A 144,179-nucleotide genomic window follows, 5' to 3' on the forward strand; every position below is an offset into this window, starting at 1 on the left:
GTTAGGTGGTGAAATCTCCGATATACATCGGACATTTACCCTCAATTTGACAAAGTCTAGTATCAGAGTTAAAGTCCTAAGTCGCCGATATTTATCGGATAAATATCTTATTTCGCAGACCCGGCGTGCCGACACCACACAGTGCAAGTAAATCTAGTATACTCGGTGTGACAGTTTTCGGACAGGGTAGTGAATTTCGCTCAAAGCCGTTTCATAAATGACGAGCACTACGAAATCTTATTACCATATCCTTCGAAACTTTATTGCGCTTATCCTCAAACTGTTAACAGACGGAAGTGTTATTTAGGGGGTCAAAGTTGCCAAATTGTTGACCCCATGTTGAGTGCGTAGTAATTGGACTGCTATCGCAGTAATCGGACGTCGTATTTCGAATGTGATTATAGGGGCTAAATATTGATATTTTGAAACTTCAAACCCCGATTTTCAATTTCGATGTGTTTAGAAAACTGTTTGTAAAAATATGTGATAAATTAGTTACGTCTAATCCATGGACGACGCAACTATAAGCTTATTTCGACGTGTATGGCGCTTAAATATCGGACATGGGCTGTCTCTGTGTGTTGCGTTCGACACCTTGTATCGAACGGTGTGGCTAAGTTTGTAGCCCGAAATAGCTTCTACCGAAAAAATATCCAAAACGGGACAACAGCGTCACTTGACTTAATATGCTGTCACATGACTTGTAAAACACTATCAATACAGAGCGAAGTGAGTACAACGAACAGCATGTCATTAAATGTCCGAAAACCGAGGTCGTCCGAAAACAGCCACACTGAATCGTCTGCATTAGCCTAGGAGTCCCGGCACAATTGATATTTATCGGGTAAATATAATACCGGCGTTTTGTCAGACCCGCCGTGCCGAGACACAATAGGCGAGAAGTCATTCCAGTATATCTTGTAATATCAATATTACCAGGTATAGTCCCGAAATTGCCTATATTTATCGGGTATATATCGGCGATTTCGCAGACCCGGGCTGTCGAGATAAGAGACGCTTTGTGTAGTTTCCGTCTTCCGATTTTAGAGTCCCGAAATCGCCAATATTATTTATCTGGTTAAAACCGGCAATATACGAACCGCATTGTGTAGTATAGTCTTGTATCGTCTTGTATCGGTATCAGAATCCCGAAGTCCCTTATAAAACAATCATCATGAAAGAAGTAGAACATAACTTTTTATCTTAATTTTAAAGATTTTAAAACTCGCCCGACTTTCTTTAGCCACTGTCTTCGAAAAAGCTGTTCTGTGGACGACGATAAAAGCTGACTCAGTTTGTTCTTCCTTGAGTGATTTTTGCACTCAAGTGAACAACAGTTAATCTTTTTTTATGCTACTGAGCATTAAAGAGTCGTAACGTGCAGAACTGCACTGCTGCAGTCATAGACTCCAATGCTTTGGTAAGCTGTTACACACGTTCGTGTATCGCCGATGACGTCACGCACGCTCCTCCCATGAGCCCTTTCGCGCCCATGGAATTCCGAGCTCATTTCCATAAATGTCGTCTACTTCAATGTCCCTTTTCGTCGCTCCGTAGTCGTCGGCGCGTGCAATTATGTTGCAAATTTGAGCTGCATTTATTCAAGGGTGATTTTGGAAGGGATAAACGGTCAATGTCGCTGGACTTAGGTTTCCCTTTAAGTCATGTCGACGTAAGCAAGGGCCTGGCAAGAAGCAAGCCTATCAGAAGGAAGCAGGGAGCTTCAAAATTTTAATGGTCCCCACCCAATCCGGACTATGGCTTAGTAAATAAAGCACCATTGTTGCCGTATCTTGAATTCTACGAAACGCGGAAATCGATAGATTACGAAGTCATCGTGATTTAGGATTTCGGGTGAAGGACGGGATTGTGGGTCAGAATGACCGATATTAGCACAGTGGATTGCGCAGTGTCTAGAGAAAACTGATGACGTCAGTGTAATGATACCATCACACAGAAGGCCTAAATTGTGTGGTTCATTTCGATAACGGCATGTGTTCGGTGAGCAGGAGTCAAAATACAGGTAGACACAAGGATTGCAACCACTTGTATCCATTTGATTCAGCAAATAGCGCCTACATAACGCCGTTACCTAATACTTCGGTTTGTCTTTATAAAGCTCAGAGCTTGGCAAGGCCAGGATTTGTTCTTTTGTATCTGTCATCGAGCTCCTCGCCCTCGCCTCAAAGGAAAATACGATGCCCTTTAAAAGATCTTAACATTTCATTTATCCCACCGCTTTTGCTAGACCAAATTTCACATTTTCTATACATTTTTTTCTGTTTGCAGTCACGGTGAAAAGTCCAGTTGCCCTATTAAACTTGGCGCCACTAAATTGATTATCAACAATATATTGGTCACTGTCGGTACATAGAGCTTTGTAATGCAAACTTTGTCTTAAAATGATATAGACAGAATAAGCTTTTTTCCAAGCCACTTGAACTTCAGAAAATATCGTATATAATGTCCTATGTGTCTCCTGTGAAAGATTCAACATTCATTATTATTGCTGTCTTACCTTTGTTAGAACGTATCCACAAGAACGGGTAAAATTACCACTGATCCCAATGAAAGTGCAGCTACGCTATTACTCCATCCTGTTCTCACGTGACAAAAGCACGGAGCCTGATTTGTCAACTGAACCACACGCCATGCTATGCAAGAGCTTTCCTTATAAGGACTGAAGAAAAAGCATATCGCTATGGTCTGATCGAATAACCTACATATTTTATGGGTGAATCATGGTTTTACTTATCATTGTTTCGGTTTTGAGACATAATCCTAATCAACTCAATGAATAATGCAGTGTAAGATAGAAGTCCAGCTTCAACAATCCTATCATAAGAAATCATTGTATCTTAAACGTAAGCGAAATTAATGCAGCACAGTTCCCTCTCTTTACATCATTTTCGCCAGTCTTTTCGTTTGTTTTACGGCGGGAGCGTTTGAATTTTTATGGAGATGGACAAATCCCCATTATCAGAAACGTCGTTTTACACATTTAGATCCCACAGTACACAGTTTAGATTGCTTATACCACCTTTCCGAATTCTTTTAAAACAAATAAATCATGCTATTTAAAAATGGCGTCTATAACATGACGCGCCATAGACGCAAAACTAATACTCATGTCTGTAGAGCTCTAGCCAGACGCTTTACTATTATTAACTTTCTCAAGTCCAAACCAAAAATGGTATGTTAGCCTAAACTAACGATTGATTCAATCTAATCAACTCATGCATATTTGAAATCTTACAGCTCCTCAACCCAAGACGTTGTCTACGACAAAATCGAGAAGCCTTGAAAGTCATGATCACGAAGATTTCAGATGCCATGTATTGGCAGCATTTCTAGTATTTGTGGTCATAATTTGCGGTGTCAGTTTCGTTATGAATGTAAGTATGATTTTAAATATGCATGATGTAGTTAGGCGTTTATACCTTTGTACAAGGAATCTCAACAGAAACCTGCGCTCTAACAGGTCACCTAATTTCAACTCAAAACGCTGTTTAGTCGAGCAGTTAGTGCTGACAAGATTGTCTCACCAGATGACGAAGAATATTGTACACATTTTGTCGAAGTGAAAATAATTTATATGAGAACATCCATAGTTAAAGATAAAAGAAAAACTAAACTAGCTCAATGGTATTCCCAACCTTTTAAGCAGGTTAAGGTGCCATGGTGACAAGCATCTTTGAAAGGGCAGTCAGTCTTTGAGGAGATAGTATTATTCTGAGAGATTATGCAAAACTATACATTTATTGAAAAAACTAGGTTTTCTTTAGCAAAATTTATGATCATCTGAAAATCTCTGAATGATATCATTCGAAGAAACTTACTCAGCGAATACTAACCTATTTGATAAGTATTTGCAGAGATGAAGTAAATGTTCGACCAAAGCGCGAAAAATTGGTAAAAATAACGTAAACATATTTCATCATTATTTGAACGAACTTTATAATGGTAAGCCTATTATACCTCAAAAACAAAAATGTAAATAGATTTAGAGCTGCGATTTCGTCAAATTTTTAAAAGCAAAACAAACTGAACGTATATTTTACGCACACTTCATCAAATGTGAACCAGGTATCGCAAGAAAGGTATCGAAAAATATTCAAGAAATTCGACAGGTAGTCTGTGGACATTGACGTTTTACATATTTACCGTTTTCAACCATCTGAGGGATGTCAATTATGAAACATCAGCACCTTTTCATTTAATTAATTTTAATTTAATTAATTTTAGCTCGGCATCAAGGCAAGGCTAAACCGTAGAACTGCTATGAAGACGAGAGCGAAAATCCTGGAGGTGCGTAATGTACTTTCTGACTTCGCACGCTGGATTTTCCTTATAACGAGTATTACGTGGGGAATAACACTATTTGGTCCTACATTTCCTGAACTTCTGTGTACTCTTGACAATCAATTCATTTTAGATGATATATTCACATGTTACTGAAAAAGCATGTTCAGAAAGTATTCGTGTTTTCTAAACACAGGGCTCCCTGAAATGTTAGGCGTGCAGTACTGAAAAACAAATCAATCCATTACAATTCTGCCGAGCAAATTGTGTATTTTTAGTCCCCACGGACAACGTCCGGGGAAGTATAGAGTTTTGTCATGTCCGTGTGTGCGTACGTCCGTTCACGCAAATTTCTCAGAGATGTCTCAAGCAATTTCATTCAAGCTTATTACAAGCATTACTATCAATCATATGCATATTCACATTAATTTGTTTTGTGATACGATCTAATGTAGTCATTTGAGCTAAAATTGATGGAACATTGTACAGATGCAGGTCACACAGAGCTCTAATGGCAAGTAAAGACATATGTCAGCAGAGTGTCATTACTTGCTAATTTGCATATGTGATTACTTTTTGTAATAAGAGTGATATGTCCTCGAAATATTGCGCTAAATTTGATTAAACTTGGTGTAGATCTTTAGCACACAGTCCTATAATAGTTTATAAAGTCACTTCGTAGTATCATGTGAATTTATTGCTAATTTGCATATATAATGATCTTTTCTAATTAGTGGGCTATATCCAGAAATACTACATCAAATTTGAAGAAACGTTGTACAAATGTTGATCTCCAATGCTTTAATACAATTCAATGACACTTAGCGGTATCATTTAAATTAATTGCTAATTTGCATACATAATGATTTCTGTTTTTAGGTGAAAATCCAAAAGCACTGCATCAAATTTTATGAAATGTGGCACAGATGACAATTTGTCAGTACTATAAAAGGATGCAACAGTGTTTGGCAACATCCTGTCGATTAATTACTACTTGAATTTCAATGGCCTTTTTTTATAGGTCGGCAGCCAACATCGATTTCAATTTTTCATCACCATGGACCTCATTCTCGGTGATTAACTCCATCTTTATCGCAGCTTTTATAACCACTGATCCAATTAATTAACAGGACTCTCTCCTCTCCAAGGACTTGTAATCAATGTGGCCATTAACAAGCGGGGACTGTGTCATCAACGATGACTTCTTCATTGTGGCGTTAGATGTCCTATGCGTAAATGGGTTTTAAACGGCTTGCATTCAATGCAGAACCGAGACGTACTTTCGAAACAGTGTATGCCTTCGATTTAAACCAGTAGCGATGTACCTTGTCTAACAACAAAGCATTTCAAGTATCTATTACATTCTTTTAAGATTAACGTGCAGTTCGGTACACATCACAGTTTCCTAAACCACTTGACGAAATACTGGGAATGCAGCATATTGTTTGCAAGTCCTAGTGAAAAAAACAACACTGAGAGACCTCTCCCCTAAAATAGATCGATACATTTCAACGGAAAGGTCAGATTTTATCAGAGGAACGGCGCTCTAAGGAGGACTACCTACAACTAAAATAGGTCAATAGCTAGGGAATTGGCTTTCAACAGTCGAACGCCATTTAATAGTGCCTGATTGAAATAGGTGTCACAGATTTTGCGATGAGATTGAGATAGGCGATATGGGGTGATTTTGGATCATGTCTGTATCTGATTTAATTATCATACACAATCACCGGTCATTTGCTTCAGAAGGTTCACTTAAGGATATCGATGGGCTGATAAAGCCCGTGGATAAAGCGCGGTAGCTTTGAACTCGCATAGCTATCATGGTGTTTTGTCTTGACCTTTCGAACTCCGACATACCTTACAATAGTGCCATTTTTTAGTGGACTGCTTTGGACTTATACTTTATCTTTTAATCCTACGACTTAAGAATAAGTACGTCGAATCCAAAACGCTCTGGGCTTACGCGAACGTAAACTCCCAAGACTAACAGTAACGTAATAAACAGGCGGGTTTCATTTGGTGTTATTCAGCATCAAATTGACACGGCTATATTTTCATGTGGACATTTCAGTCTGGTTACACTGACCTTTGACCCACTCACTTGCATAACCCCCAAAATTACTCATTTTATTGAATTGAGGCATTTAAATCGTACCTTGGCATGGTTTATTTAGTCGCGCTAAGTGATAAATAAGGATATATTTTGAAAATTAGCGTGGTGGCGCTCTGTGTTTAATTTTGCCTGATGTAAGTGTACAGCTATGTTTCAGTTTATAGGTTTTGAAGAATTTGACATAAGTGGAAAGTATGGTGAAGTAAGAATGAAACCTTGGCTTCCCAAAAAATTTATGGTTATCAAATCATTTTAAGCAATGTAGTTAGCAGTCAAATATTTGAAAAAGCAGTCATTTTAAAACATCAAATGGAATTAATCGAAATATCCAAACGTCACTAAAGATTGTCCGTACTTTAAAGTTAAATTAACTCTCATTTTGATTTTGACTGTTTTCATATCTTACTAGACAACTATATTCAGATCCAATTTTCATGGAAACGGATATGGTGAACCCCCGCCCCCAAAATCTCTGCATTTCATTTGTAAACGATACAATATTAAAAATATTTGCCAAATTTCATGAAAATGACATTACTGTTAATTTTAATAGGACTTTGTAGTACTTCATTTTAAGGTAGATGGCGCCGCCTCGAGGATAGATAAAACGCAATATGGTCGAACACTTGTGAGGGCTCATTTCGGAGTTCATGGAGTAAATAGAGTTTTCACTGGCTCATTTTTGTGAAAAGCGAAAATTGTTTCTGTCCCGTGACGTACAGCTAACACACGGATAGCGGCGATTTTAAATAAAAATATTTTTTCAAATCTTGCTAAATCTTAGGTAATCTGCTTCTCTTTTTACCAGGTTTTTGCATGGTTACCCTTTATTTTCATTCTTGATTTTGTAAGAGAATATTCGAAAGGTTCCTTGAAGAAATTTTGAGAAAAAGTTGAAGTCTTTCATTTTCGAGGCGCGTTCAACCTTAAGATGAACACCCATGAATTTCCGAGAAGATCGATTGAAATAGTCCATGGTTCTGTAGCTTGTTGACAAAGCAGAATTTAAATCTATAATTGTCCCATACATGATTACAACACCAACCAACAGAAATCTGATGCAGTACCTAATACTTAAACAACATAATGGAGATACCGGTCTTGTTATGACCAGACTGGCGACACTTCGTTGTGAGGGATCTTTGAGGAAAGGGATACACATGCGTTTCACACTGACTACATAATATCTTCTGCTGTATTTTTCCAGTTCAACAGCGCATTGAGTTTACAAAATGGTGCCATTCCAAGCGAACAAGCAAAATTGTTGACGCTATCTCGCGACTGTGGCGATCCAGGAGTGATGGCAGCACTATAGCTGAGAAGGCATGCTCTTGTAAACAACAGACTGTTGCGCACGGCCGGAGTATTGCTGCTGTGTTTTATCTGCATTTTGATTAGTATTAATTAGTATTATTTGATAAGTACTCGACGAATTGAGAGAATACCGGTCGTCAAACTTCATTAAATTTCGACTCTTGTTTAATCTAGATCTATTACTTGCTTGCAGGCGTATCTGCTTTTTACTTTGACTTCAGTAGTTGTAGTTTATACAAAGAAAAACAAAACAAAATCATAAAATGCAAATTTTGATCATTGATTCTGACAAAGAAGCAAAAATTGATCATGACCACTAAGAGTGGTCTTCATCATGTTGTAAACTTTTTGATCATATTCAAATTTTGCTTCGTTTGTTAGAATTAATTTGCAATTTATGAGTTTGTTTTGTTTTTCTTTTGAAATAGGATGCCAACCACGATGGAATCCAATAATTCATTTGTTTTTTGAGGTATTGGCATATCAGATTGACGTATAATCAGCGGATAGGTAGAAGTGACGGATATACACAATCCATTTTGACTAGATTGTTCCCAACTATCTCAAACCAACAGTCACCCAGCGTGAAATCCACAATAACATTTTGTTATATCGGCAAACAATGTATGAAACATTTATATATAGTTCTGACCAAAACTGTAAATATTGGAGTACTACATGTATATTTACAATTGCTTAAGCTTTGTCCAAGTCCAAGTTCAGCCTTTTATAAAGACACAACATATGTCTTGATATTTACAAGGGGATTTTTACCTATAGTGACATCATTCCAAGAATATGCGAAACTGATGCCATTTGTCATGCATAAGTGCGCCAGGTAAAAAAATACAATCAGATTTCAAATTGAAAAGGAACAATTAATAGTCAAATGTTTTCAGAAAACTTGCCTCTGTAATGATATTGTACAGTCATGCGTTTGGGAGCGCCCTCAACGACATAAAGGCAAACAATAGTTGAGGTACCGAAGAGATCTTCTTTAATATTGAAAACTCGAAGCAAATGTTGCGATATTATTACATTTAATTGAGTGTTTGTAATGTTTCTAGTCGCGTTTTCAGAGAGTTTATTCGTAAATGCAATGTTTTTCACAAAATTCGAAAATCCTGTGAGCGGGAAAATCAAGGTTTAATGACAACCTAATTGCATGGATCATGGCCTAGTGACATTGCGGAGGCTGCTATTCAGGGTTCGATGCTATTGTTGCATTTCATCACTGTGCCTTTGCATTGATTGTCACTTAATGAGATGTTAATAATGACTTCATCGTTACTCGATAAAACATCCTTTGGAAAGAAGAAAATTTCATGAAGCGAAAAGTTGGTGATATGCACTGTCCCTTGATTTTCCAGATGCATGGTAAGTCTGTATGATACGGCACTGCTACGGCTTATACATTCATTGTAGTATGATTTATATATGAAAAGCACATTTGGTCACCTTAAGTTTGAAATAAATGACAAACTTATACCAACAATGATACCACAATGTAATCATTATTTCAAAGGTCAGCAAAGTGACATTGGCAGAGTGTGATGAAAAGTACAAGTATATCAAAACAAAGGTAAAGCCCATCCTTTAATTTATATTGACGAATCAATGAAAGGCGCGACAATGAAGTTTAATGAAGATGTTAGAACAATCTAAAATGTCCATTATAGCCGATGGCTTTCATCATTCAAATGAATAAATCGAAAAAGAACCAGAGGATAAGGCATGGTCTAAACTTGAGCAAGTTTCAATTTAACCTGAGCATCAAAATTTTGAATAGAATTAACTGAGTCTCGATTTGTATTTTTCATTTTTTTCCCTTGCGTAAACCCGAGACGTTATACATTGAGCGGATATACCAAATTATGCTGATAACAAAAATTTCAACCAATTATATTAATGTGTTGACCGGGCGCTCATTAGCTGCACTGTAAATAGTTCAATATTCACACAGTTTTGCAGAATCGGATGAGACTACAGTAATTTACCTATCATTAGAAGGAAGATGTAGGTGTAATGTTTAGAGGTCGCGTTATCTGGCTTTTAACAAAATAGGTTTCTCACCAGTCGATGCTATCCTATTTTAGCACTCAAACACAACAATGGTATACCCCTAGTGCCTATATCATTTCCGATTGCAATCACTGAAGGATTGAAACAGTCTCAGGACCTTGCGTTTTTATTGATAATTTATAATAATTGCAACTTACAGCTATAGGGCACCTATCGCTTTTGATAAATTTGGACAATTAAAAAACCCAATTCTCCCAAAGTTAGTTTAAATCGTGTTATGACAGAAACAACAACAATGCAATTTAGTATTCTGCCATTTTATTTACTAATACAACATGAATACAAACAAAAATAACCAGATTAAAAGTTCCTCCAGCAGCAAAGAAAGAGAATACATCCTGTACCTACATATCTACACTTCTGAAGGCGGAACTTTAGTATTTGCAAGTGAGGGCGCAGTGGAGCGGAAGATTATCTGATGGATACTTGCCGTTGACGCAAGAGGTAGACTTTGATGTGCTTTTATGACCGAAACCGCCTCCTTCTAAAACACAATAGAGTATGGTAGGCTAGGCGGAAACGAAATGGACTAAATTGCAATTCATACTGCTAAGATCTTGTTTTTGCAAGTCATAACATAACTGAGAATTACCGATGAATGTAACCTCAAAGTGTCCCTCAAGACAACTACGCCACATACAGATAGACTGATCTTACTAAATTTTCGTTCGCTGTTGAAAGAACTTCCAAGTAGTTGTAACTTTCGTTTCACAGGCTTTAGCAGATCGGTAAAGAAGCTAATCAGGCACGCTAACAATTCATTTTAAGACGAGTTCAAGGATAGATGTAGAAGAATGAATCTGTGTATCTTGTGATTTGATACGCTGTTTCAGAAACTACATGATACATTTTCTGTTACTGTTAAGTTTTTGAACGCACCGGAAAAAGTGTTATTTAACAATATCAAAAAGAAAGTGCGCAAACATAAAAAGACAGTCAAAATCTTACAACGTAGGATTCTTCTTCAATGACTGCTGAAGACAGTTTGCTCGCTTTGGTAGAGCTGTCATCGGTTACAAAGAAGTGATCCTATTATCATCATTGCTAGTTCAGTTTTAGATCTACGGGCAAGTTTCGGTTTATATGTAGGTTCAGCATAATCTTAGCTTAGCCCTATTTTGCTACATTTTTTCATGGAAGCGTGAATTTTTGTCATAGTAAATTATCGATCTACTTGAGACTTTCGAAATAAGTTCCATTATTTCACCAAAGAACCGTGTTGTTCGTCAAATCTTTCAGTGTCGCAAAAATCTCAAGTGGTTATATCCTTACTCAACGTTGGCGCAAGTAATCATTACATCTTGGTTCTTGTTATGTTCGATGTGGTGCACACATTATTGAAAATTAAATATACTTTTCTCGGGGAGCTTTACAATTCCGCAGGGGTGGCCATGAAACTTCTTGTTCCAATGTATATTAAAAATAAGCCGCGTATATATCATTCATTGCGAACCCCGGACCCTCCACAACCAGTTTTGAAAGCAATGTTCATTTGCCAATGTTGGCACGTTGCACCCCAAATCAGGAGACGTTATTACCTCCGATTGCGTGCCTGGCCTCCTCAACCTCCTTTACTGCATTTAAATAATAGGAAGGCGCTCGACCAAGGTATATTTGCACAAATGACTTATTTTCTGTGGTACGTTTTGTACATTTATCGAGATAGTGGCATAACGTAAGACTGATTTCTGTAATATTGACATTCGGTGTGCTTTTAAATTTGTCATTTCAATTACACGTGATATTACCATTTCTTTCAAGATTTTGTAGCAAGCCCGGTCGCTCATGGCCAATTCTTTCTTTAAAAAATCAACTTTTCCTTCATTTTTCAGTCAGATCACCGTATTAGACTAAAGGATATTCATCAATAATCTAAGTTGTATTCATCAATAATCTAAGTTGGAATTCCAGATTTCAGGATAGGTATCTACAACACACAAATACCATGGATATCGTCATTCCTCTAAAACTTGATATTTGACAAAAAGCTATGCGTTCTGCGTGTAAACTGTAAGAAGGCCATTTATTGCGAGAAAGTGGGGAGACGAATTTGCATAAGATTATAACGTTTCTGAATATTAAGTTGAAAAGTTCATGCGTTGAAAAACACGTAAGCAGCCCTTAGTGGAAGTTAATATTATCGAAGAAACACATAAAGGTAGACTTGTGTAAGGTACGTGTAGACTGAGGGCGCTGTGTGTTGGCTGCCATGTGTTGGCTGCCAGTTGATCGCCTGTGGGCTTGACTTACTTGCGTTTTTCGTGATTAATTGTCAGACTTGAGTGTTCTGTTCAAACCTGTATGAGGTGTTTCTGAATACCCCTGCATATTGATGTACTCGACTATTAATGGAGAGCTGTTTCTGGTGAGCTACACATCAAATAATTTACATTGTGCTATATCTGAAATAATGACAGCTCCTTTATTCACGCGTAACTACACAAAGTCTCCTCTGTCTTATTTTTTTCTTACGTTTGGCCCTTCCCATTCTGTGTCATCTGCTCTGCAGACAGTGTTGTCGTAGTATTTATACCTGCATCATTTAAACCTTGTTTATTGAAAACGCCATAGCCTCCATTCTTAGTCAAAAGATTATTTCTCTAAAATTGACAAAGTAAAACCCTCAATTGTATGGCTACGTGCCATGGCATGGGAGTAGGTATACCCTGTACCATTTTAACTATGCAGAACAATATCTTACTACCATAAGTTCTTTTATTTATGCCAGTGGTCGGTGGCACTCATGGTGACACGGTCATTGCGTCACGTCCTTCGCGGGACGACGAGAAATATAAGGATGCAATGGTTATTCAATTTTGATTATACACGGTGACATTATATTCTGTCATTTCAGCGCAAGGTGGACACATAACAGTTAAGAGAAAAATCTTTCCGGATGGTGGCAAGTTCTTTACGCCTGTAAGCTCAGTAGATGTTTGCCAAGTCCTAGATAAAAAGGGTTCGAATTTTACGAAAGAGGGCGAAAGCTGGCTCGTTAAGGGCTGCGGTAATTATCAAATCCTATGGAGATGAAACACAGGAAAGTATCCTGTGGTGAGATTTTCTGACTCATACCATGAACTTCAGACAAACAGCACCTGTAGAGTTACAGAAGTCGGTCAAGGAACTGGCTTTGGGTTCTGAATGGTGCGATTACCCGAGGCAAGATGACGGCAGCCTTCTTTCCAGGCTTGATTGGGAAGCTATTATTATCTACAAGTGAGGTCAGAGGCAGAAAGCTTATTTTCAGTTAAATCAGATAAAGTTGTACCTAATCGGGTTTGGTTTTGAAGTTACGTGAGGTGTAAGTGTTCTCTTGGTCCATGCATAGAGAAAGATAGATAGAGTGGCAACGGGTATTGTTTAAGGCGTGAAGCGGTTACGTAACCCATCCATGTTCGCCTCGCCTCAGGTTGCTCTCGCCTTTCTTTTCCGAAGAGTGCCGACCATGAATCCTTCGGTAATTTTCGGATTTTCGCCAATTGTTAAGCGAAAGTATGTTCGGCAAAGTTTGTGTTGTTGTTGTCGTGTGGTGCTGAGCAGAATTGACGTGTTGGCGAAAACGGGAGTGTTTTGAGCTTCAGGAAAATGAGTTTTTACCGTTTTAAAAATTCCTCTCATATTTTTATGAATATATAATGAGTTATGTTTGACCCAAATTTGAAAGTCTTTTATCGATACTGTCTGGTTTTACTCAATGGTTTACGGTCAGTCATACCCTCTTTTACACGTGCATCAAGGAAGGACATGTTTATGAAACTGCTGGTGTGTTATGTTTTGATTGGCGTGAAGCAGTGTTTCTGGTCTGAGAGCTCACAAGTAACTATGGTTGCTACGCGACTGGCAGTACGATGCCATCTCGTCGTATATTTCGCATAATCTCGTGTAATTATCAACCACAAACAAAGCCTCCAAAAAGTTTAACACCTTTGAAGCTCATTTTAATATGAAAAGCCAATAGTCTACCGAGACGACCATGGAACAAAAGGCATGCAAGTGTTGCCACTCTGTCTATCTTACTCTGTGGTCCATGTAAGTAATTTCTAATGACAACCGCGGCATCTGATTCAATTTCGTTGTTATTTTTCAACAGTTTAAGTGTAACACGTTTGTATTTCATTAACATTACCATGGTCTTTGTTTTCAAATTGGCCTTATCAATCTAACAAAATAGCGTTTATAATCCCAAAGATAGCGAAATTCCCATAGCAACATAATATCCATTGCCTGAATCAAACGAGAAAAGAACGCTGACGATGCATTCCCATTAAAATTCTGAGAGAATTTTCATCCACACTAACACCTAATGACACTGGCGTAATTAGGAGCTGTGTGCACCTTTCGATACAAAAGGAAAATGGTCATTTATTGTGTAATGTAGTTAATCAATATGGAGACATCAACAGTGGCTGGCGTCACCCGACGTGTATAGAAGTGACGTGTCCGTATTTTGACGAGTATTGTGTCTGTGGTGTTGATGACGTGTTTGTGCGAGAGTACGATTATTCAGTTGAGTCATGCTTGCAAACTTCAGGGAGGGGTCAGAATAGAACACATTTAGTTATATTTTTCCAGAAACGCATGCATGCATGCATGCATATTTTTCCAGAAACGCATGCATGCATGCATGCATGCATGCACGCACGCTTGCACGCACGCTTGCACGCACGCACGCACGCACGCACGTAAGTACGTATGTATGTATGTATGTATGTATGTATGTATGTATGTATGTATGTATGTATGTATGTATGTATGTATGTATGTATGTATGTATGTATGTATGTATGTATGTATGTATGTAGGTATGTATGTAGGTAGGTAGGTAGGTAGGTAGGTAGGTAGGTAGGTAGGTAGGTAGGTAGGTAGGTAGGTAGGTAGGTATTACACACGAACACGCGCATGCACATCCAAAACGGAAGCTTATAAAGATTATGGATACATAAGAATTAAATTGGTATATGCATATCTTATTCTATGGTGCAGGAAATCGCCTTCGCGGACAAAGGATCTAATTGTGGAATTTCACCAAAGGTTGCCTTGGTGGCATTTCACTATACTTGGTAGGCTATGGGATAAACCATGAACAATTTTTTCCCATACAGAACTAGATATGTCTGTACATTTGTGTGTGTTTGACAGCTGAAGTAAATTTAAACCACAAGAATATGGTAATTAATAGTGCAGACGTGTTCAATTTGATGTAGATTGAAATTTTACATAAAGTATCAACGTGTTGTAGACTGAGTCTAGAGAACAACCTACGAAAAAACTGTATAAAAAACAAAACTAGCTACACCTGTTACATAATTGAATTTGCCTTGAATTGTTTTCCAAGACCATTGGCTGCATTTTAAGTACCTCCATGATAGTCAACTGTTGCTGTCATTTATAAAACCAACACTTTGACTGTCCCCATATAAAGCAAACAGCCATCTTTACAACTGTCAGTCGTATCAAGAGAGCTGTTCGATGGAATAATAGCAGAAACAAGTTTGTTAAAAATTTATTTACTGCACCCATTCAGAGTGATTTACCTGTATGATTTGCATTGAGTGAAATGTAAGAGCCCTCATGGTATTCACGAATATCTAAAACTACCCTTCCTAAAAAAACTAGTTTCTTTGTGCGCTGATGGCGAGTGTAGGTTACGTGATTCTATGTCGACCACCCATTTCTACATTTATCACGTGATCACATTATCAATCTTTGACCGTTGTTCGGGTTCAACTAGTCTGGTCTTTCCATCAGACTTTACTCCTCTCAGTTATCTGTGGAATATCTATATTAGGTGCACATTGATTAATCCAAACTAGTAGATCGCCTTCAGATTTATTTATCGCAACAAGATTTTTTATCAAAAATTAAATGATGTATACGAATTTTGCTTAAATACGATCAAATGGATTGCACATCACAATGTATATTAGGTGCATATTGATTAATCTAGAGGTAAGGTTGCTATGAGATTTATTTATCGCAACAAGATTTTTTATCAAAAATTAAATGATGTATACGAACTTTGCTTATATACGATCAAATGGATTGCACATCGCGTCTCGTCATATGTAGGTCAAGCCCGGTCAGAACGACATATTAACGAGAAAACGCGCCCTCTAAAACTTGCTGAAACGTTTTTGAATGATCAAATGATCATGACAATATCAAAGACATGGGATCTTCGAACGAGATCAGAGTGACGGGATAATGGCATTGCGTATTCGGAATTATGCCAGTGTTGCGGGTCTTCCAACATGGCTCCGCTCTTTCACGAGACCATCGAGAACTAGGTCGAGGTGACTATCGTCAAGACCCCTACATGACCTTTGACACTCATAGCAGCTTCCATCTATACTGCACCGATGCAACCTATGTTTCCAAAGATCACGTTTAAGGTAGAATGCGCCTCGGGGACAGGTATTTAGTGACTCTCAAACTTTTCGAATTCTTTTCTGATCTATCACTTGTGGGGCTCTTGGAGAAAGCAAAATTTTCAGTCTTAGATTTTTCAAAATCGAAAATTGTATTTATCCAAAGCGATAACACAGGGACGGTGGCTATCTTGAATTTCAAATATCAGTACATTTTGTGTAATTTTTTTCTCTAGTACAAAAATTTGCACCATGACCCCTGATTTGTATTCTTGATTTTGAAAGGAATGGCAGAAAGTTTCATTGAGGAAAGTTCGAGCAAAAGTTTAAGTCTTTCACTTTCGAGGTGCATACTACCTTTAAGGCCTGTGTTGGCACCAGATTGTCTCATCAGAAAATTTACCCGCCAGATAACAATTCAAATGGAAAACTAAAGGCTATCACACCTCCACAATCCTCTTACAGACTTGAACAAAGGTGATCCAGGGATCGCGAACAGTGCCTGCTGTGATAAATTAACAAAGAACTAAATATGTCGTGTGGCAAATACTCATTCCCTCTAGACGATCCTTTTGGAAATGATTTGGGTCAAGTAAGTTCTATTTTCAGCCCTACAAGATGTTTGTTGCAGGAATATCTTCCACTTCATGGACACATCCATCGAAGTTTACGAAGCTCCTGTACATATGTATTAGATCTTCGGTCATACTGACTCCCTCGAAGCAAGATGTATGATGTCGTGTTATCAAGAAATAAATGTATGAACACAATTATTTGTTGTATCTTATATTTGCTGACAGATACCTCCAGTCTTACAAAACCGAAGATGTCTAAATCAAAACTTCGCAGCATATTTCATGATCAAAGACACTATGATGATTCCATGAAATCGTTTGCTGGGATATTGTTAAACTATGGCGACAGAGAAGAGTGGACTAATACTGTGTTCCGCCAAGTTGTGTCGACCAAGCTGCCAAGAATACCAGAGGGCGCTCCACTGCGAGTGCTAGGAGTGGGAAGTGGAAATGGTGGGTATGAATGTTTTGAGATATATATATATATATATATATATATATATATATATATATATATATATATATATATATATATATATATATATATATATAATATATATATATATATATATCTTCATCTTCTGGGGAAGATATTAAAGTCTGAGGGTGCTAGGTCAGGAGAGTATGGTGGGTGTTGAACGAGTTTGAAGTCGCAGTCACGCACTGTTTCTATGGCAATGAATGGACTTGTAGGGTGGAGCATTGTCCTGATGGAACAAGACATCTTTTTTCTCAACTTTCCTCTTCGTGTTTTTGGTAGCCTCCCGTAAGTTTAGTATCAGTGGCCAAATACACAGCAAACTTGAAATAAACCAGTCAGTTAGCCATCTGAAGAGTTAAAATAAATGCAAACCAAGCTTCATTGATCTGTCATCGCTCCTTCATAGTTAGGCTCAAAACTCTTCATCCATCCCTCGTATATTCTATCACACTAGCAGAGATGCGATACTGCCTAACCCGTGACAAACGGCTCCTGGCTGCTTATTATAATGTGTTCCAATACATGTCAAATGGACTACCTGCTGATCACAAAGATTAAAGAACGGTATCCAAATATTGACAACACTGCCATTGAACCAATCGCAAGCCACCTAGCCGAGTACAAAACGTTGTTTACCTCTGAGAGGAACAACCTAGAGGGCGTCAGCACCGAATTTAAACAGCAGACTATCGAGGAATTTGAACGCGAGACGGCTCATCGAAAGACAAATATCACTTTATCAGCGCTGTCCATATCTTATACTACCTGCGTGATTGGGAAGAAAGCATTCGTTATCTGTATGATATCTTGGCCGATGGGGGCGTTATGCTTATTGTAATTATCTCTGGTGAGTTTTCTACTTTACAACCACAATGAACACCATGATATAGAGTTAAAACCTATTTCCAAATTGCTCTTAGCTGTCAAAATCAAAAGGTTACTTTCTGCAATTTATACTTCTAATTCCGATTTTTTTGTTTTCAACTCTAATGTGGTGATCAAGCAGCATTGTAGTTTGTCTCAAGAATTGTTTTGAAAGTTAGAATCAAATGTATCGAGCGGATCTGCATGGGGGTCGAAGAAGCCTACAAAATATTCAGCTGAATACATCAACCCCCAAATTAAATTGGCTCTCTATTGGCTGTAGAAAATATAGTTACAGACTGTCGCTTACATAAGATCTGGTGTAGCATGCGTATACTGTATAATTAACACCGGTATGATAATTGTTAGTTAAATGGTCAGGAATAACCGTTTGAACCAATAATCCATAAAATATTTAATACATCACATAACACGATTTCTATGATATTTAATTGTTCAGAGCACGGTGGACACGCAAAAGTTCTCAGGAAAACCTTCCCAGATGGCGACGAGTTCTTTAAAACCATAGATTCCTCGGACCTGTGCAGAGTCTTAGATAAAATGGGTGTGAAATACGAACGCAGCAGGACTCAAGCAAGAGCTATGGTGAAGTGCTATGAAGATGAAACCAAGGAAAGTACCCTGTGGTGGGATTTTGTGACTCATACCATCAACTTCAGACAAACAGCACCTGTAGAGTTACAGAAGTCGGTCAAGAGACTGGCTCTGAGTTCTGAATGTTGCGATACAAGGCAAGATGACGGCAGCCTTCTTTTTAACATTGATTGGGAATCCATCATTGTTTACAAATGAAATTCAAACGCTTTAAATTTCCACCTATGATGGCAAGTACAGCGAATTGAGTCCTTCGTTGCCTCTCAATTGAAAGAAATATTTCACTCCCCACGAGAGCTGTCGTCCCCACGTGGGATGTGTGTAAATACTGTTACAGCAAATGTATACATTGTCTAACCCCTGACTGACTTGACCAACGCATCACGCATACCCGGAACGCGTTAGCTACAGCGATCCGGTCACCTGATTTTAAAGGTTGTTTCTGGCACGACATTATGGCAATCTTGTTATTATTAGTATCTTTATAAGTGGTTAGTTTGTGAATACATGTAAACTTTGCGATGATGGCGTGTCTTCCTCCCATTCATGTAACTTATGCAAGTTTCACAGAGGTATGGCGTTTTGAGGGACATCACGAATGGCCAAGTACAAAGGCTAGTTAAAACTTGTGTTTTCATAAGACAGCCTGTTGTGAAATCTTCTTCTGCTGTATTCTGACATATTATATATTTTTTCCAATGTTTACTTCCCAACATATAACGCAAAAAATAATACAAGCGCTTTGAAAACATGCTTTGCTGCATTTTGAAGCTACGTCATCTGTACATCATTCTGTAAGTGAATTGAATGTTCCTCTTATGACCCATTTCCATGGACAACTTGGAAGTACATGTATGTATGTATGTATGTATGTATGTATGTATGTATGTATGTATGTATGTATGTATGTATGTATGTATGTATGTATGTATGTATGTATGTATGTATGTATGTATGTATGTATGTATGTATGTATGTATGTATGTATGTATGTATGTATGTATGTATGTATGTATGTATGTATGTATTACACACACACGCGCGCAGATGCACATCAAAACGATAGGTAATGATGAATATAAATACATATGAAATAAACCACCATGTATATCGTATTCTATCGTGAAGGAAAACGCATTTGCGTACAAGTAATTTGATTTTAGAATTTCACCAAAGGTTGCCTGGGTGTCATTTCACTATACGTGGTTGGTTATGGCTGAGGCAAACCATAAACAATTTATTTCCTACACAGAACTAGATATGTCTCTACATTTGTGCGTGTTTGACAGTTGATCTAAATTTAAACCACTAGAATATGGTAATTAAAATTGTGCGTGTTCAAAAAATACAATATAAGTTGAAATTTCACAAAAAGTATCGATGTGTTGTACACTTGAGTCTAGACAACAAACTATGAAAAACTGTTTACAACACAAAACTAGCTACAACTGTTCGATTAATGAATTCGCCTGAAATTCTTTTCCAAGCCCGTTGTCTGCCTTTTAAGTAGCTCCATGATAGCCAGCTGTTGCTTTGACAGTCCTCACTATAAGGTAACAGCCATAAACACTTTATGACTGTCAGTCGTTGAAAGACAGCAGTTCGATGGAATAATCTCAGAAAACAAGTTTACGAAAATTTGTTTTCTGCCTCTTTCAGAGTGAATATCAGTATTGATTTGCATTTAGTAAAAAGTAAGAGCCCCCATGGTACTCACGAAATATCAACGACCACACAATTCCCAACACCTAGTTGTTTTGTTTTGTTTTGTTTTGTTTTGTTTTGTTTTGTTTTGTGCATTGGCAGCGAATGTAGGTCACGTGATTCTATATCGCCCGCCCATTTCTACATTTGTCACGTGATTACATTATAAAGCTTTGACCTTTGTCCGGGTTCAGCTGCCAGGTTGGTCCTTCGATCAGACCTACGCTTGTCAGTTATCTGTGGAATAACTGTATTAGGTGCACATTGATTAATTCAGAGGTAAGGTTGCTTTCGGGTTTATTTATAGAAATAAGATTTTTTATAAAAAATGCAATGATGTTTACAAGTTGTGCTTAAATACGATCGAATGGATTGCACATCACGTCACGTCATATATAGGTCAAGCGTGGTCAGAAGGACATATTAACGAGAAATCGCGCTCTCTAAAACTTGCTGCAACATTTATAAATGACTAGTACATGATCGTGACAGTATCAAAGACATGAGATCTTCACATTGAACTACAAAAGAGTGACGGGATGATGACATTGCTTATTCATAATCATGTGAGTGTTGTGCGTCCTCCAACATGGCTCCGATCTCTCAAGAGACCATTGAGAACGAGATCGCAGTGACTATCGTCAAGACCTCTACATGACCTTTGACACACATAATAGACGAAGAAAGCAGCTTCCCTCTATACTGCACAGATGCAGACTATTTTTCCAACAATCACTTTTAAGGTAGAATGCACCTCGGGGACAGCTATTTAGTGACTCTCAAACTTTTCTAAATATTTTCTGATCTATCAATTGTGGGAACTCATTTTGAAGCCCTTGGAGAAAGAAAACTTTAATGTTTTTGCAAATCAAAAATGATATTTTTCTCAATTGCGTTAACACAGGGGTAGCGGCCATTTTGAATTTTTAATATTTTGTTATTTATTTCTGTTGTACAAAATTTGTAAGATGACCCCTTATTTTTATTCTTGATTTTGAAAGAGAATGAGAGAAAGTTTCATTGAGGAAAGTTTTAGCAAAAGTTTAAGTCTTTCACTTTCGAGGTGCATACTACCTTCAACAGCGGTGATTAATGAACGAAGAACTAAATACGTCGTGTGGCAAAAACCCGTTCCCGTTAACCGATCCGTTTGAAGATAATTGGAATCAAGTTAGTTGTATTTTCAGCCCTGAAAGAGATTTTGTTGCAGGAATTTCTTCCACTCCATGGACGTATCCATCGAAGTTTATGAAGCTGCTGTACAGATGTAATAGATCTTCAGCTCATATTAATCCCTCAAAGCAAGATGTATGTAGTGTTACCATGAATAATGTATGAACAAAATTATTTGTCATATTTTGTATTTGCTGACAGATACCCCTCGTCTTACCGAACCGAAGATGTCTAAATCACAACTTCGCAGCATATTTCATGATCACAAGCACTATGAAGATTCCATGAAATTGTTTTATGAGACAGTGTCGAACCACGGCGATCGAGAAGAGTGGACTAATACTGTGTTTCGCCAAGTTGTGTCGACCAAGCTGCCAAGAATACCAGAGGGCGCTCCACTACGAGTGCTAGGAGTGGGAAGTGGAAATGGTGGGTTTGATGTTTGAATTACAATGATTCGGCTAATACATGATACATGATCTTACCATTGCACATAAGCAATCATGCATAATAGGTCGGTATCAAACTGTAGGTGATCGTAAAGATCACGTAATAACAACTGCATGGCGTTTGCCAATTGCAAAACAGCCTATGATGTTACTCCGTAAGACAAAAATATAGGATTGAATTTATTTTAAACTTTTAACGCGCACTACTTTCAGCATCGAGCTCTGTAATTTCCCACAAGGATATCTGTATACTTCGTACTTATATATATATATATATATATATATATATATATATATATATATATATATATACACACACACACACACACACATACATACATACATACATACATACATACATACATACATACATACATACATACATACATACATACATACATACATACATACATACATACATACATACATACATACATACATACATACATACATACATACACTCAATAACAAATCTCGTCCATATTACTGCAAACTTTCTGATATTGCAAGAAAGTGAGTGACTCTGCTCTATTCCATCTAGGGTTACAGCAAACATTTTTTTTTTGCAATGAATAACTATGTTTATTGTTACCTCACAATATTACAGCCTAAATTACTTTGATGTATCTCACAATCATTTGGCACAAAAATGTCCTTTCTTATACTTGATAAAAGCTTCAACCCGTCTGTACATGTCAATCACCTATGGCATGGCAGCAAAGTTATTTAATAACAAACAAATAAACAAATAATTCCCTAGAAGTTGAGGATCTAAAAATGATTTTACCAAACCTTCAAGATATTCTAGATGTAATTATAGCTGCAGATTGTGATTCCTATGGCGTAGAAATAAAATACTGAACAAAATCTCAACATATCAGCTTGATTCGATACGATATTCTATCACACAGGCAGAGATGAGATACTGACTAACCCGTGACAAATGGCTCCTGGCTGCTGCTTTAAGATATTTTAATGTGTTCTAATACAGGTAAAACGGACTACCTCTTGATCACAAAGATTAAAGAACGGTATCCAAATATTGACAACACTGCTATTGAACCAATCGCAAGCCACCTAGACAAGTATAAAGCATTGTTCACTGCTGAGAGAAACAACCTAGAGGGCGTCAGCACCGAATTTAAACAGCAGACTATCGAGGAATTTGAACGCGAGAACGGCTCATCGAATGACAAATATCACTTTATCAGCGCTGTCCATATCTTATACTACCTGCGTGATTGGCAAGAAAGCATTCGTTATCTGTATGATATCTTGGCCGATGGGGGCGTTATGCTTATTGTAATTATCTCTGGTGAGTTTTCTACTTTACAACTATAATGAACACCATGATATAGAGTTAAAACCCATTTGCAAATTGCTGTAAGTTGTCAAAATCAAAAGGTAACTTTCTGCAATTTATACGTCTAAATCGGGTCATTTGTTTGCAGCCTTACTTAAGTGGTCAGGCAGCATCGCAGTTTATCTCAAGAATATTTGTTGGAAAGTTAGAGCCAAATGTATTGAACGGATCTGCATAGGAGTTGAAGGAGGTCACTAAATATTCAGCTGAATAAATCATCCCCAAATTAAATGGTCTCTCTTTGGGGTGTACAGAACAAAGTTACAGACTGTCACTTGCATAAGACCTGGTGTAGTACGCGTATGATGCATATTTAACACTCCTGTGTCAGTTAACGGTTGGAGTTCAGAGGTTATTTCAAAACAGATCGAGATGCATTTATTGAAATAAATTAGTCTAGGTACGAAAACTTTATCCCACGTTCTGACTTCCTACTACATAACAAATTTCATTTAAGTTGTGAATAAGGTCAAATTAACCAATAAACCACACCCAGAGACGGTATACCACGATATACTCGCTCTCGCTCCTGGAACCCGTGAACTCGTCAAATCTCGTGTTTCACGTTGCTGAAATGGCTTATTGCTATCATATCTTATCATAGCAGTATCTGAAAGTCTGAAGTGAAACGTCAAAAGGGAATTTTTCTAAAGGTGAGAGCTGGAGCATGTTCCAACAGTGCCATATCGCGAATATGGCCGCTTTTTTCACGCCTCGACCAATCAGATATAGTCTATCTGATTAATAACGTCTCAGACTAGTTTGCTCTGTCTTAATGTGTAGAGTCACCAGATTCTGCATTAACACAATCACATTAAAAACTGTCAAAACGGCCAGAAATAAGTTCTAACCATTTGAACCATGAAAATTTGTCATGAAATAAAATCACGAAAACTTGAATATTTACTGCATCACATACATGTAACACGATTTCTATGATATTTTAACTTGCTCAGAGCACGGTGGACAAACGAAAGTTCTCAGGAAAACCTTCCCAGAGGGCGAAGAGTTCTTTAAAACCATAGACTCGGCGGACCTGTGCAAAGTATTAGATAAAATGGGTGTGAAATACGAACGCAGCAGGACGCCATCAAGGGCCAAGGTGATCGCGAGCTATGAAGATGAAACAGATGAAAATAACCTGTGGTGGGATTTTCTGACTCATACCATCAACTTCAGACAAACTGCACCTGTGGAGTTACAGAAGTCGGTCAAGGAACTGGCTTTGGGTCCTGAATGTTGCGATCCTAGGCAAGATGACGGTACCCTTCTTTTCAAATTTGATTGGGAAGCTATCATTGTCCACAAATGATCTTCATCTCACTTATTTTGAATGAATTTAATTTATATGTTGTGAATTTTAGATAGATAGATAGATAGATAGATAGATAGATAGATAGACAGAGACAGAGAGATAGAGACACAGACAGAGAGACAGACAGACAGACAGACAGATAGATCAATAGGAGATAGATAGATAGGTAGACAGAGATTGATAGATAAAGAGATAGATAGACAGACAGCGAAATGCGTATGGTAGGTACGTAGGTAGTTAGGTAGGTAGGTAAATATATATAATATATATATATATATATATATATATATATATGTATATATATTTATATATATGTATGTATATATATATATATATATATATATATATATATATATATATATATATATATATATATATATATATATATATATATATATATATACAATTGAAACGATTGCACAATAACTTCAGTTGATTTTGATGAGAGTTACATCTATGTTTGTACCTATTTTACTGTCAATTTCAAAATAGCTTGGACTTACAAGGTGCTTTGGTGATAAGAAAAACGTTTCTGGCGAAAGAAAATGACGCCACCAGCTTTCATTACAAACCCTCTACTTCGACAAAGTTTGCAACAATTGAACACAATACAAAATACACATGATGTGCTGTAGTGATCCCTGCGTGCGCAGTACAGTGACTCGGACTCGGACTCAATCTTATAGCAAACTCGGTGTCCCGGCCCACCACACAAACCGAACACGACACAGGTCTTCCAAAGTTTACAATAAACATTTTATTTAACAAATACACACTAAAGCGTTGTTAGAGACTTCAAAAAATAAAAGAAAAAATATTACAGATCACATTAATTGTCACTCTACTTGACTTGTACGCCTTCCAGTTCTACCTGAAATATAAATCTCTTGTCTCTACTTTGTTGTCGCTGGGGGCGCACGAGTATCGGGTATATCGTTGTACACGTATGTATTATATACTGCATCGTTGCCACGGATCGTTGCTGATGGAGTTGTTGCATGTCAATGTAACAATACTATTCTTTGACAAATACAAGGCTCGTTGACATCACTAAGTTCGACTCCTACATTTAAAGCCACAGTTTCAAAGACGTAATAACTTCATGGCGTAATTAATGGAAGATTTCCTCCGCATCCGCACGTCCAATTCAACTTTTTTTTCCAAAAACTCTCCGGCATGGAGAGTAGTTATGACTTCGTGCAAATACGACATGAATGGGTAACCTCTACATTTCAAATATTCGTGTGAGGGCGTTATTAAAGCTTTCATTAGTAAATATGTTGTGACACGCGTCAAGTCTCTGTATTTACAAACATCAACCTTAGACAAGTTTTATTGGGTACACACACACACACGTCATACTCACACATACATACATACAATACATACACACATACATGGTAGTTTGGCTGCATGTAAACAAAACATGGATTCATCTAAACTTGAAAGTATTTGAGTATGAAAAATTTCTGTAAATACCGGTTTGAATGAGCTGCTAAGCATTGTGATGTTCACACTGACTGACTGAGCTGCCAAACACTTACAATAATAAAGTACGTCCATATTTTAAATTCCACACGTTATCAACTCGAGAATAGAGTAAGCTTATTAATTTCAGAACGAACGCATACATTTTCAAATACAACAAGCCAAATAACATAACATATTTCTGTATCAGTATACAAATAGCTACCTTACTCTTCTAGGAACATACTGCACAGAGCTTGTTGCGCAAATTGGGTGATTATACGTGAACGGTGTCATTTGACAAGATTGTGTGATAGAGATTGAAATATCTTTGGTCTTTGTTTTTGTAAAAGGTCAAAATATCTTGATCTCCCCTTTATAAAGACATCCTTGCATAGGTAGGACAAACGGATGTTGGTAAGTAGCTAGGTCCGTGATGCATGATGTATGTGTGTATGTGTGTATGTGTGTATGTATGTATGTATGTATGTATGTATGTATGTATGTATGTATGTATGTATGTATGTACGTATGTATGTTTGTATGTATGTATGTATGTATGTATGTATGTATGTATGTATGTATGTATGTATGTATGTATGTTTCATGATTTACTAATTTGTTTACTCAGTTGTGTGAATAGCAATATATGTATTTGTCTCTTTTTAAATATGTATGTATCATTCTTTCAGTGTAGATAGCAAGACATATTCACAGTAATAATGACACTCGTGTCTTCGCGTTCATTTCAACTGCAAATGTATGCACTAAAGGTGCACTAAAGGTATTAAATAGACACAAACTTGGGATTATGATGATATTCGAGCCTGGTAATCGCATCTTATTCGGCGACCTTGTTCACGGGCTAACTTTTTCTGTCCTGTACGAGGTCAGGTACAGCTTGACGCCTTTACACACTTTCGTTTTGAGATCGAGCTTCGCGTATGACGTCAATGAGTCATATGAACAGAAGGTGTTGGTGGACGATGGACAGGCGTGTCTTGTGTTCCCGAGGACGTCGACCCGAACGTCAAGCACGACGGTTTTCTCTCCTTCGATGCTTTCTCCTTCTGTAACCCCCGAAGTCAAGATCATTTCTTGAAGTTTCTTTCCTATTTCATTGAGGAAATTCCTCTCGTCCCTGATGCAGGTCTTGCAGTCAGTCATTGCGCATGCGGGCAACTTGCTCCCCTGTCGGTCATAGAAGGCGATCGGCACGAAGCGGTGTGCGATGATGACGCCGTTCTGCATGAGGTCTTGTACGGCCGTGTCTTCCGTCGGAAAGGGTCGTGGAACCTTCTCGGGGCAGCCACACTCCCTCTGTTGCTCGGCTCCGGTCTTGTTGGCCATTCTCGAGGACACACGCACCCCGATTTGCAGATCGGCGCAAGAGACGCTGTACCCCCACTTCGTCAAGGAGTTCTTGAACGCGGTCCTGATGGCGTTGTTCGGGGACTTGTCCGCTATCAGGCTGTGCAGATGATCCTGGCAATTGCCGCAAATATCGTGTTCGCTGTGCAGTTCCAACATGATCGCGTGGATTTCGAAAGCCGCCGGGCTGATTTGGTAGTCTCGCAGAAGCTCAGCCGGCAGATCCGGATTCATTCGCAACATCTCCAAGACCCATTGCTCGGCGTGGTAGAAACTTTTCAGTTGCTCACCGCCCACCATGAAGAAGGACAACCCCGAGTCACTGAATCTCCCTGCGTAGCACTTAGCTTTGAAGACATCTGCAGATTCTCGGAAATCAGTTCTGGGCAACTGTTTGATGTAATCCTTGATCGCCTTCTTCAAGTACCAACTGTCGTCTACCGCCATGGACTTAAAGCTGTCGGTTAGAAAGTTCCCCTCAAACCCGTTCTCGAAATCCGTTACGTTTTCTTCGTAAATGATCGGTTCATCTTCGCGTTCCTCGCTCGCGAGGTCATCTTGGTCATCCCCGGATTTGTCTTCCTCGTCATTCATCATGCTCCTTGTCATGCGTTTCTTCATCCTTTCGATTCGGGTGGACAGCGCCCTCTCGCGGCCGATAAAATAAATCTCTGGGTCGTCTGCTATGTCTCGAGTTTCCACCGACTCCTGCCTGCTGCAGAAGACGGCTTCCTTGCAGTTCTTCCCGAGGTTTGGCTCCGATTTAACGGCAAGCTTAACGTGTCGGCCGCCGTTCGGCTTAACCGTGATAGGCGCGCACAGGTACACGAACTGGGAGTCGTTCCGATCGGTGGCTTTCTTTTCAGCGATAATCCCCAGTGCAGCAACGCACAAATTTCCATCGCCCTTCTCTTTCGAATCCAAGGAATCGTCGATCTTGTACCGGGCTTTAATACACGTTTCCTGGAGAACTTCGTGTATGTGCCGCCGCGAGTAGAACCGTTTATCACCTTTCATATATGTGTAGTTGTTCAGATAGGCATCCATGCTGCAGTCCTCGGCTCTGTAGTACAGTCCGTTCAGGTTCCCGTTCCAAATAAGGATCGGCTTCTCTATGGTAACGACGCGCATGTTGCGGCCGGATTCGTGTCCCCCAGCCGGGTGCTGGGGGTTCACAGTCATAATGATATCCGAGGATATAGACGCTTGTCGCAACATCACGACAGTTTGGCAAAAATATTAAAGTCTTCTGAGTCTTGAAGGGGGAATCCCGCACTTCTGGAATGTAGAAAGCAAACAGACTGTGATTAAAAAAAATTGCTAAAGGGACCTCGTCATATTTCTGTGAAAGTTAAGTTCATTTGCAAAAGGAAAACGAAAATAAGTTCAGCTATCGCGCAAACATTGCTAGCAAAATGAACTGATTTCACTTGTAATTTCTCAGCCTGTTACTTCTGCGCCCAAAATCATGATATGATATGTGTGATGTGGCCACGAAATGAACACCATGCGTTTGCCAGCCCTCTGGCGGAGAAATGGTGACATGTGACTGACAGTGTGCTTTATTCACGGACATCTTTCTACAGTATAACATGGGTAATTGGTTTGTAACTTTGGCGTTCTGTATAAATTCCCAAAAAATCGTGGTTCGCCCGGTTTTTTTTAATGAAAATGCCTACACATTGTCTGCCATAAATGTCATTGTCTGCCGAGAATTATTGTTACTTCGTAGTCTTTGTCTCGTAAAAAAAGTTTCACCGGGTAAGATTCTTGCGTTGACCCATCATGCCCACCCTCTCTGTTCCTCCCCCAATGTTGGCCTGTCTGAACCCCCGGTCCGTTGCTATACCTGTTATCTACCTCATATTCCGCCTCCCTATCTCTGTCTGCCTTTGTCTCTGTCTCAGCATCTGTCTGTCTGTCTGTCTGTCTGTCTCTCTCTCTCTCTCTGTCTGTCTGTCTGTCTGTCTGTCTGTCTGTCTGTCTGTCTCTCTCTCTCTCTCTCTCTCTCTCTCTCTCTCTCTCTCTCTTCTCTCCTCTCTCCTCTCTCTCTCTCTCTCTCTCTCTCTCTCTTTCTCATAAATAAATCGTTTCCAGTAATCGTTTTGACCTGACAACCACGACCTCTTTCGACGTCAATTGTTGTATGGAAAAGTACAATCGGTCTGTGGGGTGGGATAGAGATGATATTACTATGTAAACAAGGTCTTTCACGGGTCAGAAGTCGTTAAATCGTCAAAGAACAGCGCCCCCAGGCAAAGATCATGTCAAACATCGCAACTTTTCTTTTTATGCCTTTTAAACATAACTTTTTTGAAAACATTCCGATCGATTTTTCGTAGTTTTAACTGTGACTAATCTGTGCTACCAGATACGACCGACCAAAGAATTAGACAGGCTCGTATACTGTGCGTGTAAACAAAGAAATCGACCGAGGGACAGAAGTGTATTGAAATCTGCCGGCTTTAAAACATGTCACGACATGAATTTGACAAGGTTTTCAACGCATAGCTGAGCCCACTCACGGCCTACCATGGTAAAACACTATGTGTGTCAACAGAAATACGTCCTTGGGTAAACGTCAGCTTTGAAACTATTGTCGCGCTCTCTTCTAGCGACCGAACGATGACACAACAGCACTGACTAACACAATATCTGGTCTGATCATTGGGCATCATGAACTGATGACGATGTTCAAGTTAACCACCTTACGTACATTTGGGTAAAGACACCAGACAAAGCAATTACAATTAAACAAAGCGTCTTAATTGCGTGTAATTCTTGTGATTTTGCCCTTGGTGGAAAGTCATAGGCCAAGAAAAAATATCGGAGTGAATTTGTTGGTGTAGAGGATGTTTAGTAAAGCCCACAAAACAGTCTCCGAGGATGAGGCTGGAGTGTACACACGAAGAGTGACCATCAGAGATTTGCAAAGTCTTTACGGGGATTCACCAGCTATTGACGTGACTGGCTTTGGCACACGGAGAAATTTAGACTTGGCACAAGGCCAGACCGTGTCAACTGTACAGCAAAAGGGTATCGAAGACTGGGCGACTTTGACAGCTAGCGAAAAGTCGCTGGCGTTTTGGTACTGACAAGCTTAGGGCCTGAACAAAGCAAACAACAAACTTCATTTTTAATATGTACGCCAAACGTACGATAGAGTCCTTTCACAAGTATTAACCCGTTGGGGAAACCTCTGTGCGATTCAGTTGGATTTCGATCAAGCCAGTAGTCACGACACTCTAGACACGTACCGCATATCCAAGAGGCTGCTTTTAATACAGAGGTGGGCGAAAAGCCTTTGTGCATAGCCACTCACCTGTGTTTCAACCACGACCCTATTCCTCTGTCGCGTTGTGTCGCCCAGAAAGACGGTGAAGTGCTCAGGACGTCCCAGTTTTCTGCGCGTCAGTCCATGACATGATTACCGAACGAAGACGCTGGCTTTTAATTGCAGCGGTGATCATTCGATGACGTTAAAACGTTGTAAAAACAGACAGGTCGCTGTGTGCCCTTCCCACGCTAGCGCCTATATACTATGGGCCCACTTGTATGCACAGGACTTTGATGGCATACAGGTATTTAGACAATGCTGCGCCCAGTGACCCTGCCTGCCCGTTAGCTTAACTCGCAGCTTGCCAGCCTTTGTCATCATTGTGCGGTTGCCCGGAGACATTTGTACGCTGGTCGGAAAATGAATCGTTTGGACTGCGTGTTTGTCAAAATGTATGCAAACTTGTTCACTCCGAAAACTATCTATGTAAATGTTATCGCTTCGTTTGTTCATGATGTCGAGGCTCTGTTGGCATGGGTCAGAGTACACTACTGGGTGTCGGTATGGGGAGATAGCCAATTATAATGACATGGCATAAACTCGAAGAACAGAAGTGAGCAGACTTGTGGAAATAAAACAGATAAACACCATTTAGTTAGATACAGTAGTCAGTATAATGTCTTAACACAGTCCCTGGCGGAGCGACTGTGGTCTTATAGGCTGCGTCGCATAACTAGAGTTGGACCAATAGAATCTCCCGATGTTGAGTTGTGGGTGGAGCATGAATAACCAATGAAGGTAGAAGTTTGAGCGCTGTGAATTTTCCCACCAAAATTTAAATGCAACATTTTGCCAATTTTTTTGAACTTTTATGAATTTGTTTGGTTTTTTTTGATAATTTTGGACCAAATGAACATCATATTTCATTGACTACGTTTTATCAAAATTTTGGTAAAAACTTGGAAAAAAATTTGACTAGGGTATATTTTTATAAAGGTGGCCAAAATTGACTTTGGCGCTCAGAGGGTTAACAACCTTGAGCTAATTGCAAATCATACGTATTGCCAACATGGATAATGTCCACCCCTCCCACTTAGGCGATAGCTCTGAATAAGTGCTACCCAGTGACATTGTCGCTCTTACTGTATAATTATATGTACGTCCACTATTTCGTTTGTTTGTTGTGATTTTATTTTCTCGATACAGAAAATTCTTCGTCTGGCATCGTCAGTTGATGCTGTCACCACAAACACGCGATAATCTGAGACAAACTGTGAAACTGGAATTTGCGAAAATGTGTAAGCGGAGACACCTGTAGTCTATTCCGCTCTGCGTCTATGCGCCCTATAGACGTGTGTAAATATGCTTGAGAAGTTCTCAGGCATATGTATAAAGGGCGCACAGAGCGGAATAGATCACAGGTGACCGTTGATTGGATTAGCTTCTGTCAAATAAAGTCACCGCCTTTTATTTTCAAATCACAAACGACACGCAATTTTGATAATCGTTCGATCTTATATTACCATCGGAGCAACACTGCAAAATCGGATGGGCACGGCCGGTCTCATGAATGTGTAAAACGTACACTTCTTTCTACACACGCAATTTTGGGGAATTCCCTTTCAAGTACTTGGATCGTCACACATTGCCCATTAGGGGTCTCCAAAATAGACGTTATTATGATCGCCAACCTATTCCTGTTGTTCTTTAGGGTACTTGTAGTCTTTGACCTTGAAGTTGTCGAGCTCGGGGTGCATCTTACTGAAGCAATATTAAGCAACGGCTCAGATTATGGAGGATACGATAAAAATGGCCGTTTTATCATCAGCCGCAGAAATATAATTTTTTTGTCTTAAATCAATGCAGTTTATCCTAAATTCAAGGGAAAGCGACACGGGCCATGCATTACTTTTTATGCGCATTTAGCTGGGACGAAAGGGGTTCAAAAAGAGACAAAGTGTAAAATGAATACACTTATAGGTCGTTGATACGGGATTAAACTGCACTACTTCTGTTTTCGAATTCAAACAGTTAGTGTCTGGAAGGGCAGATAAGCTGGGATTGCTCAAACAGCAGGCAACACCAAACCTCTGATTTCCGACAATCGTTAGGCCTATATTCAAAGCGGGTCGGTCCCACCTGCAGAATACTGAACCCGGTACACACACGTCTGTCGTTAAATAGGGTGTATTAATTTCCTTGACAATTGAGGCATAAGTTACGCTTTGAAAATATTGAGCTATTACGCAATGTTGGAAAAAAACATTCAGTCTTGCCACACAGCCAAAATATTGACTAATTTTTGCAAGACTCGCTTCGGGACTCCTCGGGTTTTAACGGAAATTACCGAGTGCATTCCCACAAGCCTTTGCGAAAGGATATCCAAGATGGCGTCACCGTGACCAGTATTGTGATAATTCGCAGAAGAAATTTTGAAGTCTTCGTAAGTATTATACTCTCTGATGTACAGTTCACAACCCTGTATCTTTAACGTAAAACAAATCATTAGATATAGCTGTGGTTGTCGTATTTGGCTTTATTTTGCGAATATAGAGGGGTGGAGAGTAAGGTGAATCTGCAGCAGTCAGCTCACCGAACAGAAGTTGATTGTGGTCGGTCCGTGTTACCCCGATGAACCGACGTACGTCATAAGTAACGTCGTGTTCCAATATAGAGTGACTTTAACGACTTAAACCGCTTTTGAAAAAGGTACGGTGCAGTTTTGTACGATCTAGAAATACCACGTTAGTACTAGATAGGCTTGAAACTCTCTCCTGAATCTGGCCACAGGTTAAGGCAAAGACGCAATCAGCGCTATGTCGCTACGTGACTGTGATCACAGTGCGAACAGCAGTGTAAACACCACTTGCTCGCGACCAAGGTTAGATCGGACAACTAACGTGTGACAGAATCACATGAACTCCCGCATATAACTTCATAGATGTTGGAGACGTTATCCCTCAATCGCGCTATCTCATAAGAGGAGGGATACGGCTGGACACTTGGGATATGAAATAAAACTACCACCATGGGGCGTGATACCTTTTGACAGGGTTTCATATTATAATGCATGTCGCGGAATAGGTTGGTAGAAGTGATTTTACTTGTCATCATGCGAATTAATATTTTGGTAAGTTTTTTTGTTCTTTAGAAGGTTTGATTTTTTTATCATTTCCGTTAGAGTAAGGAATGTGAAATAATGAAATAAACATGCTATAAACACACTAACCTAATTTTGATTTGAACTACATGCACGCACTCATGGATTGCCATTGTATTTGAAAAGTCGTGATCATAGACAATGGTTTATAGACAGTCTTCCGCTCCACTCTCTGTCCCCTGATCAAATACTATTGACAATGCTACTTCAGCCTTGAACGTCTGATTTTAATTCATGTTCATGTAGTATACATGGAGCGTCAGTCATATTTCCGGCAGTCCAGACTCCAAAGCTTAATTGTTATCTCGCAACTTTGAAACAAGTTATTCATTTTACTTACTGTAGTTCAGGATTTTATTATTGCGAAATGTATTTGGTTGACGTGCAGTGCAAAAAAAATGCTTTTATGCGAAATTGGAATCTTTGGCTTCATAACAGGGAACTGAATTGTCTCTGTTTACCATCGAATAGGAACATGTATTTACCATTTCCAAAATTTCTGTTCGATTGGTTGAACCTCAAAAGAGAAAGATTTAAACTTTTGCTCAAATTTTCCTTTTGGAAACAAGGAACTGTTACAGTTGTTCGCAGCTGTACATACTTAAGTAATTTAGCCTAAGGTCTGCTTATATATGGAACACACTGCATGATCATATGAATCATAGACTTGTGTATGATCTGTAAATCCCCTCAGGCAATACCAGCCAGATATGATATTCTGTATAGACCTTTTCCCGGTTATCCCACAATGCATTGCAGTGACTTTATCAAACATCGTATATAAGCTCAAAACAGCGAAAACATGCTGATTTGTTTTGTACGACGGATTGTTAGAGAAGAATGACACAAATTTGCAATGCCAAATAGTGCCCCGTGTATAATCTAACCATCAGCAACGAAAATATAGGTCAGGGTGTAATCTGCCATAGAGTTCTATAAGTAACGTACCCTGCGTGTACCCTACGGCTAAAAAGTTCTATGCGTAACGTACGGTTTGTATACCCTGGCACGCACTGCATCATGGAACCGGTGAAAGACTGGTGGAGGGACTGTGAATTGGGTTCACGTCATAATCAAACCAGAGAACCAATCTTTAAATATTCTGAAACGTCTACAGTATGTTGTATCAACTACAATGTAACCTTTCTTTTGCTTTTCCACAAAGTCTTTTCTTTAAATATTTTTCTCTTATGAATCATTAAATTAATAAGAAATGCAATATTTTTTCGTATTTCTACAGCCAGATAATCTTGTTATGTGTTATTGAATGTTCTCATGATTGTTTTGTTTTAAGATTGTAATTCTCATAAATGACATGGAAGAGTATAAAATCAACAGAAGGGTCAAGAGAGCTCATTATTTAATAAATCGTTGAGAAATATTTACTTGTGAAGAGGAACTAGTGAAGTTTCAAAAAAATTCATTGATAAGACTGAGTACATTCTCTCAAGGCACATACATATACATCAGTGTAAAAATACTTGTAAGGTTTTGGTGTGCATTTCCTCCATGCACAGGCTCCGCTTAACCCTTTGAGTGCCAAAGTCAATTTTTATTGCCTTTATAAAATATACCTCATTCATTTTTTTCAGATTTTTGCCAAAAATAAAATGTAGCCAATGAAATGTAATACCCTTGATCCAAAATTAGAAAATTTTTTTTAGAAAAATCCATTAAAATTGGTAAAATGTTGCACTAAATTTTTGGTGGAAAAAATTACAACATTCAAAGGGTTAAATGTTGAAAACAAAAATATTATCCCAAAACTATCATAATAAAAAGGATAAGGATGGATATGATATAATGTACCCGCAGCTGTTCCCGTAGCTATTGTGTCTTGAGGATTCTATACTTATGTGATATTGCTCAACCCCATTCTTTGATTTGAACCAAGATGTTTTGGTGAATATGGTACATGTACATGTGGTTTGTTTTGCATGGATCTATTTTGAATTTGCATACGAAACTCAAAATGCAATCATCATTATATCGGGGAACAATATGTGTGGGTGGTAAATTGTCACAAAAGATAACTGTATGTACAGCAGGCTGTAAACAGTTGACTGTGTGTTGTGTTTGATCACAAAGTCCAAGTATCCACAAGGCAGATACCAGACATACTGCTGTGTCAGTAAAACAGTCATACAGTCAACATGTAAAACAAAGAGTGTTTGATGCAGTAGTGCTAAATATGAAACTGTCATACAGTCAACACGTGTACATGTATATATAACAAACAAAGGGAGTTTGATACAGTAGTCCTTAATAACGCCTCTTGAAATCCAATGATACACCTTGTACTCATATCCCAGTGCTCTCCCCAGAACAATTAGAGCATAATGGCCACTTGCTTTTAATTTAGGTAAAACATAAGTTCGGTAAGAAAACAATTCTATTATTGTGTAAATTAGCTGCTATGCTATAAGACATTCCTGGGGAGGACAATTTATCCCCACAGTGTATTATAACTTCCCTCAAAAGAATTGTCAGGGCAGTGTCCTAACACAACCACCACTGCACTGTACATCGTCTATAATCATGATAATGAAAGGCAGGAAAGTGTTATTGCATATGCGCATTGGATAAAATACGTGCACACTTTACATTTTTACCAGAAGGTAATAGCTGTCAACTCTGGGCTCTGGCTGAAAGACTTGACATTTTAGCTGACAACAGTAGGCACTGGCTGAAGACTTGACATTTAACAACAAAAACAAGCTGAGATTTTGAGAGTCTGATCTATAGATTGCATATATAGCAAGTGCCTACGATGTGAAATGTATCATTAGAAATTCAAATGTTTTGAAATAATCTGGGAGATCAACCGAACCATGTCAAAAGGGAAGAGTTCCGTTCAAGTCCAGGAAGTAATGCAGGTACATGTATACATGATGTGCATTGCTACATTATTGGCTTGACGTCTTGATATTCTCTCTGTCCTTAATAGTTTTATGCTGATACTGGTCAAGGTCAACCACAGCTGTTTCTAATGAGATTTTAATCATTTACCAGGGTACATGTATGATTGATCATACCCAATAAATGTCACCTTGTATTGCACTCAATTGAATTAGCCAGGTCATTGTAAAAACATGACCCTGACCTGGATAACTTATTGATTGGCTGTTGAAAATTATTGTAGTAAAAATTTTGAATTTGTAGATGAAACCAAAATATAATCATCATTATAGTAGGGTATAATGTGTGTGGGTGGGCTTTTGGCACAAAAGATATCTACTTGTTCAGTAGGGTATAACCAGTTGTGTGTTGTGTTTGATCATGCTGAAATCCATGCTGAAATTGTTTTGATGGAAACTGTGTAATTTAATAGATTTAAAAGGCTTACGGAAACATACAGGTATATCTACACTACCAGAAAGGTAACACAGTGGATTTAGTGAATACGGATAGGAAATCGCCACTGGCAAAAGCTCGGCCTCAATTGATCATACTACTGTTAGTGTAAGTCCTTTTGTATATCAATCCCGAAGAGCTTTTTAATTTTTGTTTATTTAACATATAAACAACAATAAAGGAACAAAGTAAACAAGACAATAGAAGAAAAACATAATATTTGTATCTTTGTGGCAAAATGTGAAATAGAGGTCTCCCATTCTTATTGTATTTCTAATGCGTCATTTTATATTGCCATATATTTTTCCGTATTGTACACAGATGTAGAGTTTAAATAAAATTCACAAAATTGGGAACTGTATCAGGTTTCTCCACAAGGGAATTTTAGAGATGGGTCACTGCTCGTTTTTTTTTAGCAATCCATTCATATGTTAATTGTACATATGAATATTTATTTACAACAAAAGAATATGCAAATTTGGCTTTGTTTTGTAAATTGTCACCCCAATTTCTTACCATGCTATGGAGAACACTGTGTGCATGATTTAAATTCTTACATCTGAAAATATAAAATTGTCCCATCAGAAAAACAAAGTTGATAATTTGGCTTGCTATAGCCTAGTATCTTCGTTAGCAAGAATTCATTTCATAGCGTTCAACAATAATTTCATCTGTGTATTTGACTTTTTGAGGATTTTCAGCTGTATCATACATATGTATTATAATGAGTGGCAGGACAATACTCAGAGCAGCTCTTCTCACTGTGATCATATGCTCAGAAGTGTTTTTTTGTGTCGTAATCAGTTCATGCATGGAGGTAAGGTAGGAAGGACCTTCATACCTCCCTTGTGCACATAAGAACAGGTTGAAATTCAGCTGAGCTGAGCTACAGGGATTCAATTTTGTGTTACAGACTCCCAAAATCATAGATAAAAAAATACCAGGTACGCATAATGCACATTGAATATTGTATGTTAACTATATGGACACAACACTATAAAGGTTAATCTGTAACATGCTGAAGAAGACTTGTAGCATAGTAACAAATCTTCAGTTAACCACATGTGGTTTAGATTGACATAAACAAACAGAAGGAAAGGTATAAGATGCTAAGGGGAATAATTTCCTGAGATTTTGCTACTACAACATGATATAATTGTCATAATATGTATTCAGAGATACCTACCACCGATACAAACATATCATATTTACACATAGACAGAGAGAAAGAACAATAGACAGCATAGACAAACAGATAGACATTCAGAGAAGAGAGATCTTGTAAATTTTTAGTCCATCTCATCTGGCATATGAAATTGCCCATAGTATATTTAACAGGGAAGTAAGGGGAAAATTTTGATGATAACATTTTGGTTAGTGCAATCCAATCACCATTGATATCAATCCATGGTAATGGTGTTTGGCAAAACAGTCTGATACATGACGATTGATATTTTTAAAGAATTTACAAAACAAAACAGTGGTCTACTAGTACTAGTGACAAGCTTTGTGCATTTTAGGCATAAAACACACACACTACATGTAGCTTTGTGCCTTTCAGACCGTACAGTTGGTTGGAGATAGTTACAAGCCTAATTTTTACCTGCAATATTATTTTGTGTTTCCTTATTACTTGTATGTGAGTCCAAGTCTTCATAGTTTCACAATCACCGTCTTCAGAGAGATATTTTCCTCTGATTTGCAGGTTGTGAAAGAGAGCACGGATAATGAGCCAAAAACAGACGGACAGACTTTGTGACAAGCTGAACGCCATCAGCACTAAAGCAGCCAATGACCCACACTGTACACCAAAACAACAGTCCTCAGGTGAGTTTCACATGTACATGTACTTTGCTATCGTAAAACCAACATCATTTCCTGCGTATTGTCTCGATTAAAGTAAGTACTGGACATGTAAATGGTAGGGGTTGGTGAGCAAATTCATATGTATGTAGTGGTCCCTGGACCAAAATCCTTAGAAGTTCACTGGCCCTGTAATTCAGTATGCTTGTCCAGCAATGTGCACGTACATTCTTTTATCATACAAATCAATGCTATGTGTCATTGTCAGACAGATGAAATACATGTAGCAATGTTATGAACAAATGTACAGTGAAGCATACATGCACTGCTGTAGCTATCGTGAAGTTTGTCTGTTTCGTCACTGACTTGAAATCCCGACTTGAAATTCACAGGTCCTAGAAATAGAGTGCGTTCATCGATGACAGATGAAGGACCGGCCAGAAACCAACAAGCCAGTGGTGCCAGCTTGTCATTGCTAGGGGCAACGGGAGGAGTGACAGGTGCCTGTTCCTCGTCGGCCAACGCTTCCTACATGTCTTTGAACAGCGGTCACAGAGTCAGCAATCACAAGTTACCCGACAGAGTCACACTCATAGTGGATGACACGAGGTTTATCGTGAACCCCGCGATTTTCACCGCACAACCCAATACCATGCTAGGAAGGTAGGTATCTGCCATACAAGTAGGCAGATTTTCTAGGTTCGTTACCGTGCCTGCATACATCTATCTTGCAAAAAAAACCACACCTCAATATTTATATTTATTTCGATAATTTTCAATATTTTCATTCTTTGTTCTGTAAAACAAATGCATTTTCTTTATCTGCTCTGAAAGGTATGTTGAAATTTAATATATTAGCCTTGCTCAAGTGCTCCGCACACGAGAGAAATTAGCTGAGTAAAATTTGTCCAAGGCTGTTTGCTAAGCCAATTTACTCACATGTGCGAGTGAATTTTAGTTTCGGGCAGCATAGCCAAAAGCTGTACATATAGTCTCACTGTATTTCAATAGACAATGGATTAATTTTAAAATTATCTGCCTGGCAACAGTCAATTTTACATAGTTTGGTATGTTGAACGTCAGAAGAAAGTTTTCAAAATGTGCTAAAGTTTTTGTGTATTTCTCCACAAATATGATATTTTTTGCTCAGTTCAGATAAAGATAATACAATCTCTCCACTATAGTGGTTAGCTTACTTTGTTTAGGGAAATTTTATAATGGTAGTTTGTGCCTCAAATTTAAAGAATTAAAGTTTTGTCCTAACCTTTCTTCAAAAAACTTTCAAGCATTCTCTTTCAAAATCAAGAATAAAAAATACAGTAAGGGGTCGCTCTATAAATTTTGGTACTAAAGAAACAAATTATCCAAAATTTACCGATATTTCAAATTCAAAATGTCCGCCGTCCCTGTGTTAACTCTACAGGGAAAAATAAAAATTTTTGATTTTCGTAAAACTTAGAGTGTGAACATTTTTCATACTTAAAGGACTTTAAAATGAGTCCCTACAAGTGGCAGACCAGAAAAATATTTTAAAAATTTGATAGTCCAAATATCTGTCCCCGAGGCACATTGTATTTTGAATGATTTATAGTGCAGACATTCTGTTGCTCAGTTTTCAACAATAACATTTAACAATGCACACACAGATAAGATTATCAGAATCAATTAATTACTCTACCAATTGATTATTCAATTAATTAATCTTTCTATAAATTGATTATTTGATCACAATATGGTTTTTGGCATTTATTTCATCATTATTTATGTATACAAGCTAAATAAAGCTACAAGACGTAATACATATAAGTTATTGTGTAAGAGGATGAAAAAGTTCAAAGTTCATGTAAGATGTAGGAATTTAAGTGATCATTGAATTCTGCAACCGTACCTGAATATTTGATATGGTATCAGTTGTGTTGTTATTTGTTACGAAGTATTTACAGTGTTTGAGCTAGAATTTATAAAATGCTGTGATTTTTGGTTTTGTGTTCTTGCATGAGGAACTTTATAATACATGTGAGTGAAAGGACAAGTAGCTGTTAATTTTGATGGTATTTCTCAGTTTTACACCTTAAAGGTTGTTTGCGCCTCGAAAGTGAATGGCATAAACTTTTGCTCAAACTTTCCTTGAGGAATCTTTCATCCATTCTCTTTGAAAATCAAGAATTAAAATCGGGGGTCACTGTGCAAATTTTTGTACCAGGGAAACAAATAACTCAAGATTTACTGATATTTAGAATTCAAAATGGCTGCCATCCCTGTGTTAACTCTATGGAGAAAAATAAACTTTTCGAATTTTGAAAAACTCAGCTGATGAAAAGTTTTCTTACACCATGAGCTTTAATTAAAATGAATCGCAATAAGTGGTATGTCAGAAAAGAATGGTAAAAGTTTGAGAGTCCAAATTTGTGTCCCCGAGGCGCGTTCTACCTTAAAGCTATACAGTCACCTGCGATCTAAATATGCCCATATATGGTCAAAGGGGCATTCCTTGGTATTCAAAATGTCCATGTGAGGGCCTTATTATTAAAAAGCGGCCACCCGCTTAAAATCTGTGATTAGTTAGATTTTCTCTTTCCATGGTAACTGTGGCAAAATTGGACCAGGTGACAGTCTACCTTAATGTCAACTGGAGTTTCCTGTTCTACTCCTCTTCATCAGCAATATACTTTATTTGTAAAACTGTACATTTGTGTTTTCATTAACAGGATGTTTTTGTCAACCCTTGAAAACAACTGGACACGACCAAATGAGAAAGGTGAATATGAGGTCGCCCAAGGCATATCAGCAACAGTATTTTCAGCAATATTGGTAGGTGTACAATCTCAAGCTTTATTTAAAGGGAAGCCATTGTCGGAACTGCGCATGTGCGACTGTCTTGTTTACAAACAATGTATTTCATGCACTACATAAAGATGCATCATGTCAAAATAGGCGAAAAATTTTAATTTTATGATGTACATTATGACAAAACATGTCTTAACTTTCATCAATTGCCAACTTATGGTGGATATAGTGTTTATATAGGTCGTAGGGGACCCTAGCGACATTTGAGCGCAGTTCCGATGACCACCTCCCTTTAAGCAATAATATACCCCTTCCTGCCTGTAATGGATGAAAGCAAACTTTTCACAACATAATGTATGAGGCAAAACTGAGTACATAATGGAGTGCAAACGTTGCTTGAATCCATTATGGGCAAGCAGAGGGTACATTATTGCTATTATTTTATAGTTTTGGCAATAGAAATGCCAGTGAATTTGTAGATATTGAAAACATCGTTGGCCACAATACTGGATAATTGGATACATTATCAGTAATAATCTAGGTGGATGACATCACAAAATTCACTGGTATTGACAAAGCTATGATATAAATACAAATATTGTAGGAGTGACTCCACTTGTAATGTAATGCACACTTTTGCTGAGACAACCAACACTTTCACACAATATCATTAGAGGTATTTTCATGGGCATACTGTACATACATACAGTATATATGGGCGCACATGCTCAACATACAGGTGTACAAAGAAATGATATGTTGACAAGTTATACCACAGCAATCTTAGATTTATCTCAGACTTACATTTTTGCTGTGTTGAATTTTGTGAAGCACTGCTTCATACATGTAACCTTGACATCTCCAAAAATGTGAAGAATTCAAGTTCAAAACGATAACATGTAGGGATGGCAAAACTGCATTTGGTATTTCCTGAATAAATATTGATGTTCAGACTTTGAACTTGCAGGAATAAGTGACATCCCTTATATTCAATTTGTGAAAGATGGCATAGTCTGATCTGTCTTTAAAAAATTAGCACGCTTTCCATTTAATACCATAGATGAATTGTGAATTGTGACTCCCTAAGAGAAAAAAAGTTTTCTAATCGTAAGAAAACTATTATGTTGTGTACAAATGTAATCTAACCGAGCGTAACTCTTTCTACAGGACTATTACAAAACTGGTTCGATCCGATGTCCTCCCAACATTTCTGTGCCTGAACTGCGAGAAGCCTGTGACTACCTCCTTATACCTTTTGATTCAAGTACAGTCAAGTGTCAAAACCTTAGTGAGTATTATACTGTAACACTGTACACAGCGTAAGCCAGCTTTATCTTTATCCCAGGGCATTCTCTATTCCAATTTTGAAGGCGGTATGCACCTTGAAAGTGAAAGACTGAAAACTTTGGTGGAAGTTTCCCCAGTAAAACTTTTGAACAAACAATCATTCTTTTACCAAATTAAGAATAAAAGTCAGGTGTCACTGTGTAAAGTTTAATGCTAGAGAAACAAATTACTTAGTAAAGCAACAACCTAGTAATTTAAGCAAAGCGCACATAGACAGACTTGAAAACATCTCATGGAATGTATTCTAATGTACAGTCTAAACTGGAAACCTGTCTAAACTGAACCCTTTGTCCAGTCCCATTCCAATGTTCTATGTTAAAAGGACCCCTATAAACCAAACACCTCTCCAAACCGAACAATTTTCTCAGTCCCTGAACGGTACTGTTTAGACAGGTTTTGCTGTATCTGTTTGTGTGTGTGTGAGGGCATCCAGTAATGTGTGCAAGCACCCTGCTCTGCTTGTCATGCTATGCAAATTGCCACGTAAAGATGGTGAATGTTACAAACTTGACTTGATAATTTTCATCAAAGTTGAGTGACCTGACCTTAATAGGGTCAAAGTGACATAGGTCATTGATTTCTTTTTCAATTGTGTCCCATACAGGAAGCCTATTACATGAACTATCCAATGACGGTGCACGTCAGCAGTTTGATAAATATTTAGAAGATCTCATTTTGCCTTGTATGGTTGCCAGTGCCCAGGTAAAGTGACCATTTCTCATGTTATTTATTTCTAGTTCTATCCTTGTTCTGTCACCTCTCCACTTCTGATCAACTGCTATAGAAGATCCCATGCAAATTTCATGCATCGGCTGACCAATCAGGTTCACAACTCCACTGACCGTTTTCAACATTAGACCACAAAGCCACTTTTAAGAATGGCAATTCAATGGTTCTACTCCGGAATAAAAAGGACGCGATGCGTTCTACACACTCAATACGCCCAAATAATCACGTGATGCCGGTACAAACAAGCCCATTTGTGTACTAAGGCGTATGGAAATATGCACGTACGTCTATGCGCGTTTGCTAACATGGCTTTGTTTGTACCGTGGTTGATTCGAATTCCGGGTTTGGCCTATTGCTAACACTAGTCCGTTTCATGTATGAGATTCCTGGAAAGCCAACAGACATTTAATAATAAAGTCAAATCACACAAGATCAGCTTTCACTCAGCTGTCTGCAGCCTGAATAGACCAATTGAAAGTCCTCAGTATTTTTACACCACATTTATGCATGTATCTGATCTGAAACATGATTCAGTGGCATCTGCAAAGCGCAAGATTTGAACATTATCCTCTACAGCAGTCGTTTAGCTTTGAGGCAGCTATCAAAGAACAGGCAAAGATGGAAACATTGCCCTCTACATGCGATTTTAATCAGATTGGTACAGTGCATTCTGGATAAATTTCAGCAAAAATGGTATCGTCTGCAGTGTGTTTCAACTAAGATAGATACTTGACTGTATGTCTTTTATTCACTCTGACAGAAAGGAGAAAGAGAGTGCCATATAGTAGTATTAACAGAGGAGGATGTCGTCGACTGGGATGAGGAGTACCCTCCCCAGATGGGGGAGGAATATTCCCAAAGTAAGTTAAAGCAAAAAAAAAATCCTAGGAGATGTTAATTTTATAAAGGTAGTATGCACCTTAAAAGTAAAAGATTCAAGAATAAATATCAGGGGTCACTGTGCAAACTTTGGTACTAAATAAATAAATTATCTAACATATACAGATATGTCAAATTCAAAATTGCATTCATCCCTGTGTTAACACTATTGGGAAAAACAAAATTTTGAATTTTCAAAAAACTATGACAGTGAAAGTTTGTCTTACACCAAGAGCTTTAAAATGAGTCCCCACAAGTGGTAGATCAGAAAAGAATTACAAAAATTGAGTCTGAATATCTGTCCCCGAGGTGCATTCTATTTCAACATGACAATTCCTGTAACACAAAGAAAATACAGCAAGAAAATCGCAATGTAAACAGAACAAAAGAAAGATTTGGGAGGATATAGGTGTTTCTGTCGTGTCTGTAGAGTCATTTTTCAGAATTGGGCAACATGAGTTATTGTATCATCATAATCTGTTCCATGTACATAAATAGAAATTGAATGAAAAAGGCAAATGTAACTGGAATATCTTCCTTTGCTCTAGTCCTTAAATAACTGTGTTCAGTACCTTAAAATAAATTTCTGCATACAATATTAAATTTAATTTTCCTCATACTTTGTGTTAAATACAGTAATTTCGGAAAAAATAACTCACATGGTCCGTTTTAACCAGTGTACTGTTTCATGATTGCTTGACGTTCAGTGCACCGCTTGGCTTATAAAACAAAATCCATCACTCTTACAGATGCTAGCAAGATTCCCATCATTCTAACAGTTGAATATTTTTCTCTTTTCCCGTTCAGTAATATACAGTACAGCGATGTACAGGTTTTTCAAATACATTGAAAACAGAGATGTTTCAAAGCAAGTGCTTAAAGAAAGAGGTTTGAAAAAGATTCGATTAGGCATAGAAGGTAAGTTCATGCTTTATTATGTTATTATTGGACTTGCAAGTCTGTGTTAATAATCATATATTATGGATCCACACACTCCTAGAAATTCCTTGAAAATCCTTGAATTTCAAAGCCTCCTGTAAAAACCTGGAAAGCTTTGGGAAAATGAAAGTTCTGGAAAGTTGATATTCCACCTACAATTTTCAAAAATGATTACTCATGATATTGTAAAAATGTTACAAAATTGATAACCTGTAAAAGCAATATCTGGAAAATCATATTTTGGAACTCCAAAGTCCTCGAAAATTGCTGAAAAAGTCCTTGAATTTTAAGTGTCTTTGAGTGTAGGGACCATGTTATATTGTACAAATACAGCGGGTTTCAATTCGGTGCTCTAACTGTGTGTGTAATACAGTTTTAGCTGCAGCAAGCATCTTTTAACTTTCAGCTGTAATTGTTACTAAAAACAGCTACATTGTAGATCAAGTGCAATCAACTGTTCAGCTATCTATGCTGGTTTACTGTAACTAATCAATGAGTCAGTGACTTTGAAATGTGTTGTGATACACAAGCTAATCGTTTATATTATACATGCAATTTGTCTGTCTCACACAGAGTTGTGGCTCTGAATTGAAACCTACTGTATCAGCCACTGACCTACATGTCACAACAGAAATTTCTTCAGTGTAAGCTCTTAAAAAAAATGATTAAAGCTTCATTTACACTACAGGCCTCAAAATGCAGTAATTTCAGCGTCATAAACAAATCCCTGAAAAGCACTATCCCATTGATGATACATTTCTACAAATTTCTGGTACCTGTATTTGCTGTGTTAGAACCTGTGTATCTGTTCTGTAGTCCAACATTTTCTTTGGCAAGAACAGCAAATCTCCAGAATGTAAGAGCTATTTCCATCTTTGTTTTATAGGTTATCCAACGTACAAGGAGAAAATCAAAAAGAGACCTGGTGGAAGACCAGAAGGTAAGCAGCAAGTGTTTTGAACACATGACCATTGAACACCCCCCAATCCCCCCCCCCCCCCCCCTCCCCAACCATGACATGACTGTTTCAAAGTTAGGCATGGCAGGGTTTAATTAAGGTAGTCTGTGCCTCGAAATCGAAAGGTTTAAACTTTCACTGAAACTTTCCTCTCGCAAACTTACTACCATTCATTTTCAAAATCAAGCATAAAAAATCAGGGTCACTGTGCAAATTTGGTACAAGAGAAACAAATCACCAAAGCTTTACTGATATTTGAAATTCAAAATGGCAGCCATCCTTGTGTTATCTCTCTTGGGAAAAGAAAATTCCTGATTTTCACAAAACTAAGTCAGTGAAAACTTAATTTGCGCCATAAGCTTTAAAATGAACCCCCACAAGTTGTAAGCAAAAAGAATATTGTAAAAGTTTGACAGTCTGAGTATCTGTCCCTGAGGCATATTCTATCTTTTTTTTTTTTTTTTTTAATAGTTTTTTATTAAGCTTTTCCATTATGCTGACACAATACAAAGACACAAGACAAGAGACAAAAACAAGAAAGACACACAATAGTGGCATACAGAAAAAATGAGCGCTTTGGAGAAGAAGAAAAAAAAATTACACATCTTTCAGTAATGACCATTTTCTGTTGTGGATTTCTATTTTGCCATTATGCTTTGCAATATATTCCTCAACATTCCGTGTTTGTTTTATCATTGCTCTAAATCCTGGAAATATCGGTAAACACTTCTGCATTTTGCACTTGTACAGATATTGTTTCCCAATTATCAAAAGATGGAATAAGAAGAATATAATATAGGCCTATTCTATCTTAACTGAGCTCTGATATTGCCCAGCTGTGGGCTCCAATTTTGGAAGGTTTGGATCAGCCTAAATCATTTGACCTAACACCAAAACAGAAAAGTTCAAGAAAAAACTGTTTTGTATTGTATTTAAGAGATTTAGCTTCTATCTAATTCTAGTGGGGATTCCTCGTACCTGTTACATCTGCCTTGCCAAATTTTGTGCTCAGAAATAAGTTGCATGTAGAGTTGCATTATAGTTGCATATGTGCATGAATGATGTGTGTTTGAATGAGAAAATATGCAGCAGTAAGTTGGTATTTCACACAACATATACTCGGCTATCCATATTATAGTATAGAACAACCAACTGATAAACAAAAGGTGTAATTCTTGCCCTTGAACCCTAGGACTCAGCATCATCTCTGAGAAGCAATGGCATCAGGTCAAACCATAATGATGAGGAGGGTCGCATTTTCTGGGTTGATCAGATATTTACAACTTTAGACCCAAAGGCAGAACTCGAATGAAAAAAATGTACAGATAATAAAAATAAGTATTCTCTCTCGCACAGTTATCTACAACTATGTACAACGACCTTTCATCCACATGTCATGGGAGAAAGAAGAAAACAAGAGCAGACACGTTGACTTCCAATGCGTCAGGAGCAAATCCATCACAAACCTAGCAAGTGCTGCCGACGGAGACATCCAAATTGTACAAGTTCCCCCCGAGCAAGAAGGCGTGGCGCTGTCTATCCAACCAAACGAAGTCTACATGGACGACTTCCCTCCTCCTGACCAGGACAACTGAACACTGTCAACCCCCCCCCCCCCCCCCCCTTCGCAGTTCCACAATGGTGTATTCCAAGCATTTGTTACCTATGGGTCATTCCATTTATTAAGTACATTACAGGGGGTGCTAGCCACCTCCCAGATGGGCATCAACAGCATGGGATGAGTACATTCCTGTTATACATCAGTATTGAGATTTTTGACTCTTTTCAACATTGAATCCAAACAAGAAATTTCAAGGTTTAGAAGTGATACATTTAGACAGTAGCTCATATATTGGTGGCTTGCGATCTAGTATATAGCATCACATTTGATCCTTTCATATCCCCCTCTCAGTATATTGGTCTGACCCATACCTTGAATAACAAAAGGGTCAGTCCACAGTAGAGGGGTGGCACAGTAACATGGTTGATAGTCAGTGAAGTCTGATGTTTCATTTTCTTGTACATCTGCCCGATACATGTACTTTCTTCAATAATATCTACTCTGACGTGAGGGACACAAAAAATAATTTAGGTGGATGCTTTCTGAGCTAAACCCAAGCAGCTGATTATTGTGTCCTTTTGCTCTTCTGAAATCACATAAATATACATACCCCTTAACCCTTTCACCACCATGGTTTGTCCCAAATCTATTGTTTTCTATGGTAAAGTTGGACCTGTATACAGGGAACTGGGGGTGACAGGGTTAAAAAGGCCAGTAGCTGTAACTTTTGATGATTTTCTCACCATTTTGTTGTTTATATGAATTGAATGTTCTTGTTCTACTTCCCACAGCTTGATGAAACGCAAACTATTCTGCTTGTCAACACAGCATCTACATGTGCAAAATGCACCGTTATTGTTTACATTTGAATTCTAGCCTGGACCAGAATTCACTTGTCAACAATAACAATGCAGTCTACACATGTACAGGTTGAGATGACAAGCTGAATACTGTGTATCTCAACATGCTTTTGGGAGTAGAACAAGAAACTGTAGTTGATATTACAAACAGAATTAGTGAAAAAATCATTCAATTCCAGAGTAGAGAGGTGGCACGATTATATAGTTTGTTAAATTCATTTAGTGTTTTCTTATGCAAAATTTTTTTGAACATTTGCAAATTGAATTTGATAAATCAGTTAATATTGAAAACTGAGTGGATTATTGGTTTCAAAGGTCGATAGTAATTCACATTTACTAAATTATTAAAATACGAAAGTGACACACCTGAACTTTGACTCTTTCACCAAAAATATGACAAATGTACAAGGAAAGAACATGTGAAAATGAATACATTATAAACTGGCCTTCCTCCAAACTGACCAGTCAAAGAGGCATATTTCCGATGAAATTGAGCAGTAAGCAAATTATCTGAACAGATTTAATCCTCTCAGCACCATGATCTGGTCCCAACATATTGTATTCTATGGTTAGATTAGAGCCTTTTTCTATGGAAGTCGGCTGAGAGGGTTAAAACATTGTTGGATCCTAAGGACTTACATTTTTTTTGAATTGAACAAGTAACCAAAGAGAACAGCAGGTGTACCACACCGAGAAATATGTCCCTTTGATTTAAGGTAGCATGCGCCTCAAAAATGAAAGACTTCAAGTTTTGCTCAAATTTTTTTCAAAGAAAATTTCAACCAGATTCTTACCAAATTGATAAAATCAGGGGTCAATGTGCAAGCTTTGGTAATAGAGAAACCAATTTCCTAACATTTAGCGACATTTGAAATTCAAAATGGCTGCCATCCCTGTGTAAACTCTATGGACAAAAGTGAAATTTTCGATTTTTCGAAAACTAAGATGGGAAAGTATACTTTACTCCAAGAGCTTTTAAATGAGCCCCCACAAGTTGTAAATCAGAAAAGAATCGTAAAAAATTTTGAAAGTCTGAATATCTGTCCCTGAGGCGCATTCTACCTTAACACAGCTGCATCAGGCTATGGTGTACGGCACATTTGATTCACTGTACAGTGTACAATAGAATGAAACATCAAAACTTGGCATAAAAGTAGGCATATCAGATTATTTTAGCCACTGACTCAGATGCACTAATACATGTATTATGAATTTCAAACATTCAAGTCAAAATGAAAGATCATCTTGGTAGTTCAGTTTAGGTTTTTTGCAATTTGTACATGTAGGAAAAAAAGTAACATTCATTAGGAGCATTTGATTCATAAACTGCTTGCGCAAGATTGAAATTGTACTGGATTGTCCTTGACTTTGAAAAGATGTGGACGCTAACAACAGAGTGATTACTGTAGCTGGGTTTCTGCTTGTTTCAGAACAAGCTGTGTTAGCCGCTGATGTATGCTTTGCTATACGCTTGTTAACAAAGGATATTGTGTGTCTTTTGTGCACGGAAAAGCAGTCAGAGCGATATCAGGACTCTAGACTGTTCTCCGATGTGCCTTCAGTGTATTCCGGCAAGTCTGATAAGAGGCACCAGGCATACACAGCTATATCTGCCCTTGTATTGTCTATGCGCAGCTTCATTGTGTGTGGTCCGTGTTCATGCAAAGGATTGGGCCACAGTGTTTTCGGAGCAGGGGGCCTCTTCCAGTTTCCTAGAATGCAAGAGAATCTGACAGCATCTGTGTAGTGATATCAGATAAGGGCGAAGGAGCTGAGCTCGTCCAGGAAGCTGTAATATATATATTCCTGAAAGTACAGAGGAAGAAGTATTTAAGAAGTGTTCACCAGCTACTTCCGCTCTTGATATGTCCACCGGCAGATAAAACTACTGCCCAGACATGTATTTTTAAGAGAAGATGGACAAGTCTTGGCTGAAACAAACATTAATATTTTGATATTCCCTTTGATTTTAGCAAACATCTCACTTCTGACCGCCCTCAGTTAACACTGAAGTGTAGGTCACAGTGTCCATTCTGATGCTGGCCACCAGATTGCAAAAACATTTTCATGGGACATGATTCTGTTATATTTTACTTGGGAGGACAATATACCAGACTAATGTATACCTTGTGAAGTATGCAAACCAAAGAAGTGTCCTGTGCGTTTGTACAAGGAGTTCGATTTTGGTTGTGAGATTTGTCTCCAATTCAGTGGATCCACATCAGACGTAAGCATTGAGAACTACACCTAGGTGAATGACAAAGCAGAATGGCGGTTTTTCGGAATCCGAGGCACCTGTCGCTTAGCCGACGCTATTTGCATTCCAGGTCATGACCTTTGACTTTCCACTCTTGACAGCATGATGGCGCTCTTCAAGATGGATGTAATTATCGCATTGAATGCAAAAAAAACAGATGCATTCAATTTATGCTCGCCTTTGAGAAAACTTGTTCATTACCAAGGTTGAATTGTATGGGAGAGTTAGCTAGCTTTGACCATGAACCCTAAAAAAAAAATGACTCTGGCCAGGCTATTCTTGCAGTGCTAGATTATATTTAAGATCCTTGAAACTTTTTTCCAGAGATAAAAAAAACTAACAATATGCAAATTATTTATATTATCTAACTTGTAATATTTTATATGAAACAAAAAAAAACAACTTGTAGAAGTAGATTGTACGATGCAAGGTTGAAGTCGTATCAGTGGATCAGCTGATGTTTTCAGTATTAATTGTTTTTGTAAATATATTTTGTACTCTGTCAGGAGTGATCGCAAAGAAGCTTGGACCGAGTAACTTCAGGTGGGCACGTCTCGTATTGTAGAACAATTTCGTGAGGAGGAGACGGAAAACGTGAACAACACAGACATTAAGTCCTAGCTGATTAACCCTCTCACCCCCATATTCATGTTTAGTGGTCCAACATGGCCATAGTGAAGTGTAGAATCGGGCCAAACCATGGTGATGAGAGGGTTACAACATCACATAAAAGAGAACCTACAAGTTCATCTAGTAGACGTTTTCTGTCCAGGCTTCTTGCAACGCCTTGCTGCCATTGTAAAATTTTCAAACCAAAATGATTCCGCACTGAAGATGTTATTATTTTGTCATTTCATTAGCATTTTGGTTATTACAGTGAACAGAGACAGCAGCAGTTACATAGAGACTTGCATGGAGACATGCATTTTAACTCTACTGTCCAACTTGACATATCTGTGGTGGCAGTCTTTAAGTGAGAAATATACGTTCCATATTTCCATTGAGGTTGATTTATTGAAATATGACACATGGAACATTATAGAGACTTTTTTTTTGCAAGATGTGGGACAATAGCCGAAATTTTTTGTGTGAGTTGGTTTTAGCTCCCATAGCCATATGTATATATGGCAATGGAAGCTATTCTTATAGGCTAGGAAAATGTATGTATGTCTGTATGTCTGTATGTCTGTCCGTCAACATCAAAAACTCCAAAACCGCTGCACATTTCATCTTGATATTTGGTGTGTACATGGATGATGGGCTGTAGATGAGATTTTGTTCAAATGAAGTTGTCATTGCCAAAAATATGCAAATTAGTGCCAAAAAAGGCGTTTTTGGTAAAAAATCTCCTTCTTCATAACCGCTGGTCAGACAGCTTTGATATTTGGTATACAGGTCCCTAGGGATAACCCAACTTGGATTTGTTCAAATTGTGATGAAATATGCAAATCTGTATTTTTAAGGAATTTTTTTGTCATTTTTGGTCAAAAATTTATTTCATCAAAACCGCTTGTCTGACAGCTTTGATATTTGGTATACAGGTCCCTAGGGATAGCCCAACTTGGATTTGTTCAAATTGTGATGAAATAAGCAAATCTGTATTTTTAAGGAATTTTTTTGTCATTTTTGGTCAAAAATTTATTTCATTAAAACCGCTCGTCTGACAGCTTTGATATTTGGTATACAGGTCCCTAGGGATAGCCCAACTTGGAATTGTTTAAATTGTAATGAAATAAGCCAATCTGTATTTTTAAGGAATTTTTTTGTCATTTTGGTGCCAAAAAAGGCGTTTTTGGTAAAAAATCTCTTTCTTCATAACCGCTGGTCAGACAGCTTTGATATTTGGTATACAGGTCCCTAGGGATAACCCAACTTGGATTTGTTCAAATTGTGATGAAATATGCAAATCTGTATTTTTAAGGAATTTTTTTGTCATTTTTGGTCAAAAATTTATTTCATCAAAACCGCTTGTCTGACAGCTTTGATATTTGGTATACAGGTCCCTAGGGATAGCCCAACTTGGATTTGTTCAAATTGTGATGAAATAAGTAAATCTGTATTTTTAAGGAATTTTTTTGTCATTTTTGGTCAAAAATTTATTTCATCAAAACAGCTCGTCTGACAGCTTTGATATTTGGTATACAGGTTCCTACAGATAAACTAAATATGATATACAGAATATATGATGAAATCTGCAATTTTGTATTTTTGGTGCAATTTTTGCCATTTTTGGTCAAAAAATGTGTTTCTCAAAAACTACTTGTCTGATGCCTTTGATATTTGGTATACAGGTTCCTGGGGGTTCTCTTAGTGTGATATAGTGAAATATGATGAAATCTTCAATTTTTGTATTTTTGGGTCAGTTTTTGCCGTTTTTGGTCAAAATATTTGTTTCTCAAAAGTTACTCATGTGATAGCTTTGATATTTGGTATACATTTTTATACATAATTATGATGAAATCATCAATTTTGTATTTTTGCAGCTAATTTTGCCATTTTAGGTCAGGCCATCCTGAAATGAGCTATCAAAGATCTCAACCTTCTTCATCAATACATATGTCACAAAACGTTGCTCTCTTCATAACACAGCAGAGCTCTGTCGACCATTGGGTCGTTGTTAGCTCCCATAGCCATATGTATATATGTTTACAAGTTTACATTTATTGAAAATCTCAATAGCCACTGAGCAGATTAGATGAAAAATTAGCATGTAAGTACTTTGGGCTGACCTGAAATGATTGTGCACATCTTGGGTCAGTATCTTGGACTTGCTATTTTTCATGAATTTTTGTGTAATTTTCTCCCATTTTTGGTCAAAAAATCTTCTTCTCTGAAACCACAAGTCTGATTGATTTGAAACTTGGTATGGAAGTGCATAGAAGTGACCTTTCTCAAATCTGGGCAAATCGTGGTGAAATTTGCATATTTGCATTTTTTGGCTATTTTTTCATTTTGATCAAAAATTTTTTTTAACTCTGAAACCACACGTCCGATTGAGTTGAAACTTAGTGTAGAGGTTTTTACGGGTGACGTCAGTAAGATTTGATCAAATTCTGGTGAAATTTGTATAATTTTATTTTCTTGGGGGAATTGTTTCTATTTGTGATAAAAAAATCTTTTAGCTTGATTTTAGCTTGTTTTGATAACTATATGGGAGCGACCAGTGACATTGTCACTATTTTTTGTTTACTGGACAAAGTACCTTTTTCGTATACTTCCTATATTATGTTAAATTCCGAAAGCATTCTATTGCAAATACTGTACATTATGTAAACTTTGCAGCGTTATAGTTGACAAATGGATTCAAGTCTGCATTGCAGTTCATCTGTTGACAATGACGTTGGACAATGCAAACACACAGGCTTTGTTCAAAAGTTTGAAAAAAAAACATTTTGAAGTGATTTTGGAATTAGAATTTGGAATTGTACAAACAACAAAAGTATCAGTAAATATATATATCAATATTTACAGCTAACCGAGGTTCATATAGCCATGTGCATTTTTATGGAGCAGGGTAAACTGTCCCAAGACTATGTATCTCCCTGCTTGAGCATAATGTATTTCACTCTCCAGTGTCCATTTCGTTGTTGACGCAATTATTTTTTCAGTCATACCAAGTGAAGCAACCTTCGAAAGGGAGCTTGTAGCTCTTAATATCAAGCTGGTTATGATTTGTATGTTTCTAGTTTGATATTCTGTTTGAAAATGTCAATTGCTTCTTGTTCAATCCGACAATTGCAGCACTGTGTGGTTTCCGCAGCCACTCACAAAGCATTCTTCTTCCACCCCCTCGGCTGTCATAATGGTATGATCCTTTCTGTGATTCATGATGTAAATATCAGTTGATCCCAGAATGCAACATAGGTTGTAGTTATCTAGTTTGTATTAAAGATAAAAATTACATTGTTACAAATCAAGTGTATGTCTGCGATTGGTTTGTTTGTCTCTTGACTCTACTCATTTCATTCAGACGGTAATAAACTCAGTTAATCATATTTACAAATATTATCGGCTCAAGGTAGAACGCGCCTTGGGGACAGATATTGGGACTCTCAAACTTTTACAATTCTTTTCTGATACACATGGGGTTTCATTTTAAAGCTCTTGGCGTAAGAAAACTTTTTACTGTCGTAGTTCTTTGAAATTCAAATATCTAATTTATCTCCACAGAGTTAACACAGGGATGGCGGCAATTTTGAATTTTAAATAGTGACAAATCTGGTTATTTCTCCAGTACCAAAATTTGCAAGGTGACCATCGTTTTTATTCTTGATTTTGAAAGAGAATGTTGAAATATGCTTTGAGGAAAGTTTGAGCAACAGTTTAAGCCTTTCACTTAGGAGGTGCATTTTACCTTAAAATAGAAATTATATAGTTATAGTACAGATATCAAAACAGACTTGACAACTAACAGTGAATTATGTCTTCACACAAGACAATGCCTGAATATTGTCAAGCCGTTGCGCCGTCATTCGGCCGTCACTACCGCCCTTCTTAATTTCCTTTTGAGAGCAGGTACACCTGAGCAACTGTGTTCCAATTCCCGGTCGTGTACCAATTTGGGTACCTTTTTTGGCTCGACAAGTGTGTCGGTACACAATCAACACAATGCTGCTCAGTGCGAATAATTTCGATTTTTGCATTTTGGTAGTCTTTTTTTTTTTGCAAAACTGTATATAGAAGTCTGAGAATGAATTTGTCATAAACCAGCAGTGCCTGCGATCTGAGCAATTACAACGCAGACACACTCGACCTCAGGGTACAATTGTTAGCGCGCCCTCTAGTGACCGCGGTCGGCCCAAGTAAAGTTGTGCGATCCCGTACTGTAAATATTATTTCTTCAGATTTGGCGATTCGTTTTGAATTTGTTAACGTTGGAATTTTTTTCACTTGCAAGATTTCGCTGCTTTCACCGCGACCACCGTACCGCTCGACCAATCAACGTTCACTCGCTCACAAGTGGTTTACCACCCCGCTACTGTTAACAGTAAGCCAACAAGTTCCAATGTTTAATTGTTCCGATCGAAGGGGTATTACAGCAGTTTGGCTATACCTGGCAAGGATCCAATGACAATAACACAAGCTGAGTCTAATTTAAGCCATGACGCCTGTGCACGCCGGCCGGCCGAAATTCCCGGTGCAATCCACGAGTCTCGCTTATTGTGCAAGACGACCTCCACAGGTAACATGACTGAAGCGGAATCTGAAATGTGACCGGAACATATGAGTGGAACAGATGACGAATCGAGCGTAAAACAGGCGTAGTTTTAAGGTAAATGTATTACAATAAACTTATCTCATTAGACCTTTGATTCTCGTTTTCTTCAAGGTTGCCCCAGGTATGCGTGGGAAGCACTATGGCGCTACTTTAAACACACCTTTTTTCACTGACTTTCAAAGGGACCCTGGATATTTCGATGACGCATTATTTGTCTGATTCAAATTAAACTTGGAAATTCTACTCCAAGTCAAGCGTTGCACATGAAGAGATTTTCTTTTTTGATGTTTTAGCATTCATGTATTTTTTTAAAACGTTACTAACAAATAAAAATGTCCTTATGTGAAAATTGTTTAAATATCATTACGCGCTTTGACAAAGAACACAGCATATAGTCAATAAGGAGTTGACGATCAGTGTAAACATCTGTGGTAGTCCATTAATATGGCCACTGAAAAGCCGCGGTCGTGTACATGCCCCCATTGCCAGTGTATTCAAACTAGCTTTGTCCCTGTTTGTGTTGGTGACTATTTCCGTCTGCCTCTCCAACTGCCTTCTGCCTAGGCGCCTGTCTGTCAGTTTCCAACAAGATTAATTGACGAAAAATTTCACTTCATATGAACACAGAGACACAAATTACCAAAACTGTTTTCAGTATTTACGTATGGAAGTAACTGTGACTGGAATGGTCTAAAGTGTCTCTTAAATACCAATATTTCACTCGAAGGGTACTTAATGTAGTTCGTGCCTCGAAGATTAAAGACTTAAAATTTTGTTTACACTATCCTCAAGCAAATTTTCAACCTTTGGCATCAAGAATAAAAATCGGGGGTCACCGTGCAAACTTTGGTACCAGAGAAATCACCCAATATTGACCGATATTTGAAATTCAAAATGGCCGCCATCCATGTGCTATCTCTGTGGGGGAATATAATTTCCGATTTTTACAAAACTGAACCAGCGGAAAATAAACTTTATTTACTCCATAAGCTTCAAAATATAGCTACGCAAGTTAAGTGGTAGGCAAAAAAAGAATATTGGAAAAGTTTGATAGTCGGAATATCAGTCCGCGGGCGCATTCTGCCGAACCAACTCAGTATAGGGGGACTGTTAGCAATATGTGATATTTGAATACAGTTAACTAAATGTAGAAGTTCGCAATCGTGCTTGCCTGACAGTGTAGTCACAAAATTTCACATAACAAAGAGTTTCAGAGAAACCAGTTCTCTCCGTCTCATATTGAGACATTATAGCACATTACGTAATGGGTGCAAGGTAAAACATATTCATAGACGATAGGTGTTTGTTCTAAGTCCACCGAAGTCAGATCGATATGCCCTGAAATTCTGGGAAATCCTTGGAGCACAAAAGTCCATTCCATTGTTTAGAGCCCCAAAGAAAGTCTATTTTAGTCCGTAACCAAAGGCATGGCCACTAATCTTCAGTCTCCAAAATGTTCAATGCTTTTCTAGTCTACCACTCGTGTTGGCCCAGTTTGAAGTTCTGAGAGAAAGTAAAGTTTCCACTATTTTGTAGAAATCAAAAATTTATTTTTCCCCATTGAGTTAACACAGGAATGGCAGCCATTTTGAATTTCAAGTATCGGTAAATATCAGGTAAATTTTCACAGTGACCCCTGATTTGTATCCTTGATTTGTTGAGAGAATGGTTGAAAGCTTACTTGAGGAAAGTGAGTATAAGTTTTAGTCATTCAATTACGTTCCGCTTTTACTTCCGTAAACTGTAATGCTTGAAATCTTCTACCTTTCCAAGCGACGCATGAGCACTACAATATTTGAGTACGTGTGTACATATAGCGTGTACCGTTAACGTTCAAATTTGTTTTTCAATGAGTTTTACACCCATAACAATTTTTCTCTCGTCTTGACCATCAAATTGAAAATATGCCTCCATAAACTTGAACTATAAGCTGTCAATTTAACCAGACATATACTCATTTCAACAGCTTGTCTGTCGACCCAATTTCCGTAGTTGTAATAAATCTGGCTATATTGATCCGTGATTCAAATGAAACTGTTATTTCCTGCTGAATATTGACTGCCTATTGACAGAATACCATCGTTGCAAAGAGACTGCGAGATTCAGCGTGTTTCCGGAACAATGTGAGGGCCAGTGTGACAGAATTATGTCGAGGAGAAACAGCCCGTTAAACGCCTCCCGACCATCCGTTTTCGACTTATCAATTTTAACTTGTGAAGTAATTATTTTCTCTATTTCTTGGTCTCGACGAGCAAAAAGTTATTTGAAAAATTTCGACGCGACAGCCTCCCAGAAGTTTCGCATGTACAGGATCCCTCCGTTGGGTTGGGGTTGGGGGTTGGGGCAGACACAGTATATTTTTAGTTTCTTTGGTTTACAACTGAAGAGACGGTGGTGCTAACGCTGTGCGATATCTCGCATGATAAATCATTGACATATAGTTATTCAAGTGGGACAACGTTTCACCTTAGCTAAAATTCCTGGCTATTTAATCGTACCGAACGCCACACAATTGCTCTTATATGCAGGCAGTCTCAGGAAAACTTTTAACAGAACAACATTCTCATACGCTTCGTTAGCATATGTTTGGACTCTAAAAATTCCAACTGTCTTTTTTCCTGGTCTGTATCTGCAACTTTGATGAAAAAACACATGTCTTAACCTTCTTCTTTTTGTAAAATTGGAAATTTATTTTCCCGTTGTTTGTACAGCACTGAAAATCATTTTGAATTTCAAATAATTCAAATATTTCAACTTCAATAAAAACCGCCGGCGCTAAGGGAGCCTTCAGAAATTACAGGGGGGGGTGGGCCGGGGGAATTGGGGGGAGGGTCACTTTTTAGAAAACAGTTCAAGGGGGAGGGTCACTTTTTATAAACCTATCTTAGGGGGAGGGTCACTTTTGACAGAAGCTGATATTATGGCCAAAACTTTGATTGTCCGTGTGATATTTCCTAAATAGGAAATCACCAACAATATACGCACACACTTATAGACCGCCATGCATAGTGAATTGACATTTTGGTGAAATTCCAAAATCAAATTTCTTCCACAACCATAGACTTGTAACCACTCTAGTCTAATCAAGAACAATAATCTTAATAATCAAGCATTATAGAAATGCACAGATTTATCTAATTTTGTACTGAAAAAGAATTATTCATAGTTTCATCATAGACCCCTATGCATAGTGAATTGACATTTTGGTGAAATTCCAAAATCAAATTTCTTGCACAACCATGGACTTGTAACCATTCTAGTCTTATCAAGAACAATAATGTGAATAATCAAGCATGCATAAATGCACAGATTTATCTAATTTTGTACTGAAAAAAATTATTCATAGTTTCATCATAGACCCCTATGCATAGTGAATCGACATTTTGGTGAAATTCCAAAATCAAATTTCTTGCACAACCATGGCCTTGTAACCATTCTAGTCTTATCAAGAACAATAATGTGAATAATCAAGCATACATAAATGCACAGATTTATCTAATTTTGTACTGAAAAAAAATTATTCATAGTTTCATCATATACCCAATGCATAGTGTATTGAATGACATTGGTGAGATTCCAAAATCAAATTCTTACACAACCATAGACTTGTAACCACTCTAGTCTAATCAAGCAAATTAATATCAATAATCAAGAGTATACACAAATGCAAAGATTTACCTATTTTTGTATTGTAAAAAACTATTCATAATTTCATGATAAACACCATGGATAGTGAACCAAATTTTTAGATGAAATTCAGAAATCAATTTCTTGTACACAAATGCACATTTTACTTCCCTATTCAAGCAAAGTACATTAAATACATTATCAAACATATATAAAATACAGATATAGCATGTTTTGTGGGGGTAAATTGTCAATAATTTGCCTGATAGACTCCATGTATTATGATTTGATATTTTTGGATGAAGCACTAAATTAGCTACATCTTGCCTTCTTATAGTTGCACAAAATATGGTGACCCTCCCTAAACTGTATGAAATACCATATCTCTTCAAAAATTCTTGCGTGATAAATTGCGACTGTCCCTCCAAAAACACCAGCCCTCCCCTCTGTAATTTGTCCCTAACATAACAATTGAACCAATTGTTATGTAAATTAGCTGATACTTTTTTAATTATTCCCGGGAGAATACCGCAGTGGTGGGGGGGGGGGGAGGGTCAAGTTTTAGAATGTCGGACAAGGGGGAGGGTCACATTTTAGACAGGAGGATTGGGGGGAGGGTCACATTTTACGGTACAGGTGTTCGCGAAATTCCCCCGGCCCACCCCCCCTGTAATTACTGAAGGCTCCCTAACCACGAACATTTTAGTGTTTCCAGCGCAGCCTGTATGGACAAAACTTCACAAATTCATCTTCATACAATCTCAAGTCAAGTGATCTGCGCAATAGCCATTCTGGTATTTTGCTCCAGACACAATTGTTCGACCCTTCTTTGTACGTCCAATACAATAATCGTTGTTTGCGAGGCCTGACCTTTAACCCCTTTGACGTCAATTCAGACTATCCTCTTATTCCATCAAAGGGAATCGCATAGGCCAGCAATTGAAAACACTGCCCGGTGTAGGTTTTGCAAGTTTTTGGAATAAACAAAAATGTAATAATATCACGACAGTGCGTGACTTGTACTGGCCCCCTTTCGGAAAATTGTGGCCAGTGGAAAATATTTTTTCTTCAGGTCTTTCTCATGTTTCAAGTGGCGAGCCACAGTTCAATTGTTTTATTATGTTTGCATTTTCTGTGAAAGAAGTAGGTCAAATTTCGATTTGCCAAGTCAGCTGCAAGGAGTGTTTAGAAACAGGACGTTGCACACTTACGGCCCGGGGCGGCCCATCTGTAATGTTCAAATCAACTGTTAGTAAAATTTACTTTCGTTCAAAGAGCGTCCGTTTACCGTATCGTAACCGTAACAGGAATATTTTTGGAAGATTACCTGAGTGAAGATTCTGAGGTACTTCTTGGCCCTTGCGAATTTTCGCTTGGCATCTCACCTAACTAGAGTTTATGAAAAATCACGGAAAATTAACATACCACCTTCTCTTATATTTTTCATGTTGTACTAGCCGATATAACGAATAATATGACGCATCAGAAAATCAACACGCCAGAAGCTTACGGCTATTTCCGAGAGAAACTCGACAGGATTCAAACCTCCTGGGAGATTCTGAAAGCGAAACATGAGAAGTTTTCTTCGTCCATCATTCTTGCGAACTCTTTCCTGAAGTCGGCGAAGGACGGTTTGAACGAAGTGACGTCACTTGCTGAGGTGCAGAGATGCCACGACACCGTGACTTCACACAACTTTGCCGAGGTCATCGGAAAATTCCTTGTAATTATCAAAGATCTTGGAAAAATACATGACGAGCTGACAGAGTACAGGCCGAACCCAGATATCGACTTAGGACAGATGTGCGGACAATTAGAACATGAGTTCAACGATCAATTGAAAAAGTTTGGTGAAATTGCTCATGTTGGTAAAGTTCCGAAAAATCTTCACCCCGAGGTGGATAAGCTTACCGAGGATGTGGCATGGAAGAAACGCTATGGCCGAATTTTTAGCTTGATACCGTACATGATAGATGCGGCTAAGAAGCTAACCAATAATATGAAAACGGGGTGGTCTCCCTCTTTTTCCAAGCCCATCAAACGACTTGAAGGTAGTTTGCCACCTCCTCAACGGCATAGATCCCCGACCCTCGAGCACAGGGTGAAACCGAAGCCAAAACGTCGGGCAAGCCTCCAGTCATCGCCAAACTCTTCTCTGCGATTAGACGGAGTGAAAGCAGTGTTGGAGCCGATATCTCCGCAGCCTGACCTGAGTTCACCGAGGTCCCCGCGATTTATTCACTCAGGTCCCGAGAGCACGACATCACAACACCGCGACGACCGACCATCGAGTCACCGATCTCCGCGCGAAGAATCCGCCCCGGAGGGCAGGGTCAGTCCCACCCCTTCTTTGTCTAGTTCAACAAGTGCATACGACACAGGTCGTTCACAGGTTTCCTTCACGAACTGTTCCACGGTAAATTATAACATTTCGTCCAGCAGCGACACGGAGAATCAAGTCAGGCCTTTGATTGACAGGAATTTGCTCATCAAGGAGGTGGGCGGTAAGTACAATATCCAAAAACAGTTTCGCTTAAATGTCCGCATCCGGGCCCACACATGGTTGTAGATGAACACAAAGACAATTTCCTAAAGAGACTGTACAAAATTAGCTTGTATGAGATTTTACCACGATGTACAAACATGTTTTTGAATTTTGGGATCCAATATACTACATTGTCACAGACCAATCTCTTTCTGATTAAACGTGCATCTTTAAGAATCGCAGCGACTTCATTATTCTGTAAGCATTGATGTCATCGCATAGACAGACAACACGTGCACAATCTGCGTATAGTTAGAGAGAAACAGTATTTCACAGAACAAGCAGCAACCTGCAAATCGAATTAATACCGTAGAAGTATTGACTTGTGTATACCAAGCTATTGTGGCATTTGAAGTCTGGCCTCTGAAAAGTATGTTGAGGAGATCTAATCGAGTGACACATTTTTGAAGTCTGAATAAGCGCATAAGTACTGACACCTTTGACATCTTTTGTATCGAACACATAGCAGAAATGCACCTCGAGGACAGATATTCGGACTCTCAATTTCCCCCCGCACATTTCTGATCTACCTCTTGTGGGGCTTATTCTTAAGCTCTTGGTGTAAAAAAATCACCGGCTCACTTTTTGAAAAATTGAATCGAAATTTTATTTTTTTTCCGAATAGTTAACACAGGGATGGCGGATATTTTGAATTTCAAATATCGGTAAATCTAAGGCAATTTCTTTCTCTTTGCTACTGAAATTTGCACTTGACCCTCGAGTTTTAGTTTACATTTGGTGGGAGAACGGTTGATAGTTCAACTGAGGAAAGTTTGAGCAAAAGTTGAAGTCTTTCACATTCGAGGCGCGAACTACCTTAAATGTCCATATTTGACTTTTGCTGTCTAGATGCCGTCGCGGCCAAACTACGCCCACAGATAGCCGATATCGTTGACGAGAAAGTGAACGCCGCCAACGCCAAACTGCGCCAAGATATTCAGCGTGACTTGAAACAGCACGATAAACGGATGGACGACATCATGGTGGAAATCAATAGATTGTCTGAGAAAGTTGAAGATCTGGAAACGGTTTACAAAGTGTTGAGGGGTTGGTATAAATTATGAAAGATATTGTGATGCACGTATTGTATGAAGGGAGTGATTGGATAGGTGGATAGATGGATGGATCCGGGATGAACGAATGGATGAGTGGATGGAGGGAGTGAGGGAGGGAGGATGAACAGGTCCAGGTAGTTACACAGATAGATAGATAGATAGATAGATAGATAGATAGATAGATAGATAGATAGATAGATAGATAGATAGATAGATAGATGGATAGATAGATAGATAGATAGATAGATAGATAGATAGATAGATAGATAGATAGATAGATAGATAGATAGATAGATAGATAGATAGATAGATAGATAGATAGATAGACAGATAGACATAGATACTAGATGATTACACATACATACATACATACATACATACATACATACATACATACATACATACATACATACATACGTGTCAGTTTCTTTGCTAATGCAATGAATACACGTTCTTCCTTCAGATTACAAATGTACCAAACCGTTGGACGACAATTTGTTGGACGTAATCGCCAGGAATATTGGTCCAAATGTTTACCCAAAGCTGGCTCGCATTCTTGGCTTAAAGAAAACGGATGTTGAATGGATTTGCGAGAAGTTCAAAGATGACGGAAGGGAAATAGTGATGGAAATCTTGCTTCAGTGGAGGAAAACAGTTGGCATGAAAGGCGCATGCGTGGAAACCATCGTTCGGGCTTTGCTGCAGATTCGGGAACGGCAGACAGCCAATCAAGTCCTAGAAGCTCTCAGAGAGGTTGTTGAATGAAGCGACATAAAATATGGGAATGAAGAGTGGTAGACAGAAATAGAAGACAGTAGTTGGCAGATAGACATTGTACAAAATGTTGTAAGACAGACAGGCAAATCAGACAGACATGTCGATAGGCTAAGCGACATCGCTGATGGTAAACTGTGTCTAAACCAAAGATAACGAAGAGATATAAAAAGTAGCCGCCAAATTTAAAGAGTCGAAAATTCACTAAAGAGCCCTTTCATCAAATCACACATCATCAATAAATCTGAAATTTGCTAACGATGACGACATCACTGCGATGATTGTCAGACAGGAAAATCGAAATAGTAGTTCACATGTGTTTTTGAGATTTGTAAGAAACGTTTTCATCGAATTTATTATCCAAATTGTTCTTTTCAAGGATAAAGACAAGCGAATAGGCTAAGTCGCTCGCCATTTTTGTATCGAGATTGCGTGTGCTTGTCAGTAATAAACCATTATTCTAAGCTTTCTTTTCCTGTAATTATCCAGATGGCCAGTCATACCCCTGTTTTTTGTACATAATATGTGAATTCCCTGTGTAGGAATTGAGAATTTAACAAGCTCCATATTTTTTATTTGAAATTTGGGAAGAGTTAATTGACTTGTAAAATAAAGGGCTATCCTACCTTGGCTTTGTTCCCAGGCCGACAAGTTTTAAATCAGGACTTGGGTCTAAAGCAATCACTTCAATTGTACACAGTTCAACGTGGGACAAGAGTTTCAATGGGTCGCCATGGGTATGATTGGCGTTTTCACGATCTGCAAAGAACGTGGATGTTTTTATGGAAGAAACTCATTGTCGAGCTATCACAGTATCATAATTACCCAAATATGAAAGTCTGGATATTTTCTTCTAATCTGAGCATGCGTGATGAAATTTTGAGACAAAGCGAGACTTAATGTGTTTAATATATTCGCCCCGAGAGTGGTCGTTGTGAAGTATCATTTTGTGCATTTTGTTAATTGACAATACGACTTTATCACTTGACTTTGAAGCTCGGAGGGATTCTATGGTTGGATACTGGTTTTGAGTTTTAAAATATGAGGACAATATTTTGCATTGTGTCGTTTACTATTGAAATTGTCCTACATGAGATTTAATGATCCACGCATTAACAATCGAGTATAAAAACTGCCGTCGGAGAGGCCTTTGTCATGACGTCATATTAGCATTTACGTAGGAATTCCGTCTAGCTCCGTCCATTCTCCGCTGCACGCGGTCACTTTTTTGTGTGTAGTAGCTTCGTGGGACTTTGATAAGGATATTTTGGTGTTTTCTACATTTACGGCTCTGCATGGATAAACTTTGAGAGACGACCAAGCCACCACTTGGAATTATATTGTGTTAACTACGCAGACCACGTGATCATGAACAATGAGCACTGGATATTAATATCATGTGTGTTGCAGTGCTTACTAATCCATTATGTGTGTTATTTATTGCTTTGGAAATAAAATTCTATTTTAACGCCTTATATTGAATGCAAAAGTATATTCAGTCTTTTATTATTTTTTAAAAGATAGTCGTACGTAAAAGTGTTCAAAATCGCACTTGCAAGGGCTTCGTGAGTCTCCCAATTTTGCAAATCACTATTTTTCCATGCGCGTGCATTGCCCTCTACATAGTGCAATTATTTTCGGCAGCTTTGTATTTATGTTTGTTTGTTTGTCTGTCTGTCTGTCTGTCTGTCTGTCTGTCTGTCTGTCTGTCTGTCTGTCTGTCTCGTTGTTTATGCCTGTCAGTCTCTGTTAGTCTCTTGTTTCTGTCTATCCCCTTCGAGTCTTCATCATTCTACGCCTGTGTCTGTTTCCCTAACGCCTTGAAGCAAACAATGTCTAATCAATCTATAATATCTAGCATTAGGGGAAGGCTGCATTAACTTGCATGGTACCTGAAACCCGAGTTCTTGCCTGACCAACTCGGGTGACAAACAGAAGACTTTTAATCCCCAAGGTGTGAATGTTCCATTGTTATGTTTATCTAATCCAGCTGGTGCCATTGCAGTGCCATTGTAGGAAAGGGAGGTCTGTGAAATTGATACTCTAGGGAAGTCGGGTATTCCTAAGTTAATTGAGGTTTCCCGTAATGGGCCCTATACGCCTGAAAACCGATATTTATAAGGTTTACTAAGCATATTTCCTATAACTCTGAACGTGAATGTTGACCTCTTGATGTGGCTGAAACTGTCCATGGAAAGTGCATGGTCTATATGCTGGGCCAACTTTCACGAATTTCGATCCCCTGCTCTATGATAAAATAACGGGTCCTTCGCGACCTGCATAGCGTCACTGAGGTGAGTGGAATGTGCTCGGCGGGGCAACAGTGTATAATTAGGTTCTTTCCTCCGTTTGGTCGAAATCATTTACTTGTCTAGTCAAAGGTCACCGGGGTCGGAGAAATAATGCAGTTGATGGTAACACAATTATGTCATTGTAAGGTCTGTCAGGTTCAATGTGTTTGCATTGTTCGCTTTCATCTCCGCTGCTACATTCAGAGTAAATCTGTTGGCGGGCGACACATGCTGTCTTCTTCGGAGACCGTCACGTTTTGGTCTACCTGTCGAAAGAACAATACTAGAATAAAACCAGTTTTAGCTTTCTCGTGAGATTATTTATATGATTTAGCTTGGTGAACCAGCGTATAGCTTGGTTTGTTTGTTATCGTCACGGCAACGGCGGGTTTCCCCCACCGTATGCTATATATAGCTGATGATGTCATGCTCACTTCTCGCAATTGGTCAATTACCATGTGAATAGCGCCCACACACGTACACAGGAAACTTGCAGTTGCATGCTCGACCGGTTAGCAAAACGAGGGCCTAGGGTTGAAGTCGCTTCGTGTGAACGTTACACGTCACCGAGGGTAGCCCTTTCCCCATAACGCAATCCAGGACAACTGTGGACGACGAGTAATCCACCATAGGATTCGGTCTTTCCTGTGATGTGCACGTACAACAATGATTTACACGTGATTTTCATAGCAGGTTGGAACCTGACGATTTCATTCAATACAGTTTTGAGAGCTGGTCAGCAAGTGTTGTGAACCGGGCAGCCCTGCACTGGCCTATTGCAGAGGTGAGTAACGCCACATGTTTGTATAAAGGAACCTGTCTATGTTTATATTACAAACCACAGAGTCTTTACCCTTACATGTAAACTCTCCAGTGTACGCGCGAGTCCGAACATCGGGTAAGGCATTGTCTATGCTGCTGTCACTGCTGTTGACGAGTGTCCGTTTTTTTACAGTCGGCCACGGTTTTGTAGAGGGACCGTGAGTCGGCTGACTTTGTGTGACCATAGATGTACTTTTGGCTGAACGGTAGCACGATATAGTCTACGGCAGAGTCTCGCCACCAAGGGCAATTGTGCCCTGACCACAATAGTCGGTGTAGATTGAGCGTCTTGACATATAGAACATAATATACGCCAGATGATGATATCGATGACCTGCCAGCGAGCTCCTGTGTCTCGCACGAAGGGTTGACCTTCCACCTTGCATCGATCTTGTGGTGCATTCATGATCCGAGACGTTCTTAAATTACAATTTGCAGTGAAAACTACTACATTCCTTAGGTTTTTGAAATTTTTGGAGCACGTCTTCTGTTAGAAAGACGACGAACAGTTACACAAGTAGCGTTTTACTGGTAATCTGTCGGCAGATCACAAGATTCTAAAATGACAGTGACAAACTGTCGGAGCGCGAATCGAACCACTGAACTATCGTCAGCGGAAACATCGATTTTCTCCAGTAAAGAAATTAACGCGTTCAGTTTTCCATTGTGAACTTTCTTAAGTCCCAATTCTTCTGACGATCTGTTGGACCATTCTGTAGGGATAAATGAATATAAAATGCAACTGAACAGATACATACGAGAAACATATATAGCACGGAACAGAATACAATTACAGTGGCACCGGACTGTGCATTTGACGGAAAACATTATCACAGAAGTTCGACAAATGAAAAACTTTAAAAGATATAATCAGTGTGCCTAGCTGTGGTCATTAAAGAGCAGTTTGTGACAATAGAATAGTAAAACAAATTATTACCAGAGTTTTCTGATTTAGGTTGTGTATGGCCTCGGGTCATGGCAGTGTGGGTTTAAGCATATCGCCTAGGGGCTATGGTTTAGGTGACTCTGCCGAACTCCTCGGTCGATACAATGACAAATGAATTGACTCGTATCTTTATCCTTGAAGCAAGAAAGCAACCTGCCAGCGTCCGTCAGCCGATCGTATGTCTCACCATGGATGTACAAAAGTAGACCGATTTGCCGCCAATTTCGATATTTGATATGCGGGCCACAAAACGTAGCGTTTCGGCCACAGTATAGGAATATTTGTTTTTTAATCTCTACATCTGGAAATACACACTTGATTTTCAATTCAGGCGATTCTACTGAATATTTTCAAGCACGTGGGCGCTTCTATAGCTATTTTGGTGACAGAACACGCCATTATTAGCTTCCATGTCAAAATAAATCATCGAAGCAGACGATGCGTTCGGAGTTCACACCTACAGGCCTGTTATGCGTTATCTATTTAGCCCTATAGTCTTGTTTTGCCATACTGGGATAACCTCCGAAGCTGAGCACTGAGCATAAAGAGAGCTGCTGTGAAACTCTGGTATTGAGATAATAGACGTACTAAACCGTTTCAAAACCGACAAGCCATACAAGTCAACTCAGAAATGTGTCTTGTCATACGTGGATATACCGTTTTGGTGTACCTTAGACTGCGTAATGGATTTGATATTGACCAAAATCGATTTTTTATGATTTGTCAAATTCTTGCGTTATATACGTGAAAGTGTGGACCCGAACGCAGCTTACGCACGCCCGAACGCGGAACCCTGATGCGCTCTAACGATGAGATTCATTCGAGAGCGCTTTGATATCTGAACGTGCGTCCGTAATTTACAACGAGATGTTATGAGCTCAATAAAATCACGACTATTTAGCGCTTATCTGAACCTTTAAAGTGAAATTACAAAATCGATTTAACGTTTACTAATCTGTACTTGACAAGTTTCAGTAACTCTTGTGGGGTTTAACAGACATGGCGCGGCAGACGGAGTCGGGGCGTGACAGAAATTTGTAGGGAACCGATATAGAGACCGACTCGTATCTTCTAACAATCCAAAACACACAAATTTATAGCCTTGAACGGTCACCGATTAAAATTTAAACTGAATCACAAACTGACACACAAGAAGCAGAAATTCATGACAAAGGGCAAATCACAAATCTATAATTTGTAGCAAGTGCGATCGATGACTTCACACAATTTGCATTCATTTCAGACACGCCCGTGTCCGTAACCTTCGCCGATGACGTCATCCCATCATTCTTTTATTTTGCATGAATGTTGTTGAACGTGACAATCGAGGCCACTGTGTATCTCAGCATTTCAAAGCCGATATCCCATAACATTAACATCAAAATATCAGGGACCGTAACATTACGCAAATGGGTTCTTGACGGACAGTCGGTGATCGGCTGATGATTAAGGGTGGATGGGCATATTCAGTTTATGATCAGTGAGCGGGGAAATTATGTCATTGTTCTCGGATGGCCAAACTTGAAAAGGCCAAGCGGGCTTGCAGGAAGTTGGACCCGATTGCCTGAGAGGAGTGTAGAAATTATGGGAGAGGCGCAGTTGCATGGGAGATAGGCCAACGAGGACATTCTTGGTGAGGAAAGGGGACAAGTATTGGGCGGTAGGGGACAGTTTTCAAGTCATTGCGTGGGGGCAGCTGCAAACAGCTTGTATTTCACTTCCGAAATTTCACTTATTCAAAATAAGTTAGACTAGAATATTCACGTGCAATTTCAATGCAACTTGTTTTAAAATATCGTATATACAACCTGTTCACTTTCTCTAGGTAAAGTCACATTTTAATTAGTCGTCAGTGTCTTGTATGCAGTTGTGCGAGAGAGAGAGAGAGAGAGAGAGAGAGAGAGAGAGAGAGAGAGAGAGAGAGAGAGAGAGAGAGAGAGAGAGAGAGAGAGAGAGAGAGAGAGAGAGAGAGAGAGTGAGTGAGTGAGTGAGTGAGTGAGTTGGGGCTAGAGGCAGACAGACAGATAAACAGACGGTATGATAGATAGAGACAGATGGACACTGATAGATGACCACAAGACGGGGAGAATTTCCAAATTTCTGCTCAAAAATCAGGTCATTACCCTTTGCTCACCATTTGCATAATCCGAGGGTCTCATTCTGCACACATCATTATTATCATAGATGTGTGCTATTGTTTCCCCATTCCATTACCAAGTGCGCAGTCAATGCATGGTCTAATCATCGCACTCAGTGCAAGTAATGATGACGGATGTCCACCCACGTAATGACCATACTGGCCAAAATGTTGCCAATTCCCAAGGTTGACGTGGCACGGATTTGTCGGAGGAGGATATGCAAAACTACTCGATTTTTTTTCGACAACACAACAGAAGCTATCGCGACGATCGAAATGTTTAATCCTTTTTAGCGCAATAATAAATTATCACATTAATTCCAGTTGTGACATAGGATGCATAAGTAGATTGCAAGCGTGTATAATTGGATAAAAAACAATCACTGAATATTGTTTTTATCAAATGCTCTAAGTTATCGAAAAAGAACTTTATCACTTAATAAGCTCTTAGAAAAATGAAAAAGTATTTGGGTTGATGATTTTACGGTATTTTCAAAATATATTTAAAACGTGCATTGAAATGGAAGCAGCGGTTCGGAGATGTTTTCTGTCATTTTACCTTACTCATGCAATTGTCGATTTTCTGATCATGACTCACTAACTAGACAAGATGGGTCATAAAATCGTCATATCGCGATATGACTTGCCTGAATACACCTTAATCATTACTTAGTGGAGTTTACACGAAGTAGGGTACGGTATAAGTAGAGTACACAACGCGGTGCAAAATCAGTTCGAACAAAAGTTATGCTGATTGACCTAGCTCTAGTGTAATAGCAAAATCCCTCACCGTGAGGGACTGTACGTGATACCACGGAAACGATAAACGAATAACTTGATTTCATGAGAGGTCAAAGTTCACACTTCTTCAGTGCCTTTGTAGATTTCATTAGCAGTGAACTGCAACAAAGCCCCAGGCAAATATTGGAGCACAACAAAGCCAGTGATCGAAAGAACTTGAACGCCTTTCAAAATATTCAAAGACAAATTCGCATCATCGAATACGTCTGGGCTCTTAATTATTTCGATTTCGACAGTGTAGTAAACTCATTTTTCCGGGGGAGGATTAAAAAAAAATATGCGGGCTAAATCGCAGACAAAAATATTCAAAATCAAAAGCGTATAAAACGCCCGGAAACCCGTCGTAATTTCCCAGGCCATTGTCCGATCATCATCCATGTCCTCATTCAACCAAGTATTTCACTTCAGGGGTATTATAACTGCAATTATAATAGTGTCGGCGATGAGATGTAAAAGTTGTTTGCTTATTTCAGTACAAGTCTCCAGGCCATCGTACATTTCTGTGAAATTTATGCAAATTAAGATGGTCAGTGAAAAGCTGACAAACATGGTGGAATGCATTGACGGAAGGTAGTTCGCGCGTTTCAATCAAATGGATTAATTTTTATGACATAGAGATATTCCCTATTTTTATATCATCATTTTCAACAAGTTCGAGACTTTTAACATAATTACAATGCGTGCATGTTCCGCAAGCAATTTTAAAAGTAGTCAATTTTTCCATATTTAGCTTGTAACCTCAACAGTGAAAAGTTATTTATTGTTTTAGACGGTAAGAATACTTTCCAGGCTCAAGCAAGGATTTTAAAAATTGCAATACAGACTCAACTAAGACTGTCTGCAAATATTGTACTGGAGACAGTCTTAACAGAGAGTGGGGAGATTTTTGATTGCCTTGAACTTGAAACAGGGACGCTTATTGAACTTATAGAGTCGGTGAGAAATCTAAATAAATGTTTAAAAACACCAGTTTGATTGTGAAGAGAAAATGACATTTTTAAACTATTTATACCACGTAATCTATGTCGGCCTTTCCATTACATCATTGTGCAATAATGTGAAGAAATTCAATTACTTCCTTTAGGACGCGCGAAAACTTGCTTGCGTCATAATCTGCAAGTCAGACCTCTCTGATCCGTGTAAGTTGAAATCACGAGCTATATTGAGACATGGCCGGCTCACATTTGTCGCCCTGTGGCTTGTACACACAAAACAACCGTGTCACAGTCTATATTGATTTCTTTTATTCTTCGATCATACATACCACCGTCGCGTGCAACTCGAAGTCATTGGATCGCACCAGTCGTAAACTCCCAAGACTGAACATGTATTGCCGCGTACAGTGCCTGTCACGGGAGCAAGACATTCTTCCTATCCAGACAGTCGGCGGCTCTGCTGATAATCAAGTGATTTAAGACGGTGCTTTTGGTCAAATCTCTGGCTATTCCAATTTCCACTATTCAAGAGTAAACAGTGAGCAATTCAGTAGCTAGCTAGCTGGTAGTGGGGAGACAGAGAGGCAGACGGGCAGGCAGGCAGACAGACACAGACGGGCGAATAGATAGATAGATAGATACTATAGATAGATACTATCGATAGATAGATAGATAGATAGATAGATAGATAGATAGATAGATAGATAGATAGATAGATAGATAGATAGATAGATAGATAGATAGATAGATAGATAGATAGATAGATAGATAGATAGATAGATAGATAGATAGATAGATAGATAGATGACATACAGATCGATGGGTAATTTTAGTCAGTAGGTAAATAAAGCGAAAGTAGTGTTGACGTCATCGGTCTACTGGAGGATCGCGATCAGACAAACAGAAGTGTCAGCAACAGGTGGTTGGTGAGATTACTTTGTAGAGTTTGATGAACTTTGGTCGCAGAAGTTTGTAACGCTGCTACGTGCAGCTAGACTAGCGTTTATTTACAAATATAAAAGTTAGTCATGCACACGCGAAGTTTTCGCGGTATTTTTGTCTGAACAACGAAGCGCTATAGCGTCATTGTGCGGGTAACCCTGTGATCACGAGTTCAAGCATTGAAACAGACTGCGTTGCCAAGGTGCGTGTGCTCAAAATAAACCGCGTCGAGTTGAAACTTGTCGCGTACCGGATACGCAGCTTCTACGTTCATATCGCTATACCGAAAACAATGCACTATCTTCTCAACTTATCGTCCCATACTACCTACACTTACATTCTTGTTTGGCGCCTCTGAAATCAGATACGTACGACAGTAGATTGTGGTTATTAACTTGAGAAATTAAGCGACAAAACCGACCGAAAAATCTCGCCAAGTTTGCTCCATTGCACCACAATGTAGGTCAACCTTCACAGAAACAAGGTCAAATTCAGAGGTGTTTGTTATTGATCTTTTGTTGTACAGATCTGATGACGTCACACCCCCGTCTTGTGCTGCGATGTTGCAATCCCGGTACTCAGAATATTAGAGTATTTACAATTCTTTCCAGTAAACATACTACATACGAACTTTCCGTCGTTTCACTTTGTCAGTCTACCGTGAACCGTTGACAATTTGTCTGTCTGTTTGTCTGTACACCTGCATGTCTGTCGGTAAGGCTCTAGATCTGTTAACACCTTTTTAAAGATCAATGAAGTTCAACCAGTTAAACGTTCTCGCATCTACTAGCTATATCTGTTCTGTCTGTGAAAGACTCTTGTTTCTCGTTGTTATCCTAAAACCATGTCCAATGTCAACATGGCCTTGTGTGAGTTTAATTTCTCATTTATTTTTGAAAACTAAATTTTATTGAGTCGGGACTATGTTACGTGCAGAGAAAACGAACAAAAGGGTGAACTCAGCAGTTTCCGTTTAAACAAAATTTATTACGAAAACAAAACTAATTGCTAAGTTAGGGACAGAGTACAAGCTTTAAAAGTGTACAGACTACTTATCTCAGCTGGGACGGCAAGCTCCAGTCTCAGAGTTGTAACAGTCAGTTGGATGAATGAACAGTCCTTTGGCTTGCAGGCTTGAAGCTGCACAAAGACCACAGTATAAATCCAGCGTTGACAGTGAAGGTCTTGAAAAGTCTTGAGAATGACTACTGCTGGAGTTTAGTAACACACAAGAGACACAATCCCAAAAGTCTGACTGGAAGCTGTGCACGTCCCTTTTATAAAGGCATGTAAGAACAATCTAGAACCTTTTATTGACATGCTAATTACTGTTCTAAAATTATCTCCCTTACACAACTAATCAACTTTCCAGAACATTCCAAACATGACTAATTGAATTCAAGGTGTGAGGTCATCAAGGGCAGTGACCTTGGGAATGTTCTAGACTGATTGAACTCAGGTCATGATGAGTGTGGGGGAAATGACCTACATAACACACCCCCTCTTCAAAAAAAGAAAATTTTTCAAAGAAAAATCTTTCTTTTACAAATGTAATCTTGAAAAAGATTTAAGTACTCAAAATTTTTTTACTCTAAAGTAAAATTTCTTGAAAGTGAACAACAATAAACTCTAAATACGAGAGAGACAGTCTGCAATTAAATTGTCTCTGCCTTTGATATGTCTAATGTCAAGATTAAACTCCTGTAACATTAAACTCCATCTTAGCAATCTCTGATTTTTGCCTTTAAATTTCTGCAGAAAAACAAGAGGGTTGTGATCAATATAAACCACTATTGGCTGATTTGAAGAAGTAACATAAACTTCAAAATGCTGTAAAGCTAATATCAAAGATAAACACTCTTTTTCAATTGTAGAGTAGTTTCTCTGGGATTGTTAAATTTGCGTGAAAAATAGCAAACAGGATGATCTATACCATGACTATCCTCTTGCAATAAAACAGCACCAGCAGCCGTATCACTAGCATCCACAGCTAATTTGAATGGCAAAGTGAAATCTGGTGCAGACAACACTGGAGCACTTTGCTGTATGGCTTTAAGTGTATCAAATGCCTGTTGGCATTGCTCTGACCAAACAAACTTTACTTTCTTTTAAGTAAGTTAGTCAAAGGCTCAGTAATTGTGGAGAAATTTGGACAGAATTTTCTGTAGTAACCAGCCATACCGAGAAAGCGCATCAGTTGTCGTTTGCAGTTTGGTATGGGAAAACTTGAAATGGCACTGATTTTGGCATCAACAGGTTTTACCTCACCCTGTCCTACAGTATGTCCGAGGTAAGTCACCCTCGCCCAACCAAACTCAGATTTTGCAAGGTTGACAGTCAACATTGCTTTACTCAGTCTCTCAAAGAACTTCCGCATGAGCTTGATGTGTTCCTCCCAGGTGTCACTATACAGGACGACGTCGTCAACGTAGGCTGCACACCCATCTAGCCCGGATATGACGTCGTTGATCATCCGTTGGAACGTTGCCGGAGAGTTCTTCATTCCAAATGGCATCACCTTGTACTGGAACAATCCGTCTGGTGTAACAAAGGCGGATATTTCACGAGCACGATCCGTCAGAGGGACTTGCCAAAATCCCTTCAGTAGATCAAATTTTGTCACATACTTGGCTTTTCCCACTCGGTCGATGCAATCATCAATCCTCGGGATTGGGAAGTGTCTGTCTTTGTTAAAGTGTTGACCTTCCTAAAGTCCGTGCACATACGATAACTGTGGTCTGATTTGGGAACAAGTATGCACGGCGAACTCCAGTTACTTTTACTGGGTTCAATAAAGTCATTGTCCAGCAGGTATTTGACTTCTTCCTGGAGATATTTCGCTTTTGTTGGATTCAGTCTGTATGGATGCTGTTTTACAGGCTTACTGTCCCCAACATCAACGTCGTGATAGATGACGTTTGTCCTCGTTGGAACATCTTGAAACAGGTGTTTATATCATGGAGCAGTTCTTTCACCTGTTGTTGTTGTTCTGGCTGGAGGTGTGCCAACTTTGTAGACTCCAGCTTCTCCAGGATTTCTGAGTTCTGAAGCTTGACCGAGCCCAGCTTTGAGTTTAGAGTATTTTCACTCAAGTCAGTTTCAGTATCACTATCTTCATAATGGCCAGAACTGACTGTACTGACAGGCTTTGTTTTAGTAGGATTATCCCTATCCAAATATGGCTTAAGCATATTTATGTGACATAGCTGTTTTTGTTTTCGCCTGTCAGGTGTTATTATGATGTAATTTAAATCACTCAATTTCTTATCAATTAGGTATGGCCCAAGTAACGAGCATGGAGTGGTTTGCCAGGAATCGGAAGTAGAACAAGAACTTTTGACCTGGTTCAAACTTCCGTTTTGAGGTGGTTTTTATCATATCTGGTTTTCATTGACTGCTGAGATGACTCAAGATTTTCTCTGGCTAATTCACATGCTTTAGAGAGTTTTGTACGAAAATCTGACACATATTGCAAAATATTCAGACAATCATCGTCGTCAGACAGGAATTTCTCTTTAACGAGCTTAAGTGGGCCACGGACTGTATGTCCAAATACAAGCTCAAATGGGCTAAAACCAAGAGACTCTGAATTGACTCTCTAACAGCAAAGAGCAGAAAATGAATTCCTTCATCCCACTGCTTCTCTGTGTCAAAACAGTAGGTCCTAATCATGTTTTTCAAAGTTTGATGAAATCGCTCAAGAGCACCCTGACTTTCTGGATGATAGGCGGATGACCTATACTGTTTAATGCCTAGCTGATCCATTACTTGTTGAAAAATTCCAGACATAAAGTTGGAGCCTTGATCGGACTGGACACATTTAGGGAGGCCAAATAAAGTGAAAAATTTGACTAAAGCTCTCACTATAGTCTTTGTCTTTATATTTCTCAGTGGTATGGCTTCTGGGAACCGAGTTGATGTACACATTATTGTCAGCATGTACTCATTTCCTGATCTTGTTTTTGGTAGGGGCCCAACACAGTCTATTAGAATCCTACTAAATGGTTCTTGAAATGCAGGAATTGGCTGTAAAGGGCCTTTGGAATGGTCTGATTCGGCTTTCCTACCATTTGACATGTGTGACAAGTTTTACAGAAATGTGCTACATCCTGCCTGAGATTAGGCCAATAAAAGTGACTGAGAATTTTATGATAAGTTTTCCTGACTCCTAAGTGACCAGCCCAGGGCGTTTCATGGGCCAGGCGCAATATTTCAGCACGATAGGGCTTTGGAATCACAATTTGATGTTTTATAGCCCAATCGTCATCAACCAAAACATCTGGAGGTCTCCATTTACGCATGAGGATACCAGATTTTGTATAATAGGAAACAGAGCTATCTGAAGTTTTACCTCATCATCTACCCTGTCAAACAAAGACAAAATATCTGGGTCTTTGTGTTGTTCTGCAATGAGATTTGATCTAGAAAATGTCTGACTTTGGTCAGCAGAAGTTTTACTGGAAGTTTCAAATCCACGAGGGATAACGGAATGATCCGTGTCAAACACCTGACTGAGAAAGGTGTCATTTAAGTCAACATCTGTGACATTATTTTTGAGAGTATTTTCATTCTCAGAAGTTTTCTTGGACATGGCTCGAGTAATGGCACATGAAGGAAATAAATCGGGTATCTCTTGTTCAATTGGCTCTGGATCCTGATCTAAACTAGGATTATCAGTCACAAGTGGATTAGTAATGACCTTGTCCCCAGCAAGGTCGTTTCCAAGAAGAAGGTGAATCCCTTCAAAAGGCAAAAAAGGCCTAATACCTAAAGTCACAGGTCCAGAAACAAAGTCCGAAGACAAATAGACATTATGGAGAGGAACAGGAATGTAGTCATTACAATCTACCCCCTTAATAAGAACTTTAGAACCTGAAAATGACTTTTCAGAAAACGGCAGGGTATCTGCCAACAAAAGAGACTGGGAAGCCCCGGTATCTCTTAAAATTTTGACAGGGGTAGCGGAAGAAAAATCACTAGAAAGTGATATAAAACCATCGTGAATAAATGGTTCGAAAATACCCATAATGCTATCTTGAGAAGAATTGACCTTGACCTCATTAATTGGGGATAAGAGGGGTTTAACCTCAGACAATGTGTTGCACACATTATTAGACTCTAATTGAGTTGATGAAGAAATAAAGCCGGTGGGCTTAGATCCACTTTGACCACTTTGACCTTCACGTTTCTTTTCAATTTGAAACACTCTGACATTAAATGGCCGTCTTTCTTGCAATAATTACAAGAAAGTGAACCGAACTGTTTGTCAGAAGGAGATTGAGACCTGGGATCTGATGATGTGGGAGTGTTACTTGAATTTTGTGAACTGTTGTCATTTGATTTTCTACTGTCCTTTGAGAAATTCTTGGATGAAAAGGAGGAGTTAAATTTACCTGCATTGTTTCTGTATGGAAAGGACTGGGATGGTTTGCTGAGAAATGAAGATTTGTGGGTCAATGAATAATCATCGGCCAAACGTGCAGCAACCTCCAATGTATCTGCCTTTTGTTCATTGATAAACGTCTTGACGTCACTTCTGATGCACCTTTTAAATTCCTCAATCAAAACAAGTTGTCGTAATTTGTCATAATTCTGACTGACCTTTTCAGAAGAACACCAACGATCAAACAGTTGTTCTTTTGTTCGAGCAAATTCAACATAAGTTTGATCTTTTACCTTCTCACAATCCCTAAATTTCTGACGGTAAGCTTCAGGCACCAATTCATAGCCCTTGAGAATTAATTCCTTCACAGAATCATAATTTGAAGCCTGCTCTACTGACAATTGAATGTAAATTTCTCTGGCTTTACCACCAAAGCACTCTGCAAAAGCATAGACCAGGACTCCTTAGGCCAGTTCAGACTCTGAGCAATTTTCTCAAAATGAAGGAAATATTTATCAACATCCTTTTCTTGGAAAGGGGGAACTAACCTGAAATGCTTAGTGATGTCAAACTTGTCTGAAGGGAAGAATTTTCCTGACTGTCCAAGCTCTAAACGTTTCATTTCTAATCTTTCCTGCCTGTCTTTCTCTCTCTGTCTTTCTTCATTTCTAATTGCATTTGTATTTTTTCTTTTTCTAATGCCTGTCTCTCTTTTTCCATTTGTAATTCTAGTTTCTTGATCTCCAAATTTGTCTGCATTTCTAATTCTAATTTTCTGAGTTCAGAGGTAGACTCGGGCTCATAATCTTTCAGGGTGGATTCCTCAAATTGGCCTAAATCAACTAGATGTTTGGCAATACGGTACTGTATTTCCCTCTTGCGCATAGATCTTTTGACTTCTACTTTAAGGAAATGGCCAGTGCAATGAGGTCGTCTTTTCTGAGGGAATCAAATGTGTCCTGATCAAGGTCATCCATTTCCTCTGGTTTAAATTCCGCCATGATTAAATTTCGCTGAGTTCACAGAATACTGTAGTTTTTAAAAAAGGCAGGCAAAATGTTGTCAAACGGCTCAAATATTCGTCTCCCGGACGAGCCCCCAATTTGTTACGTGCAGAGAAAACGAACAAAAGGGTGAACTCAGCAGTTTCCGTTTAAACAAAATTTATTACGAAAACAAAACTAATTGCTAAGTTAGGGACAGAGTACAAGCTTTAAAAGTGTACAGACTACTTATCTCAGCTGGGACGGCAAAGCTCCAGTCTCAGAGTTGTAACAGTCAGTTGGATGAATGAACAGTCCTTTGGCTTGCAGGCTTGAAGCTGCACAAAGACCACAGTATAAATCCAGCGTTGACAGTGAAGGTCTTGAAAAGTCTTGAGAATGACTACTGCTGGAGTTTAGTAACACACAAGAGACACGATCCCAAAAGTCTGACTGGAAGCTGTGCACGTCCCTTTTATAAAGGCATGTAAGAACAATCTAGAACTTTTATTGACATGCTAATTACTGTTCTAAAATTATCTCCCTTACACAACTAATCAACTTTCCAGAACATTCCAAACATGACTAATTGAATTCAAGGTTGTGAGGTCATCAAGGGCAGTGACCTTGGGAATGTTCTAGACTGATTGAACTCAGGTCATGATGAGTGTGGGGGAAATGACCTACATAACAACTAGAATTCACTCGTTTATAGGCGTGTGGCACACTGTGGGCGTGTCTGTGTCTGTATGTGTGTCAATGAGTGTGTCAGGGTTAATATCTTGTATTTCAGCACACTTTACGAAGGAGTACAACGACAAAACTAATGAAGATATGAAAAGCTAACCAAGAGTTCATTTTGTCCCTCTTCCCCCACAGGTGTGCAGTCAATTCTGAAAATGTCGGCCGCGTCACCACGCCGTCGCCGGGGCAACGGCTCCGTGCAGGAGAAGACCATCTTCGAAGCTTCGGAATTTTTAGAAGAAAGAATCACCAAAATAAGCAGCTCTTGGAACAATCTGAAAGCGAACTACGTCCATTTCTCGTCTTCAATTACACTAGCATATCCTCTGTGTAGGTCGGCACACAGTCATGACGGCAGCTTCTCGGAAGTAAATTCACTGAAGGATGTGAAAGATTGCTATGAAGCCGTGAAGGCTAAACAGTTCACGGAAAGTGCTTTCGTCATCAATACTTTCCTACACACGCTGAGGGAACTCGAGCAACTCTATGACGAAGTGGACAAGTGCCGGCCGACTCTGGTTGCCAATCAGGACAGCAAGAAAGCTCGTCACGTTCGCGAGTTCTGCGTTGGATTGGAAGCGTGGAGAAAGATGGTGGAAGGAGGGGAGGTCCCTCAGAGCGTGCACCACGACGTCTTGTCGATAACTCAGGACACAGACATCTTGAGACGTACAGGCAGAATTTTCAGTACCATTCCCGTCATGCTGGACCATGCCAACACTCTTGTCAAAATAATGAAGAGTGGCTGGCCCCCGAGGTTGGACAGAAACTTACAACGCCCTCGGACTGCGGGGGTACTAACTTCCCCCCGGCTTGGCCGCTCCTCCTCCGTGACCACGATGCAACAGCTCTCGCTTGACGGAAAGAAAGCGCCAATGATGTGGAGACCCCAGGACGCGGTTGTTCCTGGACAAGCGGCGCGACCATTGATGAAGTCCGGTTCAATGCCTGGTCTTCCGACTATAGGGAGCGGCGCGGTTGGGTCGTCTTCGAGGAGAGCATCGTTTTCCGACATTGACGACGAAGCTCCCTTATCAAGGTGTTGCAGCCCGTCGTTTAGCTCGTCCAGTGCATATGAAACGGGACAGAACTCGCTGTCGCACGTGACCATCACGCAATCCAACGTGACCATCTCGTCTAGCAGCGACAACGAGAGCTCCCAGTGGTCACCCATGGACAATTACAAGCGTCCCGTCGTCAGGGAAATCACAGGTGTGTGAACAACAATGTCAATTACACATATTGACACTGTAACCGAAAGATGTGGTGCCTGTCAAATTTCTCTGAATATCAGGCATACAAAGTTAATTCTGCAATACCGTATCCGAAAATAAATTCATGCGAACGTAAAATAGTCTTTCGCTCAATACCAGTTGAGAGAGTTCACTGCAAAAATGCTAATTTGTAATAATATTTCGCCTTTTTTTACAAATAATACTTAATGATCGATATGTGAGTCGAAGGACAAAGCGTATACATATCAAAATAGCATTTATTTTACGTATGTATGTATGTATGTATGTATGTATGTATGTATGTATGTATGTATGTATGTATGTATGTATGTATGTGTGTGTGTGTGTGTGTGTGTGTGTGTGTGTGTGTATGTATGTATGTATGTATGTATGTATGTATGTTTCAATGTATGTTTCAATGTATGTTTCAACATATGTATACATAACAACGCTCATACACAAATATAGATAGATAGATATAAAATATGCACATCTTAAGTAACATTTTTTTCTCATTTAATAACATCTCTGTAGAAGCACTTCAATCCAAATTTGACGAAGAGCTGGACAAAGTTACAACTCGACTTGAGAAGAAAATAACCAACGCTACGGAGAGTCTACGAGACGATATTCAGAACGACCTCAAGAAACGAGACAAGAGAATCGACAAAATTAAATCAGACGTGGATCAGCTATCTAAGTTCGTCGATGAAAAGTTCGCTGGACTCGACCTCGAAATTCTGAGACTGGATACACAGTTAAAAGGTCAGTATTTTTTTAAAGTTTATGCGTGTCACACAGATATTACATTAAAGACAGGTAGAGGCGATAGATAAATGTAAATATATAGAAATAGGCGGATAGATAGATAGGTAGATAGAGATAAATATAGATATATAGTAGATATATAGAAATAGAAATTTACAGGTAGATTAGATAGATAGATAGATAGATAAATAGATAAATAGATGGATCTATTGAAAATTACAAGTAGATAGATAGAAATATAGGTAGATAGATAGATATGTGTATATATATATATATATATAGAGAGAGAGAGAGAGAGAGAGAGAGAGAGAGAGAGAGAGAGAGAGAGAGAGAGAGAAAAAGAGAGAGAGAGGAGGATATTATACACATACATACATACATACATACATACATACATACATACATACATACATACATACATACATACATACATACATACATACATACATACATACATGTACATTAACCCTCCTTTACAATGTTTATCCGTAGATTATATCAAACCATTGGATGACAAGCAGATACACATCATTGGTCAATACATTGGTCCACACGTGTACCCTAAGCTTGCTGCAGAGCTCGGCATCACGCGGACACAGCTGGAATGGATAAATGAGAAATACAAGGACAATGAAGAGGAGGGCGTTGTTGCTCTCCTCCACAAATGGAAGCGAGGGTCGGACATGCGCAAGGCGACCATAGAGACGATTATCAAAGCCTTGGTGAACATCGGTGAGCGGTCAACAGCTAATCAAGTACTTCGTGCATTTAAGGAGGAATGATTCTTGCACGTTAAGCTGACTATAGACTATTTACGGACAAGTTGCAGCCCTGTGGATTGTTTATTACCTCCAGTACCCAGACTTTTGAATTCGCGGCTTTGAATGCACAGTTACTTTTCTGAGAATTTAGGACAAAAGCGGTACGATAAGGCGCTAGAAAACACTTACCCATATGATCGCTCCACTACATTTATTTGCGATAGAGAGTAACCTTTATTCTACTGTTCTTATGACGGTCTTATGAATTCACTTAACGCTGGGTCAAAATTCAGATCACAGTTGTATTGCCTGGCGGAAAAGACCAGTATGTTATTTTCGTTTCTCAAAAATTTTCAGCATCTAAGAGAATATTACTGCCCGCAAATGCCTTCCAATATTATCCTAGACAGGACCGCGTTTGTTATTGAGTGAGTGTTATTTATTTTGCCAGTATTTATTCACGTTGCGTGAGAAACTCGCAACGTTCACTCTGACCGTGACTTTTTGATAAACTGCGCAGGAAAAAGGTTAATTAAGTTTTATTTGTGCGGATCACATGTACATTAATTTTAGAAAATATCCGTCCATTTATCGGCTGCGATTCACAATGTAATGTGTTTTTAGTCTCGATTTTAAACAAAGTGATTGTATATTCTGATTGGCTAACTATCAACCAGTACTACATACATCAGAATGGGTGATTTCTGTAAGTTAATAGCATCTATGAGTGACGTCACGTTTTTGTGGTTTACAGAGGTGCGCCAAAAACGCGAGCAACTTCATTGCATTTGATCAAAATCTCATTTATTTTCGAAGACTGGATAGAGATGCTATCCGTGGGTGCTAAAACCATTCTCGGTTTTCGGATACTTTCTAAATTTTACACAACTGATTTCGTTGTAAAGTACTGCTTCCTGAGAGAAGGAAATCTATCCAAGACAAAATGTTTTGAAGCTGTATTGTGGACTATTTAAAGGCACTACGGTGAACTTTTGCTGTCGTTCAAAGAAATTTTCTTCTCATCCTCACATATGTTGAAATAGAAATATTGAAAACTCCCATTGCAATGGAATTTGCACCGTTTTGCAGTGTTCTTGTTTACAAAAGAATGCCAAACCGGACTAGAATTCAGTTGTCAATGCTGGGAATAAAATTTGACATAACGGATAAACAAGTTGGACTGTGTTGCCATGTTATACACTCAGGATATCGACATGGTCTTTGGAGCAGAACACCGAACTGTATTTTACAAGCAAAACTAGAAAATTCATCATGATGTCACTAAAAACTTGGAAATGTTGCTGTCAGCAGATATACATGCTGAAGACTGTGAATTTTTTTTAAATATTTGAGCCGAGCAACATATGCACTTTGGCAATATTGTCTAAGTTTGTGCACGGCACAGCAAATGTGATAGAAAACTTGATTTATGAGCTTGTAATCTGAATCGATTGAACTTGATAATAATTCACGTTGATTTTTAATAAAGTCTGGTTCTGTGATCATTCATAAACAGATACAGTTGTAATCGTTTGTGTGCCTTTACAATCACATGCTGAAGATAACGTGATTTCGTAAACCCTTTGAGCGCCAAAGTCAATTTTGACGCCTTTACAAAATGTACCCCAGGCAAATTTTTTTCAGAGTTTTGCCAAAATTTTGATGAAAATCTGTAGCCGATGAAATGTGATGTCAATTTGGTCCAAAATTATCAAAAAGATTACATAAAAATTCATAAAAAGTGGTAAAATGTTTTTAGGAAAATCTGAGTGGGAAAAATAACAGTACTCAAAAGCTAGGTCAAAGGGCAAAGTGGCTGACTTTTGACCTTTGTTGTGATATCTAGAAAACATGGAATATTAGCAAATAGTCGCTTAGTATACAAAATGAGGTTGGTACATAAGTAACACGATTGTAACTAATTTAGGATAATTGGATGGTGAAGTAATGGCGATTTAATCTACAAATGTTATCTCACCTGCTTTTCTTTTACGTTACACAATTGTTTTTATGAGTAAATTGTGATATTGCAACATTCAGCTATACGGCACCTAACACTTTCGGGTAATTTGAAAAATGTGAAAATCCCATTATCCTAAATTAGTTTCAATCGTGTTAAGTGTGAAAGTTTCAAAAATTACCCTTTGCTAAATGCAAAAATATGCAGATTTCATTTGTGGTGATCTCTTGGCAATTAAAATGGATTTTTTCTATTCCTACCTGCTTTTAAATGAAAAATAAACATTGCCACAATGTAAGGGAAAGCTGCTATCCTAATCCACATGAAAAGCGCCGCCATGTACAAAAGCTTGCGTGAGGATCAAAGTTTATGTTCAGCCCTGAGCAAAGAACTTGTGCAAAGAACTTGTGTTTTTTTTGGTACAGACCGTAAAACGTTTTACTGAACATATAATCGTGTCTTATCGCAAGCGGAGTTGAGGTTGTGCACAGTTGACCTGTATTGCAGCACAAGACGTCAAACAACACAATTGAAATATTCAAATAGTTGAGATGAAACATTATACGGACGGACTGAAGACGAATAAATGATGAATAAAAGAATGTATGTATGAATGAATGAATGAATGAATGAATGAATGAATGAATGAATGAATGAATGAATGAATGAATGAGTGGATGAAAAATTGTCATGGCTGTGTTCTTAGATTGATTTAAATTTGTTCAAAAACAAATTACAGACAAGGCTTCATCAGAGTGATAATATTTCAACTAACGATAACGCGTCGCGCAGAGGGAGGTAGTAGTTTGAGGGCGATTCTTGAAGAAAGAAGTCGGTGGTTAGTCTCGTAAGTGTGATAGAATGAACTATTTCGCCCTCTCTGTGAAAGGGTACTATCAGTCAGTAGTGACAGAAATAGCGATACGTGTACGCGTGTCTCGAGGTGTGGGTTGAACACCGTGCCGTAATGTGCGGTTCTGACTGAGTACACGCGCAGTGCCGACATGGTAAGAATTTCCCATTACTTGACCGGTCGTCTTTGGTATCGATCGATGCCGAGCCTGAGTATTGTTTTGTGCAAAGGTCGACGAACTTCTGCAAGAACATCAACAACTGCTTAGACTGCAAGTATTATCATGTACCGTGTAAGAGGCGAGATTCCGTCAAAAATATCTGATAACATGCATTGAAAATGAGCATCCTCTGAATTTCCTTACGCACAAAAGGTGTTCGCAAGCGATGTCTTGTCGGACTTGCAGGCAAACTTGTTTCAGAAAGCCGGGAAAGAGTTGGTGAGGAAATTCTGTTTTGCTCAGCGGGTAACGTTGAAAACAGCTGGCTGTTTCGGCTGCTGTTTGCCGGGGGTGAACTCGGAGCAAGACAAATTTATGGGGGGGGGGCGAGCAGATAAAGGAGGGCTTTTGGCAGGAAAATTAATGTAATTTGGCGAGAGTTAGCGGGGAGTTTGATGGGGACGAGAAAGAGGGCTAAGGGAACAGGCTGGTAAAGTACTGGGGTAATTTTTTAAATCGTGGCGGGGTAGGGGTAGCAATGAACAATTTCATTTATCCAAATTTGAAGTTTGTTCAAAATACCGCGGAACAATAAATTTACATATAAAACACCAACTTCTCGAAATCAACAGGCTGGTGGCAGCCCCTAGCTGAAGTTGAAGACATTCTATGAAGACTTGGTTTTAGCAAATTAATTTCTGAGCAAGTAATGAATACGAATAGCAACATGTCCTTTCTATTCTTGTCAGTCGCTGTATTGTCATCAAGAACATATTACCTGGCATATTACCGATTATCAGCCTGACTAGTATTCCCTTTGCAATATAAACAAACAACCGGTCCAAACGCTTATACGAGGACGAGAATGCACGGATGGGTGAAGTACCATATTGCATGATATAGGCCCGATAGGGATCCTGACACTAAAATTACACTCTAGCTACATATGTTCTCAGGCTACAGCCTAGTCTACATTGCATGGCATGATACAATGTTGTAGAGTTATGTAAAGTAAAGTAAAGTAAGCCTTTATTGAAATCGTATCCCAGTTGGGATCTTGATCATAAAGTACAATAAAGGTTTTGCAAAAAACAACAATGAAAGAGTATATATAATATATATATAAATATAAATATCTATACAGGAGGTCAACATATTAAAGGTTCATAAATAGTTTACTTTGTCTTTTTCATTTTGTCTTGTCTGAGTTTAAAACATGTATGTATGTATTTTCCCAATTCACATAGTGATGCTTTATCTGTCCTTGAAAAGATGCTTACAAGGTCTTGTGTGCCTCTGAATGCGTTTTTACAAATGTTTAGTTTACTGAAAAAATCATGCCTAATGTTTGTGTATCCTTTGCAATGAAAAAGAAATGTATCTCATCTTCTATGTGTTTGTTTTGGCAAATTTGGCATGCTCTGTCTGTGACATCAAGGTTTCTATATCTACCTGTTTCTATGTGTAGTATGTGTGCACTAATGCGTAACTTGCACAGGGCTGACCTGTGATCTGGGTTTTTTATAATATGAAGGTAGCTTTCGAGAGAGAAATCTTTTTTCAACTCTCTGTATGTGCGAAGTTTATTTTTATGGTGCCCTTGTCTGGTATCATCATGAATCAATTCAAATGCACATTTTTCAAATAGCTGTTTAACTTTTACATTAAAATTAGTTTTAAACTGTTTGTCATTTTCTATCTTTACATTCATGGCATCTCCAATATTTACGAGCAGCAACGATTGTTTAATTCCTGACACCCAATTATCTGTATGTGCATTGTCCAGTTGACAACCCAGATCATAAGCCTCACGAGTCAGTGTTGTATCTGCTTTCTTACTTATTTTAACCAATATTTGACCATTTGTGTTATGCTTGAAACAATTAGAGGATATCTACCCAGTTCCATTAAACATGCTATGTTGGATGCTTTGTTATTCACTTTAAGTATGTGCTTGCAAAATTTAATGTGCAACTTTTCAATTGTGTTTGTTAAGTTTGTGAGTATGGTTTTTGCATTTGTGCATATGTCTGCAGTCCATACTTCTGTACAGTATAGCAGAATAGGTTTTATCATGGCATCAAACATTTGTAAATGGACCTTAATTGGAATATTTGACTCTGCAAAGAGTAACTGTCTCAATTTAAAACATGCCTTCATAGCTCTGTTTTTCAAATCAATTTGTGCTCTGTTTAGTTTTCCTGTAATATTTAACTTTATGCCAAGGTAAGTATATGTTGACACATTTTCCAACTCATTACCATGTATAGTAAATTTAAATTTGTTGAAAATTTTCCCCGATTTGTTGAAAACCATGATTTTTGATTTGAGAATGTATGTCATAGAGCCTAGAGGGTCTGTGGGTATGATCGACTATACGTTATATACCTGCCTAGTTGCTATATCTGCCCCTACGTCCATCGACATGACGGTAACCTTGGAAAATGTTTTCTCCTCGAAATCCGAACGTCGCTGCGGACCGATATGGAAGTTGAAAGATGGCGCGGGCATGACACGCCTAAATCCATCGGGGGGGGGGGGGGGCCTCATGGTATGTAGTAAACTCTGAACAGAAGCACGAATATTTTTCAAGTGGTACGTTCTCGGTATTCGCCAGATTACATCATACATATCACTGATCACGGATGTAGGCCAAGCGTGGGGGGGGGGGGGGACAGGTACACGCCACAGATCCGCGGACCTGAAAAAAACTTCCCTGGTTGACTGGAATGAAGGATCAATGCAATCAACCTTTTAAGCCGAGACACGCCAAAAGATAGCAAACCTGCTTTTTGAAACCAATCAAAGACAGCGACACAAAATGATTGAAGAGGTTTAGAATCAGTAGAATCGACTGTAAACTGTTTCGACTCTGCTCAGATTGGACCGGCGACGGAGGTGCTACGCTTTGTTTATCATCGTCATGGCAACAGTCAGTGGTGACGTAATATCAATCTCTACGAAGCAAGTAATTACCATAACAATAGCTGGTCTGCAGAGAGCGAAATAGATTGCGAAGGGAAAGAACCGCCGTCAACCTTGGGCGGTGTGACGTATTCTCATACCCGGGATATCCGAAGCGGGGATTGGTCCGTTGGTCTGTCACGAGGGGTCATCCTCGCCAGCGAGGTGTTCAACTTCACCGGTGGCCAGATATGGTGGCCATGATCGGGCGGTGAACGAAAATCTCCGGGACCGGGAGCTACCAATACGTGATCGCCAACCCAGCGACGACACCTAGGCTGAGGACTACGTTACAGTTCTGGTGAGTGTCAACTTCGATGCATGACTGGGCGAAAACCAACCGCCAGTTTCCTTCTGCTCCTTACCTGTTTAACCTATCGCACACAATATATCTGAAGAGTGTCAATACAATCAAGTTATCTATTGTCAGTTCACGCGTCTTACTACAATAACTGCCAAAGACACTACGAAAAACAAACAAACGCCGAACAGTTATACGCTGATCAAATTCTATCGCGAAATGAAAGACAAAGCGGGACATTTATTTGCATTTGTTAAAGTATGATCAGCGTACATGGAACACGAAAAGAACTAAATAGTCCACGGACAGTACGGGCTTCTAAACTACTTTACTTTCAGAGTTTGCGCCTGCGAAGACACTGCAATTGCATCAGGAAGTATGTTTAGTAGTTGTCACACCCTCTGCAAAGCATTTCGGTAGTCAGACCAAGTCGATAGATAGGAGTATGGACGTGTGTTCTCTTTTTTGCATAGGAGTTTACTTTCACAATATATTTCGCTTCGTTGTGCAAGGGGTTTAGCTCCAGTTCGTTCCTCGGTTTATGGGACGTCATGTCAAATACTTTACGTATGTACAGTACAATGGTGTACCTGTGAGGTCGCGATACCGCAGAAAAGACCAATGAAATTCACAAATCTTAAAGCACAGGGAGCTCACCTTATATTAAGAAACGTTCAGATAAAGATTATCGTGTGCAGCTGGGTCATTAGGCTTGCCTATAGATATTTATCGCACATATTCATGGCAAAACAAGAGTCATTTTTTATATTTATAAAAATACTACCATCAATGATAAAATATCCATTTAACGCCAGAACGAAACACTTTGACCAAACTTCAAGATTCTTTTGTTTGATTTGAAAAACTTCCGAGCATCCCTTTTATCTATAAATGTCATGTGGCTTTGGTGGACCGCATCCCATTTGTGTAGACGACAGCGTAATACACTCTGTGGACGTTTTGGAGCGCCCTGCCAGAATTGTAGCTTAAAGCTTGCACCAGGCTTGGAAAACGATCGCCTTATGAGCGCGTTGGCCAAACAATATCTTATTAAGGAAAAAAAAACATTTATTAAGGCTCCATCAGCAGTTACTATTGATGTATGCAAGTATTTTTCTTAATTATTGAATAACAGTTTTTTCATCCTATATAACCAGTGTTCAACATGTCAACGCTACCTGATAAATTTTATTTTTGACAACTGAATTTAAGTCACTCGAAAATTTATTAGTCAACAACAATGATGCTTATTGTACACAAAGCATCGTATTTTCAACAGTATTTAAACATATTTTCTAGAGGAAAAGACGGAAATGATATTGTTTTGAAAATATTATTAAAAGTTACTGCTGTTGACTCTTTAAAATCAGTCCTTATTTTTAATATTAACCCCCTTTAAGGGTTAAATTTTGATTAAAAGGCACTTTCGGATTTTATTTTAAGATTGATTCAAACCTAGATAGTAGAAGACAGTAGAGAGTTTCTCTACTGTCTATGATTTAGACAAAAAACCCAACTGAGCTAGACAACAGACGGGTAAACAAACATTTTACCCGCCATCAAATGTTCGATATGTTTACAGACTTGCCGACGCCATTTACCTATGTAATATCGATGCCTATTTTATCTATGCATGGAGGAAATGGCTAAATATCCATGGTTGATAATTGACAGGTCTGTGTGACGTCACAAATTCAATACCCCATATATAGTTGATGTTTGATGACTACAAGTTTGTAGAAGAAGACATATAAGCTAGATTTTGTTGCGTTATAAAAAGAAAAAAAACCTGGAATTTGAACTTCCAATGCATTTATTTACACAATCCAGCAAAAGCGTCAGTTTCTTCTACCAACATTTCACAGAGTTTTTAATATCGAGTCACCCGGACAGATGCACCAATGCGATGTGACTTTAAAACAGTTTAGATTACTGATTTTCACAGTTGCATTTAAGAGAAAATGGTTGTAACTTTTGACGACGTTTTCATAAATCTTATTCTTGAAAATCTAGTCTAAGTACATATATTCATTCTTCTGCAGAAATACATGTCTGAATAGAAGGCATTACCCTGGCAAACACAATGCGCCGTGTACAATATACAATGTTAATTGCTGCAAAGAATATCAAACATAACATCACAGACAATCTGTGATAACACATATAAAGGATGCATTCAGAAGTTGTACACTACAGGAACTTTGACACCGTTTTGGGAGTAGATAAAAGAAACTTTACTTAGATCAAAAATACCGGAAAATACATCAAAAAGTTACAAATAATGGATCTTCAAGGAACACTTTGAGTGGTCGTGAAAATCTGTCTCATCACCACATCATAATTGCATACATTTGTATTCCGCCAAAGCCAGTGACGTAGCAGCCATACATGAGTATACAACCAGCTGCTGGCCCCTAGAAGCAATATTGCAGATGCTGCCAATTTCGATAGACACTATGATAACATTCATTCTCGACTTTCTACAACTTAAAAAGTACGAGATATTGTACGTAAATCACAGTTAACTGTAACACACACTGTATCTGAACCGTATCAAAAATTCAATGGCCTTGAGGAAGTTTAAATTTAATGTTTAACTTAACAGAGAATAGCTTACAAAACGCATTATCATAATCCTGTGTTATTGGGCTCGCCAAGTTTCTTGATATCTTCTCGAGGGCTCCACGATCAACTTATTAATCAAATTAGGGTAAACAATTCAGAACGAGCATAATGTAGATACTTTAAACTGACACAAAAAACATTTTTGTTAAGGTAGAACGCGCCTCGGGGACAGATATTTGGACTCTTAAAGTTTTACCATTCTTTTCTGATATACCACTTGTGAGGGTTCATTTTAAAGCTCTTGGTGTGAGAAAACTTTTAACCGCTTAGTTTTTCGAAATTCGAAAATTTTATTTTTATCCATAGAGTTAAAACAGAGTTGGCAGCCATTTTGATTTTCAAATATCGGTAAATCTTGGGTTATTTGTTTCTCTAGTACCAAAATTTGCTTTTTGACCCCCAATTTTTATTCTTGATTATAAAAGAGAATGATTGAAAGATTCCGTAAGGAAAGTTTGAACAAAAGTTTAAATCTTTCACTTTTGAGGCGCATACTACCTTAAAGTTGCGATGTTCACGACAATTTCAACATGCATTATTACATGCTCCGTATATCAAACGTCGCGCCCTCCTTAGGATTCAATGTTAACTTGTTGATGGCATAGCTGGCCGCATAGTTATCACCTGACCGAAAGTGAACCGGAACAATATTCAACTTAACAACTTCCGGATGTAAGGATGATAAAATTACTAAACCGCGTAACTGTGATTTTAAATATATCAATGCGCAGCCCAATGATAAAAACAGATTTTCATCTAATATTGGAGTTTAGCACATGGTTGTCATTTGCAAATAAACATGTGATTTCAAGTGATTTCTACGATTCACACCACAGGTATGGAAAATTCTTACGCAGTGTGAACAAAGTTGACACATTCGTGACTCCAAAGGGATATGGTGGGGTGAGTTTTCCGACCTTTGTATTTCAAATTCCTCCACAAGGTGCTTCTCACATTTATGACTTTCTTATCATCAGTGTCAGAGCTCAAGAATGTTTAATTTAAGATAGTGCGCACCTCAAAAGGGAAAGACTTGAAGAACAAACTTTCCTATAGAAGCTTTCAACCTTTGTCTCTCAAAATCAAGAATCAGGGCCACATCACAAATTTTGTTACTAGAGAAACAAATTACCTTAAATTCGGCGCAGTTTCTCTTTTAACTCCATGGAGAAAGTAGTGATTTCGATTTTCCACAAATCCAATAGTCAAAACTTTATTTACTCCTGGAGTTTCTAAACGAACCCGCACCAATGGTAGATCAGAAAAATTATGGAAAAAAAATCAGAGTGCGAATATGTGTCCCCGAGGCCCGTTCCACCTTAAACCTTTGAGTGCTGTAATTTTCCCACCAAAATATTACTATAACATTTTTTCAGATTTTTATTATTTTTTGGGACAATTTTGGACCCGATGGACTCTAAGTTTCATTGGCTACAGCTTTTTATCAAAATTGTGGCAAATATCTGAAAAATTTTACTTGGGTATATTTTTAAAAAGCCGACAAAAATTCACTTTGGCGCTCAAAGGATTAAGCAGTCGCTGCTTGCAGTGGCCTTTTGGTCGAATAGTAGTACGCATATTCTGTATACTGTAGGCCGTGACGGTAGCGAGCTGAACACAAACAGAAAACCAGGCAGAGCTGCGTGTTCAACAATCAACTCTTTTACAGTGACCGCTGGCTTGCTACCGACCGGGTTGCCATAGACGCGCATATACTGTTGACACACATATCATAGTCTAACGATTATGTAACTGTTTACATTTCCTGGTGAGGTATCCACGTCAAAGAATGTAAGATCCTTGTTCACCACGCGGCTGCATTGTAAAATATTTGAGAGGTTTAGTTACGTGTTTACCTTCCGCCCATCGGTACACGTGTCTCAAGTTGACGTTATGTACGTGTGGCGCAGACGTTCGTAGCGGCAAACGACACACAATTACGTATAATATTTTTTACGGTTTCTTTATGGTGTCCGTGAATTTAGGCAACAACCTCGCAAAGTTACATAGTAAATAAGCGAACAGCTTTTACATCCGAATATTTTACAGTTTGCACCAGTATCAGAAGTACTCTCACTACGATTGCCAGACGTGATCGAAATTTTGTAGTCTCATATATCCACAAAAATGTCTTCAAACCTCATAGATAACTGTATCAATGAAAATCGGCCAATTATATTCAAGGGTGGTATGATGTTTAAGAACGTAACGCGAAGAAAATAATCTTCGGTGAAAATTACACGAATTTCGCACGTTTCCGAGAAAACGTGGTAAAACCATCGGGCACGCATAATGGGCTCAAATTCACTCGTCAGCACGGATATGCGAAGGCCACTGCGGTATCGTCAGACGCACGCACAATTACGTGCAACGACACCTTTCTATTTGATCCTGCGAAATCGTAGATATTCTCTCTAGAGTTGTCATTTTAGTTGGTTGACAAGCTCTTGGTTTATTTTCAAATTTTCTTTGTACAGAGTGTAGGTCTTTTTGACACAGGCGTCTACAAAATATAAACACGTTATGAGGTTATCGCCTAATCGTTGGCCTTGAACGATTAAAATCAAAGCAACCCCGCCCAAAAGGAAAAAAAAATCTAAAAACTAAAAAAATTCCCGAAATGGATGCTCTTAAAACTTTGGCGAAATAACGTAACATGTTTCACTTTTTTCGCAATTACATTTAGTAGAGAGTTCTGTTTCTTTATCAGTTCTCAAAATTGAGCTTCTTCACGTCGAGATAAAAGCACACAGCGAGTCAAAACGATTCGACTTCACAATGGCCGCCGATCTCGATCTTTTCTTCTCTACCGCTTGTTTTGGCTTATTTTGGAGCTCGTAGAGTAAGTAAAGTTTCCATTGTCCTATCTTGTTTTCAAAATCGAAATTTTCAATTTTCTCAAACTAGAATTAATACAGGGCTGTCGGCCATTTTGAGTATCCAAATTGTAATTTTTATAGGAAATTTGTATGTCAAGTACCAATTTTGAACGGCAAACCCTAATTTTTACTCTTGATATCGAAAGGGAATGGTTTAAATTTTCAGTGATGAAAGTATAAGCAAACATTTGAACCTTTCAATTATGAGGTCTGTACTACCTTAAGTGTGGTGAAAGAGCGTTCACTGAAGTCAGCTAACCATTGTGGGGTACAAAGTGTGTGAGTCGGCGCTCCGGTGACATTTGCTATTCTCTATATAACTATGATGCAACTTTTTCCTATGGTCAGTTCGACCGACAAGACATTTTACGATTTGATATCCTACATAAACCTAAACGTTTTCAATCGGAAAACTGCCATGATTGGTTAGTGAATTTGATCAATATGGGCACTTTAACTTTTTTAACCTTGGCATTTTAAAGTGCGACTTCAGACACTGTTAATATTAACTGGTTGAGGCGGGATGGAATGATTTAACGCACACAAGGCACATTTATAAGATCATAAAACTAAAGTTGATGTTTAATAAAATTGCAGACAGGTACGATCACACCGTGACTAAGGCGGATATTACAAAAGTATCTCAGCGATTATACTCGTAAGCCGGGGATCTAAAACGCTGACAAGTCCAAAGGAAAGCGAGCTCTGAAAATAGAATATGACGGCTAAGTTTTAAAATGGAATATGTTTTCATGGACACATATTACGTTTGCCATACAAAAATATCCCACTTTTCTCTACAGTGTGTAACTTGTTTTTAAGGGTCGGTGAGACTATCTTGAGAACCATTTTTTCGGGGGAGGGGGTGATAGAAAGGCGTCTACGTCGAGCAATTTTATACTACTGGTTATGTAATAGACATTACTGAATCGCGCTTTTTGGGTAGTAAAGTTACCCTCTTTAACTCGTCATTGTAAACGTCAACGACGAAGGACTTGCCCATCGCATCGTCATGTTTGCCCCAGTCCTAAATTTTGATAAGTTCACCAATTTAAATAAGTTCCAGGAGCTTGTTTCCAATTAAGGTGGTTCGAGTCTCGAATTTGAAAGACTTACACTTTTACCCAAACTTAAACACTAGTTCGAAATCAAGAATAGAAATTAGGCGTCACCGTAAAAAATTTACCCATTATACTTGAAATTCAAAATGGCCGCAGCCACTGTGTTAACTCTACGGGGGAATAGAATTTTCGATTTTCACAAAAAATTCGGTTAAAAATTTTATTGATTCCATGACCTTCAAAATGAGCCCTTACAAGTGGTTGACCAAAATAAGTATTGTAAAAAAGTTTGCGTGTACGAATATCTGTCCTCGAGGTTCATGGTGATAAACATAACTCAGACCTGTGGAACTTGAAAGAACTTCCGTGATATGACAAATTCCAATAACACAGCCTGTTGCTGTGTTACTTGTTTCCTGTTTGCTGATGTTTTTCAGAGTATACAAAAACTTTACTATGGAATGCAACACTAGAAAAAATCATTCGATACCAAAATATCACATATCCGGTTTTATCTGGAGAAAGATAAGCTATTAACAGGTACACCGATATTTTCATTGTGAACGTCTCGAAGTGTTTGATCATCGACTAAATCACAGTGGACCTCTGTAAAAATTACTCGTTTATCAAACCTCAATTTTACAACCGCTGATTCCTATAAGCTATTGGTACTGCCGACTGCGTTTTCTGTGCGTGCGTCTGGAGATGTATTGAATCTCCGCTTATTATCAGGCTTAAGTATTTGCATGTGTCGTATGCCTTTTGATGTATGTGCAAATTTATCTATCGATAGATCTACCTTTATACCTGTGTATTTATCTCATAATCGGTTCGTCTTTCCGACTCGAACTGTATGTTTGGCTGTCTATCGGTCTTTCGGTCTGTCTTGCTGTCTGTCTGCCTCTGTCTGTCAGTCAGTATTTTGCATGTGTCGAATGAATTTCGGGTTGATGTGCAAATTTATCTATCGATCTATCTAATTCTATGTCTGTTTATTATCTCATGGGGTTGCCTTCCTGTCTGTCTGTCTGTGTGTCTGTCTGTGTGTCTGCCTGTCTGTCAGTCCGTCTGTGTTCAGCGTGTATGGGTAGTAGAGAGCGAAAGAGCCGGGAAGGAAACATATCGACATTTTGTCGGTAACGGTAATACTGACTTCCGGTACCAGTTGACTAACACCACGTTTCTGTCAAAAATTCGGCCAAGAGTATTCTTATTTGCGAATGGATTACCTTTTATACATGTTTTTAGGTTAACTGTCAGCTATTTGCTGAGACGACTTGTACCAGTATACATATGACAGTAGGCGTGTGGTTTCTTCCGTGTGTGTGGTTGTATGGAAGCACTAAATCAGAGTAATTCTGGTATAAATGACCTTTGTTCCTCTGCAATCTTTTACAGAATTTGTAAGGAACTGTTTCCAATATGGCTGCTGCACCGAGGCGACGTCGATTGAAAGGAACCAGTATACAGGAGCAAATAATCCAAGAATGTTATGAATATCTCGATGAAAGATTGATCAGGCTGATCGAAAATTGGAAAGGTTTCAAATCAAGCTACGTCCACTTCTCCTCGTCAATTACACTTGCCTATCCGCTTTGCAAATCTCTACACAACGCCAACTACCCATTTGCGGAAGTGACGTCACTGGATGTCGTGCGGAAGTGTTACGACGCCATGATGGGTAAGAATTATACAGAAAGTGCCTACCTCATCGCTAACTTCCTCCAGATAGTGGAAGAACTAAAACACATTTATGACGAACTAGAAAACTGCCGGCCCACATTAGTGGCCAGCCAAGATAACAAAAAAGCTCGTCATGTGCGAGATTTCTGCGTTGAATTAGAAGATTGGCGAAAATTAATCGAAAGTGATGCAGCAGTAAATGCTCTGCATCACGAGGTTGAAACAATCACAAATGATAAAGACAGCTTGAAGCAAACTGGTAGAGTTTTCAGCGTTGTACCTGTCATGATAGACCATGCTATTTCTCTCATCGGGATCATGCGAACAGGTTGGCCACATAAAGCGGATGGACCGCTTAGCTTACAGCGCCCCCGCACCGGCTGTATAGTAAGCTCAGCTCGCCTTCAACGTGTCCCAAGTATTATTACTTCAAAAACTCAACGGTCTTTCGACGGCACCAGCGGTAATGCTACGTTAATACCACAAGACGCTGGCATTAAAGGTCAGTCAGTGAATCATTTATCGAATTCAAGTCATGCAGTTCACCTCCCGTCAATCGGAAGTGTAACTCCCAGACGAGGATCCGTCTCTGATGATGACGATGGTCCCCTCTCATCCAGACGGAGTTCTCTGTCGTTCAGTTCGTCAAGTGCCTATGAAACCGGACCGGCATCACTGTCTCACGTGTCCATCACCAACTCAAACGTGACCATATCCAGTGATACGGAGAGCACCCAGGTATCTCCAATAGACAAACGCCCCATCGTGAAGGAAATAACAGGTGAGTGATTGAAAGATAAAATGGTCGTTGAGGGCAGTCTTTAACATCTCTCGATCAGATCTCACATGATGAACAATAGTTTGACACTGGGACTAGAAATCATTTTTTCCCAACTTCAAGAGCGCAAACTGGTAATGCGCATTGTATGATTTTTCATTTTTTATTTTATAATTTCAAATATGTTGTCAACTCTGTTGAAAATGAATTGCGATTTAAACTTTCAGAAGCACTTCAATCCAAATTTGACGAAGAGCTGGACAAGGTTACGACTCGACTTGAGAAGAAAATAACCAACGCCACTGAGAATTTACGTGACGATATTCAGAACGACCTCCAGCAGCGAGACAAGAGAATCGACAAAATTAAATCAGACGTGGATCAGCTGTCAAAATTCGTCGATGAAAAGTTCTCTGGTCTTGACATTGAACTATTGAAAGTCGATGTGATCCTCAAAGGTAACTATGTCATTTGTTTCATGCTAGTTTGATTTGGAGGATTAAGGATATATGAACAAACCCATGTGTAGCTTCTTGGAGCGGGGGAATATAATGGGGGAATTTCACTCACTTGGTAGGGCTAACTCGCTGGGCTAAGACTGGGCTGGGAGGTACCTTTACAGAATCGTGCTGACATCCTAATAGACCGACACGAACACTGGGAATTTATGATGCAAAATGAAATGTGTAAAATTTAATAAAATAAGCTAACTCGAGCACTTACACAAACTACTGCCTAAAATTGCCTAATCAACAAAATGGTGCGGGGGTAGCGGAAAGCAAGATGTCTAAATCATGGAGGAGAGGTGCGTCCAGCAGTTGTCTTGTTCTGCGTGGTCTTCAGGTCGTCAGGATTCTCCTCCTACGTCGATGCTCCTCCGTCGATGCTCCTCCGTCGATCCTCTAAAACGTAGATTTTCAGTCCCTATTATTCTTAATTTAACCTATTGTTTACACCCGCACGTTTGCGCCAGACATGTTATGAAAACTTAATTGGTGTGGGCTGTGGCGTCAGCATTTTTTATCACCGTCATGGGGTTTCTTATGTATGTGGAAGTTAGAATTTAGCTTGAATTTTGAAATACCCACAGCCCTTATCCAACGTCAGATTGATATCATAACATATGTATGTATGTATGTATGTATGTATGTATGTATGTATGTATGTATGTATGTATGTATGTATGTATGTATGTATGTATGTATGTATGTATGTATGTATGTATGTATGTATGTATGTATGTATGTATGTATGTATGTATGTATGTATGTATGTATGTATGTATGTATGTATGTATGTATGTGTACATGTGTGTATGTGTGTGTGTATGTATGTATGTATGTATGTATGTATGTATGTATGTATGTATGTATGTATGTATGTATGTATGTATGTATGTATGTATGTATGTATGTATGTATGCGTTTACCCTCCGTTTATATCGCGCACAGGACGTATTTATGTACGTATGTATGTATGTATGTATTTATGCATGTATGTATGTGTGAGGATGTATGCATGCATGCTTGTGTCAGATTTTAGTTTCCGATGGTGTATATATATATATATATATATATATATATATATATATATATATATATATATATATATATATATATATATATATATTGTAACATGTATCGCACCTACAATGCACTGATTGACTGGGACTATTTGTTGGTGGCGATGTCAAACGTAATGTACTTTACAGTCTTCTCTCACCGGTGTTCGGGTCTGATCTCTTTAGCCTTGAGCGTCATTTATAATAGGGCATGATATGACCAATCTGACAAAAATGAAAATGAATTTTCATGAGAGAAAATGCCGAGAGAGTTTGACCGGTTGACCTCGCTGTTAATTTTATGCAGGAAATTACAATAACAATGCTTGGTCGAATGACGCAGTGCCTTGAGGGTGGATCACCAGTGGTATATGGGGAGGAGTACCTTCCCGATGGTGATAAGTGGTGCAGATTACCGTCGCCTAGGTGACTGGCGTATACGCGTGCCAAAAGACACCTATGGTTGATTTCCTGTTGACCAGTCGGATGGCAGAGTTGCAAATACCTGGACTGAACCATTTGTTTTTTGTGGGTGTCGGTGGTACTTTGACAATATAAGTAAAAATGCACATATATTGAGTTTATTGTCTTGTTTATGAGCGGCCAGTATTTCCAACAGCATAAATTATGTGCATTTGCCCTTGAAGGAATAAATAATTTTCGAATAAAACATCGCGAATGTAACTACATTCCTTAAGCTCGACGTACACTTAAGTGCCCCAAAGAACCATGAAATCGCCCGACTTTCGATTGAAGAGATGAGTTTTGCCAAACCGCGTATACAGAAAAAGTGGCAGATGACTTTATTTTTAGAATCATAGACAGTATAGCGAGATGTAAAAAATGTGAAACAGGCTCCCCACCTAACTATCCTAAATGTTTTGTGTCGAGTTTGTGTTTGATTCGTTTCGAAAATGTGTTCCTACATTCTTATCCGATTGTTTGTGTTAATGAATGTTGTTTCGCTTTGGATATTTGTAGAGAAGTTTGGATTAGTGTGTACGGTAATGTTTTGTTTGTGTGGGGAAAGCTTATGGCGAGACGCAGCCGGACCTATGTTGTTACAAAAGTTGATAGAGTCGCCCTTTGACGCTTGCGTTTCGAAACCTGAGTGTGGTTTCTCATCAGTCGCAGTGTAGATTCTTTCCTTAGTTTGTGTTTGTGAAAATTTATTTTAATGCATTTTAGTGGTCTTGCTTTCCGATTAGCGAGGCAAGTATATTAATTTTGGTCACGTTGTGAGTCCGTTTGGTGGTTCGGTTTGTTTGTTCTATATTTCTTTACTTCGGTAATTTTGTTTTGACTGGTGTGTCTTTTAGATTTTTGCGTAGGTTTGTAATAAGTACCACTGCGGGGTACGGATTTTATGTTTATTGGATCAAGATACTTACAAGTATCCTGGTTGATGTGCTTGTTCTCGTACATTTTAGTTAATAGTTCATTACTTTGTTTACTGTTTGTTCTGGCTTGTTGTGTATAATACTGAGTGTTACGTAATTGCCTTTCGCATTCGAGTACGTAATCGTTTGTGTTGACAATAACGAAAACCGACCCTTGTCGAAGGATTATTTTCCCAAAATTTGTCCAATGTTTGCAAGCTGGTTTATCGCGATTCTTTGGCACGCGACATGTTTTGTTTCCTTGTTTGAAAGGGTATCTCTAGAAGTGCGAGTTTAGAAGCTTCAGATAGCTTTCAAGTTTTTGTTTTTTTGTTGTTCGTGGAGTCCAATTTGACTTTCCTTTGAATTGGTGTTGTTGCGATTGTTTGTGTCTCACGATGTAGCGTAGTCACATTATACGACTTTATTTGTTGAAATCCTGAGGTGGTTTTATTCTGTTTGGTTTTGTTGGTGTCCGAATGAATTTTAAGGCTTTTGCCTAGTACTATTTTTCGGAGTTTCATAGTTTGAGCGATGATAAGTTGTTGTTGAATTTATGTTGTTGTCGGCTTTTCTTTTGAAATAGCTGATTTATTTCCACGGCCATGTTTTCTGTTACGTTACTGTGATTGTTTATTTGTATTTAATGTTGTGTTTCAGTTGTTTGTTATGTGTACGATTTTTGTTATTTCTTTTAAGTGTTTGTGTGTTCTATGTCATCTTATCGTATTTTTTGGTTGTTCCCTTTTTGGAGTATTTGGTGGCCCTGAAAAGGGCCGCTTGGTATGGGCTTTTGTTAGCGCTTGGCGCGTTTGTTTTGGCGATAAGCCTAGCTTTTTATGCTTCTTTTCGCCGATTCGATGTGCTTGGTGAGTAGGTGTTTGCCGCCTTCTTGTCACTGTGTGTGCTTACATGGACAGTCTGCATAGCCCTTGAATGTGGTCTCGATTTTGATCAAACTTACAATTTAGGAGTATATATCAAAACTGATAAATGATTTATGTGATTACTGTAGCTATAGATAGGCTACATTCAGGACGGGCAGCGACGGGCAGTAATTAGTAGGCAAAACAGGTGGTTTTCACCGTGGGCAGAACTCGGTGCAATGATACTGAACATTAATGGTAAGCCTGTCACCTTGAAGGTAATGCTGTAGGTGAAACAAGGACACACGATGGTACAAACAACACCACAAGTGAAACGTACACACAGAAATACACGCGTTCCTACGTTGTGCCCACCCGGGCCACGCGATTAAAATATGACTGATACTGTGGATAGTGTTAATTGGGTCGGTAAACAGTCAATTAATAGTTTAATTGACTACCTGGGTGATTGGCAGGTCGTGTCCAACGACGCATATGCAAAGCAGGCCAAAAGACAAAAGCCCCCAAAGTTATTGACAGCTGGCCAGGGGTCACCATGAATACGTAATGAAGCTTCACTACGCAGAAACTGCGTAGTCAAGCCCTTCTTAACCGGTCAAACTCTCTCGGCATTTTCCGGCATGAATTTCCAACCTAAATTTTGAAATACTAGTACTGTGGTATTTAAAAGGTAACTTTTCAAACGGCTGACAACAAAGTGAAACTCAGACACTTACACAATTAGTTGTCCAGACTTTTTCTCAATAATGCTTGCTCACGCGAATTAACCTTAATGACTACATCCATACGTTTTCTCTCACGATACAGATTATGTCAGACCCCTGGACGACGAACTGATACACGTCATCAGCCAAAACATCGGTCCCCAGGTGTACCCTAAGCTTGCCAGGGAGCTCGGCATGAGACAGCCACAGATCGAATGGATCCAACAGAGACACAGGGACGACGAACACGAGGTCGTCATCGCCATCTTGCACAAGTGGAAGCAGATAGCGGGCATGCGCAAAGCCACCGTGGAGGCGATCATCAGAGCTTTGGTGAAGATCGACCAGAGGCCTACAGCAAATCAAATACTTCTAGCACTGAAGGAGAATTGAGTGCTAGCGAATATTTGCGCTAAATTATCGCCTCTTTGAACGCAGCAAGACCTTAGGTCAAGGTCAAATGAGGAACTGAGTCGAATTTTAAACGACGACTGTAATATCCTTTCTATACTGGTTTGACTGTTTGTACCATGGCATTTTGACTGCCGGCTGATGTTAAGATATTAAGATGTAAAAAATATACATACTTTTATTTCATTACCCACCGGCCAAAACATATACATATAGCAAGTATTTGCCAAAATATTTGAAATGTACGTTCTTGATACGGTTTAAGTAGTATCGCAGTATGCGGGACATACTGTGGGCCAAAGAAAGAGATACTACGTATGGTAACTACCCAGCGGATTCCGTTTACAATCTTGAGAAATGTCCATATTTAATCTCCTTTCCCCATTATAGCAAATCACGGTGTTCGAAATAATCTGAAATGCATACTTCACGTTATTATAATATAAGAGGACCATGACTCCGTCCACGTTCGTTATGTGATGCCAAAATTGTCAATGAACTTGACTGTAGTGAGTTTATCATCTTAAATTTACTTCAGAGATAATCGTGTGTGAATGTTTATTTATGAATGTTGCAAATTCTTTCAGAAATCGTGTGTTAATACTGTATAATTTGACCATATATTGAATTTAATCTATAGTAATCCTGGTATGAACAATCGCAATAAGAGTGATTTTATTCCAACTATTGGCATTACACGTTTAAAATTACAGATTTTGAATTTTGACTGAAATGTCTGTCCAAATTATTTTGCTGTCTCGTGTCTTCCTTTTGAATTCAACTCCAACAAACATGAAAAGGCGAAAATGTAAATAATAAAAACATGATGTACACGGACAGTCAGGGAAAGTACCTGTCGATAACTGGGTCAGCTCTCATTATGTTGGTAACTGCTCGTTTCTGGCGCGTTTCAAAACAACTTGTGATGACGTCACTGTATTTTTGATCAAAAATTTTGTATGTTAAAATGTGATAATGAACCAAACTTTACGTCACTCGAACCAACCATACTGAACACAATGAAGGATCAAAATACTGTTGTTTTTCTGTAAATATAGGGTTTGATCAAAAGGGAAACTATATTTTAATTACAGTTTGTTATTACCAGTTTTCTCATACTTTAAAATCCTTGAGGGCGCTGTTTCGAGATCCACCAAGTTCTGCTGACGCTTGGTGACAAGATTGATCTGAGTGACCGACTGCAAGAAGCGCCCTCAAGCAAAGGCTCCTCCAACCAATGGACACATCTTTCTAATGCCTAGTCTGGTTCCCTGACCCATTTCCCCGGTAGAGGGCGTGGGGAAATATAGGGTCAGGTACCGGGTAGCCATCTTGAACAGAATTTTGTTCAAGATGGCGGAGGTTAGTCACATGACAGAACATGCTACAACAAATATGGCTGCTACCATGAAAACGCCGGTCAAAATTCGACTGGATCAGAATTATGTTCGAACACAGGTATCCGAACCAAAAACATTGGCACACGAGACGGGAAACATAAACTGAAAGGATTAATCCAGAAGTACGGGGAAATAGAGGTGATTGAAGGCTAGCTGTGATATCGCAGCAGTACTTGTGGCGTGTATGAAACGCGCTAGGGTCATTGAGGTCATCGGCGACTGTGGCGTGACCCCAATGACCAGAGCACGTTCGATACACGCCACAAGTAGCCTACTGCTGCGATATCACAGCTAATTGGAAGCAAACTTTGTTGGAACTGTGAACGACGATTGATTTCGATGGATAGAATGGTGTCCGAATTTCGTGAAAAATGCCAGGCATCATGTCGATGTTCTAAAAGTATCAAGAGGTGTGCTAAATCACTTTGGCTAAATCATGGAGGTAAAAAGTCTTTCTTTCTTTCTACCTCCATGGCTTTGTGGTACAAACAAGAAGTTGATGTCAAGTGAGCCTGAAAGTGCGAAACCCAAGAAACATGAGAAAAAGTTACGTGTTACTTCCATCCAATCACAGCTTGTTTTATTTTAACCCAATAGCGTCCATGTTTACATTAGCCGGTACCTGACCCTATATTTACCCACGCCCTCTACCGGGGAAATGGGTCAGGGAACCAGACTATCTAATGCCGATTTTAAATGAAATTAAAATATCAAAGACGGGTATTTCAAGCCAAATTTGATATTTCATACAAAGCGACTTCTCAGGAATTCGTCCAAATATCAGTGTTTTTGAATTTTACGTCAATGGGCGGTTCCTTTTACATATGTTCGATGATTCGCGGTGCAAAAGTTTGCAAAAGTTGATTACAGGGCCCTAGGAGGAGCCTCCATTTTTACAAGACCCCGTCCAATTAACGTCACTTCAAAGCGTAATGTAAAGTATGACACACACTGTAAGTTGTACACGTTCACTTCATGTTTCGATCTATTTCATCTCATTGTTATTGTATTTCAGTTCGTCCTATGGCAGCCATACGACCAATACAAACACTGTATCCAAGGTACGTTAGCGATTGATGAAAGTTAAAACATGTTTGTCATTATGTCGCTGCCGTGTTGACTAGATACCTTGACGAAATACGCTGTTTGTAAACAAAAGAGTCACACATGCGCAGTTCCGACGACCCCTCCCTTTAAATAGAACATGTGCTGTCCCGGTTGCTGAAGTGTCACATGTCAAATATTTTCTTTAATGCGGCTATTTTGAAAGAAAAAAAATCAACATTTCATCCAAATATTTACATTGCATACCAGATCGTCATTAAATTTCTGAGAAGACGAGTCTGTATATTTTTGAATAAAAATATTTAATATAAGATACGGATATTGATATATCGACATTTACATGAGTTTGTGAGTATATTCAGGGATTTTGATGTTTTGGGCAAGTAAGTATATTGTAATGTAATTGTAGCTCATTAATCTTCGTTGTTTGTATATTATGTGTGTTTCATAATTAGTCTATAAATATCTGTCAACTAATTTCCTTGAAGCGTTTCGAAACGGCGAAAAATGGACCCCCTGTACGCACAGCAGTAGGCTGTTTCATTTCAGATTTTTTAAGGTTACATAAATGGAATCATGAGTTGTTATTCTGAATTTGGCATGTTTTATGATAAAATATTGAATAAATTTAGTTCAATCTTTACAGTGATTGACGTTTTATATACTATAAAATGCCTGTGTGGTGTTGCCTATAATCTATAAAATAACCATGTAAAGGTTTCCCAAATATTATCCCAATTAGACACCGGGTCTTGTCTAGTCAGGTTAACTCTTTCATATATAGTTACACAGGCATGTCTGGGTACCTGTGCTCGTTGTGGTTGACCAGCTGCAGGGAGTCTTCAAAAACCACTTTTGAGTATGATGGGAATCTGATTAATATCTTTGTTTGAGTGAATGCTTAACTCAGTGCAATGCTCGTATTTTTTTATTTCTCGCTCATACTTTCTTAACTGAAATTTCTTGTGAACTGAGCTCGAGCTATGATGATCGCCGGGTGAACTTTCAAAATTTTTTGCAATCTGTATATTAAATCAGGATATATAGTTTATTCACTTTGAGGAAAGAGGACTTATGATCATGAATGTCGAGGTAAAATAACAACTTAAAGGACCATTTCATAAGACAGACGAAAGTCGTTCTGCTTATTCTGACGTGAACAGTTTTGCATTGAATGGTTTGGTACCGTTAAAAAAACACGATCACGCCCTCTGTGACCTCTTGCGAGTTATCACGTCTTCTACACCAAGCAACACAGCGGCAAGTCATCAAAATGAGTTGTCAAGTGGAGAGAAGTTTACATGTTTGTTCAGAACCCGGCCAGGGAGTGGAGTTAGATCAAGAATTATCGTTTAAGTGGTCGCATGCATTGTCACGCAGCCATTCAGGCAGACGCGCCAGGTAGACAATGGCCCGCGCACGGCAATACACCCAAACACAATATAACGGCCAAGATATCATTGTGTCGGCTGCATTCTTGGTCACACGTTGAAGTGCTGGGTTGAATTGTTGGCCCGGGTTACCAGGACGCGATGACCTGAGCTGAGAGAACGAAAAAAATGACAACGGACACAATTCAGTAGTCGGAGAAACGGCTCGTTAAATTGCTCGGCGTACGGAACAATTTTAGGGGCAGCCGCAACTCAGCGCATTCGACTCAAATTAAATATGTTTCATTCTCTGCTGCGACTATAAGGGCTATGTCATTTAAAATTGAAGTTGGGGCCTGTTTTGATTTTTTTTTACACGAACACTACCTGTCTGAGACAGTGTACCACAGAGATAATTCCAAAATGAGCAAAACTTTCAGTTTAGATGCACTTATTACATAATGGTGAAGATTCCCATGCAGTTAATTTTTTATCCGCTATCGCCGTGCGTTGGTTGAGTTTATTTGCCTCGAAATCTTTGAAAACCATTGTCTTTATTAAAACGGCGCAACATGAAGTAAAATAATGTGAAAATTGTAATTAAATATTCTTAGGAAATCCCATTCCGCGAGAATATCACGTTAAAAAGAAACATTTTAGAGAAAAATGCTATTCACAAGAACTTAGTCTTTTTAAGGAATATTGTTCTCGAGTTTGGAAGTCATACTTAAAGACGAATTCACAGACAGAACAGTCGTTCACTTACTGTCGACAGGTCTTCTCTAAAAGCCCTTAGGAGCTACGCTTTGTGGCGACGACCCCGCAATATGAAGACCCGGCGTACAGTGGGTTATTGTTCATATCTTTATTGACAACGGCCGCGTCCTCGTATAGGTGTACAACATATAGCGGAACTGTTAGAAATCGTCACCGCGCAGCCTTGACAGACGTAACCGAACCGTTTCTGTGACGCTGTTCTTCAACGCGCCGCTACCGACCTTCGGATTCGGATCGTGTACAGCCAAAAGAGCCGTCCTCAGTTCTGACTGGCATTCGTCGAAGCGCCTCCACTGTGTGTGCGTGTGTACCACTTCATTTCCCCATCATTTCACTGTTGTATTATATTATCAAAACCTGATTAAGTTCGCAGTCAGGTTCGACGCTACTATTTCTGCGCAGATTGTTTCAACAACGGTTGTCACCAGGAAATACCACTCTAAGGTATTGTTGCTACTTTAATCAGCATTGCGCAGATTTTACAAGCGGGACCACTTCATGGATTGTACATTTCAGTCAAACGGTAAGTGTACTTTGCTGTTTATTCAAGTCAATGTTGTATTTTGTGTGTTTGTACTGTTGGAAAGCCGAAGCAGATTCTGATATCTGGGACGTTGCTTAGTCTGTGATATTCGATAACATATAGACAGTGCAGCAGTATCCAAAATTGAAAATTGTAAAAAGATGTCAAAATTAGAGAGAGAGAGAGAGAGAGAGAGAGAGAGAGAGAGAGAGAGAGAGAGAGAGAGAGAGAGAGAGAGAGAGAGAGAGAGAGAGAGAGAGAGAGAGAGAGCGTGTGTGTGGTGGAAATTCAGAGTACAGCATTGTTTCAACGCGTTTTAATCAATTCCTCTGTCCTAAACCTACCTCTCTATTGTAATACTTAGTTGATATTTCGAATATGCAGGTCAACACGGATTTTATTGAAAGCGTATCACCTAACATACTAGAGGTACGGGAAAGTTGCAATACCTTGTGCCTGGTGTATAGGCTTGAAAACGTGATGAATTGATAAAGACACATTACAGTTGTTGCTAGGCGACTAATTCGCGAGCTCTGTCTAGGTCACTGTAACCGACGAGTTCAAATTACTGAAATTAATTAAGAGTGTTGAATTTCGATACATATATGCGAATTGCATCAAGCACTCACGTCATTTGAAATTGAGGTCACGCTACACTGTGCGCATGGCAATGCGCGACATTAAAGTATTGAGAACAAATAAATATCCCATGTTTATAGCGATGCTTATCACACATACATACATACATCAATACATCCATCCCTCCATTCATCCGTCCATCCATCCATCCTTACATACACCCATACATACACCAATACATCCATACATACATCCATACCTACATACGTACGTACGCACGTACGTTCATACATACATACGTACATACATACATACAGATAGACAGACAGATATATTCTGCGTGTGTGTATGTGTATCTATCTATCTATCTATCTATCTATCTATCTATCTATATCTATCTATCTATCTATCTATCTATCTATATATCTATGTATATATATATATATATATATATATATATATATATATATATATATATATATATATATATATATATATATATATATATATATATTATGTATGTATGTATATATATATATATATGCTGTATACATATTGCACAGTTGATTTGTCCGAAAGAAGGCCTGCATTCTTTGAGAAATTTAATTTGTTTAAGCATGGGTCCGGGGCAAACTGACTATACGCTGCTTTTAAACTTTAGTGTGTTGAATTGTAGTGGCATGTCGATGAGACTTTAATGAAATTCTGCAGCATGAATTTCAAAAGATCGAGAATAATAGCGTGACTCACAAAATTACAAGGATGGGTGACCTTTTTTGTTATCAGTCACCCGTTCAACGAAATCAAAACAGTTTTGTCTGCTGAACAGAAGAATTGTGTAGGCCCTTTGGTCAATATTTGGAAGGTTCTAATTTGACGTATTTGCCGCTAGTGTTGGCCTTGGATCCCGTACAACAAAACAAAGGAAGAATCCACCGAAGGAGAAACGGACAAAGCTGAAAAATTGAATTTTAGTCTTTCTGCTTTTCACGGACACCTTTCCAACACCTCTCGATAAGTACCCTGTAAGTGTTGAATGAAGGAACGCTAGATTTCTAGGCACTCCTGTTAATAGGTCCACTAATTGATTTGCATCCATCAACGAAAAGTCCACGCTTGACTGAAAGCGACGGGGTCAGGTCTCTTCACCTCTTAGTCAACACCACGACGAGGGCTGCCTACTCAGAGCGACTTTCGGCTGACACAATTATATCAGTTATTTCTTAAAATTTGACTTAGGCACCTTGCACATATACAGCAAACAACAAAATTGGACAAAAGTGTTTCCTGATATCGCTAAAAATAGTTCAAAAGGATTAGAAACAGGAAACGACTACAAAGAGAACGAATTTAAATGCCCCATTCGTTTGTCTTAAAATATCGGAGCTCAAAGGCTGGGTTTTATTCCGACTCGGAATTCCGTTTCAATTTTGGATCAGTCAAATTAGCGTAATGCCCAGTCATTCTTACTGATTTCTTTCGTTTTCTTTCTTTCTTTCTTTCTTTCTTTCTTTCTTTCTTTCTTTCTTTCTTTCTTTCTTATGTGTATTATGTTATGTTGTTTTCAAATTCGTTTGTTACATTGTGTGTGAAGAACCACATGTACATTTCTCTACGGAAGATGATTAAGTTTTGTAATTCTGAATCTGAATCTGAAAACTGCCAAGAAAAAACTACTTACAATACATTTTCTTGACGCGTTTCACACTTTGCAAAGAGTATGATACGTCTTTTTGCTTACAAGAGCAAATTTCGTGTCTTCCGAATTAGAGACCGCATACAATTCACAGTAACATGTGTGCATCTGTTTTGCATGCTTTTACATCTAAATCGCGCAGGTACAGAAAGCAGCGATTTCTGATAACACAATGCTAAATATGGCCACAGTGTGTGGAGGGATTGTGATATGGCAAGCCATTGTTTTATGTGACAGGCCAGGGCGTGTCTCCAACTACGAGACCAGTCAAAATAATGACAAAATAACGTTTACCTGTGAACTAATTACGTTTTGTTTACACATTCCACAAAGAATGCGGACTTACAAATGCAATCGTTGGTGTGTTAGCTTCAGGAAAACCACAATTGGTAACACGTATACTAATTTAGCTGTGTGTACTCGTAAAGATCAAACTTCAATTGTTTCGTTCTCTATTTAAATTCTGTTAATTTGTCAACGACGGTTGCGTGTCCACCTTTACCTTCGTGATTAAACATCCGGTTTTCAACTTTTCAGCGCAGCTGTAGTATGTGTATCAAACTTCAATGTTTCTTTCTGTACAATCGTTCTGTTACAATGTATTTGTAAACTACTGTTGTCTCTCTACCTCCACAGTCGTGTTTAACCCTTGAGTGGATGTAATTTTTACCAGCAAAATTTTAGCGCAACATTTTATCAGATTTAATGATTTTTCCTTCAATTTTTAAAATAATTTTTGACCAAACGGACATCACATTTCTTTGGCTACAGTTTTTCATCAAAATTTTGGCAAAAATCTGAAGAAAGTTTGACTGGGGCACATTTTATAAAGGTGACAAAAAATTATTTTGGCGCTTAAAGGGTTAAGCACCCAACGTTCAACCTTTCAACACAGCCCCGATACTTGTGTATTGTCCAATGTGACGGTTGACAAATAAATTTTAGTCCGGACGAGAAATTATTAGTCAGTCATAACATTTCATATTCTGCACAATAAGTAGACTTTCCAAGACAGTTAGATTGTTTTAAAAATACTTTTGCAAAACAATAAGCACCGCTGCTCTAAAATAAAATAAAATAAAATAAAATAAAATAAAATAAAATAAAATAAAATAAAATAAAATAAATAAAATAAAATAAAATAAAGAAAAGACAAGACAAGACAAGACAAGAAAAGAAAAATAAATAAAATAAAACAAATAAAATATTAAATACAATACAATGCAATTATATAATGAAATAAAATGAAATTTTATTCAAAAGTTACAACTAATTTCTGTTTGAGCCGACGATTGTGCTACTATACTGCATTGTGCCCTGAATGACAAGGTGATTACCAGACTTTCTGTAATATTCTGGTATATGATTAAATACCCGGTACTCTGCTCGTCCGATATGCATACATGCAACGTATATGTATATATTTGTCTGTTGGATAATATGGCTACGTCAGCGATACCTGCCACTGACAGTATCAGGTACAAAACATCAAAATAATAACGCACCTTCTAATATAGCGCGTGGTCGATGTGTATCCAGGTGTCCACGCCTACCTAGCAACTGACGAATTTAAAAGGCGCCATCTTGAATGCAAGCTTACCCAAGTTGACATCGCTATGGCAAAATTGCAAGACGATTTCGATATAAAAATTAGAACACACGATAACGTCAGCGTTTGAATAACTTCACGACCTGAATTGTTCCTTATTGGCATAGGTAGTAAAATGCAAGCTGCATAGCAACAGCGCCCACTCTGCCTTTGTAAGCCCTCTACGGAACAGCTTGGATTTATGCGTCTAACGTGGCTAACTTAAGCCAAACACAAACAAAACAAGGCTTAATGGGCTTAAACGATTTGTTTTTATGCCGAGTACGCAGGTATCGTAGCTTTTAACGTTGTTGCTAATAGCACACATAGAGAAACTGGGCTTTAAAAATTTTACTCCGTGTGGGGTCCTTAGACCATATCATCAGACTTCACCAGGATTCACCGACATAAGAAGACCCAAGCCTTATCTGACCGTCCGATAACGATGAATTATTTATAGATTACGGGTTATCTAAATTTTTCGCGCTAGAACTTCGCAGAATAAGACGTGGAAATGGAATGTTAACGTTTTTGCGATAACTGTGTGTGAATTGAAGTCTGGAAACGGATCACTTAAAGGCTGCGAACACATTTGACGTGGACACTCCGAGGCTCCTTCGTCGGGAAATCTTGTTGTTCCTGATTAGGATTCCACACACTGTTTTACGGCTCGGAAAGACAACAGTTACTCAGTGGCGTTTCCGTGTAATTTACTAGGAATATTTGGAAGGGCCGACCGCAACCCCGCACCCATGCCGACAATTATATGATACTTAACATTCTACCACTCACGAACTCAGAAGTGTCTGGAGTGCCCGCCACTGTTTGACGCATGGTTGTTGTCACGTCTCATGTACCAGCTATCTAAATTGGTTTTGGGACATTTAGCGTATCTGGGAGACGGCTAGATTTGTAGTTTAGTCAACAAGCTACTGGACTGTAAGCGCCGTTCAAAAGAGGTAAGCTGCCCGAGGTCTTATCGAGAAGAGGGTCTCCTTCAACGTATTGCCTCCCTAAAAGTTTACAGAATCTATTAGGTAAAAAAAAATCACCATGACCATGCAATTTGATATTTGCATACTTACCCGAAGCTGATTAATTTGACCTTGTTTGATATAGCTATCGGGGTTTGTGAGTTTAAGTTTTGTCGGCTGACCAAAACAACGTATTTTAATAATGGACCGGGCGATAGGGTCGGTACTTGCCTATCTCGTTCCCTAGTGCCCCAATCAGTACATGCAATTACCGTGTTCAACTTGGCTGTATACACCAGTATTGGACTGTACAGGGATGAAGGACCACGGTCCGAGAAGCGGTTCTCAGAAGACTGGGGCAGTACAGTGCCCTCAGATGGGTGTCAGAGATTCGTCGATTTGAAAGAAGCCATGCCACAACTTTCTGCACAGCGCATAGCCTACAGCTCATCACATCAGCCACGCGTAGTCTGAGCGCGTCTTACCGACTGATTAATTAAGTTTGACCTTCGTTAAAATAACTGGTTTTGTAGCCATTCAAGATTCGTGCCACCTTACTTTGAACTTTCAAGGTTAACTTTCCCGTGGAAGTTATTTGTTGTATTTCAACATAACGAAAACTCCCATTTAATTTCCGTGAGAGTAATTCTTTGAGAAGAAAACAGCAATATAAAATGCAGAAGCAGGACTTAGTACAAACCAAGCAACGCAATGGGACAATGAATGACGTGTTTAGGAACATAGCACGTGAGCATGACACTCCATACTATAGATAACAGTCCAACAAACAGACTTCCAAATGTCAAAACGAAAACTAATATTATTCGAAGACGCTCTAAAGCTGGTATCGATTCCATGTTTTATGTTGCTCATTGACTAGAATACTGATAAACTTTTGTTCTGCAAAACCACTACAGAGAGCGAAACTTTCAAATAGAAGCAATATATTCTAGATATGCATAACATTTTGTACAAGACTTCGAAATGATATTTTAATTAAGTATGAGGTATTGAGGTATTGGGTTCGTCAGGACTCGTGCACAGGTTCGTCAGACTGGTGCACAGTCTGTCTGTCTGTCTGTCTGTCTGTCTCTCACACGCACATATATATGTGTTTCTGTGTCTCAGTGACTGCCTTTGTGGTTACTCGTAAGTCTAGTCTGTCTATCTATCTGTCTGTCGGTCTTATTGTTTCTCTATTGGCCCTTTCCCTCTCTTCCCCACTCCTGTGACCAATCTGCCATTCTACGCCACTTTCTTTTCCTCTTAGGTCTACATTAATCATCCTCATATTCCTGCGCCAGGAGACTGGCTTGAACATCAAGTTGTCGAACGATCAACTGCGATATGGAAACGGATCGTCTGTCCCCGACAGAAGTGGGAAACAGTATTACTCATCTTGGAAATGGGCTGAAGGAATGGGAAGTGTACTTCAAGAGAGATCTTGGAGGCATTGCAAGAAAAGCCAAAGAACTCGACTTTAGTTTGCAAGGTAAGTCTTACTGCTGTACAGGCTATGGTGTTAAGTATGTATGTATGTATGTATGTATGTATGTATGTATGTATGTATGTATGTATGTATGTATGTATGTATGTATGTATGTATGTATGTATGTATGTATGTATGTATGTATGTATGTATGTATGTATGTATGTATGTATGTATGTATGTATGTATGTATGTGTGTGTGTGATGTGTGTGTATGTATGTATGTATGTATGTATGTATGTATGTATGTATGTATGTATGTATGTATGTATGTATGTATGTATGTAGTATGTATGTATGTATGTATGTATGTATGTATGTGGTGTGTGTGTGTGTGTATGTGTGTATGTATGTATGTATGTATGTATGTATGTATGTATGTATGTATGTATGTATATATGTATGTATGTATGTATGTATGTATGTAGCTCCGCCTTCTTCTTTTATATGCCTCCCTTGTTTAGCAGTTCAAAACAGTCTAATAATATTTAAAAATAATTAATGTAGCTTTAATCTATTTATAGTCAACAAAATGGATCCACATATGTTGTGTAAAAGAACTATAAAAATCTGTTATGATCCATCGCATTGTATAATACTGTCACTATTACCGCTACCTTAAGCATCTTCACCACCACCACCACCACCACCATCATCATCATCATCATCATCATCATCATCATCATCATCATCATCATCATCATCATCATTTCAATAGCCATCTGCTACTGCCGTAGCGGCTTCAGCTATCAACATTCAGGTAGTATGCGCCCCGAAAGTGAAGAACTTTAAATTTTTCCTCAAACTTTCCATCGGTGGTCTTTCAATCATTCTTTTTCAAAATCAAGAATAAAAATCAGGGGTCACAGTGCAAATTTTGGTACTAGAGAAAAATTACCCAAGATTTACCGATATCTAAAATTCAAAATGGCTGCCATCCCTGTGTTAACTCCATGAATAATAATAAAATTTTCGAATTTCGAAAAACTAAGCCAGTGAAACGTTTTCTTACACCAAGAGCTTTAAAATGAACCCCAACAAGTGGTAGATCACAAAAGAATTGTAAAAGTTTGAGAGTCTGAATATCTGTCCATGAGGCACGTTCTACATTCAAGTTCATATCCCGTTTTCAAATGACGAGTTCTCTGTGTCAAACTGCGATTTTCCTTCTCTTCCAATAACTTATGTGTTTTACATAATATGTACCTTGAACTTTCCAGGTTAATGCTTTTAGCTGACTCGAAATCACACTGTTTTCAACGTTACACCGAATGGTCGTCTATAGGCAATATTTTTTTTCTTTTCCCCGCGTTTTAAGCAAACCTTCTATATTGTTTCTTTTTCGCCTTCTTTTTTTGTTTTGCGTTTGTCTGAAATGTAGAGGTTATCAGACAGCCCTTTCATTTTCTACTTTCTGTCAACGAACTTTGTTTATTGTTTCATAATGTGGTCATTCGACCCTTGAATTGGAATCAAACGTCAATTATTAAACCTTCCGGCGTACAACGCCAAGATGTTATATTGCCATGTTAAGCACTACCCGGTACTATTTAAGGTACTTACCCCAGGGAAATGACACTGGCTTACCGTTTCTAAGATTTTTCAATAAAATTTTCTATCAATAAATTAGCATCTCTTATTCTCACACAATATAATAAACACGATTGGAACTAATTTGGGATAATTGGATCTTCATATTTTCGAATTTCGCAAAAGTGTTAGGTATCATATAGCTGAACGTTTTAACATTGCAAGTTACTCATAAAAACAAGTGTATACCTTAAAAAGGAAAGCAGATGAGCTTATATTTGAAGATTAAACTTTATTACTTCACCACCCAATTATCCCAAATTAGTTCCAATCGTGTTAATATGATACATATATTAACCCAGCAATGCCATGTACGTCATCTACACTATGCATGTAAATTGCGCTGTCAATAATATCGTTGCTGACTATACATTTCAGCTGTACTGACGAGGTAAAATTTGAGATTTGAATAGGAAGGAAAGAAAGAATTTAAAAATGTCAATCAAAAGATGCAGCAACTGCATATTCAGTGATGGCTAAGGGAGGCGTATGGTTATAATCACGGGGAAGGGTGAGGGACTCTTTTTCTGCGCACAATGATAATTTTGATCTAGAATTTACAGCATTTTGATTCTGCCATTGCCTGTTTGACAGTGTGCAGTTTCTTTTGTTTACACTTTTTTTTTGTGACTGCAGTAGTTGTAGACTATCTACCGAGGCATTTGAGTGTTCTAAAACTTCTGACTTTTGGTGACTGAATATGGCATATAATGGAAGCATCAGGTTGTACAAAACGTTAAGAGGATATGTCAACGGCATCATTTATTTATCTTTTGCGGAAATTTGGATACTTGCAGGACAATGTTGAAGGTTGTTCACACTATGTGAAAAAATCTCATTTCTCGACAGTAGGCCTAATTAATAGATATCGCAGCTGTTTTGTAACAGACTGTCCGATCTTAGAAAGTACTTAGTGAAGATGTGGTAATGATCGCTTGGGTTTTCTGATACTAAATCTCCGATTCGATGTTCGATTGCTTCTACGAAATGGCTTCAAAGATATGACTTTTCCCGTCGTTTTCTTATTTGTTTTTTGAACACTCAGTGTAGCGTATTTTGTAGTAAACGCAATGGTATTGTGGTGGTTCTAGCTTAAAATCACGATGGGAAGAGGGGAGGGAGTAAGGTGGTGGGTGACTGAAAATACAGAGGTCAACAAATCTTTAGAATAATCATTGTGGATTTGAAGAGCGCCATCTACATAACATCTTTCGGATAATTTTGTTTTTATGAGTACGGTTCTTCCCTCGGCGTGTGACGCCATCAATTGTCCTCCACAATGGCCGGTGGAATTAGCGTTATTGATCCCAGAACACGAAAATTGAAGAGTCGTGTGCTCTTGAATACAACACGCCCATTGTCTTATGCTCAGAAAATCAATTCCGGGGCCATATAAAGAAATCTGATTGTTCTGGAAGGGTGACGCTAACGCAATATTCATTTCATTATTGTCAACTTTTAACACTCCTACTTTATATCGTTTATGTCTACGAGTGTCGCCTTCCAATATCAAAACTATCGACAGCCGGTCAACTTCCTGTGTAACTATACGTATTTGGAGTCTGGCTTCGCGAAACGACAAATAAATATGATATGTCGTCTGCAAACACTGCTCTTCTTCGCTTGGTTTCGGCGAAGATAAAGATCAAGAAAGATAACATTACGTAATTAAATGCATTATTGATATATCTCGACATTATCATTTTCATGTAAATTGTATAATGTGCGTAGTAACCACCGGGCGTATTTACGAGTTGGACGTCCTTGCAGGGGGTGGATATTAGAACGGTGTCTAGTTGTAGTAATTCCTCACTGTCTGTCCCAGCGTGTCACCGATATGTACTGTGTAACTCACGTTTCGGCGTTCTCTTTGATGTCAGACTGCAACCCGGCGGTGGTTGAAAAGACATCGAGGGCCAGACTCGACAAGCTGAAGATACCTCGCTCGGCCGGCGCCCGGCCGAAAGACGTCGTGGTTGCCAAGGGCAACATCCCGGTTATTTCAAAGATCATCGGCGGGATGTACTGGAGAGTTGGAGCCAAACTTGGGCTAAGCCAGGACAAACTGGAACACATACGGAGTAGTAGTCGGGGCAATGACACGAAGGCAGCGGCGGCCGTTATTACCCTGTGGGCTGAGAAGGAGAAAGACAGCGCAACCGTTAAACAGCTAGCAAAGGTCGTCGATCGATATGACACCAAACTAGCCAACTGTATCAGAGACCTACAGACCGCTGGTAAGCATACATGTTCTATTAAAATCCATTTCCCTAAAACACATATGCTCAAACTATTATGCGATTGAGTATCTAAATTAAATCAACAATTTACAATGATACAAAATGTGTTTAAGGCATGAGTGGGACGCTATAAAGTAGGGTAAAACAAACTGCCTTAAAGTGCTATCCGACACGTTCTTCGCACCCATTCGCAATTGAACGTACACGCTTGATTTACACAGCTGCAAACCGGCTATGATCCCTCAGCTGTATGTTGCTAACAATTACAACAGCGCGCTATATCGAAACATGAATATTTCAGTTTGGTGAATGTGTAAGCTTTAAGAAACAAACCCTGCGAAACGAGAAAAAAATTAGCTCAAAATATTTACACCACAACTCGGGTGTTAACTCGAATACTGAAAAATAAGGATTAATGATCTAGCATCAACGGGCAACATGATGACAGTCAATGTCGGGTCTTGGAAGCAGTACCTCATTGAACTTTTTACTGGTGCGTTTTAGCCTACTGCGCCAGCTCAGAGATGAATGCTACTACCACATAGTACCAAATCGTTCTATTTGTCTTTGAAAATAGATCTGGATTATCTGTTTATCTCGGTCTGTGTGTACCAACATATCGCATGCCTCGCATGATATTTGATTATCTAGTTTTCCGATGTCGATAAACCAAATGCGTACTAATGCGGCCAAGAAAAAAAAGATGAATTGTTTCTAGTTCTTCATATTTGGCAAAAATTGTACCGATGACTTGTTTCTTGCTTTTGTTATCTGATTTTTTCTTCAACAATCTGCGTACGTTGGGACGACCACCACAAGTTTTTTCATATCGATTAAGGTAGAACGCGCCTCCGGGACAGATATTCAGACTCTCAAACTTTTACAATTCTTTCCTGATATACCACTTGTGTGGGTTCATTTTAAAGCTCTTGGCGCAAGAAAAATTCGAAAATTTTATTTTTCTCCATACAGTTAACACAGGGATGTCGGCCATTTTGAATTTTAAATATCGGTAATCTTGGGTAATTTGTTTCTCTGGTACAAAAATTTGCACCGTGACCCCCGATTTTTATTCTTGATTTGGAAAGAGAGTGGTTGAAAGATTCATTACGGAAAGTTTGAGCAAAAGTTTAAGTCTTTCACTTTCGAGGTGAAAGACTTAAAGACTACCTTAAGCAAGTCTCGAAGTGACACCAGCAATGGCAGAAACTATTTTATTTTTTCACCTTATCGTTTTCCTCCTTTACTTGTTTTAACCAGATGCAAATACACTTGCGCGAGCTTTCTCGCCCCGCCACATTTACGACCTGTTCGGCGAGGAAGACATCTTCGCCGTGTCTCTCCGTCTCAGGACATTTACAAAGAGGTGGCCAAGGAGCTTGGCCTGAGCACCGAGGTGGTCGGGATTGTAGTGGACGCCAACCGGGAGGCGGATATCAAGGGGCTAGGAACATGCTGAAGCTGTGGAGGAAGGTGGATAGGGCTTGTGCACGTGGTCAAGGCTGATCGAAGCCGCTAGGAAGATCGACGAAGACACCGCTGAGACGATTGACAGGATACGACAAAAAGGCAAGACAAGTCGTTGATTTAAAATTAAATACAGTACATACTTGTATGGACCACATATATATATATTATATATATATATATATATATATATATATATATATATATATATATATATATATATATATATATATATATATATATATATCTATCTATCTATCTATCTATCTATCTATCTATCTATCTATCTATCTATCTATCTATCTATCTATCTATCTATCTATATATATATATATATATATATATATATATATATATATATATATATATATATATATATATATATATATATATATATATATATACAGCAAAACCTGTCTAAACTGAGCCAATCAGGGACTGAGAAAATTGTTAAATTTGGAGAGGTGAATGGTTTATAGAGGTTCTCTTAAGATAGAATTCTATTGGAATGGGACTGTGAAAGTTGTTCAGTTTAGACAGATGTTCAGTTAATACAGGTTTCAATATATATATATATATATATATATATATATATATATATATATATATATAAATGAAAGTTTCGTAAGCCATGTAAACTGTTCAAGTATCAAACTCTGTGTAACACCATATACAATAATACTTTATCGTTCACAATGAGGCTGGCAGCAAACATGGTCTCACTCACAGTCTTAACCCGGCTTTTCCTTTGACAGGTCCCATTGACGATTGTGTTATTGAGGAATTGTCCTCGAGCCTTGGCATCGAATGGCAAGCCCTTGGAATCCGACTGCGCTTCAATACGAGACAGATATTCTCAATCACCCAGAACAATCCAAGCGAACAAAGTGCAATCGTCGAATTGCTGCGCATTTTTAAGACCAAAGCTCTGCCCTCCGAAAATGATACCCATCATTCAGTGCTTTGTGCTGCACTTCGAGACTCAGAGAGAAGAGATCTCGCGATACTTCTTGCCGGGAAATGACGTCACAGAAGTAGTCTGCACAAAACAATTAAAGACAGTTGTTGACAAGCAACGGAAAGGATATACGCCACTGTGCCGCTAAATAATCATTTACACAGAGAAATTATAGTTTTATTTTGGAGATCTGATACCGGCGTATGGGCATTGGAGATAATCCCAAAATCATTACGTGAGAAAAAAGATCATAGTGTTATACCACTGCGTGAAAATGTCTAAGAATTTGCGGTGGATGCCGGACACATTGGGACTGGCGAGAGGGACACTTTCGATATACTTCCCATATCACGTTAATGAAGTTGACTAACAGACGGATAGGGACAAGAGATCTCCATATAAATAGCATGCCCCGTGCCGCACTGTCTCTTGCGTTGAGATCTACGCACTGTACAATCATGAGGGCATCTTCAGGAAGCGCCAAGTCACCACAACGGTTTATATCTGCTTCATTAGTGCTTTCATCCTTTCTCGGTTCTGTCGGAGAGGTAATCTTCATCATGACAGCACATTAAATTGTAAACCGCTGAGAAGATGAATCGTAATTCGATATTCTCATTCTCCTTCATCACATTGCACGCTCGTTGATACACAGTTGTATGATGCGACAGATGTTAATAAAAAATGAACGCCATTTTCAATCGTGTCGTTCACAAGAAATCTATATAGATAGTCTTTATTCAGTAATTTAAGGCTTTCGGCCTTTGACACTTTACAAATATTATTCTTACAGAAGTAAAATCGACAGGCATAGGCTAATTAACATAACTCGATTTACAGTTGGAATTCATATAACCTCTTTTCTCACTCTCACGGCATGGGAAGTGTATGCTGCTTAACACTATAAGACGATAAAATCGTTTGCAGTCAGAAGTTGAAAATTTTGTTTTGGAAGGCGGATTACTATACATTGTATGTATACACTTGAATTATTTTACAGGAGTATTATGACATCATTCTTTTACCGATATGTATGTATGTATGTATGTATGTATGTATGTATGTATGTATGTATGTATGTATGTATGTATGTATGTATTCGTGTGTCAGTGCATTATGCATCGGATATCTTGTGAGACAACGTGTTCATGAGTTCTGCGGTGACTGCTCACTGTAGAGGCGCCCTCTATGGTCAAAGTATACTGATTTAACTGACATTAACAGTTATCTTTATGGAAGTACACTATCTCTCTAAAGGGTAATTTTTATATAATAATCTTTATTGCCAGTCGATAAAAGAATCGAGAGGAATGTGCCTTGGCGTTGCTAAAAACACTTACACACAAAAAAACTATCAACATATAAAAGGCATAGCACACCACCACGTACAAAATAATAATCTAAAATACAGATTTTTTAAAAGTTACTACAATCGCACAAAATTCATAAAAACTCAGAATGACAACATTAAAACAATATCTCAAATACGACAGTTTTAACTGCTTTTGGAAAGAAGCTATGTAAAAACCGGTTAGTTCTACATTTAAAAGACCTGAACGGTTTCCCCGAGGGAAGCAGTTTGAAAAAGTGTTGTGCCGGATGAGTTATGTCATTGATGATTTTCTTTGATCTGCGGAGAAGACGAACAGAATAAAGTGACTCGACTGACGGTAGTTCACAACCAATAATTTTTGAAGCAGTCTTCACTATTCTTTCAAGACTATTCCTATCCTTCTGTGCTGCATTACCGTACCAGACAGTAAAAGAAAATGTAAGAATACTCTCAATAGTTGCTCTGTAAAAACGAATAAGTACATCCTGACTTAACCCAAATTTCTTAAGCTGTCTTAAGAAAAATAGACGTTGTTGCGCTTTCACCACCATGGCATTTTCTGTGGGTGTTCCATTTCAATGTATTCGTAATTGTTGAGCCTAAAAAGGTAAAAAACTCCACCAATTCTACAAGTTGATCTTTAATTTCAAGTGAAACTACAGAGCCCGGATTTCTACGAAAGTCGATAATCATTTCTTTGGTTTTCTTGATATTTAGCTCAAGATTGTTATCTGAGCACCAGTCGACCAACCAGGCAACCTCAGAGCGATAGATGGTTTCATTGCCATTTACGATGAGCCCTATAGCTGTAGTGTCATCTGCAAATTTTAGAAACTTTACAGAATCATCATGGGGAACACAATCATTAGTAAACAAAGAGTACAACATCGGTGATAAGACACAGCCTTGAGGTGCACCGGTACTAAGAATAATGGAGTTTGAAATTTTGTCACCAAATTTAACACTCTGTGGTCTATTCAACAAAAAGTTGAGGAGCCAATGACACAAGGACATATTTAGATTGAATGTTTTGAGTTTCTCAAACAGCTTCTTTGGAACGATCGTATTAAAAGCTGAGCTGTAGTCAATAAAAAGGATTCGTGCGTATGTACCAGGGGATTCCAGATGTTGAAGAATAAAATGCAAACCAAGAGCAACAGCATCATCAACTGACCTATTTGCCCTATATGCAAATTGGAATGGATCTAGAAATGGACCAGTGACAGATTTAAGATATCTTAATACAAAACGTTCAAAAACCTTCATAATAACAGAAGTCAGGGCTACAGGTCTATAATCGTTCAGACATCTTTAACGATAGTGATTTCCAAAACCAAAATTGCAGTTGACGGATCACAACCGTTAACTTTTGTCCATATGTGGCCGTAAGTGTTCACAAAATAGCAGTGCTGGGGGTGAGCGTAATAGAATACATGAACAGTTCAGTTACCCTGACAACCAGCGTTCTCATCTCACTCAAACACAGATTTTGTTTGAGAGCTGACGCTTCTGTTAACTAGTGACGAGTATTCTATTTTTCTCTGTCTCAAATTATTCCAGAAATATCAGTTCTAGGGAAAAATCATATACTTTTGAACACGTTACATTTCTCTATGAAAAGAATCGTTTACAGGAACGATACATTTATTGTTTTTCGCCAAAAGATATACTTGCAGTTAGGCATCCTGGTCTACAATATTACTCGTTAAGTTAGGTGGTTAATGAAAAATGGCTTTTAGCCCACAATGCCGCAAAATAACACGTTGAACGATATTTTTTCTATTCTTAGTTTTAATGACTGCACAGATTCATCAGCCTTAAAGTATTGCCTGCAACGTCAATTGACACCCTTCAGAGATTTTCCCTCGTACTTGACATTTAAAGAAGTCTTTGTCGTGCAACACACGACTCTTTGAATTATGAGCACGTGATAAGTGACGCGGGGTTGGGTCGTGTTGGCGATGGTTGAACGTACATGTCTGAAAGGATACAAAGTCGTAGAATCTGCAATGTGGAAATAACCGCAGTATAATTGTATTGGGTAGATGCATGGACAATTGTTTTGTTGATGTTCAGCTCGCGACGAGATAAGGATTCTAGGACAAAAGGCACCTTTGCAGATATGGGGACGTGTCCATTCCCTGCGTTACGCAACGGACACCTGTCACGCGTGAGGAAACCGCCAGGGCCGTTCAACAATCGCCGCTTTGAAGGCATCAGTCGATACCTTGAAGTAGTTCACACTTAGGAAGCTTGATGAGCAAGATGCTTTCTTCACAGACATCGTGGGCAAAGATGTCCTTCTGTCTTCTTTAAGGAGTCACATGGATGCTGTACACGTTCGAAAGATGCAGTATTGCGCTTGGAAGGTTAGGAACAAATATTCAGAGATTTTGTGAAACATTAAGGCATAGCTAACGCCTTCGGTATTTTTTAGCATATGTTCCAAGAAAAGGGTATCAAAAATTATTCTTACAAGTGCTATACATATGAGTAGTTGTCATCTTTTTTTTCTTCGTCTTCATCTGAATGTTGTAATATTACAAATAAGTGTGTGACTTAAAAAGAAAAGCAGATGAGGTTACATTTGCAGATTAAATCAACATTACTACACCATCTAATTATCCCAAATTAGATCAAATCGCGTTATTGTTACGTACTGTCACTTCTTTGGATAGGAGGGGCGTGCACATTGCAAATACGACTGGAGGAGTCGCTCCACCCATATTGCAAATGACATTCATATTATTAGACATGCGTACTCTTTACCAAGAGCCAGACTCCAGATCTGCAACAAAATTGTCTGAAATAAAATCACGAAACTGTCGTGACTTAATTGTAATAGGGGAACCAGTGGTATCAGAATTTGTTTTCAAACCACAGTTACCTGTGGTCTGTTCAGATCTGTTTCTATGCGCCCCATAAACGTGCGTACATCCTCTCAGGTATGCATATGTACACACGTCTATGGGGCGCATACACACAGACCTGAATAGACCACAGGTGACTGTGATTCAAATGCTGTACATCAAAAACATAACAATGGTCGGATAGGCTAATTTCTGGAACACAGACAGGTAGAAAATTCATTGGGCAACTAACAGAGACTTGATCAATTGTGTTTGTAAAGCTGAATAAGCCTAACACGTGATGAATTTTTCTTTACTTTTGCCGTGTTTGTGTTTGGAACCCATATTGTATTACTGTATTGACTTGATTCCACAATATAACAGACAACGTTAACAGACAGCTAAAAATGCACGCTGCATCTCACCGCCGCCAAGTTTTGATGATTAAACTTGCAAACACGCCGGGCCGATGTAGTAGACGTGCACTTATAATACCTTTTCCTCTTGTTGAACCCTCATACACAAAAGATCCTTGCAGCTTAATGTTGAGGATGAAAGTCGGCTGAAATAAAGATCACCACAGAAATGAAACATAGATTGCAAAATGAAGTTTGAAATTTATTGTTTGTACTGTGGCTTTGTTAAAGTGAACCAACATTGACAACAAAAAAGTTGTTGTAGGTGTAAATTACCGTAAGCCAAATACTCCATGTAGTGAATTCATTGACAGTTTTGAAGAATGCCTCGACCAGATGTCAACCAAAGCGAGAGATTGTATTATTCTTGGCGATGTAAACATTGACACATCTGTTGAGTCTCCATCTGCTGCTCAATACGTCACACTTTTGAATATGTACAATTTTATGCAAGTAATTGATACCCCTACAAGAGTTACGAACACTTCAAGTACTGTCATTGATCATCTGATAACAAATATGACGGATTGTTTCATTGATTGTGGAGTTGTACTCTCTGATATTTCTGATCACTACCCTATCTTTGGTATTTTTAAACACCTCAATCATGTATTTAGGCCGCATCATAGAACTAAGAAATATGATTTTAAGAACTACGATAAAAATCTTTTCTTGGCTGATTTGAGTGATGTATCCTGGCAGTCTGTGTACGAATGCGAGGATCCAACTGATGCATATGCAAATTTCCATAGCATCTTTTATGACGTTATGCAGAGACACCTCAAGGTGATTTCAGTTCGTAACAGGCAACAATGTATCAAAAAACCTTGGCTTTCTAGGGGTTTGCTTAAGTCCATCAACACGAAACATAAATTGTTTAGTAAAATGAAAAATAATCCTTTGATGAAAATGTTAAAAATAAGTACACATTGTACAGAAATCTACTGACGAAGCTACTTAAATCAGCAAAGAAAAAATATTATACCAATCTGGTAATTAGTGCAAATGGGAACACCAATAAGACATGGAAAGTTTTACATGAAATTTTGAACAATTCCTGTACAAAATGTACCCCAGACAAATTGCATACAAATAGACCCGACCAGCCTTGTCTGTCGGATAGTGTTGATATTGCTGAAGAGTTTAATGAGTATTTTACCAGTGTGGGGCCAAATCTTGCTGAGAAAATTCGTAACAACGGGGATTTTCGTCAATATCTAAAAGGCGACCATCTTAATTCTTTTTTCTTTCGCCCGGTCTCTGAAAATGATGTGTTCAATGAAATTAGGAAGATTGACCCCAATAAATCCATCGGGCAAGATATGATTCACCCTAGGCTTGTAAACCATGCAGCACATATTATTTCTTATCCATTGGCACATGTAATAAATTGTTCTTTAAGCCAAGGCATCTTTCCAAACGACTTAAAAGTTGCCAAAGTCATACCAGTGTATAAAAGGGCTCTGTTACGAATGTTGGAAATTATCGGCCTATCTCTGTTTTACCAGTCTTCAGTAAAATAGTTGAATCTGTTGTTAAAAACCAACTCATCACTTACCTGGAGAAGTATGATATTCTTCTCAAGACTCAATTTGATTTCCGCAAAAACATACAAAACTTGCCTTGGCCGATTTGATCTCTGATATATTGAAAAACTTGACGATGGTTTCACAACTTTTGGGATTTTTGATTGACCTTAGAAAGGCTTTTGATACAATCAATCATGACATTATGTTACAAAAATTAGACTATTATGGTATAAGGGGGTTGCCTTTACACTGGTTCAAAAGTTTCTGTCAGAACGTAAACAAACCGTCAATATGAGCAATGTATTTTCGTCATATAGGTCAATTGAATGTGGGGTTCCACAAGGTTCTATTCTTGGTCCTATTTTATTTTTGTTAATATAAATGATATCGTAAATTCTACTGATATATTCGATTTTCGTCTATTTGCTGACGATACAAATATGTTCAAATTTATTAAAAACACAAGTGTCATCAACCTTGACCAGATTAATGTTGAATTTCAGAAGGCCTGTGACTGGTGCAGTGCAAACAAGCTCACTGTTAATGTAGAAAAAACAAATTTTATGTTAATTAAAACACCCCAGAGGCTGGTAAATACAGAGGGCAGCTTGAGTGTGGATGGAAATATGGTCGCGAATGTCTCGTCGACAAATTATCTTGGGTAATTTTAGACCAGCACTTGACTTGGAAGGCTCACATTGATAAAGTTAGAAAATTAATCGCCCCGATGGTTGGAATTATTTCTAAAATTCGTCATATCGTCCCCAAAGAAATTTTGCTTTTGCTTTATAATTCCATGATTTTACCCCATATTTGTTACTGTATTGAGATCTGGGGGAATACATTCAGTTCTTTACTCCAACCTATCCTAATTTTACAGAAAAGGTTGTCCGCCTTATCACATTCTCTGCTGCGCGAGCTCATACCGCCCCTCTATTTCAGCAACTGGGAATTCTCAATGTCCATAAGCAATGTGAATTTAATACTTGTACTTTTATCTTTGACCTTAAAAATAGTCATTTCTCACATTCGGTATATCGTTACCTCGATCCAGTGCCTCATAGTTATTCAACACGTCTTAAAACTGGTGAAAACTTCTATATTCCTAAGGTTAATCTTACTTTGAGCCAACATAATTTGAAATATGCTGCAACTATGCTATGGAACAAACTTCCAGATTCTATAAAAAAGTTAAGTGAAAGAAAGCATTTCAAACGTCATTTAAAAGACTGGCTACTTGCCTGTTGATACTATTTTCCCCAAAAGTCGTGGGGTTTTCTGGTCACGTTGTCTTGTTGTTTTCTGATCTGTCTCATATCATTTGTTTCCCGTAATATATTTTTTGATCTGTACCTGATATGAAATATAGTTTGCAATTATTGCTATAGTTTTTTCTGTCCATATCCGCAGATGTACACCTTATGTTATCTATATAGTATAAACATTAGGGGCCACAACTCGACTAGTTCAGAAGAACTATATTGTGGTCCCCGCTAGGAATACCTGCTAAATTATAGAACATAAATTTAGCAATTGTACCAATTTCTCTATCTTTATTTTTCCATGTGTCTTTTGAGTGAATGTAAGTTTATATTTCTAGCGAAATAAACTGAAACTGAACATCGAAAATGGTAATATTAAAATAGAAGAACTTGAAGACGTATAACAACAATGGCACAATCATTATCATCATCATCATCATCATCATCATCATCATCATCGTCATCGTCATCGTCGTCGTCGTCATCATCATCATCATCATCATCATCATCACCACCACCACCACATAGAACAGCAACAACAACAACAACAACAACAACAACAACAACAACAACAACAACAACAATAATAATAATAATAATAATAATAATAATAATAATAATAATAATGTTGAAAGTGACGAGGCGATGATAATCACGATGACAACAAGGACGACCTTGACGATTATGATGATATTTCTACTATACTTGCTATGCTATTAGCTTCATGTAACAAAACAACTTTGCACACAGCACCAAAACTCTTGTTGAGTCTTCGAGGATCCTGGGTATGTCCAATTAAATGGTTAGAGGTTTAGCCAGATGCGGGACATCCATAGATTTACATATTGTAGATTTATAAAAGCCAGAGCCCGAATACTATTTCGAGAACACACTTTGCAGATTCTTTGCAGGTGGATTATTTCAAAATACTAAATAATGGACTTATAATTTGTAGTAATGTCCACGTTTCAGATTGTCTCCCATTTCCCTCCCATTTTCAAATGGTATATGCCCTGCACAACCTAATGGCAAGATGAAGTAGTCAGACATCGACTTAGGCATCAAAGCCTCATTGGCTCATACTTGCCTTATGCTCCCTTGAGCACCAGACAACCGAATCAGCTTGATGGTTTGATATTTGATATACTTCAGTAGATGCTGCATGCAAGACATCATCTGCGTGTAGGCGTGGTAAATGTCAAAGGGACACAATGAAGAAGAAGGTGCAGTCTCATATTTGTCAAACGATACTTAGCCAGCCAAACGTTATGCCGGTGACTACTTCTATGGGACTCACAACAAACATTTGATAAGATCTAATGATGCCAGACATGTTATTCGTTTGTTGGTTCTGGCATATTTGCCTATCTTCATTGAATCGAGCCGATTTTTTCACCAGCCATATTCTTCGTCTGAAATCGACGATTACTCTCAAACCAGCGGCGAGTGGTCTACAGAAATAGCTCTTGACATGTGCGACAGTTGGGAATACCCGAGGAATGCATCGATGTCGCTGAGCGGGCATTGTTGTCGGAGCAGGGACTGTGCTTCAATGGCACCGAATACATCTGCGACCGAGCGTCTACCGACGACCAGCCTTGGCTCTGCAACTGTCACGAGGACTGTACAATGTATGGCGATTGCTGTAGGGGCTACCATGAAGCATGCAGAGAGGAGCAAACACTTCAAAAGCCGTTGACGTCGACAGCAGCTGTGAGATCACAGACAGTGTCACAGGGTTTGGCCTATGGATGGTAAACAGGTGCCCAAACAATGGTCATATTGAAACTCTTGATCAGAAAACAGCGAGACATCACTGTGAGGAGACGAAACCCGCAGGTGAAGTGAATTTGTATGCTAAATAAATTGACTAAAGAGAGAAATGCGAACATGTTAATAGAATCTAAAGAGAAAAACACACAATTTCAAAAAATCGTATTTGAATTTATTTCTTTCCAGCAGGAGTTGAAACAATATCATTGCTGACCACATTGAATGACTAGAACTGGTGCTGTAGTATCCAATAATGGAAGAGTATATGAAACAAAGAAATTTATTAAATAATTTCAGTGCCTAATAGTAATAGCATAGCTTAAATATTTTTGAATATCAATGAAAATGGGGCAGATTTTTCTGAAAACCTAAAACTCTGCGATTCTGAATATAGAATAAATCAGCTCTAATTTAAGACAAAAACAAGAAAAAATTGCAGCTTTATCGTTAAACGTACATCATCGAAGGAACGTTGTATTGAAAAATAATATCGATTCAATTCAATTTCTGTTTATTTTTCATTTGAGCACGATCTTTGAACAAGTAATGGAAATGTATGTATGTATGTATGTATGTATGTATGTATGTATGTATGTATGTATGTATGTATGTATGTACTAATGAATGCTAGTCAATAATGAACTCTGGCCATAATGCTATTTTGTTAATAAAACTCTCTCCAGAGAAATATCAAATGAGATCATGAAAGCTAGGATGACTAAGATTATCTAGACACGGAGCTAACATTGACTGTGGTAATTACTCGCCACGAATTCAAATTAAAGGTCGCAACTTCTCCAACCATGTTCAGTTGGATCAAACAAACTGTACATAATGTCCAACTCTTTTAAAATCTAGCTCGGCCGAAAACTCGGTTTAGGCTGTGCTCTCAAACAGTTCTGAAGGGGATTTCGGGGGGGGGGGAACTTTAAAAAATACGACATGGCAGGGGCGATCTGAAAAAATGACTGTGCAAAGGGGGGGGGGCCTTGAAAATTATTGAATATCAAATTTCTTTCAAAATACAATCTAGTACTTTCATTTCCTGCTATTTTCATTTTGGGGCGCGCCCTTTGGGCGCAAGATTTAGGATGCATTAAACAATTTAGTGATGATCAAAGTAGCAACCTTGAAGCAAAAAATTTCGATTGCCATAATTTCTATTTACCAAAACCCTCTGTTGTGCAAAACGTACTTCTATAATGAACAAGTCATCGTTGATGACACAGTCCCCACTTGTTAATGGGTACTTTGAGTCCTCTTCATTCATTAGTTCTGTGATAAAAATACTTTGATACAGATGGAGATCAATGGCCAAGAATGAGTTCCATATTGATGAAAACATAAAAACAATGTAGGCCACTATCCTAAAGGTCATTAAATGATTCAACTGGGAATTAGTCGACAGGATGTTGTAAAACATTTTTTCATACTATCCTAACACTAACAGATTATCACCCGTACCATATTTCATAAAGTTTGATGCAGTATTTACACAAAACACAAAACAAATTGACGTGCATATCTATGACATTGGTCAATGTCCTTGTACCAACTTTGAATAAAATCGGTTGAAACATGTTTGAGTTTTATGGCTCTGTACATGCAAAAATCGTAAAAAATGGCCGCTTGGCAGCCATATTGGATCGAACCACAAAACAAATCAAGGTGCATCTGTATGACATATGAAATTATCCTTGTACCAAGTTTGAATGAAATCACTCCAGGCATCTCTGAGATATCTGCGTGAACGGACGGACGGACGGACGCACGTACGCACATGACCAAACCTATAAGTCCCCCCGGACGGTGTCCGTGGGGACTAATAAACTTTCAACTAAATCTTTTAATAACAATTGAGAGATAACTTATTTGATGAAATTCTCCCATTGACAATATATTGAGTCTAGGTCAGTGTCAAACATTCATGTTGCCGTACATTTTTATTTTTTGAGGACTTTAATAAAAACTGGTAGCTTCAGGTCAAACAAACTTTGAATAACCAATTTGGAAAATGATTACCTATGAGCCCAAATCCTCCCATAGGCAATGCCTTACTCGACCTAGTATACTCTGAGTATACTCTGAGTATAGTCCCCCGAGGCAGCAGATGAGAAAGGACATATAGAATATGGTGTTTATTTTACTCTATTTGTCATAGCGTTATTCAATCCTGTCAAATTAGATCTATACTTGGAAAAGAAAAGAAAAGAAAAGAAAAGGAAACAGGCAAAACAGCTAGTTCCCTTTGTCTTTGCCAAAATAAATGGGTAGTACTCATGCAATCATTCATTTTATATTTGAAGTCCTTGCTCTATAACACTAGGGTATAGGCCCATAAACGAATGTAAATTCTTTTCAAAAACTTGTGGTAGGGGCTTATATGTCGACAGGGGACTATACTCTCAGTTTGATAAGTTACATGGTCCCATTAATGTCAAATGTTCATCTTAAACTATGAAATTAATAAGAACTCTAAACAGAAGACATACTGTTTGGAATTTACATTGTGTCATCAATAATAACTGAAAGTTTCAGTCGAATAACCTGTAAATAACAATTTAGGAGATTATACCCTATGTATATGAATCCTCACAAAATTGACTCCAGCTGGTTAATGCATGACCACGATCCCTCCATACAGGACCATGACCCTTCGAATGTGTTTACAAGAAAAGGAGTGACCTTACCTAATTTTCATGTGCAAAAACACCCTCCCCCTTCGTGTCACAATCCGTATCAACAATATCTTAATTGACATATAAATTTTCATTTGACCTTTGAACTTTCATAGAACACTTTTAACCTCTTCAAATAATCACTTGAGTGAAATTCAAATATTATATTTGTTATTCGCATCTGCACTTTTACCACCCCATTCTCAGAACGTACGTTTATATCATTATCAAACATTTATATAAAAGCAACGATTTATCTAGTTTTGTATTGTGAAATTATTAAGAATTATTAATAGTTTTCGCATAGACTACAATGTATAAAGAATCAACATTGCTGTTAAATTCAAAAATCAAATTCCTTGAATCCAAATACACATGAACTTGTAACCACTCTTGTCTAATCAGTACATTAATATCAATTATCAAACGTCTAGAGATACACAGATTTAGCTAGTTTTGCAATTTAAAAAATATTCATAGTTGCCTCGTAGACTACAATGTATATTTAAGTGCATTTCGGTGAAATTCCAACATCAAATTTCAGGCACACTCATGCGCTTGTCTAATCAAGTGCAATTATATAAATTATCCAGGGTCTCTATATGCACAAGTATCGCATGTTTTATATCAATTTGCGAATAAATTATTCAGTTTTATCATAGACTCCCATGTATAGTGGATCAATATTATCGGCTAAATTCAAAAATCAAATTTCTTTTACACACATGTACTTGTAACCAGTACCCTCTTATAATCAAGTGCGCTTATGTCAATTATCGAGGGCCTATATACGCATAAGTATAGTAAATTTTGTATTGGAAAATACGTGCTCCTAGTTTTCTAACAGACTACCATACAGTGAATCAACGTTACAGAAGAAATCCAAAAATCATTTTTTGTACACACATACACTTTTTACTTGCCACTTCAAGCAAAGTACATTCACACAAATTATCAAACACATGTAAATGTAGAGATATAGCTTGTTTTCATTGAAAAATGTTAATAGTTTGCCCATAGACTCCCATGTATTATGATTTGACATTTTTTAACGAAGCACTGTATCGACCACACCTTGCCCTCCCTTAAGGGGGACTTCAAAATTACGGCACGACAGAAGGTGGACTTGCGCGCATTTTGAGTTTGTAAGGGGATATTTGAAAAACACTGAGAACTATTTTTGGTCGCTCCCGCCACCCCCTCCCTCCCCGCAGAGGTGTTTGTGAATGCACACTAAGTTATAATACAGAGAACACAAACCGTTTTGGAGAGGGTTGTCCCTTGCTCTATCACAATTTAACTGTGTTCGTTTGGCTGAGTTGGATTTAGTCGAAGTGTCCCTCTACCCATCAGGTGACGGCAACGCCATGTCACCACATTTAAGTTGTGTTAGAGATAAGAACAACCTTTAACATTGGACAGAGTACGGCATTGTAGCAAACAATGGCAATCACGATAATTTGCAAAATTGATAAGAATTATGGGAAACACTCTTAGTCAATAAATTTGATTACAAGCGAATTGTTCTGGCCTATCGTGATTTTGAGAAAGATATACACCGAATGACTTGATTTGCTACACTTGGAGGGCGTGCCCTCGGATGTTGGGATGTAAAAGAACAGTTCTCAGTCGGAGTTGTTCTCATTCGATACCCTTTACCCTTTTTTTCCTTTTTTTCTTTCACAGATATGACAAGTGCCCGCGTTGATCTGAAGACTCCAGTGTACGGAAGCAAGCGACTTTTCCGCAATGTATACTGTGCTTTGTGTAATGGCATTGCCTTGGAAGACCTGGAGTTTTTCAACACCACAATAACCTGCAACCATCCATTCGCGCCAACCGGGGACACAATTTCTGATATTTTGCTATGGCTCGAAAAAAAAGGTGATTTTTGTAGAGTGACCAATAGTCATCCGACTGATCAGAGTGAGCTAGTTCACAAATGTGTTAAGTTAGAAAATCCGTGTGAAGGCAATCCCTATATGCACAAAATGTGCGAGTCGTTTTTAGCAGCCACGAGTGTTCTCTGGCGAAAATTTTATAGTAGTTTGCGTAGTTTCGTTCACTTTCGAAACCCATTTTGCCTATTTTGTGTTGGGCATACTAGAAATTATTTGTTTTCATATACAACTGACGTAAGCTGTGGAGTCAGGCAGAAAGCTATAATATCGCTTACTAATGACAGTACGCCTGACAGCGTTTTTGAACTCAAGTTATCGTTCGGATATAAGAGTGGCATTGTTTTGGAGATTTTTGACAAGGCGCATAATACATCTGCCATTTTAACAGAGAAACCTGAGTGCGCGAAAGGTACGTTTGTCCGTGATTATGCCTTTATGTTTTTATGCATCGTTCCAATCAATGACCAAGCGATCAATTCTGAGAGCTTGATGTATGATGCATTTAGAAAGGGTAATTCTACATGTGGAAGTGTAGATAGTATGTTTCATCCAGTCAACCTGACCTTGAAGGTCGTCATCGATGACACTTTTGATGAAAATATGAATATTTTCCCATGGGTCATTGCCAATGTCAATCAATATTTTGAGAGACTGATTAATAGTGTTCCATGTTATCGTCTGCTGGACGTGAAGTTCATGCCGGTGCAGAAGGGTACAGGTAGATATGGTACAGAAATAATAGTAAGATACGCTCTTTCCTCAATAACATTTGATGTCATTGAACTTCTAGTGAGCAATTCGTCTGCTTCTGATTGGTTTTCACCGTTAAATGTGGTGATGATAATCGTCAAGCAAGAAACACACTTCGGTGATTGCGAACAGCCTGGTAATACTTTGAGTTTTAGCTCTAGTAGTCAGTTTCAATTAGTTGATGTGAATAATGAAGTGGTTACCGTAATAGATACGATAAGACGCATGGTTTATTTCGTGACCGACATTGTGTCTTCGGCCGATTTAGCGGTGTTGCCTGTCGATTCTGTGGATAACATAATCTACAAATTAGACACATGTGCAAAGGCGGAACCGAGAAACATTATAGATGAAGCACCCAGAAACATTTTAGATAAAGGGATAGACGACTCCACTACCCAAATACCAGTGGCAGGCTCTTACTCCGATACTCCAACACCAGTGGCAGGCTTATCTACTCCGGTTTCCCATCTCCCGCTATCATGTCCCTCTGGCAAGATAATACGCATTCCAGATGAAAGTGTCATTATCAGCGATGGATTGCTTCGCGCAGAAGGCGTCACAAATAGTGAGATCCTGGCATTCAAAATTGTTCCGCTTGAAGATGTAGCCCTAGTGTGCGTTTCGATAAATGCTGATGCTAACGCCGCTGCAGTAATTGCTAATTTGCGCCGTTTCATGGTGGCGTTCCTAAGGTACACTTCTGCGTTTTTTATCTTTGTGTCCACATTTATAGTCTGCGTGCTTCTTGTTATGAAAAATAAGCTCGAGAAAATTTGCTTATCGTTCTTGATTGGCTTTGGGCTATTATCAGAGGTTATTGGTCTGGTAATTGAGGAAAACACGCTGTCCCACCTCCCTTGTATGGTAGGCTCCATTGTAAAGCACTTTAGTAACATCAGTAGCTGTGCTTGGCTGCTTTCATTTTCTCTATCTCTGTACGTTGGCGAGAAGCTTGGGGAAAACCAGTCTCTCAGCTACAAAGACAAGATTATAAGTGTTGCCTGGGGGTCGATATTTCCAGTTAGCATCGCAGTGTTGGAATTGGCCTTGCACTATTGTGGGTGCACACAGTTGGTGGTTTTGGTGTATGGCTCCTACGGGTGTTCATTGATTGGTGGCATCTCACGGTTGATCTTTATCCACATTCCTTGCTGCCTGTCTCTGGTGTTGTCATTACCAGTTATCATTACGGTGTACCGTAGACAGCATAGACGAGAGTCCAGCAAGTACGTCTGCCGTTTGCTCATCACAATATATATTGTGTTGTGCACTCTGTCATCTGTTGCCGTTGCGCGGGAGTTCCTGGTCTCGACCAAGATGGTTCTGGCTTGCGATAGTATCCTTGCCATTAAAGGCATCTTGCTCTTTTTGTGCATTATGCCGTGTTCTAGAAAACCTGACCCGGAGAGTCGCTTTCGCAGGTACCATTGGAGAAATTCCACCGTACGTGGGCCGTCAACTATCAGTAGCACCGTCACTTAATGATGTTATACCTAGACAGACAAGGAGCGTCCTGTTGTTTTTAATTGATCAATGTCGATAGTATGTACACTTAAAACATACAGTAACATACATTTAAACGCCACCAGAGGTGGTAGTCTCATATTATTGGTTTTCCTATTGTCATTGGTACTTGTCGCATTGTCAGTAATACATGCTCACGATGTGCCAGAAGTTAAGATTGGAAATTTCATTTCCATCTAAATATGCAGAGACGATGCTTATATTGTTAATAACAGTATCCAGTGGTCATTAATTATAAGAAAATTAAAATAGAATCAAACTTACTATATACATTAGTCGGACAAGCAAAGTAAATTCAAAGTCCTATTTGACCTTTCGATGAAAACTGTTGACACATGTTTTGTTAAATCCGTGCAGTTCCAGATTATCTGTCTAATATATCAAAACAGTGGACATAAATGTATAATTTTTACCATGATAGGGACCAATTGTGTTAAAAAGGGGACGCGCTATGCCATGATTATCCTTGCAATAGCAACCATAGTGCCAAAATTTCGATTGCAAGCTGATAACAAGCGTTCAGTCCTAAATCTGGCATTTTATGCATCTCGTTATTGAGTTGGATGATGCTCATTTAATGTGACAGCGATAGTCTAAATCCTAGTGTTCTTGGCGTATGATCTCGTTCATATGCACGACAATTTTCCTTTCCTGTTTTTTTTAATGCGTGATGGTAACGATATCTTGTATCAATGACGAGGTAGAAAATAATATATTTAATATATTTAGTGACAGTGATATGCTTTTTAAATGGCATGTTAAAAAGTAATAATCTGCATGTTTTGTATTGGTCTCTTTACAAGGACTCAAAAACATGGCAACGACCATCAATTTAGTAGGGAAAACTTCCGATTACGCTCATAGTATATTTTTCAAGCGCAGGCGTAGTGACTTAGCTCTCGGCGCGACTATTACTTAGTCGATTATTCTTTTGCTGACACACATGCTAGTGTAAAACGACTATCGGATTATCTGCTATTAATTTTCTTACACAGTTATCTGTCAACAGAAACTTCGTATCACCATATACATGGTTTTCAAGCTAGTGTAGATTTGAATAACCTTGCTTAAACAGAATCACTGATACAAGATTCATGGTATTAATACAGAATCACCAGACTGGTCCCCTCATTGCCTTAACTGTGTGTGAACTCTATTTGAAAACAGGGCTCACTGTTTTAAAACTGTTTGACAGTAACTTTTGCAGTACAATGCCAACAAAATAATGCCTTGCACATGGTTTAGTACAAGTCTTGTAGTCGATTAACATATATCATTTGATTCGGACTACTGAAAGAGAATATGAGGGATTTGCATGATGGCCGAACAGTTTAACTGATTAAATGGGATGCCTGATAAGTGAACGAAAAGCAAACTTACATGTGAAATGTAATATATTTGATGGGAAGTTTAATGCAATTTGACATGTGTTTATTTCAGAACGCTGTAGAAGGTTTCAAAAAAGTCTAGTTATATTTTTAAGACGAACAAAATCATAAAAAATGTTTCTCATGTCAAAAGATAGCTTTAGGTCTTGGAAGTGTTAATTTGCTGTCGCTTGATTTTTATTTTTTGAAATTAGACAAAACATACTTTATACTAAGCTGTATGACAAAAGAGACGATTTCGATTTTGAAATCATAAAGTTTCCCTTTTTGTCAAGTAATATACCATCATCTCAAGCTTATGGTGTGTTTATTTCACCACTCCTTAGATACAGTACAGCATGCAATTCATATGAAGACTTTCGAGTTAGACACAGCCTATTAGCTCAAAAGTTAGTGAGGCAAGGATTCTCAGAAAGTAGATGAGTGAAATCATAGAAGACGTTCTATAGTAGATACGGAGATGTTGTATCAAAATATGACCTATTTGTTTCTCGAATGATGAGTGACAGCATACCAAATTTTGACTCACAAAAGTAATTTGGTAACTTCACTAAATAACAATGGATTTGTCGCTTTGGGTCAATCTTGACGGGTGCAGCTAGCTGGCAGGGTACACTTACCCATTCCGGACACCCGGTACCACCACTATTTCGTGTTTAAGATGACCCCATTGCCTTTGTCATTTTTGATATATGCATTGGACCTGGTAAATGTCATAGTTACCTTGAGTGATAATGACTATTGGAACTGATTTGATGTCTATTACCTTTATAACAAATTATTCAAAGGTAGCTCTTACAGAAGTCACTTACTTTCACGTCAACAATTTGCACCACTACATAAAAACATTGGACAATGTAACCGAGAACATGCAAATGTTGAGTAAAAACTTGATAATGAAGCAGTGAGTAGCAATCACAGACATATTTCACCATCAAAGGTGTGTAGAGATTCTTGTATTTTAATGATTTTAATGACTATTTTAAAGTATGCTTATCTCCTCCTTACACAGTGTGTAAAATTTTCACGGTGCATTCCGTTGTATGCGATCACGAAGCAACGCAATGCATGTATTTGCCTGTATTTTTTTGATCAATTAAATTGATAATATTAAGGTACGGTAGAATAAGCCTCGCTGTAGATATGTAAACTCTCAAATATTTAGAACTACTTTCTGATATTCAGCTTTTTGGAACTCAAACTAAAGCTCTTTGAGCAGAAAAAATGTTCGAAATAGAAAATTTATTTTTTCTCTATAGAGTTAATACAGAGATGGCGAATGTTTCGAATTTCAAGTATTGGTGAATGGCAAGTAATCTTTTCTTAAGTATCAAACGTTGTACGATATTCCTTGAATTTTATTAAAGAGAAAGGTTGAATGATTCATTGAGAAAAGTTGGGCAAAAGTTTAGAGCAAAAGTTTAACATGCCAATTATATCAAATCGACGCAATGTTAATCTCAAAGACCTCCTTTTCCGCTCGAATATTAACAACGCCGGTGAATCCAGCACCAAACATCTCTCAGACTTCGTTTCAATAACCACCTCTCCTCAGTGCGTCATAAAAAAGATACCCCGGTCGCCATACATTTTAATTCTGATCAACACAGTATCAGTGATATTTCAATAATTGGCATCATACAAGTCAATAAACAGGATGACAAACATTTAACATTTAACATTTAACATTTAACATTTAGAATCACAATGGATCACACTGTCTCCAGCTGGCCTAAATATTCGCCCAAAATTTACATAGCCTTTAACAGCGCCCCCACTACTAGCTTTTGAGTATTTAAAGGGACCCCCTGGACTTCAGCGCGCCAATTTCCAGCTCTCGGCGTAGGTCCAGACAGTTTTGACCGTACTCACAACCTGGAAGTTAGTCTCTCTCCTGTCATTTATGTACATTTACAGATTTTCAGATACTTGTAACTCCACATTGCTCGTTTTCCTATACAATTCAACCATTGTAATTTTTTAGTCTCTCTCCTGTCATTCATGTACATTTCCAGATTTTCACAGACTTATAACTTTACATTGCTCGTTTTCCTACATAATTCAACCATTGTAATTTCATGTTCGTACTTTTTATTGTAGAAAACACCTGAAGAAGCTCTAAATTTAGAGCGAAACGTTGTGTTTGAGGTATAATAAATACGTTTGAACCCAACAACCAGGTGTGGTAGTGTGTGTCAACCCAAGTTTCTTCTATCTTCACCCCACTCCACGCTCCACTGGGGATCACCTAAATTCGTTGCTGCTTGCTAATAGGTCCAATCTTGCATCATTCATATGTATAGCCACAGTGCTGGATCTACCATGCATATATTCAATAAACTCTTCTAAAACTGCAAGGCCCTCATCATTGACTGATACCGGTTGTTGAGTGTGTGTTCTAAAGGTGTCAGACTACATCCTCAAAGACATTCCGTTTGTACCATGTAGATTTATTTCCCTTCCCTCGGAAAGCAGATACAGTATGGAAAAAGGAAATGAAGGCAACTTCACACATTGATTCTATCTTTCTTAGTGATATGGTATGGGGAGTAGATCAATTTGGTTTCATGACAATGGCAAACATGGTAAGACACCAGTGAATCGATAGTGCCTTGACCCTTGTCATGAAATCTGGGTCCCCGGTAAAACGGTTTTATGTTTGTGTGATTCATCTTAACGGTGTTTCAGGACCAAAAAGGGGTCCCTTCATCATGGAATGGTTTTGTATCCCCGCATATTTAGTTAGATGGTAGTCTTTCTTAATCAAAGAGAGATGCTAGAATCATTATGTTGTGGTCTGGCTGTTGCGTGGTTTGTTGCTAAGACCGTTCATTTAAACTGCCCCGTGTTTGATTTTTGTTTGAAAAAGGATGTCTTTTATGTTTTTAGTCCTTTTATATACTGTAATAGGTTTTTTACTGGAAAAATTGTGGCAAGTTTTTGATTGCCCTATTTTCCAGTTTCTTATCAAACCAATTGATTGATTAGAATGCTTTTGCGGTTGTTGTGTAGATAGGTTAAGTTGTTATGTCATTACTCTTATCTTTGTTAATAATGTGTAGCGAAAATATTGACCAAACGGCAAAACCAGGCAAAAACGAAAGGAAGGGAGCTTTTTGACAAAATTCATGGAAGCAAGGTAAGCTAGCTTTCAAAGGCAATAAAATATAATCTTCTCTTCACTCAATAATAAAACCAAACGGCCTTATAATATAAAGGTCACCAAATCCTGCAAAAAGAGAGCCACCGTTGCACCAAACCATGTATCAGGCACCACATACACAAAGACATAAACACAAACAGAAAATTCAACAAACGAAAGAAGCTTCTTAAACAATGAAAGCAAAAAACAAGAAATATCAAAAAAGTACACGACTCCCGCAAAAACAAAGGGAAGGTTAAATAAAATAAGAAGAACTGAGAAAGAACCTCAGATTCATCAAAAACCTTTCAAATCAAATGTTAACAACTGTTACATCAAAGCATTAAGCAAAGGCTTGAATTGTATACCCATTCCAAAATGCCCTCAGAAAAACTCTTGTTCGAGACACAAACATATTGATGCACATCATGAGATTGAGTTACCAGTATATCATGAGAAACAGTCAATCAATCAGACATCAGTTCAAAGATAAGTCCACGTAAACACCACTGACAATGAATAACCCGAAACTGGAAAACTATCTGGAAGCAACTAAGATCATTATATAGGGAAAATTCCTTAGTTTTGAAACCTGCATCAGAAACAACATGACTCGAGCAGAAACGACTCTTCTGAACAATCTGTCAAAAAACAAACAAATCACAATAAAGGTCTCGATAAAGGAAGAGACAAAGCATTAAGGAAAATAAAAGAGAGCTTCCAAATACAAACTATTACTTTAAAGCAACACAGGCGACATTAACAATATGGTGGACATGGAACAATGTCTGGCAAACATGTGCAAGAAGAAAATCATTGAGAGGGCAACTTTCAGCTCCTCTATCACACAACCAAACAAATATACACAACGCAATGGTATCTTCTACCAAAATACACAAAACATCACCGGAAGGAACAATCTTTATTGGATGCCTTATCCAGCCAACAAACCAAATCTCAGAATTTGTAGACTCTTTCATAAAAACAATAGTTCAAAGACAATCAACAAACGACACAAACGGCTTCTTTAACAAGCTAGAATCAATAAAAATACAAGAAACCCCTATTCTTATAACATAAGACATGGTATAAATGTACACAAAAATGCCACAAAAAGGAAGCTATAAATGCAGTGATCGTGGCGATGGACTCTAAAGTACAACCACCCAACAAAAACAATGTTAAAAAAACCCACAAAAACCAGCATAAAAGCCCTACTGTTGATGATACTCAAACAATTATTTGAGTTCAATTGAGAATACTAAAAACAAATCTGTGGAGGCAAAATTGGCTCACAGCCTCACCAGATGCAACACCCGCACCCTACATTCAAATACACATTTGAACATTCTATCGACAAAATCTCATACCTTGACTTAGTGGTCTTCAAAGGTCAGAGATAAAATTGAGCGAATAGGCTCCTTTTTAAAACGCACACAAAACCTACTAATATGTTCCAATATTTACTAAGAAGTTCCTGCCACCTAAACAACACTTTCAAAAGCTTTATTAAAGGTGAATTCTTTAGATATGCTCACACGTGCAACAACAACGTGAACTTGATAAAAAGAGTCAATATCTTCACACAGAGACTTCAACGACGAGATTACAGAAAAACATATCAGAGAAGAAGTTAATAAGAATAATGACCTAAAAGCAAAACCTATCCACACAACGACCTTTGGTCCATTCATCAAAACAATCCTAATCAAACAACATTTACAGAATTCTTGTATGTCGTAAAGATGTCAAAAATATCGAAAAGGTGGTTGGGAAGGGAACATCTTTTATTACAAATTTTATTTTTAGCTTACTAAAACATTAAATGTACTTTTTGAACTGTAATTCACTGGCAGAGCAATTTTCTGACTTAATGGTGGACACTATCACAAATTAAACATCAGAAATAGACTCAACATGGTTGAAAACATTAGTATAGCCACCAAAATGTTAAAATCAGATGATAATCACCCAAATTATCAATGATTTCATTTTTCCGGAAGTCGATTTGGCGGCCATCTTGAAAAATGGCCGCCATATTGGATTTTTCGTGGCTAGTGTTTTTTTCCTTGAAGAGTGACCTAAAATATGCCTACATGCCAACTTTCATGCTTGTATCACAATTTGACAATTTTTTCTCACTTATCCGCTCTACTATTGTGGCGTGTTATCATCTAATTGCACAAATCACGCTCTTTGAAAGAGTGAAGAGCAACGTCACTGTAAATATTGAAGTTTCTCAAGGATAAGTAGTCCTGCGACGACAAGG

General features: G+C 38.4%; 8 protein-coding genes across 10 annotated transcripts; 7 read left to right on the plus strand and 1 right to left on the minus strand.

Annotated features, from left to right (window-relative positions):
• Window positions 1-20,618: 20,618 nt before the first annotated feature.
• LOC139147987 (histamine N-methyltransferase-like) lies at window positions 20,619-24,967 on the plus strand. Its single transcript, XM_070719245.1, has 4 exons — window positions 20,619-20,703; window positions 21,799-22,026; window positions 23,038-23,361; window positions 24,366-24,967. Exons 2-4 carry the CDS (start codon window positions 21,825-21,827, stop codon window positions 24,719-24,721), a joined length of 882 nt encoding a protein of 293 aa, XP_070575346.1. The 5' UTR covers window positions 20,619-20,703; window positions 21,799-21,824; the 3' UTR covers window positions 24,722-24,967.
• A 491-nt stretch (window positions 24,968-25,458) lies between these two features.
• On the minus strand, window positions 25,459-31,297 carry LOC139119286 (uncharacterized). Its single transcript, XM_070683027.1, has 2 exons — window positions 30,885-31,297; window positions 25,459-28,840 (listed from the first exon to the last, which is right to left on the minus strand). The coding sequence occupies exon 2, from the start codon at window positions 28,778-28,780 to the stop codon at window positions 27,050-27,052; it is 1,731 nt and encodes a 576-aa protein (XP_070539128.1). The 5' UTR covers window positions 28,781-28,840; window positions 30,885-31,297; the 3' UTR covers window positions 25,459-27,049.
• A 1,874-nt stretch (window positions 31,298-33,171) lies between these two features.
• Window positions 33,172-49,584, plus strand: LOC139119291 (BTB/POZ domain-containing protein 10-like). The gene is made up of 10 exons (XM_070683039.1): window positions 33,172-33,282; window positions 39,059-39,180; window positions 39,549-39,819; window positions 41,865-41,967; window positions 43,111-43,231; window positions 43,895-43,992; window positions 44,780-44,879; window positions 45,706-45,816; window positions 46,724-46,777; window positions 48,152-49,584. Exons 2-10 carry the CDS (start codon window positions 39,081-39,083, stop codon window positions 48,388-48,390), a joined length of 1,197 nt encoding a protein of 398 aa, XP_070539140.1. The 5' UTR covers window positions 33,172-33,282; window positions 39,059-39,080; the 3' UTR covers window positions 48,391-49,584.
• Window positions 49,585-56,394: 6,810 nt separating this feature from the next.
• On the plus strand, window positions 56,395-66,178 carry LOC139119300 (uncharacterized). Its single transcript, XM_070683048.1, has 4 exons — window positions 56,395-56,745; window positions 61,776-62,822; window positions 63,713-63,910; window positions 64,382-66,178. Exons 2-4 carry the CDS (start codon window positions 61,793-61,795, stop codon window positions 64,681-64,683), a joined length of 1,530 nt encoding a protein of 509 aa, XP_070539149.1. The 5' UTR covers window positions 56,395-56,745; window positions 61,776-61,792; the 3' UTR covers window positions 64,684-66,178.
• Window positions 66,179-67,468: 1,290 nt separating this feature from the next.
• On the plus strand, window positions 67,469-84,957 carry LOC139119307 (uncharacterized). Its single transcript, XM_070683060.1, has 4 exons — window positions 67,469-67,767; window positions 80,812-81,888; window positions 82,446-82,676; window positions 83,172-84,957. Exons 2-4 carry the CDS (start codon window positions 80,832-80,834, stop codon window positions 83,459-83,461), a joined length of 1,578 nt encoding a protein of 525 aa, XP_070539161.1. The 5' UTR covers window positions 67,469-67,767; window positions 80,812-80,831; the 3' UTR covers window positions 83,462-84,957.
• Window positions 84,958-89,507: 4,550 nt separating this feature from the next.
• On the plus strand, window positions 89,508-104,119 carry LOC139119316 (uncharacterized). Its single transcript, XM_070683073.1, has 4 exons — window positions 89,508-89,678; window positions 97,642-98,707; window positions 98,932-99,162; window positions 103,339-104,119. Exons 2-4 carry the CDS (start codon window positions 97,666-97,668, stop codon window positions 103,626-103,628), a joined length of 1,563 nt encoding a protein of 520 aa, XP_070539174.1. The 5' UTR covers window positions 89,508-89,678; window positions 97,642-97,665; the 3' UTR covers window positions 103,629-104,119.
• Window positions 104,120-108,342: 4,223 nt separating this feature from the next.
• On the plus strand, window positions 108,343-122,086 carry LOC139119321 (uncharacterized). Of its 3 annotated transcripts, none has more exons than XM_070683094.1 (6): window positions 108,361-108,781; window positions 113,292-113,603; window positions 114,889-115,110; window positions 118,578-118,934; window positions 120,198-120,506; window positions 121,160-122,086. In XM_070683094.1, the coding sequence occupies exons 3-5, from the start codon at window positions 114,966-114,968 to the stop codon at window positions 120,323-120,325; spliced, it is 630 nt and encodes a 209-aa protein (XP_070539195.1). In that variant the 5' UTR covers window positions 108,361-108,781; window positions 113,292-113,603; window positions 114,889-114,965; the 3' UTR covers window positions 120,326-120,506; window positions 121,160-122,086. The 3 variants fall into 3 exon arrangements, with proteins under 3 accessions (XP_070539187.1, XP_070539195.1, XP_070539203.1); XM_070683102.1 differs by having other exon boundaries at window positions 113,362-113,603; XM_070683086.1 differs by lacking the exon at window positions 113,292-113,603 and having other exon boundaries at window positions 108,343-108,781.
• Window positions 122,087-130,459: 8,373 nt separating this feature from the next.
• On the plus strand, window positions 130,460-137,522 carry LOC139147997 (uncharacterized). The gene is made up of 2 exons (XM_070719256.1): window positions 130,460-130,590; window positions 134,889-137,522. The coding sequence occupies exons 1-2, from the start codon at window positions 130,503-130,505 to the stop codon at window positions 137,336-137,338; spliced, it is 2,538 nt and encodes an 845-aa protein (XP_070575357.1). The 5' UTR covers window positions 130,460-130,502; the 3' UTR covers window positions 137,339-137,522.
• Window positions 137,523-144,179: the final 6,657 nt, after the last annotated feature.

The sequence above is a fragment of the Ptychodera flava genome, chromosome 2 (assembly GCF_041260155.1).
Source record: "Ptychodera flava strain L36383 chromosome 2, AS_Pfla_20210202, whole genome shotgun sequence".
Classification (NCBI taxonomy): domain Eukaryota; kingdom Metazoa; phylum Hemichordata; class Enteropneusta; family Ptychoderidae; genus Ptychodera; species Ptychodera flava.

Excerpts from the sequence above, each read along its gene's own strand:
- LOC139147987 (XM_070719245.1), top strand. The coding sequence starts at position 21,825 with ATGTCTAAATCACAACTTCGCAGCATATTTCATGATCACAAGCACTAT. Across the intron at positions 22,027-23,037 it reads AGGAGTGGGAAGTGGAAATG|GTAAAACGGACTACCTCTTG; the intron begins GTGGGTTTGATG and ends GTTCTAATACAG. Across the intron at positions 23,362-24,365 it reads GCTTATTGTAATTATCTCTG|AGCACGGTGGACAAACGAAA; the intron begins GTGAGTTTTCTA and ends TAACTTGCTCAG.
- LOC139119286 (XM_070683027.1), bottom strand. The coding sequence starts at position 28,780 with ATGTTGCGACAAGCGTCTATATCCTCGGATATCATTATGACTGTGAAC.
- LOC139119291 (XM_070683039.1), top strand. The coding sequence starts at position 39,081 with ATGAGCCAAAAACAGACGGACAGACTTTGTGACAAGCTGAACGCCATC. Across the intron at positions 43,993-44,779 it reads GTATGGTTGCCAGTGCCCAG|AAAGGAGAAAGAGAGTGCCA; the intron begins GTAAAGTGACCA and ends TCACTCTGACAG. Across the intron at positions 44,880-45,705 it reads GGGGGAGGAATATTCCCAAA|TAATATACAGTACAGCGATG; the intron begins GTAAGTTAAAGC and ends TTTCCCGTTCAG.
- LOC139119300 (XM_070683048.1), top strand. The coding sequence starts at position 61,793 with ATGACGCATCAGAAAATCAACACGCCAGAAGCTTACGGCTATTTCCGA. Across the intron at positions 62,823-63,712 it reads GCTCATCAAGGAGGTGGGCG|ATGCCGTCGCGGCCAAACTA; the intron begins GTAAGTACAATA and ends TTTGCTGTCTAG. Across the intron at positions 63,911-64,381 it reads GGTTTACAAAGTGTTGAGGG|ATTACAAATGTACCAAACCG; the intron begins GTTGGTATAAAT and ends TTCTTCCTTCAG.
- LOC139119307 (XM_070683060.1), top strand. The coding sequence starts at position 80,832 with ATGTCGGCCGCGTCACCACGCCGTCGCCGGGGCAACGGCTCCGTGCAG. Across the intron at positions 81,889-82,445 it reads CGTCGTCAGGGAAATCACAG|AAGCACTTCAATCCAAATTT; the intron begins GTGTGTGAACAA and ends ACATCTCTGTAG. Across the intron at positions 82,677-83,171 it reads ACTGGATACACAGTTAAAAG|ATTATATCAAACCATTGGAT; the intron begins GTCAGTATTTTT and ends GTTTATCCGTAG.
- LOC139119316 (XM_070683073.1), top strand. The coding sequence starts at position 97,666 with ATGGCTGCTGCACCGAGGCGACGTCGATTGAAAGGAACCAGTATACAG. Across the intron at positions 98,708-98,931 it reads CATCGTGAAGGAAATAACAG|AAGCACTTCAATCCAAATTT; the intron begins GTGAGTGATTGA and ends TTAAACTTTCAG. Across the intron at positions 99,163-103,338 it reads AGTCGATGTGATCCTCAAAG|ATTATGTCAGACCCCTGGAC; the intron begins GTAACTATGTCA and ends CTCACGATACAG.
- LOC139119321 (XM_070683086.1), top strand. The coding sequence starts at position 114,966 with ATGGAAACGGATCGTCTGTCCCCGACAGAAGTGGGAAACAGTATTACT. Across the intron at positions 115,111-118,577 it reads ACTCGACTTTAGTTTGCAAG|ACTGCAACCCGGCGGTGGTT; the intron begins GTAAGTCTTACT and ends CTTTGATGTCAG. Across the intron at positions 118,935-120,197 it reads CAGAGACCTACAGACCGCTG|ATGCAAATACACTTGCGCGA; the intron begins GTAAGCATACAT and ends TGTTTTAACCAG.
- LOC139147997 (XM_070719256.1), top strand. The coding sequence starts at position 130,503 with ATGGTAAACAGGTGCCCAAACAATGGTCATATTGAAACTCTTGATCAG. Across the intron at positions 130,591-134,888 it reads TGAGGAGACGAAACCCGCAG|ATATGACAAGTGCCCGCGTT; the intron begins GTGAAGTGAATT and ends TTTCTTTCACAG.